General features: G+C 38.1%; 9 protein-coding genes, 2 non-coding genes and 2 pseudogenes across 19 annotated transcripts; 10 read left to right on the top strand and 3 right to left on the bottom strand.

Moving 5' to 3' along the window:
- Positions 1–9,629: 9,629 nt before the first annotated feature.
- Positions 9,630–17,516, top strand: LOC143886835 (putative metal-nicotianamine transporter YSL12). Of its 2 annotated transcripts, XM_077390980.1 has the most exons (6): positions 9,630–10,141; positions 12,974–13,137; positions 13,332–13,429; positions 13,561–13,695; positions 13,899–14,088; positions 16,262–17,516. In XM_077390980.1, the coding sequence occupies exons 1-6, from the start codon at positions 9,706–9,708 to the stop codon at positions 17,369–17,371; spliced, it is 2,133 nt and encodes a 710-aa protein (XP_077247095.1). In that variant the 5' UTR covers positions 9,630–9,705; the 3' UTR covers positions 17,372–17,516. The 2 variants fall into 2 exon arrangements, with proteins under 2 accessions (XP_077247095.1, XP_077247096.1); XM_077390981.1 differs by lacking the exons at positions 9,630–10,141; positions 12,974–13,137 and having other exon boundaries at positions 13,415–13,429; positions 13,919–14,088.
- Positions 17,517–42,443: 24,927 nt separating this feature from the next.
- LOC143886834 (putative metal-nicotianamine transporter YSL7) lies at positions 42,444–49,297 on the top strand. The gene is made up of 6 exons (XM_077390979.1): positions 42,444–43,017; positions 46,201–46,364; positions 46,592–46,689; positions 46,814–46,948; positions 47,153–47,342; positions 48,011–49,297. The coding sequence occupies exons 1-6, from the start codon at positions 42,570–42,572 to the stop codon at positions 49,118–49,120; spliced, it is 2,145 nt and encodes a 714-aa protein (XP_077247094.1). The 5' UTR covers positions 42,444–42,569; the 3' UTR covers positions 49,121–49,297.
- Positions 49,298–51,938: 2,641 nt separating this feature from the next.
- On the top strand, positions 51,939–59,179 carry LOC143886833 (putative metal-nicotianamine transporter YSL12). Its single transcript, XM_077390978.1, has 6 exons — positions 51,939–52,627; positions 55,955–56,118; positions 56,457–56,554; positions 56,686–56,820; positions 57,024–57,213; positions 57,798–59,179. Exons 1-6 carry the CDS (start codon positions 52,222–52,224, stop codon positions 58,905–58,907), a joined length of 2,103 nt encoding a protein of 700 aa, XP_077247093.1. The 5' UTR covers positions 51,939–52,221; the 3' UTR covers positions 58,908–59,179.
- A 4,253-nt stretch (positions 59,180–63,432) lies between these two features.
- Positions 63,433–69,916, bottom strand: LOC143886832 (Surfeit locus protein 5 subunit 22 of Mediator complex). Of its 2 annotated transcripts, none has more exons than XM_077390975.1 (4): positions 69,656–69,916; positions 66,283–66,611; positions 64,560–64,625; positions 63,433–64,199 (listed from the first exon to the last, which is right to left on the bottom strand). In XM_077390975.1, exons 2-4 carry the CDS (start codon positions 66,439–66,441, stop codon positions 63,966–63,968), a joined length of 459 nt encoding a protein of 152 aa, XP_077247090.1. In that variant the 5' UTR covers positions 66,442–66,611; positions 69,656–69,916; the 3' UTR covers positions 63,433–63,965. The 2 variants fall into 2 exon arrangements, with proteins under 2 accessions (XP_077247090.1, XP_077247091.1); XM_077390976.1 differs by having other exon boundaries at positions 66,283–66,567; positions 69,656–69,915.
- A 2,819-nt stretch (positions 69,917–72,735) lies between these two features.
- Positions 72,736–72,809, top strand: TRNAV-AAC (transfer RNA valine (anticodon AAC)). The gene has a single exon. It is a non-coding gene; the product is annotated as a tRNA-Val (tRNA).
- Positions 72,810–75,702: 2,893 nt separating this feature from the next.
- On the top strand, positions 75,703–82,080 carry LOC143886830 (transcription factor bHLH123-like). Of its 3 annotated transcripts, none has more exons than XM_077390973.1 (7): positions 75,706–76,808; positions 77,783–78,143; positions 78,530–78,598; positions 79,142–79,207; positions 79,277–79,342; positions 79,453–79,479; positions 81,439–82,080. In XM_077390973.1, the coding sequence occupies exons 1-7, from the start codon at positions 76,603–76,605 to the stop codon at positions 81,583–81,585; spliced, it is 942 nt and encodes a 313-aa protein (XP_077247088.1). In that variant the 5' UTR covers positions 75,706–76,602; the 3' UTR covers positions 81,586–82,080. The 3 variants fall into 3 exon arrangements, with proteins under 3 accessions (XP_077247089.1, XP_077247088.1, XP_077247087.1); XM_077390972.1 differs by having other exon boundaries at positions 75,707–76,808; positions 77,780–78,143; XM_077390974.1 differs by lacking the exon at positions 78,530–78,598 and having other exon boundaries at positions 75,703–76,808; positions 77,780–78,143.
- Positions 82,081–83,162: 1,082 nt separating this feature from the next.
- On the top strand, positions 83,163–89,231 carry LOC143886829 (eukaryotic initiation factor 4A-III homolog B-like; annotated as a pseudogene). The gene is made up of 4 exons (XR_013253929.1): positions 83,163–83,586; positions 86,851–87,091; positions 87,218–87,298; positions 88,907–89,231. The product of XR_013253929.1 is annotated as a eukaryotic initiation factor 4A-III homolog B-like (transcript).
- A 406-nt stretch (positions 89,232–89,637) lies between these two features.
- Positions 89,638–92,085, top strand: LOC143886090 (eukaryotic initiation factor 4A-3 pseudogene; annotated as a pseudogene).
- Positions 92,086–93,358: 1,273 nt separating this feature from the next.
- LOC143886828 (uncharacterized) lies at positions 93,359–104,411 on the top strand. Of its 2 annotated transcripts, XM_077390970.1 has the most exons (8): positions 93,359–93,579; positions 96,096–96,518; positions 96,917–96,981; positions 97,098–97,496; positions 98,108–99,767; positions 101,026–101,123; positions 101,643–101,784; positions 103,393–104,411. In XM_077390970.1, the coding sequence occupies exons 1-8, from the start codon at positions 93,411–93,413 to the stop codon at positions 104,070–104,072; spliced, it is 3,636 nt and encodes a 1,211-aa protein (XP_077247085.1). In that variant the 5' UTR covers positions 93,359–93,410; the 3' UTR covers positions 104,073–104,411. The 2 variants fall into 2 exon arrangements, with proteins under 2 accessions (XP_077247085.1, XP_077247086.1); XM_077390971.1 differs by lacking the exon at positions 93,359–93,579 and having other exon boundaries at positions 96,467–96,518; positions 96,917–97,001.
- A 1,518-nt stretch (positions 104,412–105,929) lies between these two features.
- On the top strand, positions 105,930–106,002 carry TRNAF-GAA (transfer RNA phenylalanine (anticodon GAA)). The gene has a single exon. It is a non-coding gene; the product is annotated as a tRNA-Phe (tRNA).
- A 1,241-nt stretch (positions 106,003–107,243) lies between these two features.
- On the bottom strand, positions 107,244–126,938 carry LOC143886827 (protein S-acyltransferase 11-like). 2 transcript variants are annotated; one of them, XM_077390968.1, is made up of 5 exons: positions 126,685–126,938; positions 118,645–118,873; positions 117,371–117,669; positions 112,657–113,155; positions 107,244–107,448 (listed from the first exon to the last, which is right to left on the bottom strand). In XM_077390968.1, the coding sequence occupies exons 1-4, from the start codon at positions 126,700–126,702 to the stop codon at positions 112,676–112,678; spliced, it is 1,026 nt and encodes a 341-aa protein (XP_077247083.1). In that variant the 5' UTR covers positions 126,703–126,938; the 3' UTR covers positions 107,244–107,448; positions 112,657–112,675. The 2 variants fall into 2 exon arrangements, with proteins under 2 accessions (XP_077247083.1, XP_077247084.1); XM_077390969.1 differs by lacking the exon at positions 107,244–107,448 and adding an exon at positions 110,597–111,029.
- Positions 126,939–128,541: 1,603 nt separating this feature from the next.
- On the top strand, positions 128,542–132,820 carry CCB3 (cofactor assembly, complex C (B6F)). Its single transcript, XM_077390285.1, has 3 exons — positions 128,542–128,699; positions 128,807–128,880; positions 132,038–132,820. Exons 1-3 carry the CDS (start codon positions 128,642–128,644, stop codon positions 132,563–132,565), a joined length of 660 nt encoding a protein of 219 aa, XP_077246400.1. The 5' UTR covers positions 128,542–128,641; the 3' UTR covers positions 132,566–132,820.
- Positions 132,821–134,481: 1,661 nt separating this feature from the next.
- Positions 134,482–139,936, bottom strand: LOC143886826 (anamorsin homolog). Of its 2 annotated transcripts, none has more exons than XM_077390966.1 (8): positions 139,749–139,936; positions 138,117–138,264; positions 136,550–136,716; positions 136,338–136,448; positions 136,070–136,229; positions 135,828–135,964; positions 135,654–135,728; positions 134,482–134,860 (listed from the first exon to the last, which is right to left on the bottom strand). In XM_077390966.1, exons 1-8 carry the CDS (start codon positions 139,749–139,751, stop codon positions 134,822–134,824), a joined length of 840 nt encoding a protein of 279 aa, XP_077247081.1. In that variant the 5' UTR covers positions 139,752–139,936; the 3' UTR covers positions 134,482–134,821. The 2 variants fall into 2 exon arrangements, with proteins under 2 accessions (XP_077247081.1, XP_077247082.1); XM_077390967.1 differs by having other exon boundaries at positions 136,550–136,713.
- Between the last annotated feature and the right edge of the window lie 3,207 nt (positions 139,937–143,143).

The raw sequence follows: 143,143 nt of genomic DNA, 5'->3' as shown, positions 1-143,143 counted from the left end.
AAAAACCAAGCAACCAAATTAATAAGCTATCATCGGATAGATCTCCACCGTTTATTTCTCCACGTGTATTGTGATTTAACAGCTGGTGAGACCCAGTTTCCCTTAATTATGTTCTGGCATCTGGTTTTAGATCACTAATTAGACAATAAGGATTCTGCCTGATTAGCAGTACTTAAAGTAGGGGAACTGGGTCCCACCAGATGGAGATTTTTATTTATTTATTTATTGAATAGCCCCAACAGATGGATAGTCTAGATTAGGGGAAGTGATATGTTCGCCCCCTTTTCTTCCCTTGGCCACTCATCTCTACTGTAATTTTTTTTTGATGACGTAGGATGCCCCCACCCCTTCGGGAGTAGGACTAGTCCCTACGGATACACGCAACGATCCACTCACCACGTGTTTCAGGTAAGTCGGAGGCGGGATTCGAACACTCGTCGACAGGGAGCAAACCCGTGACTTTATGCCGAAGAGCCAACGCCTCGGTGGGTTCTTGTTTCTCTACTGTATTTATGACTACTCTTTTTCACTAAAAGGGGTGGCCCAGGGATGAAAAAGGGGAAAATATATCATTTCCCTTGGACTAGACATTGGAAACTATTAATTTAGTAATTTTATTTTTGTAATTAGGGGAAATGATAGTATTATGAGAAGCATTATAGTATTATGACTTTCCAATAATTGGGATCATCCGATAAGTGTGATTTGTGGTCTTCCAGACTATGCGTTGAAAAACTTGACATGCAGATATTTGTCATATTCAGTTAATTCCTCTGAGGTGGCTGTTCTCAAATCCAAAAGCCAACCGCGAAATCGCTTTATGTGAAATTGCCTAGCAAATCCAATACGTAAATAATCGCCGAAATTGTCCAGGTTTGATGTAAAAATCGACCTAAAATTTGTTTTATGTTATGGGCCTAAAACAAAATTTATGACGAATTTATTACTGAAGAATTGCCGTCATAAAAAAATGTTTTATGCCTCTCTTAGTATCAAAAGAAACATAGAAAGTCATTTAGGCCAATTAGCAGTTCTTAATTAATTGTAGAAATGATATATCAGGCTCCATTTCTTCCCCAGGCCAACCCCTTGTGGCTTGTGGACTGTAAGGTAAAAATATAAATTGAGCAGTCATAACTCATCTACTACAATATAGTGGGCGGAAAAAGATATTTCTTTTCTTTTTATCTGGGATTTACATGTCAGCATTACTCTTTTACCATTAACCCATTTGCTGATATCTAACAGCTATCTCTATATGAGACATTATTTGAGGGTAAAATTGTAATCTACATACGAAAAAGTACCGACACAGGGTACCTGTCTATGACAATTACGGAAAAAAACTACCAAGAAGAGGTAAAGACATATGACAATGATGAAATAACTACTTTATATTACTCATGCAGGACACTTGAAAAATATTGACGGATTCCGAGCACCTGAAGAGGAACAACAATTATGGAAGCCTCTATCGATTGGAGGGCTAGGATCTGCCTATGGAAATGATTTTACGGGTACGACCGATTGATGTTGTGTTCCATAACATGGACGGTTTAGACCAACTTATGAAAATGGATGGATTTTTTGAATTATTTGAAAATTCTATGAGAATTACACGTCACTTTTTTTGACTTTTTTTAACAAAGGCACCCATTCAACCCACATATTTTCAATCCTACCCCCTCTTTTATGTTTTTTAACAAAGGCACCCATTAAAACCACATAATTTCAATCTTATCCCCCTCCTTTATGCCTTTTTAATAAAAAATCTATAGGGTGATCTTAACCATCCGATTTAAGAGGAACAACATATTATGGAAACCTCTATAAATTGGAGGGCTAGGATCAGCCTATGGAAATGATTTTTGGAGCACATCCTATTTATGTTGTGTTCCATCACATGGACGGTTTGGATCAACCGATGATGTGATCCGTACAGTTCTTTGTCGGCCCGTGCATCGCACGGGATTTTTTACTAGTCTACTACTATATAGCTAGAGAAAAAAGAAATTTCTTTTCTTTTTATCTGAGATTTACACGTAAGCATTACTCTTTTACCATTAATCCCTTTGCTGATAACTAACATCTATCTCTATGAGAAATTATTTGAAGGTAAAATTGTAGTCTACATACGAAAAGTACCCACACATGGCACTTGTCTATGACAATTAAGGAAAAAACTACCAAGAGGAGGTAAAGTGTGGACCCCGATCCTGAGAGAGGACGAGTGCGGCAAGGGACGCGAGGTCCCCCTGCAATCCTCACAGATCTCCACAATGTGAAGGAGAGCTCTACCAAGGAACTCTCAAAATATGTGCCACTCTCACAGCATAGCATGAGTGGCGATACAAAACGAATGAGATACATCCTGATCCGGAGCCAGGACTCGAAACCAAGATATACCTAAAAATAACTCAAAGTCGCCATCCATGGATACGCCATGGAACCAAAACAAATGCTCCGTCTGCAACGGATAACCAAAGATACAAAAGGTCCGTGCCTGATTACGAATGGAGAAGGTCTGAAAAGCACCCCCAATTCGTCCGAGTGAAAGCACTTGGTCTCTTATGCCATTTATTATTAACCTCGAAGAGTTTCGGGCGAAAATCATATGAAATGGAAACGAAATATCCCCGAGAAGACGTCTACCTAATCATACATGGCTCGGGGATGAAATAATACGCACATACAAAACAAAATAAATGAGGTGTGTCGCCTAATCACAACTAGGTTATAAGTGACATGCTTAACTAGTGTCTAAGTTCTGATGGACAAACACATACATGCTACAGTTAAAGGTATAAGGTTTGCGCATGAAAATAAGAAAACATAGCAAAACACACAACATAACAAATCCTAAGACTCTAAACGATTGAGCCCGAGTCCTTGGATGGTCTGATATTCATCCCAAAAAACCTACGTATCCCCGCCTTCACGAAAATCAAGGTAACGTAGTTCTTCGCGCATATTCTAAGCTAGGATGCCTAAGACACCTAGACATCTACCCTATACTCGACCAAAAACAAACGGACCAGTTCTTAAAGCTTCTTGAACGATCATTTAAATTTCAATAGATTGTGAATTTTAGGACAGCCTATATGCCCTAACTAAATGCAGGTTAGCCCTAAGCTAATGCAGGTAGTTCCTACAACCTATGTGTAACTAGGCTGTGCTTCCTAAGCAAATAAAGGACTAAATAACGCATCTTATTCTAGTCATCAGTCGGCGATGTGAATCGCCCACTGACCGAACGGAGGCGCTCCTATAACTCTAGGACAAACCCCTAACTCTAAAACAAGCACACAACAAGCACAGCAAATCAAGGACAAACCCGCTAACTCTAAAAGAAACTCTCTATCTAGGAGGAACTCCTAACTCTAGAGGAAGAGCTTTTCGAAATCAATGTGCCGTTTATTCAAAAAGGTTTAAAACACTATTTACAAAAGTTTGGCTGGACTTGGGATACAGATCCCAAGCTGCACTACGTACCTCCTGGAAGAGGATCAAGCCAACGTAGTTCGAAACGAACTCTCCTACTACTACTAAAAATTAACACTCCAAATGATTTTGAATTTTTCTAGTTTTCAAATGTTTTTTTTTTTGGATTTTAAGATATTTCGAATGTTTCAAGTGCTTTTGGATTTTTAGAAAGTTTTCACCCTTTTGGTCAAAGACCTAAGGGAATACACAAAGCAAAACCCTAGGGACGAACCCTAAGGCTAACAGGGGAAACCCCTAAACCAGGTAAGCTAGTGCCAAAGATAAGGAAATGATCTAACACTACCAAAGGGACGAATGAGTCAAAGACTCTCTAAAAAAAGCCTTCGCGAAGATAGATGAGTCAAAGACTCTACAAAGGACAAATGAGTCAAAAACTCACTAATAATACCACTAGGAAAGACAAATGAGCCAATTACTTTCTAATACTACCATTTAAAGGATGAATGAGTCAAAGACTCTCTAATACTACCACCTAAAGACGAATGAGTCAAAGACTCCCTCCAGAAGAAGGGAGGATTCTAACATTAGGCTGAGTAAGCCTCCTAAAAGAGAAACTCACTAATGAGGCAAAGCCTGCTTCCCTAAGAAGGCACGACTTTTCAGCGAGACAGAGCTTGTCTCCTCAGATATGCAACTAAATTCTAATGAGACAGTGTATGTCTCCTATGTGTAAATTTTCTATAAAACTAAAAAAAAAGGGCTCCCTAAGGGATAGATTCTAAAATGACAAGGCGCGCCTCCGAAGGAGAATCACCTTAGCGAGACCGAGGGTGTCTCCTAAGAGAGGCGTGATTTCGCTTATGTAAGACATGGGTTGTCTCCCTAAGGGTGAGCTCTAATTTCTATAGGTGTCTAAAAGACTGATGCTAGTTTACTAGAATACAGAGGGGAGCGCTATTTGGACTGAGCAAGTCCCCTAAGGATGGGCTTCTTTTTTCTTTCTTTTTTACTTGGCAATCTAAGCCACTTAAGCTCTCAACATTTAAGAATCCGAACACGTCTAAATCATTAAAAGGGTAATATAGTATAGATTGCTAGCACAACTATAATAACTCAAATATGATATCAAATCACCTTGTATTTTCAATCATCATAATTCAATTCACATCTGGATCTCTAAAGATTTATCAAAACTTGAACAGTATCCATGAAATAATTCTGATGTATCACATTCACATTTTGCTCACTTCCCTAAATCAACTTATCTTTTAATATTTTAAAGAAAAGCTTGTAGAGTTTACCATTTTAACCACCTGAGAGAGTATCACAAACTAATCAAAAGAGAAGATAAGCTATAATAGCGCAACACCCACAACAGGTTTGGACGAATATCATCTTGTAACAAACAAAAGTATCATTCCAATAAAATCACCTAAGGGTTAAGCTTGTAATCCATGAGTCAAATATTAACAATAATTTGTAATACAGGATATCATTGACTCTCTCATTGATCTCAAGAAACCGAGACTATAATCCATCTATACCCAATGTATCTTGTCGTCAATGAATTTACAGTCCATTACATATATGGCTACACCCAGCAAGATTCCACCAATGAAATCACAGGCATTTCATTTATAAAACAATATCCTAAGCAATGAGTAATAATGATTGTTTCAATGATGTAGGCTATAAAAGGCCTCATAAATTGGTCCTTTTTGCATCAGAAACAATTTTTTTTTTTTTAAATCTCAAAGATCATAAAATCAGGTTTTGACTAAAAAAAATCAGGAAGGGATTTTGAATACCTAATATTCAGCAATTTAGTGACCAACATCTGCATACGTGCATCTACAATCCACAAACATAACATGAACCATGTTTCCAGGTTCAATCACGCCTCTCAAAACCAAAATAGAATTAGTAGTCCATGTAATGTGAATCTCATACTTTTAGACCAAACACCAGTATTACAACAAATCGAAAATGAACATACTGTACTGGTATGGAATTTTAGTATACCCCAAAACCCAAAGCAAATTCGAATATCATTAGAATACCCATTTCACAGTATATGACGAGGATCCATGTTAAAACAGAAACAAGGATAGAAACAATGTAATGATTGAGATTTTTAGCATTTTTCGCAAAGTTTCAGAGAAGATCAGAAACAGAGTCTTAATTCTAGAGTTCCTCTTCATTAAAACAAACATGCGGATATCAATGGACTGGATGATCAAACGAATTACATTCCAGAGAAGAGATTAACCACGCTACTTTAATTAGAGCAACCCATGATTCATATCAACAGGGTGAATAACAACCAGAATTGTTATCGCCCTAACAAGAACAAAAGTGTATACACTACCTTGCTTCAGGGGATACTCCAAATTCTCTTCAAGTTTCATTATAGACATCACATTAGAGCTTGTTGCAATACCACAAAGTAATCTAAGAAACCAAGTGAAGTTTCGAAGACAAGCAAGTTGTTGTGCCCATCGAACATGATTGAGCTGGTGTCATTTTACATGGAAAGTAATCTAGATCATGGGAAATTTTTGAACATGGTCATGCCCATCTATATTGAGCCTAGATTCTGAGAGAAAGGGTTCTATTAGAAGCAGAAAATGTACAGACTCTAGACTTTTGTGCAATCAGCAGGGGGACCAAGAATTCCCAAAAGATAAATGAGATACAATAATCTAAGAAATGTGACAAGGCTCACGCATGAACATTCGAGATAGAAAAGGTGGATATATCAGCTCCCGGGTCTAAATTATGTCGATTAGACAAAACAAATATCCGAGACCACTGAAGTAGTGAATATGAAGCCAGGAAGAACAATATCTTATAGAGTTTTAGGGCATAACGAAATCTCAAACAAAACATAGCATTATCCGCTATTGATCTAAATGATGGAAATGAGTAAAAATTTATACAAATCAGGCCACTGCTCAGATACTCAAATTAGCATGCCGGAAAAACAAATCAAATGAAGAACCGATAAAATCATTGAAACCCATTTGACACTCATCCAAACACTATCAATGAAACACTTCTCAAACACCATCAGTAAAACAAATCTCTAGCAAGAAGCAAAATCCAAACCCTCAATTGAAGAACAACCACAATAGGAATTAATAAGAAGAGTAAATGGGTACCTTCTTCTCTGTCTTACTCTTTGGGTTCTCTTCCTCCTAATCTCTCTATGCTTGCTTTTCTTCTTTAAGAAACTTTAGATCACAACTATTTTTTTTTCAACCTTCTCTTCTTTCCCAATTTCTACTATGTATTTAGCTTTAATAAAAACCCCAATCGAAGGAAGAAGAATGCTTTGGATCTGAAGAGGTGATGGAGTTGGCCGGAGCTCCGGTGGGCTGTGGTCGGAATTAATGGAGGCAAACTCAAAGAGTGGTGGATGGGCTCTCAATCTGGTGGAAAAAAGGATGGGGTAAGGGTTTAAATTGGGTTCCTAGGGTAACAGAGGAGGTAAGAATTCTAAAGGGTTTAGAAATGGTTGTAAAGAAGAAGAAAAAGTGATGGGGTTTGATGGTGGTAAAATTATAAATGAAGAAGAAGAAGAAGAAGAAGAAGAGGTGGTGGCGTTGACCGATGGTGGGGAGATGGGATTTGCCGGAGAAGATGGGGTTGGGTCGGAATGGGTTTGAGGATGGGGTTGAAACAGAGGGTTAGAAAATGGTGGAGATGGAGAAGAATCCGATGAGGGTCTTGATTTTGCCGAAGGTGGAAGATAATAGAGGTACCGGTGGTGGGATTCCGACAAAGGTTGGTCGGAGAAGATGGATAGAGAGGATAGATGGTGGTGGAGGTGAGTTCGAGGGTGGGGAAGAAGATGAAGAAGAAGATGAAGAAGATGGCTGGCCGGAGGTGGTGAGATAGCAGCTAGCAGCCCTCGTTCTCCCCCTCTCTCTCCTCTTTTTTTTCTTTCAGAACCATAATCGGTTGGAGTTTTATTAGACGAAAATACCAAAAATTCAACCCCCCCTTTTCCTCTGAGACAGCCACCTTCAGTGTATTTTTAATACCTTTTAACCCATAGGGGGGGGCCTCGGGTAAGACAAGCCCAAGCAAAAATAAGATATAATTGCCCCCCTCCTTTTCCATGGACAGACCATCTTCAATGTATTTATAACAACTATCACATTAGCAAAGGGGTGGCCCAAGTAATATCAAAAGGGAAAATTTTAAGAAAAAATATCTCTTTGGAAAAAAAGATCTCAACCCTCCAATCCCCTTTATGATCAATGGTGAGGATTTGGAGCTTTCTAACCACATAGGAAGCTGGAAGCTTCCTAAGATTCTCCCCTAACTAATTTTGTTACACACTAATCCGTATACCCCTATATCTCCCTGGACAACCCATTACGGAAAATTTGAACTGGTTTTCCAGGTTCCAGCGCACCCCTATTTCTGGCTAAATCGCCACCCTTGACCTTACACTACACTACACTACAAACCTCGTCCGTTTACTAGGCAAATCGCAACGGATTCGGACGAAATTTTATGGGGACCTAAATGAGACCCTAACCTATTCTAGAAACAAATTTGGGACATTAAAACACTAGTTTGATAGGGTTTCCAACCTAACGACTCTATTAGGGTTCGGTCAAAAGGGGTGTCTACATAAAGACATATGACAATGACGAAAGAACTACTTTATATTACTCATAGAGGACACTTGCAAAATATTGATGGATTCCGGGCACCTGAAGAGGAACAACAATTATGGAAACCTCTATCGATTGGAGGCCTAGGATCAGCCTATATCGATTGGAGGGCTAGGATCAACCTATATCGATTGGAGGGCTATCGATTGGAGGGTTAGGATCAACCTATGGAAATTATTTTACGGGCACAACCGATTGATGTTGTGTTCCATCACATGGACGGTTTGGATCAACCTATAACCCGCTATAGATCGCAGGGTTCAGATCAACCTATGAAAATTAGTTTTGGGGAACAACCTATGTAGGCAGTGGCCCATCTAACGGACAGTTTGGATCATCCTATGGTACGGGCCATACCGTACATTTTAATAAAGTGAGGAGTGCAATCATCAAAATATGGTGAGTAGTGCCATTATAAAATATGGTAGTGAGGACATTAGCACTATATATAATTTGAAACCATCGTTGTTACTTGGATGTTCCCACGCGGGTCGGGTTCAACCCGAATTTGGGTTGGGTCGGGTTAAGGTTTTTCGCAAATCGGGTTGTGTTGGGTTGGGAAAAATCAACCCGAATTGGAAATCGGGTCGGGTCGGGCTGCACACCAACTCGACCCGACCCGAATTTGGGTTCCATCTGAAGAAGTTCTGTATATGTGTTTTTCTTTTTCAACATTGAAATAGTCTCCATAGTCCACAATGGACGGGTGCGGGCCATACCGTACTTTAATAAAGTGAGGAGTGTGATCATCCAAATATAATAGCGCACATAACATTTTCCTTTGTTAATTGTTAGTCCTTGTTTGGTTTGGATTTTGAAAACCGATTGTTAGTTAAAAACTGATTATTGGTGACTCACTATTGGTTCTCAAAATCCAAAACAACCCGGCTTCAGTTGAGGTGGTCAACAATTGGTACCATATCAAATCGGGTCAACCCGACCCAACCTAACCCGAATTGGAAATTGGGTTGGGTCGGGTTGAGGAAATTGCAAATCGGGTTGGGTCGGGTTGAACCCAGTCGGGTTGGAAATCGGGTTGGGTTGGAAAATATGGGTTCCTCGCGTTGGGTCGGGTTGAGACCCAAGTTGCACCCCGCTAATGATGACGAAAAAACTACTTTTCCTTATTAACTATGTGCGGGTCAAATTACAGAAAGTTTGGTACTACGAATGCAGGACACCTGTAAAAATATTAATGAATTATGGGCACCTTAAGAGGAACAACAATTATGAAAACCTCTATAGATTGGGGGGTTAGGATCAGCAAATGGAAATTATTTTATGGGCAGAACCTATTTATGTTGTGTTCCATCACATGGACAATTTAGATCAACCTATGATGTGGTCTGTACAATTCTTTGTCGGCCCGTGCATCGCACTGGGTTTTTTGCTAGTAAGTCATAACATGGCCATCTAAGAAAATATATCACCCTTATCAAACATGGCACACCAGCCACACAAAAGCAGCATCAGGTAAGACTGATCTCGTTATCTTTCAAAACGTACTCTTTATAAATAAAGGGGTTAAAATACTCAGAGAATCAATAATCTCAAAATCGATTTCATTTCAGACATGGAGAATCGCCAAAGAGGAGGAGGAGGGATCGAGAACGGCCACGATGAAGAAAGTCCAGTAAATCGCGAGGCTTTTGAAATAGAACACAATGAGCACAAAAACAGAGAAGAAGAAGAAGAGGAGTTAGGTCTTTCAATCGAACAGATTTTTGATGGAAAGAGGGTTCCTTCATGGCAAGAGCAATTAACGTTTAGAGCTTTCGTTGTGAGCTTCGTTCTTGGCATTATGTTTAGTGTCATAGTCATGAAGTTCAATCTCACCACTGGAATTATACCTTCGTTGAATGTATCTGCGGGATTATTAGGGTTTTTCTTCGTAAAAACATGGACTAAGTTTCTGGAAAAATCTAATCTTTTGAAGCAACCTTTTACGAGGCAGGAAAATACAGTCATTCAGACATGCGTTGTTGCTGCTTCTGATATTGCATTTAGTGGTATGTGATTTCTATTCTATTGCATTTTTATTTATTTTTTAATTTCTTTTCTGTGAAAGATTTCTGATTTGGATCTGTTTTTTATCTATTTGGAGGGAAAAATGGGTTTGGAAATTTTGGAGATTCTTGATGGGTAGTGATTATTGATATCAACACAACCATGTTTTAATAGTTGCACGGTTTCAGCTTGTCTTTTCTTTTTAAAATAGCTTTGTGAGAACTTTTTGGGAAGTGTAGTAACTCCGGCTGCAACAGGGTCGGGTTGGGTCGGGTTTTTCAAAACCCTAGCCCAACCCAGGATCCCATTATCTCGGCCCTGACCCGCCTTGACCCTGAGTCAGGGCCGAAAAACCTCAACCCATGGCCCGCCCTACAGGGCTCAGTGCTGGCCCTGGCCCGCCCTGATTGGTCCTGATTGGGCAGGGCCGGCCCTAACTGACTCTAGTGAAAATACCTGTTAAGAGAGCCAAAAATAAAGCAACCACTTATCATATGAACAAAATGATCAATAAACAAAGAATGGGAACAAAATAAGACAATATGAATTCAACAACATGACGGGCAACATAGATAATTAATAATAATAATCTAAAGAAACATCAATTCAAGATAATAAAAAACATTAGCAAAAGAAACATGCATAGATGGTTCAATTCTGTAATAGAAAACTCAGGGTCGGGTCGGGTCAAAGTACCTAAGGCATTAACCCAGAACCCAACCCGACCTGAGTCAGGGTCTAAAAAAATGAACCCTGACCCGTCCTCAGGGTTGGAAAATCCAGCCCTGTTCAGGCTCAGGGCGGGTCAGGGCTGACAGGCCAAACTTGCACCCCTAGTAGTAACCTTTAGTTTTGACAACTCTTGAAGTACTAAAAAAAAAAAAAACATGCCCATAAAAAAAAGTAATAAAAAACAAGTTACTATAGTGGAAGTATCAAAACATGGTAGTGCTGATATCATTTCCCTTCTTGATTTTCCGTGAGAAACCGTGGGAAATATATACAGAACTACTGGTGTATCACCATCATGATATTGTGTCTGGTTTCTTCCAGCTTTTCCAAATTTTGCCTAGGTTGATACACTGAAATCTGTGTATATGTGATTTTATACAGTGTCAGTGTAGTGCAGTATTTTTTCAAAAAGAACTGTACGGCCCACATCATAGGATGATCCAGACCGTTCATATGATGGGCCACAACGTAAATAGGTTGTCCCTCATAAATCATTTCCGTAGGATGATCTCAACCCTTCGATATATGGAGGTTTCTATAGTAAGCAGTTCCATAGGATCATCCTATGGAAATGGTTTTTGGGGCACAACCTGTTTACGGTGTGGCCCATCAAATGGACGGTTTGGATCATCCTTTGGTGTGGGCCGGACAGTCCATTCTGAATCGATCTGATCGTTAATCTCAGCTATCACGCCAATGATTATTCTGTTAATCCTTGCATGGAAGCTAATTAATTGATTGCTAAGAGCATCCGGTGGTCCAATTTTAAATCTATGGTGTTTCGAAAATTAATTCGACGGTTAGGATGGATGGGGATGTTTGATTCGATGACAGCTAGTTAATACACTGAGTTTTAGTGTAAATACTCTATGAAACGTAGTCGGCGTGGCCTTATCATAATCTCAATTTTTGGCGAGGGATATTGATATCCCCACTCCCATGTTTTACTGATAAGTGAAAACACTTTTCATTTCTGTTTAGAAATGACTTTGAAAAGAAATTTTGGAGCCCACTTTCTTTGTCAATTGCCACAAGCAAGATTCAATCTCTTGTAAATGGTACAATAAAAAAGAAAGACACTTTTAGGCTCCTTCCTAAAAGAGACTTATGGGGCCCACTGCTGCATCCTTTATAAATGGAAGCATAAAAAAGAAAGCCACTTTTAAAGCTCCTTCCATATAGGACCTAAAATTTGTCTTTTAGGATCACCCTCATCCATGCCTGATCAACACCACAAAGTGATAAACATCCTTTTAGGTCATTTTCTTAGGGGCCATTTGGATACGTGAATTTTAGAATCCGGTGTTTCTTCAAAATTATAGCTAAGACACAAGAGAAGAAGTGGACCAGCCGTCGTTTTTTACTTCTCGCCCTTCTTTCCGACAGCAAGAGAGTAGCAGATCCTCCCATTTTAGAAATCTCAGGATGCACCCATTTTTCCAGATTTTAGAAATCTTAAGATGCAGGAGAGATTTTTAAAACCTGAATTTCTCACTTAAAATCTAAGAAACGGTGTCAGGACAGCACGACAGCTTGATCATGAACCCTCTTTTATACTATTTTCAGACTCGGCTCTATTTTTACATCCTAAAGATTTATTTAAAAATTCACATTTTGAATGAACAATGTTTGCACATCGGGGATGCAGTTTTCTTGTAGATATTTAAAAGTAGGTAAATGATATCAGCACTACCATATTTTGATATTTTTGCTGACCCATCTTGTCTTTTAGTATTTAAAGAGCTGTTAGAAGGTTATTACATTTCCCAAAAATCTCTTACCAGACAATTAAAGAAGAAAAGACAGTTAGGTTTGTGCAAATATCAAAATATGGTTGTGCTGATTACATTTCCCTAAAAAGTATTACATTTATAAGGTATGTAATAGTCAAAGAACTTTTAAGCACCACTGCTTAAATCCAGTTTAAAGTTATGCTAAACATGTTATCCAAGATTATCTAAGATCCTGAGCATCAAAGGGGCCGTAACCTTCAGTTAGAATGACTTCTATTTATGCAGGAATAAATTATTTGGCGACTAACCAATTTCTACTCTCTTACTTATACTGTTAAACTGTTCTCCCATCAAAATTTGTATTAACAGGAGGCTTTGGAAATTACCTCTTCGCGATGAGCGATGCGGTTGCCAAACAGGCGACCGAAGCGAACAACCCGCAGAATATTAAGAACCCAAAACTGAGTTGGATGATCGGATTTCTCTTTCTCGTCAGTTTCCTTGGCCTCTTCTCTTTGGTGCCTCTCAGAAAGGTACTTTCCGAGAGAACTTCTCACATTTTGAATTCAGACCAATGCATATCCTGCAACCAATGTCTTTGGGCAATTTTCCGCCATTTACTGTTAATCTATGAATGCTTGTAAATTATATTACATTAACATAATCAAATAAATTTGCCACTAAAAAACCCAAAATCAAATAAATTGATCAAGGTTACTTGTTGCAGATCATGATCATAGACTATAAGCTCATCTACCCTAGCGGCACTGCAACTGCTCACCTTATCAACAGCTTCCATACACCACTGGGGGCCAAGATGGCAAAGTAACAATCTGTCAAGCACTGAAACCTCATTAGCATTTTTTTTTTCGGTATTCCGTTGAACAAACATTAGAATTTCATTGAATTCTCTGACCTTTTACTTTGCTTTTTAATTTTTCGTTTCATTGTTACAGAAAACAGGTGAAAACATTAGGCAAGTTCTTCTCCTTTAGCTTCCTATGGGGTTTTTTCCAGTGGTTCTTCACAACAAGTGAAGGTTGTGGCTTCCAATACTTCCCAGTCTTCGGTCTCAAAGCCTATGATAACAGGTAACTATATCAACCTTGCATCAAGTTTAAAGGAAAAATAAAACTAAAACACACCAAATTAAATGTAATTTTGAGTCCAATAATCAGTTTTTGACTCACAATTAGTTCTCAAAATCCAAAACAAACAGGGCCTTTATTTGATTATCGAAATTTGATTCTTTTAACTCATAGTTTTTCTTTCTTCTTCAATCATCTGAGCACAGGTTCTACTTTGATTTCTCAGCGAGTTACGTTGGAATAGGGATGATATGCCCTCACATTGTAAACGTCTCTGTGCTTCTCGGAGCTATTCTTTCATGGGGGATTATGTGGCCTCTCATCGCCACCCGAAAAGGCCATTGGTATGATGCAAGTCTCAAATCTACCAGTATGCATGGCCTCCAAGGATACAGGGTAATTAAGATGACCAAAATCTCATCCTCTATAAGGAAAAATAAACTATCTAGTGCTTGGTATATATGCTGGATCATTGGTGTAGGGAAGAACGATGCCCCGTTAGATTATGATCCAACGGGACCGGATCGTAGGGCAATCCAATGCATAGTTGCTTGAAACTCTTTGGGCAGGTGGGAAACTCGTTTCACCTAAAACATGTTTCTCACGGGTGGGAAACGCGTTTCTTGAGTTTCGGTAACTTTTCTAAAACCTGATAAAAAAATACCAAAATGTTTCTTAAACGCATGGGAAATATATGAGAAACTTATAACACGTGATAAATGTATGAAAAAGTCGTAGAAAATGCATGTGAAATGTGTGGGAAACATGTGTGGAACTTACGAAAATCAATTTGGAAAAAAAACATAAAAACTAGATTAGATATTTAAAAAATAGCATATAGTGTAATAAAGAAAATTAAAATAGAAATTTGAAATTAACAAAATTTCAATCTACAAAACCACATATTTCGTGTTTTTCTTATGTTTCACATGTGCTTATTCTATTGTTTCTGAAACGCGTCTAATATGTTTCCTAAGAGGTTTCTCATCGATTTTTTATCGTTTTCTCCTTTCTTATTTCCCCTATATTTTTTTCATGTGTTTCCTATTTTCGTTTCACGTTTTGCTTCCCGAATTCGTTTCCCACCCTGGTAACTATGATCCAATGTATATTGTAAAAACCCAAGATCATGGTATTCTATCAATATTCCATGATCACAAACCCAATAGATCTAATCAAAACAGTACAAATATATTAATCTAGGGATCTAACAATGCAAATTACTAGAATACAAAAGAAAGATTGAAAACTTATCTGGATCAGCCATGGCAATGATCGAAATGGCTGGATCTTTTGTTGCTTCTCTAGTTTGCCTGATCTCTTGTGGGAGAGATCTCCTATGGTCAAGTTAGATGGCACAAAAGACCAATCGTATATTTATAGAAAAGGCTTCTTAAAGTTTCACCCAAAATAGAACGTTGTTTGGCTTAATCTATCCAGAAGACTTAATTGTAGTTGAATTGGACTAGATCCATGTCTCAATAAAGATGAGATGCACTGATTACCCTTATACCCTTTACTAATCATTGTGTTCAATGGGTAACCCCAGTCATTTCACTCACAATATTATTCTTCAATCTAGACGTAAGTTATAAATTCCGATCTGTTCCGGCCGGAATGGACCGTAATTCCAGTTCCGGTCTGGAATCCGGAATGGAACGACGATATATTCCGTTCTGGTCCGGATTCTGGTCGTTCTAGCTTGAATTCTGTCAATAGGCATAATGCCATGTTTCGTCCGAAATTCCCCATTTTTTGTGTTTCTTCATCTCCTCTTGTTTCCTCTTCTTGGTTCTCATTTTTTCTTCCTCTTTCTTCATAAGATTTACATGTAAATAAGGGAATACCCCACATGTGGATCTATTAAAAATAGTTTCAAGACTCAAATCTTAAAGGATAAAAAGTCAACTTTCTAGTTCTAGTACAAAATTTGAAAAAATGGGTCGGGTCAAAATCTCAACTTCCATAACTTCTAAATAATGGGGTATTTTTCTAATTTAAAAAATTCATGAATTCAATAATGTCCAAACATTATTAAATCCCAAAAGTCCGGTGAAAAAAATCTCATAATTTGGTCTCTAAAAAATTTTCATCTTGTCAGGCACTAGTCAACACACTTAAGATTTTCCTTTAAGTAAATGTTGGATCTTTTACATATTTTGTTCATGTAATTGTTTCTTATATTTTTTTAACCATTTCTATTTTTTTGGATTTTTTTTCATATTTTTAACTCTTAAAAAAATATTTCCCTCATTGTAGCAAAACGAAACACCGAACGAAACGGAATTTATAACTTAGATCTAGAGAGTATATCTTATATCACGGATTGCCCACATATGATCTTACGTATATGCCCTCTGGATTCTTCACAGACCATATCTAACAGTTGATAAGCCAACAATGGAACCAGACAGCTTAGTTTGAAGATCAAACAAGTCTAAACTCTGTCATGAACAAGCTCAGGCCAAACATGTTTTAAAAAAAAGTTATGAAAGGCTGTTAGGATCAATACGTCAACCTATCTTCTAATGTTCCTACTATTTTCACTAATCTCTTATTGTACTTACAGGTCTTCATTGCCATTGCCATGATCCTCGGCGATGGCCTGTACAACTTTTGTCTGGTCTTACGCCGAACCTTATTTGCCTTAGTTCGACAAAGGCGCAATAAAGACACTAGTATAAATCCTACCAATGATCGCACGTCTCCTACTGCTGAGCCCCTCTCTTATGATGACCAGCGGCGGACAGAACTCTTTCTAAAAGATCAAATCCCCTTATCAATTGCAATTGGGGGCTACGTTGCCACTGCTGCCATCTCCATCATAGCCCTCCCCCACATTTTCCCCCAGCTCAAATGGTATTTCATTTTAGTCCCTTATATCTTTGCACCAGTTCTAGCCTTTTGTAACGCCTACGGTACTGGCCTCACCGATTGGTCTCTCGCTTCCACCTATGGGAAGCTTGCCATTTTCACAATTGGAGCATGGGCCGGCGCTTCACATGGTGGTGTGCTTGCAGGGCTCGCTGCTTGTGGTGTTATGATGAGCATCGTCAACACCGCCTCTGATCTCATGCAGGACTTCAAAACTGGCTACTTAACACTTGCTTCGCCCCGCTCTATGTTTATCAGCCAAGTGATTGGCACTGCAATGGGCTGTGTTATATCCCCTTGTGTCTTCTGGCTTTTTTACAAGGCCTTCGATGATATTGGCCTTCCTACTTCAGAATACCCATCCCCATATGCCACTGTGTATCGAAATATGGCGATACTTGGTGTTGACGGATTCTCATCGCTGCCAAAGCACTGCCTCACTCTTTGTTATGTGTTTTTCGCCGCCGCCATTCTAATCAACTTGGTGAGAACTCTTGTGGGGAAGAGGGTGGCGAGGTTTATTCCGCTCCCAATGGCTATGGCAATCCCATTTTATCTGGGGTCTTACTTCGCAATCGATATGTTCCTTGGGACCGTGATACTGTTTGTATGGCAGAGGATGAACAAGGCGAAGGCAGATAAGTTTGCACCGGCAGTAGCTTCCGGTATGATTTGCGGCGACGGAATATGGTCTTTGCCGGCATCCATGCTCGCTTTGGCAGGGGTGAAGCCACCCATCTGCATGAAATTTCTATCAAGGGGAACAAACCAACAAGTGGATAATTTCTTGGAAAAACTATCTTAGTACTCATCTTACTGAAAGTCTTTGCTCAATGTATCCATCTCTATGTATTTGTGGGCCAGTATTTGCACTGATAGGAAGAGAGTGATGGTACACAGTACGCATGATGCTTGTGTTTGAAATTAATATAAAGATATGCTTTTACAAACTTTGATTTATGACTTGGAAAGTAAGAGGGAGAGAGAGAGAGATCCCGAGAATTTTATATATTTATTAATTGAATAATTGACTTTGTTTAAAGAATAAGGTGCCCAAACCCGTGACCTAAAAGGGGTGACCCGGGGTCTTCCCTAACCCGTGACCTAAAATTGACTTTGTCTGGCCTTGGCTTGTGTTGCCCTTGTGGCCCCCTTGTATCCTATCTCTTTTTTAGTTAATTCATCTGGTGGGGGTCTTCCCTAACCCCAGTTTGCCTTAAAAAAAAAAAAAAGAGTAGTCATAAATCCTCAGATAGATCTCACCATATTATGAGGAATGATAGATGCAAGGGCCCTCTTTATACAAGGACTAAAGAAGGGCCCTTCAATAGATCCACGTCATTAACTGTAACCGAATTCAGTTTCTCAAATCTACTTTAAAAATGACGTGGATCAATTCAAGTGCCCTTCTTTAGTCCTTGTATAAAGAGGGCCCTTGCATCTATCATTCCTCATAAAGTTTTAATATGGTGAGATCTACCCGACCAGATGAATTAACTAAAAAAGAGATAGGATACAAGAGGGCCACAAGGGCAACACAAGCGCAAGGCCAGACAAACAGAAGCAGAGGGACAAAACTGTCCACAGAGGGAAAATATTACATTCTACAGTGGCTGACTCCCAGGGCATCATTTTTAACAAGGTTCATCAGAATTTCAGAGACCTCTGCTGTGTTGGGAAGAATTTTGATTTACGACTACTCTTCACTAGAAGGGGGTGGCCTGGGGATGAAAAGAGGTGAATATACTCATTGGAAACTACCGATTTACTAATTTTATTTTTTAAATAGGGGAGATTTTTTAAAATGTTTTCCTAGTTGTCAAGTTTCTTTTCCCCCATTGATCATCTGTGTAAATAACCCAAATCAAAGTATATTTTACTTAATTTTGATGTAAAATGGGTGTAGAACAAATTTTACCCCCATTTTATCACTTCAGAATTGCAGTCATAAATTTGTTACACGCCCATTTTACATTGATAGAAAGTAATGTCATTTAGATTATTGGCAATTTGTGAAAAGCAATTTTGCTGTTGACTTTTGCACGAGAGAACAGCCACACAGGCTCTTTTGGCAGATTTTGTCTTATTCATTGCTTCATCTGATGTGGTTATTCTCTCATGCAAAAGTCAGGCGCGAAATTTTTCATGTTATCACTTGTAACCTGCCGAGGAGAACGTAGAAATGATACATTCGGCTCCTTCTCATCCCAAAGGGCATTTCGCGGCTGGTCTGTCGCATGTCAGACCACCCACCTCATCAATGGAGACAAAAGCTGTTGTCTTCATTTACGAGGTGGTTGGTCTGACATGCAACAGACCAGCTGAGAAATGCCTTTTGTGATTGACCCTAGCAAATCCCAACATGGTGTGGTCCGTAAGGTTTGGATCATCCTATGCCCTATGGTGTAAGCCCTTATAGTCCCTTATTTGTCAAAAAGTATTGTACGGGTCACATTATATGATGATCCAACCCGTCCATATGATGGGCCATGATGTAAATAGTTTTTGCACAAAAAATCATTTCCATAGGATGATCCTAGCCCTACGATCTAAAGAGGTTTCCATAATATACAGATCTAAGGTTGGGGTCATCATATATAAATGATTTTTTGGGCACAACCTATTTACGCTGTGGCCCATCATATGGACGGTTTGAATCATCCTATTATGTGGTCCGTCCAGTACTCCTTGAAAAATAAGGGGGCTTACACCGTATAAAATCTCCCGAAATCTGTGCATACTGCACAGTATATCTAAAATTTTATACGTGTAGTCTAGTATTTTTCAAAATGGACTGTAGGGCCCACACCATAGGATGATGCAACCGTACATCTAATTTGAGATTATCCTATGGAAATGATTTTTGGGGCACAACCTATTTACGTTGTGGCCCGTCAAATGGACGGTTTGGATCATCCTGTGGCGTGCGCCGTACAGTCCATTTTGGATCGATCTGATCGTTGATCTTAGCTATGATATTTCTGTCAATCCTTGCATGGAAGCTAATTTATGGATTGCTATGCGTATCCTGTGGTTCAATCTTAAATCTAAGGTGTTTGAGATGTTTAATTGGACGGTTAGAAATTTAGAATGGATGGGCATGTGCATAGATTGGAAGATAGGTTGTTGATACACTGGGATTCGGTGTATATTCTATTCACAAGTTTTAAGCTTTTCCTGGATTTTGCGTGAGCTGGTAATGCCAACCTCTTGTTTTGACTTTTCCACCCGGCTTTTTTGGGAAATGATTTAAGTACAACTATGTTTTGATACATGCGCTCATGTATCTTGTCTTTTAGTATTTAATTGTCACGTTAGTACTTTTTGGAGACGGTAAAAACCCTCTTACAGTTCTTTAAATATAAAAGACAAGAAACATGAGCGTCTTGTATCAAAACATATTTGTTTTGAACCTTTTTTTTCCTATGAAATTGGTATCTTTGCACGTGATTTTCTCGATCCAAATAAAATGACACCCCCCCACTCCCATGTTTTACAGTTTTACTAAGAAGCAATTTTGGTACCTGCTTTCTTTGCCGGGAATTGCTAGCGTACATCGTAAAAGGGTTTTTGCGGCTGGTCTGTTGCATGTCAGATCAGCCACCTCGTGAATGGAGACAAGTGGTCTAACATGCAACAGACCAACCGCGAAAATCCTTTTGCGATGGACGTTAGCAAACCCCTTCTTTGCCACTAGCAAAATTCAATCTCTAGGAAATGGAAGAAAGAGCCAAAAACATAAAAATGTAGGAAATTCAACCTCTATAAAGAAATTTACATCTATAAGATATTTAATAGCTATAGACAAATTTACTTGTATAAAATATTAAATCAATACTAGGGCGGTCCAGTGCACCAGGTTCCCACCATTGTGGGGTCTTGGGAGAAGCCAAGAAAAGATTACAAGATAGTGAGGCAACTCAAGGAGGAAGAAAATCAAACATCTCTAAAGCCGATCTCTGTAACCCATACCTCATTAGTCTATTCGCCTCCTTATTTGCAGATCTTCTAACATGGTTAAGAATGATGGAAGGACCTTCCACTTTATGCTGGATTTCATCAAAGAAAGGGGTGACTCTCCAAGGGGGCAGCCACCCTCCACTACCACCTTGTCCAAAAGAGTATAATCCAAAGATCTTATTCCTTGGAGAATGGCCCTAACCTCCACCTCGCTAGCGTCTACAACCCCCACCGGCCCAGAGAGCTGTAGAAGTTTAGCTTAAGCATATCCCAAAGGGGACGGCTGTCACTGCTGCAACAGATCTCCTTCAAACCCTCCTAAAGGTCAAACGTTGAAACAAACCGAAAGGATGGAAGGGACTTTACCCAAACAATCGTTAAAGCAATAATTTTGATGAAAAGAAAGTGTGAAGATTTGGCCACGCCAACAAAAAAACCGAACAATTGAGGATGTTGTTTTCTTGTAGATATTAAGAAGTTTTACATTTGGGCAGTGATAAATCGACCCCCATCTCTCTCTCTCTCTCTCTACATTTATAAGGTAGTTAATAGTTAAACTTTTCAAGCTTTAAGCCTACCGATAATTTGTCTGGGTTCAGTTTCTTCCAGTATTCATCAAAATCATGTAGTGAGCAATTTATCCTGGCTATGGTTTCTAATTTTTATTTTTATTTTCAAAATTTAATCCTCGTAGCTTGTTTTGGAACCACTGCTTAATCCATTTTAAGCTTATGGTAAAAAATGTTATCCAAGATTATCAAAGAGCATGAGCATCAAAGGGGCTGTAACCTAAGGTTAGAATCACTTCTATTTGTGCAGGAATCCATCCTTTGGGGACTAACCAATCTCTAGTTGGTAACGTTTCTTGCAAACTGTTCTCTGATCAAAATTTGTATTAACAGGAGACTTTGGAAGTTACCTCTTCGGGATGAGTGATGTGATTGCCAAACAGGCGACCGAAGATAACAGCCCGCAGAATATTAAGAACCCAAAAGTGAGTTGGATGATCGGATTTGTCTTTCTCGTCAGTTTCCTCGGTCTCTTCTCTCTGGTGCCTCTTAGAAAGGTACTTTCTCAGAGAACTTATCACCTTTTGAATTCTGTCCAATACATAAGAAGAGAAAATGATCATCTTCCCTGACGGGAAGAAGTCCTGCAACCAATGTCTTTGGGCAAATTTCTGTTATTTTCTGTTAATCTCTGTCTTGGGACCCTAGTAGAACTCTCCCTACAAGCTAGCTGTTAAGGGGAAGGTGCCCAAGTCCTTATATGCCCTTCCACATCAGTCTTACTTTCCCGATGTGGGATATTTGCTTTCGCATGGAACCGCGACACTAAGAATGCTTGTAAATTATATAACATAAACATAATCAAATAAATTGATTCAGGTTACTTGTTACAGATAATGATCATCGACTATAAGCTCATCTACCCTAGCGGCACTGCGACTGCGACTGCCCAGCTTATCAACAGCTTCCATACACCTCAGGGAGCCAAGATGGCAAATGTGTTTTTGAAATGGAGATGGGCCACAGCCGAAATAGGTTGTAACCCAAAAATCATTTCCATCGGTTGACCCTAACTCTCCGATCTGAATGTTAGAGGGTCGATCCTAACCCTCTATAGATAGGAGGGTTAGGATCAACCTATGGAAATAATTTTTGGAGTACAACCTATTTAGGCTGTGGCCTATCCAATGCACGGTTTGGATCATCATATGGTGCAGGCCATACCGTATTTTTAATAAAGTGAGGAGTGCAATCATCAAAATATAGTAGTGCTAATAACATTTCCCACATTTTATTTCTTTTTAAATTTTAATTGTGTACAATGCTTAGTAGGACCTACTTGGACACTCCGATGGACAGTCCAATTTGAAATGGATCGTGACCGTGAAACAGGAAGTATGATCCGAAGAATAATCCAAATCCGATCCGACCGATAAGAAATTTGAATGGATCGTGACTAGGATAGGTGGATCTGATCCGAAGTGGATCCGTTGACACCCCTATCTGGGGCCCACCAACTGTTCAAGTAGGGTGAGAGAGAGAGAGAGTTGTACCGTTGTGGCTATAAAAGGGGATGGATTTATCCTAAGAGGAGGGGGGGACTTATAGGGGAATTTATCACTGCCCAAAACCATCGTTGAAGTAGGGGGGGGGGGGGGGGGGGGGGGGGTGAGTGAGACGTTCTTAACGCTTTGATTTCTAGGGCTATTTCCTTATCAGGCTGCCTTCCTGAATATCGGTTTCCAGTTTATCTCTTGAGGAGGTTTAGGGTTTATACAAGGCTCAAGTGTCAGGTTCGCCTTCCATTGGGTGCCATTTTTTACCCCATCACATTCCATAGTCAATATCTCAACATGCATGGAGAAGATTTTGTGCTCTCATTGGATCCTCGCAATTGGTATGATAGAATAATCAGAGGGGGGGAGATATTAACGATAACTTAAGTAAAATTTGAAAACAAAACGAAAGAAGGGAATAGATATGTGATATATTGAAATTGGGCAAGGCAAGTCAATTAAGGCTCTATCTTAACAAAGTTTCAATAATTCAATGGATATATAAACTATTGACAAGGGCTGTATTCCAAGTTCAGTAGCGGATCAGTATGCCTACTGTCAAGGTTTTAAATTTCGGTCCTATGAGAAACTGAAATTTTAGCTGAAATCCTGAATTTCGGCCGAAATTCGGTAACAGGCGCTCGAAATGTCTTTTTTTGGGCCGAAATTACCGAAATTCTGTAAAGGAATAAAAAATTAATATTTTCCCTTAAATTTCGCCGAAATTTCGACATAAATTTGGTATGTTTCGGGAATTTCGGTTTCGGAACGTTTTGGTTTTGGTGTTGACTGAAATCCGAAATTGATTTTGGTCGAAATTTAAAACCTTGCCTGCAGTTAAGGGGAGGGTGGCCAAGTTCCAAAGATATTGATAATATAGGGTATATAAATGTTTCACCTCCATTGCAACTTGCTAGGGCACCTTTGGTGTAACGACCCGATTTCCGACGAGTCGCTACGAGCAAAAGAAAGCAAAAATCATGTAACTATTTTTTTTTTTATACAAGCATCAACTACGATAGAATCTTATTACAACTGAAAGATGTCTTATCATAACAAAGTATTGATAGACATGGTAAATGACGCAAGGCGTCAAAATGTAAAAACTCAGGAACAAACTCTCTGATAACACAGTCCCTTATCCCATGGTTCCTTCATTTGCAAATGCTCCACCATCTAATGCCTCAACTCCTGTGGTGGAGGAATCAACGTCAAGCAGAGTGATAGTAACCTAGCAGGTATGATAGTTCAATCTAAACAGCAGATCAAGATCCATATTTATTCAAATAACATTCAAATACTTTTCCAACATAATAATTCATAGAGATTTTCTAAACCAGAATTCAATTCAAATAAACTGAACAAATACTTTTCCAATATGATAGAAGGTCCAGCCCTGATACCATGATGTGAAATCCCGATCCTACCCATGTAGATATTGTCTGCTATTATCCGGTTCTGGGTCATGCCCTTTTGGGTCACTGCCCTTTTGGGTCCACGCCCTCCCCAGTTTTAAAACACGTCTACATAGTGAGGAGAAATTTTCCATATACAGCCCAGCAACCTTTCCTACCTTTCCTCGAGATTTTCAGAATCATTTCAAATAAATACAATTTAAACTGAATCCATTTCAACATATAATATAGAATAACTTAGAAACAATGTAAATCAAATACTTCACCATTCTTGTTGGATACATTGAAAGTCGTACGAGCAAAGTTAGGTATCACCTGCCTTGTAAAGACTTCGGATGTATATATATTGGGACGGCCTCTAAGTGAGGGTGTGAGGGGCATCATCCTGAAGATAAAATCATATTCACGTTCTGTTTTGGCATAGACACTCATTTTGAGGCGCTATACTGCTGTCTCATTTTTTTATATCAAACTTCCACCAAAGATATATATACCCCAATTTGAGGGTGGTTCCACCTTGCACGTGTATGCCTCCCTACCAAGTGGGCCCAAAAATTAACAGTTATCATCAAATTCATATTTTAAGGTAGTGTCCTTTCTATCCAGGTAATGTCCATCTATGTCCAAAATAATGTTCCCTGTGGACCCCATATTATTTGTTATCAAATTCATATTTCAAGATCATGGGGCCTAGCAGACACTATTCATATGGACCCCACATGTTACTATGCATGTGGACCCCATAGGTTACCATTCATGTGGACCCCACATGCTACTATTCATGTGGGCCCCGCATGTTACTATTCATGTGGGCCCCGCATGTTACTCATTCATGTGGGCCTCGCATGTTACTATTCATGTGGGCCCCGCATGTTACTATTCATGTGGGCCTCGCATGTTACTATTCATGTGGGCCACCATTCTTTGGCTACTATGCTCAGCAGTTCGCCTTTCTTCGCCTTTCTTTCCTTACAGTTTACTTTACGGTTACTATGCGAGCATTTCACCGTTCAGTATATAGGTGGTAGAACCAACCATTACTTTATCCATATAGGTGGTAAAACCAACCATTACTTCAAATAAAATATAGGTAGGTGGTAGAACCAACCATGAAAGAGATCATTAAATAATTTAGGTGGTAGAACCAACCATTGAAAGAGATCATTGCTTTCAAATAATTTTAGGTGGTAGAACCAACCATGAAAGAGAGACTATTATAAAATACTTACTTGGTAGTGGATTTTCTTTTTCCTTCTTCTCTCTCTCTTCCTCTTTCTCTTTCTTCTCTTCTCTTCCTCTCTCTCTCTCTCTCTCTTCTCTTCTCTTCTCTTCTCTTCTCCTTTTCTTCTCCTCCTCCTCCTCTATTTATAGACATTTTTTTGCATAGTACTTTTTGCATAGTAAAGACTATTTACTATTTTAAATTATTATTTCTGTCGGTCAATAGTATTTTTGCATAGTACTTTTGCATAGTAAAAACTATTTATTATTTTAAATTATTATTTTCGTCGGTTAACAGTATTTTGCATAGTTAATAATATTTTTTTATTATTAATTTTGTCGGTCAATAGTATTTTTTCATTTTTTTATTATTATTTTCGTCGGTGCGATGATATTTTCGTTTCCACTAGGGATGGGTCCCGCTGGTGGTAGGACCCGCTGGTCGTGGGGCCCGCTTGTGTGGGACCTACTTGTGTGAGACCTACTTGTGTGGGGCCCGCTGATGTGGGGCCCGCTGATGTGGGACCTACTGATGGTGGGACTCGTTTGTAAATAGTACTCGGTGGGTCCTACTGTGAATAATACTTTTAAATAGTGTATCTCAATAGTGAACTTGCATAGTATTTCTGCATAGTAATCTCGCATAGTGACTATTGTGAATAGTGACTATTGGAAATTTTTAACATATATATATATCTATTCCGTTTTTGTTGACATCTGGGGCGGTGGCTTAGTGGTAGGAAGCCGTTCAATCTTAGCTTAGACTTGGGTTCGAATCGTGTACGCCCCATTATGCCAGATGTCCTCATGCCCGATTAACTTGGGGAAAATGAGTAATGGCCGATGATTACCCACCTATGAGGCCATTTTTATATTTATATATATATATTTTTTTACCGGTTCTTACATTCTACCCCCCTTAAAAAAATTTCGTCCCCGAAATTCCTACGCCCATAACCTAGATATCTTGATAATCAGAATCTCGACACATGATAATTTAAGATCATCTCCTTTACTTTGTAAATCTTAATTTTGATTAGAAATCAACGTCTTGTGAAATCCATTATAATCTGCACTGCCTCTTAAATACTACTAATCTTCTATTCTAGGCAGACATTTTACTCCTATGAATTCCCTTGTTTCCCATAATCCATAATTTATAAATAAGTTTTCTGACCTTCTGTTGCCCCATCCTGTACCTCGTTGTCATCGTTGATTAGGCCCCATCCTGTACCTCGTTGATTAGGGCGAAGAAACGCTTTTCAGTTCCTGGCTGTGCGTTCTTATCTTGGGTCAGAGGGCGGTACTGATTTCTTCTTCCCTGGTTCTGCTGATTGTTTGCACCGGTTGATATTGTGGCGGAGGTGGGCGGTTTTGGATGAAGGCTGGTGCCTTAGGGCAATCCCTTCTTCTCCAGCATTGCCCAACGTGAATCCTTCCACAGTGGGGGCACAAGTTCTTTGATGGTGGACCACTATCAATTTTATTTTATTTTTTCCAGTTTACCCTTGAAATGTGACACATCATATGTCACCTATTAGCTATCTAACCCTACTTAACGACACAACCCACAAGCACCAGGGTTTCCGTAAACCCGGGCTTTGATACCACAACTGTAACGACCCGATTTCCGACGAGTCGCTACGAGCAAAAGAAAGCAAAAATCATGTAACTATTTTTTTTTTTATACAAGCATCAACTACGATAGAATCTTATTACAACTGAAAGATGTCTTATCATAACAAAGTATTGATAGACATGGTAAATGACGCAAGGCGTCAAAATGTAAAAACTCAGGAACAAACTCTCTGATAACACAGTCCCTTATCCCATGGTTCCTTCATTTGCAAATGCTCCACCATCTAATGCCTCAACTCCTGTGGTGGAGGAATCAACGTCAAGCAGAGTGATAGTAACCTAGCAGGTATGATAGTTCAATCTAAACAGCAGATCAAGATCCATATTTATTCAAATAACATTCAAATACTTTTCCAACATAATAATTCATAGAGATTTTCTAAACCAGAATTCAATTCAAATAAACTGAACAAATACTTTTCCAATATGATAGAAGGTCCAGCCCTGATACCATGATGTGAAATCCCGATCCTACCCATGTAGATATTGTCTGCTATTATCCGGTTCTGGGTCATGCCCTTTTGGGTCACTGCCCTTTTGGGTCCACGCCCTCCCCAGTTTTAAAACACGTCTACATAGTGAGGAGAAATTTTCCATATACAGCCCAGCAACCTTTCCTACCTTTCCTCGAGATTTTCAGAATCATTTCAAATAAATACAATTTAAACTGAATCCATTTCAACATATAATATAGAATAACTTAGAAACAATGTAAATCAAATACTTCACCATTCTTGTTGGATACATTGAAAGTCGTACGAGCAAAGTTAGGTATCACCTGCCTTGTAAAGACTTCGGATGTATATATATTGGGACGGCCTCTAAGTGAGGGTGTGAGGGGCATCATCCTGAAGATAAAATCATATTCACGTTCTGTTTTGGCATAGACACTCATTTTGAGGCGCTATACTGCTGTCTCATTTTTTTATATCAAACTTCCACCAAAGATATATATACCCCAATTTGAGGGTGGTTCCACCTTGCACGTGTATGCCTCCCTACCAAGTGGGCCCAAAAATTAACAGTTATCATCAAATTCATATTTTAAGGTAGTGTCCTTTCTATCCAGGTAATGTCCATCTATGTCCAAAATAATGTTCCCTGTGGACCCCATATTATTTGTTATCAAATTCATATTTCAAGATCATGGGGCCTAGCAGACACTATTCATATGGACCCCACATGTTACTATGCATGTGGACCCCATAGGTTACCATTCATGTGGACCCCACATGCTACTATTCATGTGGGCCCCGCATGTTACTATTCATGTGGGCCCCGCATGTTACTCATTCATGTGGGCCTCGCATGTTACTATTCATGTGGGCCCCGCATGTTACTATTCATGTGGGCCTCGCATGTTACTATTCATGTGGGCCACCATTCTTTGGCTACTATGCTCAGCAGTTCGCCTTTCTTCGCCTTTCTTTCCTTACAGTTTACTTTACGGTTACTATGCGAGCATTTCACCGTTCAGTATATAGGTGGTAGAACCAACCATTACTTTATCCATATAGGTGGTAAAACCAACCATTACTTCAAATAAAATATAGGTAGGTGGTAGAACCAACCATGAAAGAGATCATTAAATAATTTAGGTGGTAGAACCAACCATTGAAAGAGATCATTGCTTTCAAATAATTTTAGGTGGTAGAACCAACCATGAAAGAGAGACTATTATAAAATACTTACTTGGTAGTGGATTTTCTTTTTCCTTCTTCTCTCTCTCTTCCTCTTTCTCTTTCTTCTCTTCTCTTCCTCTCTCTCTCTCTCTCTCTTCTCTTCTCTTCTCTTCTCTTCTCCTTTTCTTCTCCTCCTCCTCCTCTATTTATAGACATTTTTTTGCATAGTACTTTTTGCATAGTAAAGACTATTTACTATTTTAAATTATTATTTCTGTCGGTCAATAGTATTTTTGCATAGTACTTTTGCATAGTAAAAACTATTTATTATTTTAAATTATTATTTTCGTCGGTTAACAGTATTTTGCATAGTTAATAATATTTTTTTATTATTAATTTTGTCGGTCAATAGTATTTTTTCATTTTTTTATTATTATTTTCGTCGGTGCGATGATATTTTCGTTTCCACTAGGGATGGGTCCCGCTGGTGGTAGGACCCGCTGGTCGTGGGGCCCGCTTGTGTGGGACCTACTTGTGTGAGACCTACTTGTGTGGGGCCCGCTGATGTGGGGCCCGCTGATGTGGGACCTACTGATGGTGGGACTCGTTTGTAAATAGTACTCGGTGGGTCCTACTGTGAATAATACTTTTAAATAGTGTATCTCAATAGTGAACTTGCATAGTATTTCTGCATAGTAATCTCGCATAGTGACTATTGTGAATAGTGACTATTGGAAATTTTTAACATATATATATATCTATTCCGTTTTTGTTGACATCTGGGGCGGTGGCTTAGTGGTAGGAAGCCGTTCAATCTTAGCTTAGACTTGGGTTCGAATCGTGTACGCCCCATTATGCCAGATGTCCTCATGCCCGATTAACTTGGGGAAAATGAGTAATGGCCGATGATTACCCACCTATGAGGCCATTTTTATATTTATATATATATATTTTTTTACCGGTTCTTACATTTGGCTACCATGAATTTTTTTTTTATGCTAAATCAGGGGTCTCCAAGTGGAAATGAGGGTGAAGTGGCTAAAAATCAGAAAACAAAAAACATGAAACTAGTGTCTCCAGAGATGAGAAGTGGCAAAAAATCAGGGAACGGTGAATAAGATTTTGAGTAGAGTTCTTTGTTTCCTCATTTTTTCTGCTTCCCATCACCGGTTAGGGGTGCAACTCGGGACGGGTTGAGGCCAACCCGAACCTGACCTGATGAAAATTTACTCAACCCAAACCGACCCGAGTTCCAACCCAATGAGGTTCAACCCGACCCGACCCAGGAACCCTTTTTTCCAACCAGAACCCGACCCGACCCGAGTTCAACCCAAGTTTTTAAGCTTACTATAAAAAAAATGTTAAAAATGTTGGGTTTCACTTGGGTCGGGTTGCCCAAGCCCTCAACCCGAGCCCGAACCGAACTCAACCCGAGTTGGGAAAACTCAACCTCAACCCGATTCGAAGGATACCCAACTCAAGCCGAGTTGCACCCCTATCACTAGAGACACTAGTTTCCTGTTTTTTTGTTTATGAGTTTTTGCGACTACACCCTCATCTCTACTTGGAAACCCTGATTTATCATGAAAAAGAAATTCACAGTAGCTAAACGTGCCGGAAATGCGTCGTATATCTGAACCATAGTTAGCAAAACGTCATTCGCCAAAAAAATGGGACGGCAAAAATTCGAGTTTAATATGGTATTGGTTCAAAAAAACGTAGTCAAAAAAACGGAAACACAAGAAAATGAGTTTAGAATTTTGTCATTTACAAAATATGGTGGGGTAAAATTGGAAATTTGGCCCAAAATAACGTGTTTAAAACATTTGCCTCAAAAAAACGGAGTTTTATTCATTGTGAAAGTTTTAAACGGCACACCAATAAAACGTGTTTTTTTTAAAAAAATGGAGGTTTGCTAACTATGATCTTGACCCAGCTATAACTCATCCTTAAAAACTAGCCTTAAAAAGTGGGGTGGCGTGGGGGTGGGGGTGGGTACCCAAGCCATTATAAGCCCTTCCACATTAGTTACCTTTTCCAATGTGGGATCTTTCCTTTTCCATGAAACTCCAACAATTCCCTCTTCCACGCAGGAGCAACGTGGGATCTGGGAGATGTTCCCCAGGGATTTTCTCCATCCTCATGACTAGAGTTACCCTGCTCCGACTCTAATACCACTTGTTGGGGCCCGAGTAGGGCTCACCCCAAAACGCTAGCCACTAAGGGGAGCATGTTTATTAGCCCTTCTACATCAGTTATAATTTTTCTATGTGGGATCTTTGCTTTCGCGTGGAACAACAACAATATCAACCTTCACTTTAATGGGATGAGATTAAAAGAGTGGTTTTTTAGTGAGATTAATCTCAGCTCTTCCCATTAATGGAAGGGATTTGCTAGCACCCGTTGCAAAAGACATTTGGCAATATGTCGCATGTCAGAGCTGCCACAGAGGCTCACTTTTGAGCAGATATTGTCAACATTCACGAGGTGACTGCTCTGACATGCGACAAACCATCTGCCAAATGCCTTTTGCGATGTATTTGGTTGTCAGAATTTTTTTGGTTCTTGGGATTTTTGTGGAACAAAAATCTTCCTGGGAGATTGGGAAAAAAAAAACTCCCTGAAGTATCCCGGTAAAATAACAATCCCATGTTTGGTTTACCGGACTATGGTGGGAAAAAAAATGCTTTGTTTGGAAGAAAAAAATTCTTCCCAAAGCTTATTTTTGGTTCCTGTAAAAAAAGGGGAATTGAACCTACGAAATTGACAATAGAGGGGGGGTGTCACAAGTAAAAAAAGGGGCGGATATTTCATTTCCCATCTTAAATAAGTCACATAGTTCGGGGGAAGGTTCTATTTTCAAAATCACACCCTGTAATGGCTAATTATCAGGCTTACAATGAGAGATTTTGACAATTTTACAATGAGTTTCATTTAATTTTATGGATTTAAAAAAGAGATAGTTTAAGAAAAAAAATGATATTCCAACCCCTATTTTGTCTGTCTTACCTTGAAAATAGTCAGTTTGAGTTTGAGGAAGCCGGACGACCTTTCCCATCTAATCAGGTTATAATGAAATTGAATCTAAACATATGAAACTGGATATAGAGCTAGGGCAAATCAGAGAACAACTGAGCTAAACAACATAGATTTTAATATACACCCAAATTGGTAACATAGATTTGGATGTATACCCAACATGGAATTTGTGTGTACCCAAATCCACTTGTAGGGCATGTTTGGCAACCATGAAAATTTTTTCCATGGAATATTCATTGGCCGAACTGTGAAAGGGCAGCAGAGGAGGAGGAAGGGAGAGAGACTTGAGAGTGCTGGACTCGACAGAGTACTGATAGAGCATTAGAATTCTCTTTAAAAAAATCAAATTTGTTCACGGTTGCCAAACAACTGCCCTTAATTTGCATCATTATATAAAAAATTAGAGATTTTATATTTAATGAGGAATGCTAAACTGGACGGCACCCCTATTAGACCATCTCAACAAAGTGCATTTATAATGTCACAAAAAATAGAAAAACATATATTTTTTTAAATGCTAATGATTTATTAATGCTCAGAACCAAGAGGGAGGCCACAAGAAGAACATAAAAACATAAAAAATATAAAATTAAAGGAACAATAAATTCATTCTGTTTAGATTGCCTAATGGGGGCGCCTTGTTGCTTATTTTCTGCAAGGCACCCTTCGGTTTAACATTCCTCTTATATAATACATGGGTGTATATTTCCTCGAAAATATAATGATATAAAAAATAAAAAAAATTTAGTGGGGCCTGCCTATTTTGATGATTTAAATGATTCATTTGGAGGTTCCCATCATAGATAGGCACGGTCCGAAAATTCTTTTCCATAGAATAAGTAAGTTTAACCCTTCAATTAGCAGAGCTGTTTAAGCTGTCATAATTTAGCCTTTTCAACCGTCCATTTTATCCCAGTTATATCTGAGGGTTATGATCATCCCAGGAAGAAGATTTTCGGCGTACAACCTACATACTCATGATAGGAAGCAATCAATGAATGGATTAGATCATCTAGATAGGACCAAGGATTAAAATTTCGGTTTCGGTACCGGTTTCGGAGTTTGAAAATTTGAAATTTCGGTCGAAATATGGTACAAAACCCTGAAAGTAATATTTTATTCAATATTAAATTTCGGCATAAATTTTGGTGAAATATTAAAATAATACTAAAAAAATGTTTTTTTGGTCAAATTTCGGGAAAACCGAAATTTCGGTCGAAATAAATGACCGTGTCGGTTTTTATGGGTTTCGGTGTCGGTGATTTCGGTCCAAAATTTCGGATTTCGGTCGAAATTTAAAACCATCGATAGGACAACTGCATTTTTTTATTTTTTTTTGTGGTCCAGTATTTACACTGATCGACAAGCTCTACCGTGATGAGAAGAGAGTTGGTGCACTTTTTAAAGTAATGGGAAAGGCTCTACTGAGACAAAGATGGGTTACTAGAAGGGAGAGATCCTGAGAATCGTATAAATTTATTAACTGAATAATTGACTTTGTATAAAAACAAATGTGGAATCAAAACTTGTGGCCTTTAACCAATGGATTGGGATGATACGTTTACAAATGGATGGGCAGGATGGTGGCCCACCGGATCAAAAGCCCCGATGAACAATTGTTTTAGGGGAGTGATAAATCGACTCCCCAAATGGATAAATCGACTCCCCATGTGTCTATCTCTCTGCCCTTGTTTTATCACTGCCTTTGTTTTGTATGTAGGCTTTTACTAGAGACTTGATGCCACAATCTCTGTCTTTTTCCTCTACTTTGGTGGGAGTGGGAGAGCGTGACCTTGAAAATGCGGCGGAGTTTCTTCTTTGAATATTCAAACAGATACCACGGCCGTGATATAGACGATATGTGGCCCCCACACAGACTAAATAACGTCCACTTTCTCATCCATCAATTACCGATATGGAGCAACAAAATAGTCTCCATCCCCTTGTTTTAATACCATCCACGCCTAATCCCTATTTATACCTCATCCTCCAATCAATGAGAAATTTCTAAGATAAAATGATTAATTAAGGGAAATGATTTCAACACAAACATGTTTTGATACAGGACCCTCATGTTTCTTGTCTTTTAAACTGTATAAAAGCACTTACCTGACAATTAAATGCTAAAAGACAAGATACATTGAGCGCATGTATCAAAACATAGTTGTGCTGAAATCATTTCCCTTAATTAATCATAGGAAAAATTATTAAAAAAATACAAAGTTTTTGTTAAATTGTGAATGAAGGGCAGACATTTCAAAACAATTAAAGAGGGGGCTGTCAGGTCTTGTCAGGGACGCAAAATGACAAAAATACTATTCTCTTTTAAAAACCATCTTTTTACCCATCTCTCTCTCTCCTGCCGGGTCTTGTCGGGGACGAAAAATGACAAGAATACCCTTGTCTTTTAAAAACATTCTTTTTACCTAGGGCTGGCAACGGGGCGGGTCGGGGCCGGATGTTGGGGTCCCCTACCCTTTCCCCTCTGCGGGGAATTTCCCCCCTCCCCTTCCCCTCCCCTTTGCGGGGATGGTGGGGAATCCCCCTCCCCTGCCCGCGGGGAATATCTAATCTCCTTCCCCTCGCCGCATCCTTCGGGGACAAAATCCCCGCCCCGCCCCAACATCACCCCCTCTTTAGTCATTGATACACTAATGCTGGGTGTCCCTAATTAACTTGATGCAATTTCAATATATAAAAATGTTATAAACTAACAATCGATAGGCTAGCTGTTAATTAAATTAGCAAGAGATTGGTATAAGGAGTTTGTCTTCTCTTCTTTATATATTGATTGAAATGCTGGGCAGCAACGAACGTCCAGATTTTACTTGTTTGCATGTTTTTTTACTTGAAGATTTAATAAGAGAGGGCAGATCCATATTCGGTATTTGTGTGTGGACGATGGATGGATGGACCCATTGGACCGACAGTGGCTGTTGTTGGATGATGGGATTTCCGCACATTGCTAATTGGATTCGATCCAACTTCAATTTTAGATCAAGTGGTATCATAGCCTGCCACTTAGAATACCCAACATCCAAACCCCATTTTGGATCATTAATTTTGGGAAATGTTATGAGCACTACTGTATTCTGATGATCGCACTCCTGACTTTATTAAAAGTAAGGTATGGCCCGCACCATAGGATGATCCAAACCGTCCATTAGATGGTGCACACCCTAAATAGATTGCGCCCGAAAAATCATTTCCTTAGGTTGATCCTAACCCTCCGATTTGTAGAGGTACTGAATGATCCTATTCCTCTATAGATCGGAGGGTTAGGATCAACCTATGGAAATGATTTTTGGGGCACAACCTATTTAGGGTGTGCCCCATCTAATGGATGGTTTGGATCATCGTATGGTGCGGGCCATACCATACTTTTAATAATAAAATGCAATTTATTTTGGCTACCGATGTTGGCACTACGATTTTTTGATAATTGCATACACTCACTCACTCAGCTTGTCTTTATTATTTCAACATCTGTCAAAAGGTTATTATAGTTCCCAAAATGCTCTCAGAAGCTAATTAAAAGGAAAAGACAAGCTAAGTCTATGTTTGGGGGAATCTTGTAGCCGATCCACAGAGTTTCTAGTAGTTTTCCTAAAAAAAACACTTAAAAATATACAAAAAAATGGCATTGATTAACGGGGCGGGGAGGGAACAACTCCATCCCCTTCCCCTTCCCCTCCCCGCACCGGGGAATTTTTAAAATCCCCTTCCCCTTACCCTTCCCCTCTCAAATCGGGGAATCCCCGCCCCAAACGGGGCGGGGCGGATCCCCGCTTTTTCGGGTGAAATTGCCAACCCTATTTTTACCTCTCTCTGTCTCTGTCTCTCTCTCTCTCTCTCTCTCTCTCTCTCTCTCTCTCTCTCTCTCTCTCTCTCTCTCTCTGCAAGAATTTTATATGCTGCAAACAGTGGGGCTCACTTCAAAGGATAATCCTAACCGTTCATTTGTTGGACCATGACGTATATAGGATGTACCCGCATATCTCCACATGAAGATCGTAACCTTCCATTTTGTACAAGGACTGTACACATCCAACTTAACCCCTAATGTTTAAAAAGTTACAAGTAAACCCCCTTGTGGTTCAATTTGTATAAGGTAGGCCCCCTCTTTTGAAACACTGTAAATGCTAATGAAGACCCATAGAACCCTCCAAACCCCATATCCGAATCCAAACACTACAAAAAACACAGTGGACCCACATTGTTTGGATCATCCAAAGCGTTCATTTGATGGGCCCTCACATATATAGAATGCCTATTCTACTGGACTTCATTCGAAAGTCCGAAAATTTGGTCGGAAGTTCGAAATTCGGACTTCCGAATGGAGTCCAGTAGAATGGGCATTGTACTGGACTCCATTCGGAAGTCCGAAAATTTGTTAGGACTTTCGAGTAGGGCTAGGAGCTGATGGTACGTCCTCAGATTGAAGGGTTAGGATGATCCGATGGAGCTGATTTTTTCGGCACCATCAATTGAACGCCTTGGATGATCCAAACAATGTGGGCGGCCCACTGTGTACCTCGAAACCACTAGGGAACCACATTTTATACCACATTTTGAAGGGATAGGATGATCCCATGGAGCTGATTTTTTCGGCACACCCTATATATGTGAGGGCCCATCAAATGAACGCCTGGGATGATCCAAACAATGTGGGCCCACTGTGAACCTCAGAACCACTAGGGAACCACATTTTATACCTTGGAACCACTAGGGAACCACATTTTACACCCCGGAACCACTACAGAACCACATTTTATACCACGGAACCACTAGGGAACCACATTTTATACCCCGGAACCACTACGGAACCACATTTTATACCTCAGAACCACTAGAGAACCACATTATATACCCCGGAACCACTACGGAACCACATTTTATATCTCGGAACCACTACGGAACCACATTCTATACCCCGGAACCACTCGGGATCCACATTCTATACGTCGGAACCACTAGGGAACAACATTTTATACACCAGAACCACTAGGGAAACACATTTTATACCTCGGAACCACTAGGGAACCACATTTTATACCCCGGAACCACTAGGGAATAAAATTTTATACCCCAGAACCACTACAGAACTACATTTTATACCTCGGAACCACCAGGGAACCACATTTTATACCCCGGAACCATTATGGAACCACCATTTATACCTCGGAACCACTAAGGAACCCCATTTATACCCTGGAACTACTACGGAACCACATTTTATACCTCAGAACCACTACGGAACCACATTTTATACCCTGGAACCACTATGGAACCACATTTTATACCCCGGAACCACTCGGGAACCACATCTAATCAGGTTATAATGAAATTGAATCTAAACATATGAAACTGAATATAGAGCTAGGGGCAAATCAGAGAACAACATAGATTTTAATATACACCCAAATTGGTAACATAGATTTGGATGTATACCCAACTTGGAATTTGGGTATACCCAAATCCACTTGTAGGGCATGTTTGGCAACCATGAAATTTTTTTCCACGGAATATCATTGGCCGAACTGTGAAAGGGCAGCAGAGGAGGAGGAAGGGAGAGAGACTTGAGAGTGCTGGACTTGACAGAGTACTGATAGAGCATGAGAATTCTCTTTAAAAAAATCCAATTTGTTCACGGTTGCCAAACAACTGCCCTTAATTTGCATCATTATATAAAAAATTAGAGATTTTATATTTTATGAGGAATGCTAAATTGGACGGCACCCCTTTTAGACCATCTCAACAAAGTGCATTTATAATGTCACAAAAAATAGAAAAACATAATTTTTTTTAAATGCTAATGATTTATTAATGATTAAGAAGGGCTCAAAACCAAGAGGGAGACCACAAGGAGAACATAAGAACATAAAAAATATAAAATTAAAGGAACAATAAATTCATTCTGTTTAGATTGCCTAATGGGGGCGCCTTGTTGCTTATTTTCTGCAAGGCGCCCTTCGGTTTAGCATTCCTCTTATATATTACATGGGTGTATATTTCCTCGGAAATATAATGATAAAAAAAAAAAAAAAAAGTTTAGTGGGGCCTGCCTATTTTGATGATTTAAATGATTCATTAGGAGGTTCCCATCATAGAATAAGTAAGTTTAACCCTTCAATTAGCAGAGTTGTTTAAGCTGTCATAATTTAGCTTTTTCAACCGTCCATTTTATCCCAGTTATATCTGAGGGTTATGATCATCCCAGGAAGAAGATTTTCGGCTTACAACCTACGTACTCATGATAGGAAGCAATCAATGAATGGAATAGATCATCTAGATAGGATAACTGCATTAAATTTTTTTTCTGTGGTCCAGTATTTACACTGATCGACAAGCTCTATCGTGATAAGAAGAGAGTTGGTGGCTCACTTTTCGAAGTAATGGGAAAGACTCTACTGAGAAACAATGGGCGCAGAAGCTAAGTGGACAAACTGCACAACTCATAATTGGCAAGTTCGTAGGTTCAATTCTCACTCAGATTCATGCTGATAGGAACGTTCGATAAATCTATTGAAATTGGCTCTCTATCAATGAAATCTCACATTCGTATACATGGTAAATTCACACTGTTATAAAATGAATTTATTTTGCATGATATTATCAGTGGATCGGATATATAAGGGACCATTCATCAGAAAAAAAAATTGTTGGCATTTACAACACTTTTTCATCTTGTTTTTTCCTTCTTTCCTCTTCTTTTACTTTTTCATTTTCACTTTTTGATTTTTTTACCCTACTAGTCATCTTCCTCCTTGGTCAGCCACCATTGTTGCTGGCAAATCTTGAAAACTTGAATGTTGAGTTCTTACTATCTATCTCTCTGTATCTAGGTTTCATTTTTCTTTTTTTTTTAGGGCTTTGCACTATTTTTCATTCATCTATTTCTGATTTATCTTGCTTAGGGTTTAAGCGGTTTGTATTTTAGGGTGTGTTATGGAGATAATGCATGGATGACTTCACTCACTTTTTGGAAGACAAGTGGTTTTACTAGAAAATTTTGATGTAATAAATGAATGGATGGCTACACATTTTTTGATATACTTACATTTTTTGGTAATAAACAAATTGGGATGTAATACGTGAAGCATATTTAATGAAAACAACATCCATTTCTTTTGTTATTTCTATCATGAGCAGAATAGTAACGCCATTTGAAGAGTTGCTATAGGCAGGGGGTTTTGTAGCAGAAGGGGTTTATCAACTCTTTGCAAGGGGTTAGCAACTCTCAAAAGTAGGGTTACCAATTTCCGAATGGGATTATCATATGCCTGAAAATTGGCCGAGGGTACTGGAGTTTTGGAAGGGAGTTTTCAAGTCTCTGGGATTGGGGTTATCTAGTATAAAAAATGGGGTTATCAAGTCCTTGACAATTGGTCGAGGGTGCTGGTGTTTTGGAAAGGGGTTTTCAAGTCTCTGGGGTTGCGGTTATCTAGTATAAAGAATGGGGTTACCAATTTCTGAATGAGCTTATCAAGTCCTTGAAAATTGGCCGAGGGTACTGGAGTTTTGGAATGGGGTTTTCAAGTCTTTGGGAATGGGGTTATCTAGTATCAAAATGGGGTTACCAATTTCTGAATGGGCTTATCAAGTCCTTGAAAATTGGCCAAGGGTACTGGAGTTTTGGAATGGGGTTTTCAAGTCTTTGGGAATGGGGTTATCTAGTATCAAAATGGGGTTATCAATTTACGAATGGGCTTATCTAGTCCCTTAAAATTGGCTGAGAGTACTGGAGTTTTGGAACGGGGTTTTCAAGTCTCTTGGATTGGGGTTATCCAGTGTCAAAATGGGGTTACCAATTTCAGAATGGGCTTATCAAGTCCCTTGATTAACACATTTCCCTTGATTAACACATTTTTACTTCCTGTTTTTTTTCACTCGTTCATTTTCACCGTTTTTTTCTTTCTACCCAAAGATTCATCTTTCTCATCCCCCATTGAAAGGGAGAAGGAGAAATGCAAAACCCTAAAACAAATGAAAAAACAAGACCTAGATACAGAGAGATAGATGGGAATGAACTCACATTTCAAGTTTTCGAGCTTTCCCGCCTCTAATGGTGGCTAAACATTGAAGAAGATGATTGGTAAGGTAAAAAAACAAAGTTGAAAATGGAAAAAAAAAAGGAAAAGTAGAGAGAAGAGGGAAAAGTGGAAAAGCAAAGCTTGTTGCTTAAGAAAATGGCATTTTCGTCCAGCTTTTATTGACAAGACCTCTTTTGTCTCTTGTTGATAATTTCAGAAAAGCCTAGGTCCTGTTGATAATTCCGCCTAATTTTTCTCCCCCATTGGTAATTGTTTCATAAATTTATTAACTGAATAATTGACTTTGTATAAAAAATGTGGAATCAAAACTTGTGGCCTAATTTTTGTTCCCCATTGGTAATTGTTTCATTTTCGTCCAGCTTTTATTGACAAGACCTCTTTTGTCCCTCGTTGATAATTTCAGAAAAGCCTGGTCCTGTTAATTATTCCGCCTAATTTTTATCCCCCACTGGTAATTGTTCCATAAATTTATTAACTAAATAATTGACTTTGTATAAAAGATGTGGAATCAAAACTTGTGGCCTTTAATCAATAATTGACTTTGTATAAAAGATGTGGAATCAAAACTTGTGGCCTTTAATCAATGGATTGGGATAAGTGGATAACCCATTTGTTATATGTGGACTTTTAACATAGAATCTCCTCTTTTTCCTCCACTCTGGTGGGAGTGGGAAAGCGTGACCTTGGACAGTGTGAAGTGATGACCACTGCGGTTAGGGGTGGCAATGGTTCGGTTTCGATTCGGTTCGGTCTTCCGAACCAAACCGAACTAAAATTTGAATCGGTTTGGTTTTACCGAACCGAAACCGGATTTTTGGTTCGGTTTTGGTTCGATTCCATCAATTTTGCCACCTCTCACTCAGAATCATTGGAAATATTCGGTTTCGCCTCAGTTTGCGGTTTGATCTCCAAACCGAACCGAATGGAAATTTGAATCGGTTTGGTTTAACAAAACCGAATTTCGGCTCGGTCCTGGTTCGGCTAATTTTGCCGGTGGAGTTTCTTCTTTGAATATTCAAACAAATACCACGGCGTGGTATAGACGATATGTGGTCTCCATAAAGACTACATAACGTCGACATCTCATAAGCCTCTTTCTCATCAATTATACGGAGAAAACAAAATAGTCTTCATCCCCATAAATTAGACTAAAAGGGATGGGTGGCCCGGGGAAGAAGAGGGACCGAATATATGATTTCACTTATTACATATTTCTAGTTTTATTATCAAAGGGCAATGATTTTTTCGCCCCCTGGTAGGCTAATGCACGCCACTTGAGAGTGATTTGACGTCAAAAAAGCGTTCAAGTCTGCCCACAAATCCACAATTCACTTTAACAGTGGGGCGCATTATGCTATAGGGGGCGAAAAAATCATCTCCCATATTAAATTTCAAATCAGGAAAGATTTTAAGTGGGTTGTAGTAGGACACTTGCGACTGATTGCATGTGAAAGTGTGAAACGACGGTTGAACTTCGCACTTCAGCGGTGATCCATCAAATAAAAGCTTTCAGTTTTCTGAGTCAAAAACAAAAATTAGATAGGAGTCGTTTTCTATCCAGCAAGGCAAATTAATGAGCTTTCATCGGATAGATCTCCACCGTTCATGCATCCATGTGTATTGTGGTTTTCCTTAATTTTGTTTTGGCATCTGCTTTTAGATCACTAATTAGACGATTAGGATTTTGACTAATTAGCAATACTTAAAGTAGGGAACTGGGTCCCCCAAGATGGAGAGTTTTTTAGTAGCCCCACTAGATGGATAGTTTAGATTAGGGGAAGTGATATATTCGCCCCCTTTTCTTCCCTTGGCCACTCCTCTCTAGTGTATTTATGACTACTCTTTTTCACTAGAAGGGGTGGCCCAGGGATGAAAAGGGGGGCAAAATAGCATTTCTCTTGGACTAATCATTGGAAACTCCCAATTTACTAATTTTATTTTTGTAATTAGGTGAAATGATATTATGAGAAGCATGATAGTGTGACTTTCGAAAAATTGGGATAATCCGATGAGTGTGATTTGTGGTCTTTCAGACCATGCCTCGAAAAACTTGACAAGCAGATTTTGTCATATTCTGCTCCGTTTGGTTGCCAGTTAAATTTTTGTCCTAGGAATAATCTAGTAAAATTTTGAACCCATCCCATGTTTGGTTGCCTTTTAGCACTAGAATTTTTTTAATCCCACTCTTGTAATGATTGCTTATGTGGTGACATGGACTCTTTGTCCCCTCTTTTTCTTTCCTAGGGAATGTTGACTTCACTGTTGGGATTAAAAAGTTCCTAGGGTAAAAAAAAAGTCTCAAGAATTAAAAAAAAAAAACCCAGCAACCAAACAGAGATAATTATTCATCTGAGGTTAGGGGCGGGAGCCAGGAATTTATAGCTAGGCATGCATGTATAACCAAACACCATGAAAGGAATTTTGCAAGTCATTGGGGCGGTGGTTCCCCTCAAGCTACGTGCCTCCGCCACTGTCTGCCCAGCAAATCCCCGAAATTGCCCAGGTTAGATGTAAAAATAGACCTAAAATTTGTTTTATGTTACGAGCCTAAAACAAAACTTACGACGAATTTATCACTTAAGAATTGCCGTCATAAAAAAAAAATGTTATACACCCCTCTTAATTTCTTTCAAAAGAAACATAGAAAGTAAATTCATTTACAGCAACTCGCTGTTCTTAATAATTAAATGTAGAAATGATATATTCGGCTCCATTTCTTCCCCAGGCCAACCCCTTGTGGTCAGTGTAAAGTAAAATGAGTAGTCATAACATAAAGAAAAAAAAAGGGAGTGGCCTGGGAAGAAAACAGGGCGAATATATCACTTGCAAAAGTGTAAGACAGATCTCGTAATCTTTCAAAACTCTTTATAAATAAAGGAAGAACAAGATTCAAGTCCCAAACCAATCAATCTCGAGAAAAAAGATTCCACAGAGAAGGAATTAAAATACTCAGAGAATCAGTAATCTCAAAATCGATTTCATTTCAGACATGGAGAATCGACACAGAGGAGGAGGGATCGAGAACGGCGGCCACGATGAAGAAAGTCCAGTAAATCGCGAGGCTTTTGAAATAGAACACAAAGAGCACAAAAACAGAGAAGAAGAAAAAGAAAAAGAAGAAGAAGAGGAAGGTCTATCAATAGAACAGATCTTTGATGGAGAGAGGGTTCCATCATGGCAAGAGCAATTAACGTTTAGAGCTTTCGTTGTGAGCTTCGTTCTTGGCATTTTATTTAGTGTCATAGTCATGAAGTTGAATCTCACCACTGGAATTATACCTTCGTTGAATGTATCTGCGGGATTGTTAGGGTTTTTCTTCGTAAAAACATGGACTAAGTTTCTGGAAAAATCTAATCTTTTGAAGCAACCTTTTACGAGGCAGGAAAATACAGTCATCCAGACATGCGTTGTTGCTACTTCTGATATTGCATTTAGCGGTATGTGATTTCTATTTTATTTCTTTTTTTCTTCTGTGAAAAATTTCTGATTTGGATCTGTTTTTTTATCTATTTGGGGGAAAATTAGGTTTGGAAATTTGGGGGTTCTTGATGGGTAGTCATTACTTATATCAGCACAACCATGTTTTAATAGTTGCACGGTTTCAGCTTGTCTTTTTTTAAAAAAAAATTAACTTTGTGAGAGCTTTTTGGGAAGTGTAGTAACCTTTTGACAGCGGGAAAAATATACAGAACAGCTGGTGTATCACCATCATCATATTGTGTCTGGTTTCTTCCAGCTTTTCCAGTTTTTTGGCGAGGTTGATACACTGAAATCTGTGTATATGAATTTTATACAGTGGAAGCACTTGTGGTGCAGTATTTTACAAAATGGACTGTACGGCCCACATCATAGGATTATCCAAACCGTTGATTTGATGGGCCACAACGTAAATAGGTTGTGCCCCAAAAATCATTCCCGTATAGGATGAACCTAGCTCCCCCCCCCCCCCGGACTATAGAGTTTTCTATAATATGCAGTTCCTCTATAGATTGGAGGGCTAGGATGATCCTATGGAAATGATTGTTGGGGCACAACCTATTTACGATGTGGCCCATCAATTGGACGGTTTGAATCATCCTATGGTGTGGGCCGTACAGTACATCTGGATCGATCTGATCGTTCGATCTTAGCTATCGGGCCGATGATTTTTCTGTCAATCCTTGCATGGAAGCTAATTAATGGATTGCTAAGAATATCCGGTGGTTGAATTTTAAATCTATGGTGTTTGGGATAGATATTCACTTCATTGGACGGTTAGGATGGATGGGCATGTGAATTGATTGGACGATAGGTGGCTGATACACTTAGCTTCGGTGTATACTCTATACCCAAGTTTGAAGCTTTTCCTGGATTTTGCGGTGTTGACAACGTTGCCATCACTTTTCTCGATCCAAATAAAATGATGGCAACGTTGAAACTTATGAAGTCTTATGTCGTCAGTCGGCGTTTCCTTATCACAATCTTAATTTTAGGAGTGGGATATTGATATCCCCACTCCCATGTTTTACTATAACACTTCTCGTTTCCGTTTAGAATAAATTTTGGAAGAATTAAAAAGAAAGACAATTTTAGGCTCCTTCCTAAAAGACACTTATGGGGCCCACTTATGCACCCATAATTGTCTTTTAGGAAGAATAAAAGAAAAAAAAATTGAAGAATAAAAAAGAAAGTCGCTTTTAAGCTCCTTCCATATAGGTCCTAAAATTTGTCTTTTATCATTGGTTGTGAAAGCATGTCTGATCAACACCACAAAGTGATAAACATCCTTTTAGGTCATTTTCTTAAGATATTCTAAATTACTATGTTTTTTTTTAATGCTCGAAATATTACCCTAATTATAGAAAAGTTTAACATTAGATTAGTCATTTTATCATTCATGAAAAAATAAACATTTTTAATACATTTTTATTATGTAAGAATAGACCCATAACATATAAAAAAATGTAAGATATTCAACCTCTGTAAATAAATTTACATCTATAAGATATTTAATAGCGATAGAGAAATTTACACGTATATAATATTTAATCTATATATAATATAATATCTATATATAATATAATAGAAAAAATTGAGTACCCACAAGGTTTTTAAAAGCTTTATTAATATATATAGAGGAAAGTGAAGTTAAACACTTGTGTAGCTAACTTAGCTACACCGACGGTTTAAAATACAGTAAGCCCACATTGTTTGGGTGATCCAAACCATTCATTTGATAGGCCCTCACATTGATAGGGTGTGCCCAAAATATCAGCTCCATAGGATCATCCCAACCCTTCAAACTGTGGAGGCAAAAATGGACAGATTTGTGAAGGTTTTTACACGTCCATTTTTGCCTCCACAAATCGTAGGGTTGGGATGATCCTATGGAGCTGATTTTTTGAGCACAACCTATCTATGTGAGGGCCCCTCAAATGAATGGATTGCATCACCCAAACAATGTGGGGCCCACTGTATTTTAAGCACTAGTGTGTAGCTAACACTAGCTAAGTTAGCTGCACGAGTTTGTAGCTACACTTTTCTCATATAAATATCGGTTTAACTATTAATATCATATCAATGTTATTTTTTATGCATATAAAAATAAATTATAGATTTAAGCTTCTCTGTCCCTTATTAAATACCATATACATGTAAGTTCTTTATATCTATTAGATACCTCGCACTTTTAAGCTCTGGCTCTATTTTTACTTCACAAAAATTTATTTAAAAATTCACATTTTTTGAATGAATAATGTTTGCATATAGGTGATGAAGTTTGTGAATTGAACAAACAAGAAGAAGATAATTTCTGTAATATAAATCTTGTATATTCTATTCATGAGCTACATGTATATATAGATATTACAAAGGTATAATCCCTTGACTAAGGGAATACAAAAAGGAAAATGATCTCCTAAACAAGCAATGATCTATACATAGTATGTACAAAACAAAGCAACAAGCTATTCATAGAATGTGTAGGCTGTAGTTGACATTGCTGAACAAGGCAAGAAGCCATACACAGAATGTATGGCTGTAGTTGCTGTAAACAAAGTTTTCTTGTATATATATTTAAAAGTAGGGAAACAATATCAGCACGACCATATTTTGATATTTTAACTCACCCATCTTGTCTTCTAGTATTTAAAGAGCTGTCAAAAGGTTCTTACATTTCCCAAAAAGCTCTCACCAGCCAATTAAAGAAGAAAAAACAGCTGGGTTTGTGCAAATATCAAAATATGGTTGTGCTTATAACATATCCCTAAAAGGTATTACATATATACGGTATGTAATAGTTAAAGAACTTTTCAAGCTTTAACCCTACCTTTAATTTGTCTGGTTTCAGTTTCTTACAGTATTCATCAAAATCAAATAGTGAACAATGTATCCTGACTTTGCTTTCGAAAATTTCTTTATTCTTTTCAAAATGTAACCCCATAGCTTCTTTTGGCACCACTGCTTAAATCCTGTTTAAAGTTATGCTAGAACATGTTATCCAAGATTATGAGCATCAAAGGGGCTGTAACCTTCAGTTAGAATGACTTCTATTTATGCAGGAATCCATCATTTGGCGACTAACCAATTTCTACTCTCTAACTTATATTGTTAAACTGTTCTCCCATCAAAATTATTAACAGGAGGCTTTGGAAGTTACCTCTTCGCGATGAGTGATGTGGTTGCCAAACAGGCCACCGAAGCGAACAACCCGCAGAATATTAAGAACCCAAAACTGAGTTGGATGATCGGATTTCTCCTTCTTGTCAGTTTCCTCGGCCTCTTCTCTCTGGTGCCTCTCAGAAAGGTACTTTTCCAGAGAACTTCTCACATTTTGAATTCAGTCCAAACAATCATTCTTCCCGGCAGGATGGCATCCTGAAACAGTGAAACCAATGTTTTTGGGCAAATTCCCGCTATTTTCTGTTAATCTATGAATGCTTGCACATTATATTACATTAACATAATCAAATAATTTTTCCATTATAAAAACACATAACTAGATAAATTGATTCAGGTTACTACTTGTTACAGATAATGATCATAGACTATAAGCTCATCTACCCTAGCGGCACTGCGACTGCTCATCTTATCAACAGCTTCCATACACCTCAGGGAGCTAAGCTGGCAAAGTAACAATCTGTCAAGAACTGAAACCTCATTAGCATTTTTTTTACCAGTTGAACAAACATTGAAATTTCATTGAATTCTCTGTCCTTTTACTTTGCTTTTTAATTTTTCTTTTCATTGTTACAGAAAACAGGTGAAAGCATTAGGCAAGTTCTTCTCCTTTAGCTTCCTATGGGGTTTTTTCCAGTGGTTCTTCACAGCAAGTGATGGCTGTGGGTTCCAAAACTTCCCAGTCTTTGGTCTCAAAGCCTATGATAACAGGTAACTATATCAGCCTTGCCTTCTGTTTAAAGGAAAAATCAAACTGAAACACACCAAATTAAATGTAATTTTGATTCCAATAATCAGTTTTTGACTCACAATTAGTTCTCAAAATCCAAAACAAACAGGGCCTTTGTTTGATTATTGAAAATCGATTCTTTTAACTCTTAGTTTTTTCTTTCTTCTTCAATCGTCTGAGCACAGGTTCTACTTTGATTTCTCGGCGACTTACGTTGGAGTAGGGATGATATGCCCTCACATTGTTAACGTCTCTGTGCTTCTCGGAGCTATTCTTTCATGGGGGATTATGTGGCCTCTCATCGACACCCGAAAAGGCCATTGGTATGATGCAAGTCTCAAATCTACCAGTCTTCATGGCCTCCAAGGATACAGGGTAATTAAGAGTACCAAAATCTCATCCTCTATAAAGAAAAATAAACTATCTAGTGCTTGGTATATATGCTGGATCATTGGTGTAGGGAAGAACGATGACCCGTTAGATTATGATCCAACGGGACCGGATGGTAGGGCAATCCAATGCATAGTTGCTGGAAACTCTTTGGGCAGGTGGGAAACTCGTTTCACCTAAAACATGTTTCTCACGGGTGGGAAACTCGTTTCCCCTGAAACGCGTTTCTTGCGTTTCGATAACTTTTCTTAAACCTGATTAAAAAAATACAGAAATGTTTCTTAAACGCATGGGAAATATATGAGAAACTTATAACGCATGAAAGCATTATTAGGCAAGAAACGCGTTTCAGGGGAAAATCTAGATCGTCGATCTTAGATCAAGGATTTCCCACATAAGCTCTTACGTATATGCCCTCTGGATTCTTCATAGAACATATCTAACCTTTGATAGAGCCAACAATGGAACCAGACAGTTAAGTTTGAAGATCAAACGAGTCTGAACTCTATCATGAACATCTCTATCAATAGAGTATTGACCAAGCTCTGGCCAAACATGTCTCAAAAAAAGTTATGAAAGGTTGTTAGAATCAATACCTCAACCTATCTTGTAATGTTCCTACTATTTTCACTCATCTCTTATTGTACTCACAGGTCTTCATTGCAATTGCCATAATCCTCGGCGATGGACTTTACAACTTCTGTCTGGTCATATTCCGAACCGTCTTTGCCTTGGTTCGACAAAGGCGCAATAAAGACAATATTATAAATCCCACCAATGGCCACACTTCTCCTAGTGCTGCGCCCATCTCCTATGATGACCAGCGGCGAACAGAACTCTTTCTAAAAGATCAAATCCCATGGCCAATCGCAATTGGGGGCTACATTGCCTTTGCTGCTATCTCCACCATCGCCCTCCCTCACATCTTCCCCCCACTCAAATGGTATTACATCTTAGTCCCTTACATCTTTGCACCAGTTCTAGCCTTCTGTAATGCCTACGGTTGTGGCCTCACCGATTGGTCTCTCGCTTCCACCTATGGGAAGCTTGCCATTTTCACAATTGGTGCATGGGCCGGTGCTTCACATGGTGGTGTTCTTGCAGGGCTCGCTGCTTGTGGTGTTATGATGAGCATCGTCACCACGGCTGCCGATCTCATGCAGGACTTCAAAACTGGATACTTAACACTTGCGTCGCCCCGGTCCATGTTTGTGAGCCAAGTGATTGGCACTGCAATGGGCTGTGTTATCTCCCCTTGTGTCTTTTGGCTTTTTTACAAAGCCTTTCATGATATTGGCATTACTGGGTCTGCATACCCAGCCCCTAATGGAATTGTGTTTCGGAACATGGCGATCCTTGGTGTTGACGGATTCTCATCACTGCCAAAGCACTGCCTCACTCTCTGTTATGTGTTTTTTGCTGCGGCTATTCTGATCAACTTGGTGAGAACTCTTGTCGGGAAGAAGGTGGCGAGGTTTATTCCGCTCCCAATGGCTATGGCTATACCTTTTTATCTGGGGTCTTACTTTGCAATTGATATGTTCCTCGGGACCGTCATATTGTTTGTATGGCAGAGGATGAACAAGACGAAGGCAGAGAAGTTTGGACCAGCAGTGGCTTCCGGTATGATTTGTGGCGATGGAATATGGACTTTGCCGGCATCCGTTCTTGCTTTGGCCGGGGTGAAACCGCCCATCTGCATGAAATTTCTATCAAGGGGAACAAACACACAAGTGGATGATTTCTTGGCAAAACTATCTTAGTGCTAGTTAGCTGAAACTTGTTTATAGTCTTTGCTCAATGTATCCAAGTCTACGTAAAGTTCAAGGGGGAAAGTGATGTTGATAAAACTCAACATTTGATCAAGTAATTCCTCTATAGAAAACTATCATGGATCCATTTCCACTACTTTTCAGATCTACTGAAGTTGATTTTCTCTATGGTAAGGTGGTTTCTCCTCTCTCCTCTCTCTATATAAACATGATGTTGCTGTATTTTTTTGTCTCTGTACTATGATGGAAGGATCAATTAAATTAAAAGCAAAGAAGGGAACATGATGGTACTGTTGTGCAGCAATAAAGAAGACTTCTACTAGGTAGCTAACCAATATGCCAAAAGCTCTAGAGCTGATGGAACGTGTTTGGCCAGGCCTTTTAAATCTGTCCCGTACCAAGATGGGTTCCACCTAGTCCCATAGCTAGGCAAGCCACCACTCATAACTATAACATTCCATCACGCTTCCGCATCCGCAGTCCTCGGCGACCCACTCTATGACTGCTTTCTCTCTGGCCTTTTTTCCCAGCAGCCTTTTCCTGTGGCAACTTCACTCCGGCAGCTTTCAGTCTGGCTTTTTACTGAGTAGGTAGCCTTTTCTAAGTAGTTCTTTCCAATCCTCTTCACATGTCGACCTTTCAGTGACTCAAACATAGGATGTGATGGCTGCTATAATACCAGTTGTTAGGTATGTAACTAATAAGCCAAAAGCTCCAAATATGATGGAACACATTAGGCAAGGCCCTTTAAACATGTCTCATGCCAAGCTAGGTCCCACACCTAGTCACATACCTCTGCATGAAATTTCTATCAAGGGGAACAAACAAACGAGTGGATGATTTCTTGGCAAAACTACCTTAGTACTAGTTAGCCGAAACTATAAACTTGTTTATAGTCTCTGCTCAATGTATCCATCCTCTATGTAAAGTTCACAGGGAAGTGATGTCGATAAAACTCAAACATTCGATCAAGTAACTCCTATGAAAATATCATTCAAAAAAAAGAAAAAGATCCGAAGAAAATGTCAAGAGAGTAGTGGCCCACTGGACCGAAAGCCCGGATCACCAAACTCATTTGCTATATGTCGACTTTTACCAGAATCTATTCATTTTCCTCCACTTTGGGAGTGGGAAAGTGTGACCTTCAAAAGTGTGAAGTGATGAGCACTGCGGTGGAGTTTCTTCTTTTGAATATTCAAACAAATACGAATATATAACTTAAAGATTTTTCTAGTTATGAATGCACTGAAAGGTTAGGGTTGACCATCTTCGACTCAATACTCTGGTTGGGTTAGGGTTGAGGGAATGCTATCAAGGATGGGTTAGGGTTGGGTTAGGGTTGACCATCTTCGACTCAATGCTCAGGTTGGGTTAGGGTTGAGGGAATGCTATCAAGGATGGGTTAGGGTTGGGTTAGGGTTGACCGTCTTCGACTCAATGCTCAGGTTGGGTTAGGGTTGAGGGAATGCTAGCAAGGATGGGTTAGGGTTGGCCTCAACCCAATCCAACCCGACCGAGTAGCAGCCCTAGTGGGTGGGCCCTATCATGTTTTACTAGTTGTCAATTTCCTTTTCCCTCATCCATCATCTGAGTAAATAACCCAAATCAAAGTATATTTTCCTTGATTTTGATGTAAAATGGGTGTAGAACAAATTTTACACCCGTTTTATCACTTAAGAATTGTCGTCTTAAAATTTGTTTCACGTCCATTCTACATAGACAGAAAGACATATTTCATTTAGACCGATTGGCAATTTTGTGAAAAGCCATTTTGCTGTTGACTTTTGCATTAGATAACAGCCATACAGGCTCACCATTTGGCAGATTTTGTCTTATTCATTTCTTCATCTGAGGTGGTTATCCTCTCATGCAAAAGTGAGCCGCGAAATGGCTTCCCATGGAATGGCTTCCTGCGAAATACTAATAAGTTATAAGCGCAAAAGGCATTTCACGGCTGGTTTGTTGCATGTCAAACCAACCACCTCTTGAATGGAGACAACAGCTGTTGTATTCATTCACGAGGTGGCTGGGCTCCTGCGAAATGCCCCTTTTGCGATGGATCCTAGCAAATCCCGTAATCATAACATAAATAGTTAAATACAATAACGGCATGTTTGGATGCAGAGAAGATTTTGATTTCTCACATTTGCAGCCCTTTTTGCATTGTAATTTGGATCCGATCAAATTCTTGGATTTCCAATTCAGCAACTGAGAGTGAAAAAAATCAGATTTCCAAATAAATTGTGCAAATAAGAAATTGGAAATCCACAAATCTGGCAGTTTCCTTCACCCCCTTTGCTCCTCAACCTCTCTCCCCTCCAATAGGGAGTACCCCCTTCCCTCTCTCTTCCTCAACATGAGCGGCCGGATCTATTCATTTTGTATTCAAAACTCAATTCCAAATCCAAATACAATATATGAGGTATGCAAACGGGCACTAAAGGAGGCAGGTGGCTTGGAAGAAATGGGGCAAATATTTTTTTTTTGTATGACAGAGGGTAACCCCAGATAAAACATGGCCCACAAAAGCTGATTCTCACAGTGTGCCACACTTATCAAACATGGTCCACAAAAGCTGATCTAAGTAAGACAGATATTGTAATCTTCCAAACCCCTTCAAGGGAAATGATTTCAACACAACTATGTTTTGATACATGCGCTCATGCATCTCGTCTTTTAGCATTTAATTGTCACGTAAGTGCTTTTTGGGGACTATAAAAATCCTTTTACAGCTCTTTAAATATAAAAGACAAGAAACATGAGCGTCATGTATCAAAAAATGTTTGTGTTGGAATCATTTTCCCCCCTTTAAATAGAGGGAAATGATTTCAGCACTCCAATGTTCTAATGAACATGAGCTCACTTGTTTGTCGTGCAGCATTTAAAGGGCTTTAAGAGCCTTCTTAGAACTGTAATATCCTCTGACATCACTTTAAATACTACACGACAGACAAGTGGAGCGCATGTTTATCAAAACACTGGAGCACAGAAATCATTTCCCTAAATATAGAGGGAGAAGAAAATTCAAGTCTCAAACCATTTTTCAGAGAAACACTCTGGAGGAAAAAAAAAGATAGAGAAGAGAACCAATCATGGAGAACCGCCACGACGAAGAAAGCCCGGTAAATCGCGAGGCTTTTGAAATAGAACACAGAGAGAAGAAAAACAAAGCAGAAGAAGAAGAAGAGGAAGGTCTATCAATCGAACAGATCTTTGATGGAAAGAGGGTTCCATCATGGCAAGAGCAATTAACATTTAGAGCTTTTGCTGTGAGCTTCTTTCTTGGCATCATGTTTAGCGTCATAGTCATGAAGCTCAATCTCACCACTGGAATCATACCTTCGTTGAATGTATCAGCTGGATTGTTAGGGTTTTTCTTCGTAAAAACATGGACTAAGTTCTTGGAAAAATCGAATCATTTGAAACAACCTTTTACGAGGCAGGAAAATACAGTCATTCAGACATGCATTGTTGCCACCTGTGAGATTGCATTCAGTGGTATGTGATTTCTCTTCTTTTGCATTAATTCATGTTCATCCCAGAGGGCATTTCGCAGCTGGTCTGTCGCATGTCAGACGACCCACGTCATGAATGGAGACAAAAGCTGTTTGTCTTCATTCACGAGGTGGCTCGTACATGCAACACACCAGCTGAGAAATGCCTTTTGCGATTGACCCTAGCAAATCCCAACATGGTGTGGCCCATAGGTTTGGATCAAACTATAGCGTAAGCCCTTATAGTCTCTAATTTTTCAAAAAGTATCGTACGGACCACACTATAGGATGATCCAAACCGTCCATATGATGGGCCATAACGTAAATAGGTTGTGCCCAAAAAATCATTTCCATAGGATGATCCTAGCCCTCTGATCTACAGAGGTTTCCATAATATTCAGTTCATCAACATATCAAAGGGCTGGGATCATCCTATATAATGATTTTTTGGGCACAACCTATTTACACTATGGCCCATCATATGTAGACCAGGCAAACGGGTGGGTCGGGCCGGTTCAACCCGCGGGTGATGCGGGTGCGGGTCACGAGATGACCCGCATTTTTGCGGGTCAGAATTTTGGTGACCCGAGCGGCCCGCGGGTGGGCCGGGTCAACCCGCGGGTCACCCGCAAATTCAAGCGGTAGTTTATTTTGGAAAATATTATCACTGGATTTTGATGAGAGGGTATGGCCGGCACCGTGGGATGATCCAAACCGTCCATTAGATGGCCCACAACCTAAATAGGTTGTGCCCCAAAACTCGTTTCAATAGGTTGATCCTAACCCTCCGATCTATAGAGGGTTAGGATCAAGTGATCAACCCTCTAACATTCAAATCGGAGGGTTGGGATCAACCTATGGTGCTAGCCACAACCTATTTATATTCTATGGTGCCAGCCATAACCTATTTAGGTATCAAACCCTTAAAAAATAGATTAGCATGACAAAATCACCATCCTTTAAAAAGCCATCTAACTAGATTAGCATAACAAAATCACCACCCTTTAAAAAGCCAAGTGACTTGCGGGTGCCCGCGGGTTGACCCGACCCGACCCGTGTTTTTGCGGGTTGGGTGACCCGCGGGTTAGTTTTGACGGGTCACTAAAACTCAAACCCGTGCCCGCAAATTTGCGGGTGGGTCGGGTCAACCCGCGGGTACTGGTCGCTTTTGCCAGGTCTAATCATATGGACGGTTTGGATCATCCTATTATGTGGTCCGTCCAGTACTCCTTGAAAAATAAGGGACCATAAGGTCTTACACCGTATAAAATCTCCTGAAATCTGTGCATATTGCATAGTATATCTGAGATTTTATATAGTGTAAACCCTAGTATTTTTCAACATGGACCGTAGGGCCCACACCATAGGATGATTCAACCGTCCATTTAATTTGAGAATATCCTATGAAAATGATTTTTGAGGCACAGCCTATTTACGTTGTGGCCCATCAAGTGGACGGTTTGGATCATCCAATGCCAAGCCCTTGTGTTGAATTTTTCTCGATCCCAATAAAATGATATCCCCACTCACATGTCTTACAGAGAAGCAATTTTGGTACCTACTTTCTTTCCCAGTAGCAAAATTCAATCTCTAGGAAATGGAAGAATAAAAAAGAAAGACAATTATGGGGCCCACTTCTACATCCTATATTTGCAAAATTCAATCCCTGGTAAAGGGAAAAATAAAAAAGAAAGTCACTTTTAGGCTCTTATAGGGAGAAATTATATGGTGGCCGCCCTTTACATACGGAGAGAGAAAAAATCAACCACGTTGATTTTTAATAAAGATAAAAGTAAAAAAAGGGACTTTGACCTGGATCAAAACATCAAGGGAGAGGGTTTTTCCCTTCTCTGCCCTTCATGTTTGACGGTCGGCCACCATATAAAAACTCCCTTATATAGGACCTAAAATTTGTCTTTTATTTTTGGTTGTGAAATCTGATCAACACCGATAAGTGATAAACATCCTTTTAGGGCATTTTTAATGCTAGAAATACTTAGCCTGATTATAGAAAAGTTTTAGATCAGTCATTTTGCCATACATGAAAATAAAAATGTGTATTTTTATTATGTAAAAAAGAGCCAAAAACATAAAAAATGTAGGAAATTCAACCTCTATAAAGAAGTTTACATCTATAAGATATTTAATAACTATAGACAAATTTACTTGTATAAAATATTAAATCTATACTTGGGTGGCCCAGTGCACGAGGCTCCCACCATTGTGGGATCTAGGGAGAAGCCGAGAAAAGATTACAAGATAGTGAAACAACTCAAGGAGGAAGATAATCAAACATCTCTACAGCCGATCTCTGTAACCCATACCTCGCTAGTCTAGTCGCCTCCTTATTTGCGGATCTTCTAACATGGTTAAGAATGATGGAAGGACCTTTCACTTTATGCTGATCTCATCAAAGAACGAGGTGAATCTCCAAGGGGGCTGCCACCCTCCACTACCACCTTGTCCAAAAGAGTAGACTCCAAAGATCTTATTCCTTGGAGAATGGCCCTAACCTCCGCCTCGCTAGCATCTACAACCCCACAGGCCCAGAGAAAGCCCAAATGACTGCCCCCGGCATCCCTTAGTATCCCCCCAATAGGTGCTAGCCCTGGGTTACCCATACTACAGAGGTGTTGAAGTTTAGCTTAAGCATCCCGAGGAGAGGGGGTGGGGAATCATGTACAATAAGGGATGGCTCTCACTGCTGCAACAGATCTCCTTCCAACCCTCCCAAAGGTCAAACGTTGAAACAAACCGAAATGATGGAATGGACTTTACCCAAACAATGGTTAAAGCAATAATTTTGATGAAAAGAAAATGTGAAGGTTTGGCCATGCCAACAAAAAACCGAATAATGGAGGATGCTGTTTTCTTGTAGATATTAAGAAGTTTTACATTTGGGAACTGATAAATCAACCCCCATTTATCTTAAATCGATCCCCCATCTCTCTCACTCTACATTTATAAGGTAGTTAATAGTTAAACTTTCAAGCTTTAAGCCTACAGATAATTTGTCTGGGTTCAGTTTCTTAGAGTATTCATCAAAATCATGTAGTGAGCAATTTATCCTGGCTATGGTTTCTAATTTTTATTTTTATTTTCAAAATTTAATCCTCGTAGCTTGTTTTGGCACCACTGCTTAATCCAGTTTAAGCTTATGCTAAAAAAATGCTATCCAAGATTATCAAAGAGCATGAGCATCAAAGGGGTTGTAACCTAAGGTTAGAATGACTTCTATATGTGCAGGAAATCCATCCTTTCGGGACTGACCAATCTCTAGTTGGTAACTTCTCTTGCTAAACTGTACTCTGATCAAAATCTGTATTAACAGGAGGCTTTGGAAGTTACCTCTTCGGGATGAGTAATGTGATTGCCAAACAGACGACCGAAGAAAACAACCCGCAGAATATTAAGAACCCAAAACTGAGTTGGATGATCGGATTTCTCTTTCTAGTCAGTTTCCTCGGCCTCTTCTCTCTGGTGCCTCTCAGAAAGGTACTTTCTCAGAGAACTTCTCACCTTTTGAATTCTGTCCAATACATAAAGAAGAGAAAATGATCATCTACCCTGACGGGAAGAAGTCCTGCAACCAATGTCTTTGGGCAAATTCCTGTTATTTTCTGTTAATCTATGTGTTGGGACCCTGGTAGAACTCATCCTTACAAGCTAGCCGTTAAGGGGAAGGTGCCCAAGTCCTTATATGCCCTTCCACATCAGTCTTACTTTTCCGATGTGGGATCTTTGCTTTCGCATGGAACCGCAACACTAAGAATGCTTCTAAATTATATAACATAAACATAATCAAATAAATTGATTCATGTTATTTGTTACAGATAATGATCATCGACTATAAGCTCATCTACCCTAGCGGCACTGCGACTGCTCACCTTATCAACAGCTTCCATACACCTCAGGGAGCCAAGTTGGCAAAGTAACAATCTGTCAAGACCTGAAACCTGTTTTTAGCATTTTTTTATCGGTATTTGGTTGAACATTGGAATTTCATTGGATTCTCTCAACTACTTTTACTTTGCGTTTTAAATTTTCTTTCCATTCTTACAGAAAACAGGTGAAAGCTTTGGGCAAGTTCTTTTCCTTTAGCTTCCTATGGGGTTTTTTCCAGTGGTTCTACACAGCAAGTGATGGTTGTGGCTTCAATAACTTCCCAACCTTTGGTCTCGAAGCCTATGATAACAGGTAACTATATCAACCTTACCATCTGTTTAAAGGAAAAACCAAACTAAAACACACCAAATTAAACCAAATTTTGAGCCCAATAATCAGTTTTTGACTCACAATAGGTTCTCAAAATCCAAAACAAACAGGGCCTTAATTTGATTATTGAAATTTCGATTCTTTAAGTATAGTTTTTCCTTTCTCTTTCAATCGTCTGAGCACAGGTTCTACTTTGATTTCTCGGGCACTTACGTTGGAGTTGGGATGATATGCCCTCACATTGTAAATGTCTCTGTGCTTCTTGGAGCAATTCTTTCAACGGGAATCTTGTGGCCTCTCATTGACAGCCGAAAAGGCGATTGGTATGCGAAAGATCTCAGCCCAACCAGTCTTCATGGTCTGCAAGGCTACAGGGTAAATAACATGACCAACATATCATCCTCTATAAAGAAAAAAAAAAAAAAAACTATCTAGTGCTTGGTGTATATGCTTGATCATTGGTGTAGGGAAGGATGGCCACCCATTAGATTATGATCCAATGGGGACTGGATGGTAGGGTAATCGTGCGGTAGGGAGCACAGAACCAACTAAGAAAGTCCCAACCTTGGGAAAGGCAATTAGTCCTGCAGTCTGATCATCAAAGGATCATCATTTGACTGTGATTTGCTACATAGAGCAGTCCAGTGTATATGCTCGCCGGGTACTTCATAGAACACATATAACCTTCTATGATAGAGTCAACAATGGAAGCAGACAGTTTAGTTTGAAGATCAAACAAGTCTGAACTCTGTCATGAACATTCCTCTTTTGCTAAAACAGTGGAATCCATGTAGTTTCTATCAATAGAGTATTGACGAGGCCATTCAAAAAAATAGAGTATTGACCAACCTCAGGCCAAACATGTTTCAAAAAAGTTATGAAAGACTTTTAGACTCAATGCTTCAACCTATCTTGTAATGTTCCTACTATTTTGACTCATCTCTTATTTGAACTTACAGGTCTTCATTGCAATTGCCATGATCCTTGGCGATGGTCTGTACAACTTCGCTCTGGTCATAAGCCGAACCGTCATAGCCTTCATTCGGCAAATGCGCAATAAAGACAATATTATAAATCCCACCCATGACGGCACTTCTCCTACCGTTGCGCGTGTCTCATATGATGACCAGCGGCGGACTGAACTCTTTCTAAAAGATCAAATCCCATTACCAGTCGCAATTGGGGGTTACATTACCTTTGCTGTTGTCTCCATCATCGCCCTTCCTCACATCTTCCCCCCACTCAAATGGTATTTCATCCTAGTCCCTTACATCTTTGCACCAGTTCTAGCCTTCTGCAATGCCTACGGTTGTGGCCTCACCGATTGGTCTCTCGCTTCCACCTATGGGAAGCTTGCCATTTTCACAATTGGCGCATGGGCTGGTGCTTCACATGGTGGTGTTCTTGCAGGACTCGCCGCTTGTGGCGTTATGATGAGCATCGTCACCACGGCTTCTGATCTCATGCAGGACTTCAAAACTGGCTACTTAACACTTGCTTCACCCCGCTCCATGTTTGTGAGCCAAGTGATTGGCACTGCAATGGGTTGTGTTATAGCCCCTTGTGTCTTTTGGCTTTTTTACAAAGCCTTCCATGATATTGGCATGCCTGGGTCACAATACCAAGCCCCTTATGCAATTGTGTATCGAAACATAGCGATACTCGGTGTTGACGGATTCTCATCGCTGCCAAAGCACTGCCTCACGCTCTGTTATGTGTTTTTCGCCACAGCTATTCTAGTCAACTTGGTGAGAACTCTTGTGGGGAAGAAGGTGGCAAGGTTTATTCCGCTCCCAATGGCTATGGCAATCCCATTTTATCTGGGTTCTTACTTTGCAATTGATATGTTCATTGGGACCGTGATACTGTTTATATGGCAGAAAACTAACAAGGCGAAGGCAGAGAAGTTTGCACCAGCAGTGGCTTCCGGTATGATTTGCGGTGATGGGATATGGACTTTGCCGGCATCTGTGCTCGCTTTGGCAGGGGTGAAGCCACCCATCTGCATGAAATTTCTATCAAGGGGAACAAACCAACAAGTGGATGATTTCTTGGCAAAACTATCTTAGTAACAGTTAACTGAAACTTGTTTATAGTCTTTGCTCAATATATCCAAGTCTATTTAAAGTTCAAACAGGGAAAGTGATGTTGATAAAACTCAACATTCGATCAAGTAACTCCTCTATAGAAAAATATCATGGATCCATTTTCAGTACTTTTCAAATCTACTGAAGTTGATTTTCTATATGGTAAGGTGGTTTCTCCTCTCTCTATATATAAACATGAGGTTGCTGTATTCTTTGTCTTTGTACGATGATGGAAAGATCAATTAAAATAGAAACGAAGAAGGAAACATGATCTTACTGTTGTGCAGCAAAAAAGAAGATTTCTGTTAGGTACCTAACCAATACGCCAAAAGCTCCAGAGCTGATGGAATGTGTTTGGCTAGGCTCTTTGAACCTGTCCCATACCAAGCTGGGACCCACCTAGTCCCATAGCAAGGTAGGCCCCCACTCATAACCATAACATTCCACCACGCTTCCGCATCAGCTATCCTCGACGACCCACTCTATGATGGCTTTCACTCTGGCCTTTTTTCCAGGCAGCCTTTTCCACAGGTCGCCCCTTTCATGGCGGTGCACTCTATGGCAACTTCACTCCGGCAGCTTTCACTCTGTCTTTTTACTAGGTAGGTAGCCCTCTCCAGGTAGTCCTCTCCACAGGTCGCCCCTTCTGTGACTCGAAGTCTCAAACATAGGACGTGATGGCTGCTATAGTACCAATTGTTAGGTACGTAACTGATACGCCAAAAGCTCCAAAGCTAATGGAACTTGTTTGGCAAGGCCCTTTAAACATGTCCCATACCAAGCTGGGTCCCACCTAGTCCCATACCTAGGCAGGCCCCCACTCGGAACCATAACAATTTCTCTTTCATGTTTTATCAAGACAAATGAGAATGTTGTGTAATTTCTACTTGTTTTCTTCCAAGAGGAATAGTAATAAGAACTGAAATAGGATCCCAATTCCAAATCCTAATTCCGGCAATCCAAACGCAGACTAAACCTTGTTCTCTCCATTACTTCCATTCCCATTAACAGCATGCAAGTTTACCAATGGCAAATGAGTACTGGACTTGTTGGATTCGTAACTAATATCTAATTTCTGAAAGGCACTTCAGCACACTTGAACTTCAGCCCTAATTTTTCACCATGCTTTAGAATCTTGAAACTACACTATGACTCAGAGAGTGCTTGGTAACATATCAACTAGAAACTTGGTCAAATTCATTTTGTATTTTGAGCTTTGCATAAATAAGTATAAAACTTTCCAAAAGGAAGCATTAGCCAGCCCTTGGAAGGCACTGTCCATCAGTTTGGAAATTGCTGATCTTCAGATTTGTCAAGCAATAATTACAGCATAGATGGAAATCTGCTAACATGGAGGCAGATTCCTTGGCAAAACAAGGCGCAGATAGAAGTGAATTATTCATTAGTGACATGTACCCAATGGCACAGTGATGTACTATCTTTGTATTGTTTCTATTTTTGCGAAATTCAGTCGTATTTTGATGCTCTAGATTCTAGTGTCTAATGAAACAAATCACACCCTGAAATTCAGAGGTATAAGAGAGGCTGTATATTTAGATTTCAAGACAGATTCTCAGATATGAATTTAGGTTGGTATATCTTAGTCAGTTTAAAACCAAATCAAGAAAAATTCAGTTCTATTTTAGCTTTTCGATCTTGTTTGGGATACCTCGCCGCATTCTTTCTTGCCTTTCTTTTGATTTTTAGAAACTACTTAATATACTCTACTCTTTCTTTAGTGTCTTTCTTTTACGTGATTCGGAATTTGCTTTCTTTTTTCTTTGGCTTGGGCGGTCTATCGATCTACTCATCCTTCCCGAGCATTGAACAATTGATTATCTGATCAGTCGATCCGAAGCTTTCCCCTTCACTACTAGCTGTTGACATGCTTTTTTCCTCGCACAGCAATTACCTCTTTCCAAAAAAAAGGAAAAAAAAACCTACAAAAAGCACGGCAGGAAAGAACCGAAACTTTCCAAAAGAACCGAAGCGGTCTATCGATCTACTCATCCTTCCCGAGCATTGAACAATTGATTATCTGATCAGTCGATCCGAAGCTTTCCCCTTCACTACTAGCTGTTGACATGCTTTTTTCCTCGCACAGCAATTACCTCTTTCCAAAAAAAAGGAAAAAAAAACCTACAAAAAGCACGGCAGGAAAGAACCACAGCATATATGTGCATGTCACTAGAAGGATAAGCTAATTGATGTTCATGTCTGCAACCATTCTATGCCCATCTAGCCCATCTAATCCATGTCCTTTGATGTGCTTCTTAACACGACAAGATTCCATATAGCCCATTAATATATTAAATGCACAAAAGACTGGCTTATTTTGCCATTCCAAAAAACAAAAGAGAAGACTGGCTTATTTAAAGAGAGGACATTGCTAGAAGCTTTCACTGTATAATAATAATAATAAGAGAAAAGTGTTGGTGCGCTCAAGTCGTTATAACGCCTCTCATTGGTTCCTGTATGTGGGACGCAAACATTTAAACCAATGGGAGGGGTTATAACGACTTGAGCACACCATTTTTTTGGTGCGCCCAAGCGCGTGGTGCGCTCAAGCGCACCAACACTTTTCTGTAATAATAATAATAATAATAGAACCAATAACTTACAAATTAATATGTAAAACATAACTGAATTGGAAAGAGCGGCGGATTATTAGTTCATATCGTTTGATCATTAGATACATGGTTTAAAATTTCGGTTTCGGTACCGGTTTCGGACCCCTAAAATTTCAAAATTTCGACCAAATTCCGAAATTTCGATCGAAATTTGGAAATTTGATAATAATTAAAAAAGCTTATTTAATTCATTTCGAAATTTAGGCCCGAAATTCCAAAATTTCAGCCGAAACTTTGTAACATTTCTTTCTTTTTTAAAAAAAATTGAATTTTCTCGAAATTTCAAACTGAAATTCTCGAAATTTAGGCTGAAGTTTGGTAAAGGCCGAAATTCGAAACTTCGCCAAATTTCGGTTTCGGTCCCCACCGAAATCCGAAATTTCAGATTTCGGTTGAAATTTAAAACCATGATTAGATGTACTATGATAATGAGGAAATGAGCCTTTCAGCCCCACTAAAAGACCCCAAGTTGCCTTATAAATGAAGTTGTTAACGAAGTATTCATCCCATAAAAGCATGAGAATATAACTCCAATAATGCCGTAAGTGAAGGGATTTACAGTAATATTATGAAATCCAACAGAAAAAAACAATGGGAATAGAAGTTAGCATCTCTAGATTTGAATTATAACAATATGGTACATTCATATGGCCTAGAGTTTGAGTCCTATAGTTGAGGAGTTAAATCATTCAACTGCCACTTACAACCTAAAAGCATCGGTGCAGGAAGAAAACCCTGAAGTCGTGGTTGATATTGACCTCAGATTGTGTTGGATCTTGGAAGTGAAAAAACAAAACAAAACCAAACCAATAGAACTCACAAGGGCTAGACTTCGAAATATCAAACTAGGCAAATAGAATTAGTTTACTATTGGATCAGGATCTAACTACACATGAAGATTGCATTAAATTACATTCTTCTTTTGCTCATCCTTTGGTGTAAAACTAGTGGAAGATTTTATCATTTCAACCATACAAAAACAAAATTTACAAGTAAAATGACTCAAAAAAATGGCAAAGAACCTCTGGTTTTGACAGGCAACTAAAAATAGCATAATGTGATAACAACGTCAACCAATATTAGTTTTTCCCTTTTCTTTACACAAAAAAGTTTATTTATAAATATCAGGAATTACACTATGCAGTGATTATTCACATAAAGGAACTGAATTTTATTAATAGAAAATAATATAACCAATATCAGTGGACAGAAGGGTCCTCGTGAATAAAACTAATTGAGTTCTAAGAGTTTAAAATCTAGTCAGCATCAAATGGCACTTTACATATGTTTGGCATATGTCAATGGGCTGGTTAATATTAGAAACTAATAAAGCCTTAAAAAATAACTACCCAAAAAGAAGTGTGTGGCAATGGAAAACTGAGCACTTACTTGAAACAATAAAGGTGTTAACTTACCAACTTCACCAAAAGCTTAAGCCGTTGGAGAAAGGCGTTATTTATCTTTTATATTTTAACACTCCCCCGCACGTGTGGCCCACTTGGCAAACACGTGACACATGTGGTCCCACTTTGGGCCGACAATCGAATGTGGATTTTTGCTATCCGAGAGGTTTGAACTCGAGACCTTGGCTTGACACCATGTTAACTTACCAACTTCTCCAAAAGCTTAAGCTGCTGGAGAAAGGCATTATTTATCTTTTATACTTTAACAAAAGGTAATTGGATCAATTATTGATTGGGGAGGAACCTTCTTCCTTGGAATAGTAGGCCCAACTGTTCATGTGGTATAGCAGAAGCAAAAATAACAAATCAATGTGCAGTGAAAATCATTAGTTCAAGAGACTACAATGTGAACCTTTACGACAAATTGATGAAATGACATATTAGAGGATCATTCTAGTAGCATCAAGATGGGTATACGTGCCAAGAGAATATTACTAGCAGTTTTGAGTTAGAAACATTTTCTGCTTGCAAAGATTTGCCTGAACATCTTGAAGAACTAAAGGGAGATTATCAAGTAGAATTAAAGCAAGACAGAGAGGAAAAGTACATCTCAATACTTCGTCGTAGGCTTTTTTGACAGTTTTATTTCCATATTTTATCTAAGGCTCAGTTTCTTTCAACGTAAAAATGGACATAAAATTTGTTTTATGCTGTAAAAATGAACATAAAACAAATTTTATGTCCATTTTTTACATTGAAAGAAACGGAGCCTAGAAGAAAAATATCACCAGGGACATTGAGGTACTCCAACAAGTGATCAATGGTCATCTGTAAACGCAGAAAACAAAATCTATGTTCCATAAGACAATGGCGCTGTTCTAGATTAATCAGCTGCTAATATGGGTTAAATATTCTCCAAACATGAGAATATGCTAGAAGAAAGCAAATGCATATACTTTTAAGTAAACAATACATAACATTTAAGTAGAGAGTGATGCTCTCCAACCTCATGGTTCGGCTTGGGTCCTTTGGATGGAAGAATAGTAATGAAATTCAAGCTCTTTTAGGCTAGCAGCTGCCTGCTCTCCGATTCTCTCCAAAATGCGGTCTGTTTTTTCTGCCTGCTGGTTAAATTCAACAATTCGTTGCTCCACATGCTCGTTCAGAGATGCAAAGCCTGAAAAAATGGCTGTCTGTTTCAGCTCGGAAACTAACTTGAGGAGCGAATCCGCTGACTGGACCTGTGCACAGAAGTTGGATCTGTGAAAGTTGTAAAGATCTTTTAAACCACTACATCATGGATATAAAGCTATTAGAAAAAATGGATAGTGATTAAAAATGGAAAAATCCCAGTGCCTACATGAATATAACCGTAAAAACATAAGAAAAGATTACAATTCTCTACTCATGGATCTTTTCTTCAAAATTGCCGGTTTCGGGATAAATTTACTTCTGGCTTAAAAGTCCACATATGCAGTTTTTTAATGGTTAGCTCAATATGTAATTAGTAGTCTTTCTGAAAAAAATCCAAGATAGGATGTGATTCCTATGGATTTAACGTCTAAAATATCTGGAAAGTCGAGAGGATGTAATGGTTTTACCACTCTGGCTGCGCGCATCTCCATCTGAAATGCCTCTTGTGAGTTTCTGAATGGTGGGTCATTTACCTACACAAGCCCAAGTGCAGAATCAAACAGTGTTAGGAAAATCTCCAATCTTAGTAAGCTTAATGTCAATATGCTTAAAGTCAAACCATGTTGCAAACTCATGCAATTGTGTAATAGTAGATCATAACTTTTTTTTCTTTTTCTTTTTCATTTTGAGTGACAAGATGATAAGCTTCAAAAAACAAAACTCTTAAATTAATGCCAGGTTCAATCTAGAACCATTCCTATTGGACACAACTCGAATTGCAGGATCTGAATACTAAATTGAACGGTTTTAAGACCAAGGTTTTAAATTTCGGTTTCAGTTTTGGTCCCCATAAAAAGGGGAATGTTTCAGTTTCGGTTGAAAATTTTGGTGGAAATCTCGTAAAATCATGAAAATGTATGGAAACATATGCAAATGATAGAGTTTTAAGATGAAACTTCGGTAAATGCTAGAATAAGCACAAATACGCGCTTAGAAACCATCACATCAGCAAGACAACCATTCATAATACTAACACCTAGTGACATGCACGTAGTATACCACTAATGCGCTTACAATTTTGGTTTCGGTATGCATTTAAGTGGGAATGGAAAGGGAAACACTACGTTCGTTTCGTATAGGGTTTTTGTGGACATTTAAAACCATTTTTAAGACCATGAATTGATGAAAAAAATGTGGAACCCCAATCAAGCCCCCTACTAATAAGGCGCTCCTATTAGTAGTACGTGAGACAGGCCCCTATTAGTAAGTGTTTTGAAGCTGGGCCGTGGCCGGAGAAAAGTGCACGTGGGGAGCTCAGAGTCAGATGCTGAGCATTCTGAGGTAAATTTATGAAACAAAAATATGATGTAATGTTTTTAAAATTGTTAACACAAAACTGTAACAAATCTTATGAGGACCATTTTGATGTACACCTATATTGCAAGCAAGGTTCGAAATTTCAACCGAAATCTGAAATTTTGGTCCGAAATTTCGGGTTTCGGTCAAGAGCGAAATCGAAATGGGGTAAACCTGAAACCATCTAAAATTCCGGCCGAAATTTCTGTCTGAAATTTCGAAATTTAAGGGAAATCCCAAAAAATCTGAAATTTATCTATTATTTAATATTATCCTGAAATTTCAGCCAAAATTACTGAAATAGGACGAAATTTCAGTTTCGGTGAGGACCGAAATGCATTCCGAACCTGAAATTTGAAACCATGATTGCAAGTTGGGTTCAATCGGGCCTTATCAGATTAAAATTTAAACGTAAAATGCACTGTACAAACTCCCATCTGGGCCTTACAGATCGCAACTTACAAAAACTGTAACCTTAAATGGCCCAAGTTGCATACTCAACCATAGAAGCAATAGAGTAGATTAGAATCAGATTACCCTTGTGACATTAATGAGATGCTGAAATTTCGTGTGAATTGCACTAACGTATGTAAAATTGTAAGAGGATTGAATTGTATCAAATCATAGAGACCATTTGGCTGTACAGCCAAATAGAAATTTGGTTTCAATTGGGTCATTTCATAATCTAAACAAAATTGCACTGCAGAAGACCCATCTGGACCTTTCAGATCCCAACCTACATATAAACTGCAATCTAAAATGACCCAAGTTGCAATTTCGCTGTACATCCAAACACAGCAATAACAGTAATAGAGCAGGTTAGAATTTGATTACCCTTGAGACGTTGACGAGATGGCTGAAATTTTCGACGATGTTGGAAATGTCAGTGTCAAGTCGTTGCGAGAGAGATTTCTGCTTCTGAGCTGCCGCTGAGGCAGCTGCGGCCGTGGGCCCACTGCTGGCACCTCCGAGGCCACCTCCTCCTTTGTTCATCTTCCGTACAGTAACCCTAGATTTCCAAGAGATGAAAACAGAAGCCGTATCCTGGAGATTCTTTCAAACGCCCAAATATAAAAGGGGGAGGATATCACAAAGGCTCCATTCAATTACTTCACTTGACTGGGAAAGTGCAGGGAGATAACGTGACAAATAGGAAAGAAAAGCTGTGAGATGAGTGTTTAGTTGTCAGGAAACCGTAGAGAAAATAAACATAATAGAGAAATGATGTGTTCAGTTGGATAGAAAATAAACGGAAAGTTTATTATGTGGACACTTACTTGACCACGTAGTTGACCCCAGCCATGATGTGGGGTCCACATATGATAGACACCCCCATGTTCCAAAATAAATGGGCCAGCAAATGACCATGTTTAAGTGGGCCCTAAACATGGTGGACTCAATATCATGTGGAGCCCACATGTGTCCATCTACACATACTATCATGTTGCAAACAATGATATATCATGTTACAAACGAAATTCATTCCACATGTTTAAAACTGCAAATATGTTAGAGATCTCATTTACATCCTATAAGAGAAACCAAAATAATCAAGAACAGAAAGAAGGAGACTCATATCTCATTCCACAACAGCAGAAACTATTTTTTCTAGAAAGAAACAGCTAAGAGACAGCTTAGAAACTGATTTTTCTAGCAAATCCCACAACAGCTCGCAATCAAGACTCTGAACATTTTAAAAACTGATTTTTCTAGCTTATCCCACAAAAGCAAAAATTGATTTTTCTAGCTAATCACATGAACATGCAACAACTTTCACTATTGAATAATGCCATACAACCTATGTGAGATCCCAATCGGAAAGGGAGGAAAAGTTTCTGGGCTATATATGTGGATTCCCTCTCTCCCTGTGTAGACGCGTTTTCAGCATCTCCAAGGGCCGGCCCCCGCGGAGTGGGTCAGGCACGGTTAGTACTGCTGGAAAACAAAACCGGGGAGGGTAGATGACTCAGAACCGGACAATATCTACACAGTGGGGTCGGGGCGTGACAACCTAGAGCCTTTGAAAACCAAAGAATGCAACCCCGGATCGGACAAGATGCTAGGGTCTACTTCTAGAAAGTAGAGATTTCTTTCCAGTCTGCTTTCAAAACCTATCTTGCCAATTTTTCATCCTCCACCAAAGCTCTTTGTTCTTCTAAGCTGTCCATATTTTCAATTTCTTGCAATACTTGTTATTTTCTAAATCTCTTCCCTTCGTCATGTGCTGTCTGCCACTCTTTGATTTTGACTTTCACTGGTTTTATCTTCTGAAATTGTATATACCCTTTCCACCCTTCAAATGCCGCTTCTTGCTACCATTTCTTGATGTTATCGTCAAAACATGGAGCCTCCCATAATGCTGGATCAAATTTGAAAGGTCTCGGCCCACTATCAAAATTATTTAGTTCCAGTAAGATAGGGCAATGGTTAGATGTACGACATGACAATGCTCTCTGTAAAATAAGTGGATATCTCGCCTCCAAATCTTTTGAGATCAGTACCCGGTCTAATTTGTTGCGGATTAGATTGTTTGGGTGAGCCCTACTGTATTTAACTATTTGTTGTCTTCTATTGTACTCCTCTTTAAAATGGTAAAGCGGAGCAAAGGTCTTACAGATGACTTTGGGGGCATGGCCTATCTATGGTAGGGACCACTTAATGAACAATCTAGATCGTGCATATGGGTGGGCCTCACTCTACTATGCTTCGTCTTCGAAATTTCCTCTGCAATAGAGTTGAAGAAATCGAATATTCATTTTATTTCAGATTGTGAGACTATTGTACAAAAGATTGTCTCGAACACAATCCATAGCATTTACAATTAGGAAGTCCACATTGGAATGGTAAACATCACAGTATATGGGTTCCGGAAATATGGCGTTTTTACAAGAATGTGAGTACGTTCAAAATCAGAATACTTCCATAAAAATAGTTCAGTACTATTGAATTTCTAACACTCCCAAAAGTAATCATTCAAAAAAAAAAAAAAATACTCCCAGAAGTCACCAGTTTGAATGAAACCCATCAAGGCACCAATTAAATTTTGCTCTCTTCAGCATATTCACTCTGGAAGAAAAATCCCACGGCAAAGATTTTAAAGGATACAGAACGATCTTGGCACATAACCTCCCTCCCTCCCTCATAACCCCCCCTCCCTCGAAGAGTTTCTAAATTCGAGTTCGTGGGTTGAAATTGGTTACAAGATATATATAACATTATTTAAAACATTGGTAACTTGGTTGACTAAAATTATTCTTCAGGACATACAATATATGTTTTTTTTCAAGTTGTTACAGCTGGATACTAAAAAAAATGTATAGAACATCAAGTCGGATAGAGAATTTGACCAAAAATCTAAACTTTTACAGAACCATAAAGAAGTTTCGATCGTGAATGAGGAGACTGTGGTGTTATCCAAAGTCCAAACAATGCAGACACCTTCTGTCTTGGATTTAGCAAAAATCTGGGATCAATCTCTAACTTTATGGAAGAGTTATTGGCAATCATTTAAGGTATAAAATTGTTCAAGACATAAATCCAATACGGTTAGAAAGCAATTCTAATTTCCTTGTCAATGTCATGAGCAAGAAAAACAAAATCCCCGGATATGCATTTATCATCCTTGGCAGAATTGGAACTTTCCTCTTCGCATCTTAGCGGCACATTTTCCATTTGTTTTGTCATTTAACCCCGCTCTGAAGACCTAAATTTTAAGAACTCAAAAACAAAAGTAGATCCTTTTCATTCATTTCATTTTATTAAACATTTGAACTACAACAGTACAATCATTGCAATCACAATAACATAAAGTTAAAGAGAAGTAACCCAGAAGAGACTAGAATGTATAAATTGTGAAACATGTCTTTGAAGCAATTCATCAAACATGTAAACTACATGTACTGAAAACAAGAGAGAAGCGAAATAAAGTACTAGGAAAGAGACAATCATGACTCATGAGCATTCTCTCTTTTCATATGATTGAAATTTCTCTGTTTATACTGAGAACCCGAATCAATCAAGATCGTTTATTTAGAAAACCCAAAATCCCAAAATAAAAATGAAGGAATTAAATACAAGTTTTAAATAAAAGATAGAGAAGAAGCCCAAAATAAGAGATGGAGAAGAAGCACAAAATAAGAGAGAGAGAGAGAGAGAGAGAGAGAGAGAGAGAGAGAGAATGAAAGAGGTTCGTTAATGTATTTATTACCTGGTCGTGTCTCCCCTTCTCCGATGTGAGACGATCTTCTTGTAAGAGTCGAGAGAGACAGAAAGGGGGAGAGTTGTAGCTCGTTGGATTTGGATTTGGATTTAACTAAAGAGGAATGCTAGACTAGAGAGCGCCTTTGCAAAATGGAGGTGAATGTGCATTAATAATGCTGAAAACAGGATGCAGTCGGGGCTCCCTTTCTGCCTTTCACCTCCTTTTTGCAATAGCCTGTCCCTTAGTTTAGAGAAATAACAAAAAGAGAGGAATTCTAGACTGAAGGGAGCCCTTGCAAAAAAGAGGAAAAAGGGCTCTCCTATTGGCTACACATCACCTTCATGCATTAATAACGGCTGAAAAGTCAAACGTGATGGTGATGTGCAGTCAATGGGGGAGCCATTTCACCTCTTTTTTGCAAGGGCTCCCTTCAGTTTAGACTTCCTCTAACAAACATACCCTTTTTTTTTTTTACCTGAGTAGTCATAAACATGGTTTTAAATTTCGGTTTCGGAATGCCTTTCGGTCCTTTCCGAAACCGAAATTTTGGCCGAAATCAGACGAAACCAATAAATTAATATTTTATCCGTCATAAGGGCACTCGTTAGCAAAACCCTGAAGCTAACTAAACAAAGCTTAAAAAGAGTTTTGACTAAGATTTCCTTCCACGATGAAATAGAGTGCTTATAGAGAAACCAGTTGCTTAATTGAGACTGGAACCGAACAAATCCCTACATTTCACGTGACACCATCTTTTAAGGCTGGTGACCCTAAGTCATACGAACACGACCCCGAATCTTTCTTCTCCTCCTTTTTTTTCATTTTTTCCTGGAGTCTTCTATTTTTCCCGACGTTGATTCTTCTTTTGTACTTCTTTTCCATTTTTTCCAGCGTCTTCCATTTTCTTTGTTGTTGATTCTTTTTTTATTTCTTCCTCATCTTCTTCCTTTTCAAGTTGTAGTGATAGTCATGGTAAAGATGAAAAAACAGGAAAAAAAAAACTAAAGAATAGAAGAGTGCATTTTGGCCTTTCATCCAACAGATGTGACCTGGTGGTCACGGGTTTGAATCACTGAAACAGCTGCGGCGCAACGGTCAGGTTGCTCCATTGTGACCTGGTAGTCACAGGTTCGAGCAACAGAAACAGCCTCTCTTCAAAGCAGGGGCAAAGTTGCGTACATCTAGCCCTCCCCAGACCCAGCCCCTCATGCACTGGCCCGCCCTTTCATCCAACAGATGTGAAATTAAATAAAACGTCATTCCAAAACCCGAATTAAAATATGAAGCAGAGGCGCATTTCGAGAATTGAACAAGAGACCTCTCCTCTCGCACATACCACTAGACCAAATAGCGCAAAAATGTTTTAAATAAATATCGGGCAACTCTTACCATTCGATTCTTATATGGACTTGGTTTTAACGATTCTCAGCCACCCATCTGAAGAAATTTGATCATATTGTTAATGCCATATGATTAGGATTGCTGTTGACAAAGATCAAAGATGTAGCCCTATGCATGGATAGTTTTCAACTAGTAAACTATCCATGGGGATAAAAATTGAGATTTATTTTATTGCTATACCTTGTCCCGGCAACATTTCCTCTTGAATAAATTTTTACCAAGATAAAATTGGTGAAGAACGAAGACGATAATTTCAAGATAAACATATCTAAAAAGAATAGCCAATCCCAAGGGGGTTCTCTCCACTTTACAGAAAAAGGAGAACCTTTATAAATTCTAGAGACTATTATGAGTACTAAATGATGAATATGGAGAAAAGAGATGAAGGTAGGCCAACTTTCGGTCATTATCTATCTTATAGAATCTATTCTACCATATTTTTTAGGAAAATGATATCCGAATTAACTATTATGTTTTGATAATGGCACTCCTCTCTTTATTTTACACTTCTCTGATTAGCAGTTGTAGGCCAATAAAAAATAAAACACTTTAGTAAAGTGAGAAGCACCATTATCAAGGAAGTGAGGATATCATTTCTCTACCTTCTATAGTTTTCACAATAGAAGTTGATCTTTTGTCATCTTTCTCTCAAACTTATGTAGACAATATCCCATATCAATATGCCTCCAATTTCAACATCCGTGTGACTTCACCTACCATGACATTTTCACAAAGATCAAACCCTAAATAAGGGTGTGAGGAAGAGGATAGAAGGAGACATTATACCAAACAAGATCGATTTCTTTTCATAATGAATCCAAACTAAGACATGATATAATAATGGCACTTCTCACTTTTCTTCCCCGGACCACCCTCTCTAGTGTATTTATTACTACTCTTTGTAGACTACGAGGGGGCGACCCAGGTGAGAAAAAGGTGCGAATATATCATTCCCTCTAATGAAAAATGTCTTCCCAAGAGAGAATTTTATATATTGATGGCTTAGAATTCTTTCTTCCCTAATGCAGGAAAGGCAAGGGTGGGCCCGATTTGCGATCTCAACTACCGAGACCCGTGCTTCTATCATTGTCGATTTGCCATGCCGATCTGTTTCGAAGAAAGCATTCTGGTCAGGCATTCCGGTCCGACACTGGAAACACGGGTCTATAGTGTCCTGGCTCTTTTCAAAAGGAATGATCTCTTATGGGCCCCTCACTAATCAAATAATTGAGGTTCAAGGGATAGCAAATGAAGAAAAGGAAGCGTACAAATTAATTTGCTTTCTAGTCCCCTAGTTCAGGAAAATGATTTTTAAAACAAGCACTTAAAACATAAAGTGGTTCATGATCAATAAACAAAGGTGTTAGAACATAAAGGGTTGCATTATTCAAGGGCAGCCCCACTTTGGGGACATGGAACTCAAAAGGCAAAGGGGCAAAGAGACAAGAGCCCTAAAACTCTTGCTCCATAGTGGGAAACATTAGTCAAGTTAGTGGGAACTCTTGCTCTATAGTGGGAAACATTAGGCAAGTTAGTGGGAAATGATATTCGAGACCAGATAATTTATCATCTAAAATGGGTAGAGCATATAGTAAAAGACAAACAAAAAAAAGTGGGAAGATTATTTCTTAAGCCGAAAATTTGTTTTAAAAGATAACAAATAATAAAATCAAATTCAACACAAAGGTGTCGTGGTGTAGTTGGTTATCACGTCAGTCTAACACACTGAAGGTCTCCGGTTCAAGTCCGGGCGACGCCACTTCTTAATTTTTTACGTCCTTTTTGCTTCGATTACTATAGCTTTTAGCTAGGGCTTCTCTGGGATAGTACTTTTGTAATTTTCAATAGAATCAGGAGTAATTTTGTGATAAGCTACCCCGGCTTTCCATTTACACTTGCAAGGCCGCTCGTCAAATTTTATGCTGGTCACAAATGAATGATTCACCGACACCACATCAAATTGCCGGTCATCTTTTATGGGAGAATTTATATAATGAGTGGCCGTGAAAACACGTGAAGTCTAAAAAAGTAGGTACGGCCCACTTTTTTTTATGATCCAAACCGTTCATCTGTTTGGGCACAACGTAAATAGGGTGTGTCCCAAAAATCATTTCCATAGGATGATCCTAACCCTCAAATCTGAACTGATCTGAAAAATGGAGATTTCCAAAAATCATTTATGGAATCTTCTACAGATCGGAGGGTTAGGATCATCCTATGGAAATGATTTTTGGGGCACAACCTATTTACATTGTGCCCAAATAGATGAACGGTTTGGATCATCGAAAAAAGTGGGCCGTACTTACTTTTTTTTTTCCAGACTTCACGTGTTTTCACGGCCACCCATCATATAAATTCTCCATTTATGGTGTCATTTTCTCTTATCCTTTAATAGCCTCAACTTGTGTCTCGTATACATGATAGATCCATTGATCCGAATAGCAACTATAAGTCCAAGCAAATGCCATTGAGAGCACCTTGACCGGATGATCCGTGCCCTTATCAATAAAGCCTTATTAGGAGTTCCTAAAGGCATTTCGCAGATGGTCTGTTGCATGTCAGACCAACCACATATGCTCAACTTTTAGTAGCTTATAACTTTTGTCTTTATTCATGAGGTGGCTGGTCTGGCGGGTTACGTATGAAATGTGTTATCACCTACCCAAAAAAAAAAAAAACAGTGTTATCTGATGTGTGGGCCATTATCCAAATTATCCAAATATTGTTAGGTTAATCCGTCCCAATCAATCAGTGCATTTTTTGTCCATCATGGGCCCTATACGCCAAAAAAATTTATTTGGTTTTTATTAGATATTTGCTTCTTTTAAAACAGAAAATCCAAACCCAAAATTCAACTGTGAAGTGGCTTTCCTCAAATTTTCCTTGCAAGTTTGTGAATTGTAAGCTTGTAATGGGAGTGCCTCAATTTTTTTTTTTTGAGTAGTGAAAAAACTCAAAAACTCCCTTAATGGGAGTGCCTCATTTTATTACAATGAGTTCCCCGCCCTGAAATCTAGAAAATTTTCAAAATCTATGGATTAAGAGTTTTTCATAAAGTTAACCCATCTGCTATGAAAATCATGAATCTTCCCTATCTTATAGGCTATTGCCAACTAAATTAATACATTTCCCCACCTAGATTAACTCTATCCAGAATCTTCCACCTATTAATGCCCTTTTTCTACCTAGATTAACCCTCTCTCTCTCTCTCTCTCTCTCTCAATATTAATCAATGCCCTCTCTCTCGTTTCAACTGATTTGCTGAGGGGAGTGGCACATTATCTGCATGATTGTATATGATGTAGGCCCGTATTTGAAAAATAGTACACCATAAGACAATCAAAACCGCCCATTTGATTAGAGTCACAAGATTTTACATGGCATAGGCCCGTATCAGAAAAATTGTATTGTACGGGCTGCACCACAGGATGATCTAAACCGTCTATGTGATGGGCCGAGACGAAAATAGGTCGTGCCCAAAAATTCATTTATGTGGGAACATAATATGATGTACACCCCTATATATTAGAGAGCTAGGATCATCCCATTTAAATGATTTTTTGGGCACATCCTATTAACGTTGTGGCCCATCAAATGGACAGTCCAGATCATCCTCTGGCATGGCCTGTACAATACTTTTTGAAAAATACTGGACTATACATGTGAAAACTCTCTACTAGTTAATTATGAGATTTTATATGTTGTATGAATGTAAAGTCAAGTATTTTTTAAAAATTAGGGCCCAATTCATAAGATGATCCAAACTGTTCATTTGTTGCGCACGATATAAGTAGGTTGCACACCTGCACCCAGTAAATCATCTCCACAGGATGATCCTAACCCTCCGATCTATAATGGGATTGCTAGCTATAGAAACCTCTATAGATTGAATGGTTAGGATCATCCTATGGTGATGATTTACGTGCTGCAACCTATTTATGTTGTGGCCAAATAAATGAACGGTTTGGATCACGTATGAAGTGGGCCCCATAGTATTTTTTGAAAAATGCTTGACTTTATGTGAACGCAAAATATAAAATCTCGAATATTATTGGGATTTTCAAAGTAGAAAGTGATCCTCTTTGGGGGTCTTGGAATTTATTAAATCACCAATATTCTTGGGCAATGGATAGTGGGCCCTACTACATCAAAATTTGAGGTGTAAAATGTGGGCCACCTTACGCATAGGTTAGGGGGAGAAGGTGGGCCCTACCTATCAAACATGAAGTGTAAAATTGGTGGGCCTCAACATGCTATAACAACCTTCTTTGCGACTTAGAGCAAATTCCTGGCTCCGTTCCTGGCCCTCTACCAAAGCATTCTAAACAACTCCATTATAACCAGTGTAGTAATTCTCTTAATTTAGTAGTACGTACACAACTAAGGCTATTTTATTGTTGGGAATATATCATTTCCCTTAGTATTTTAATTCCGGCAAACTTTAACGCTTTTTATGTCTAAAAGAGGTGCGAATCATCCTACAGGGGAGTGCGAATTTATCATCTCCCAAAAAAACATTAAAAAAGATCTGAAAGCGATTGTGACGAACAACCAAAAAAAAAAATGAAAAATAGATTCGCAATGGTAGAAAGATGCGAAAATTATCAGGTATTTATACGGTTTTTCCTTTTTCTTCCTCTTTTCTCTTTCCAACCTCTCTCTCTTAAAGTCCATAAAAGCAAAGCTTTCGATCATTGCAGAGTGTAACATAAGCTTCTTCTTTCTCTCCCCACCTCTAAAGAAAAAGGAAGAAAACGACGCCACTAAAGTTTTCCAAAATAAAATTCTTCAACAGAAAGGCTCGCATTCGCCAGGAAGAAAAGGAGAGATTTTTTTAGATCTTTGAGTGAAATTGTGATGATCGATTCTCAAAAGCAGATGCACTTATGAGAGAAATCCAGACGATCTGATCGGATTTTGAAAAGAAATGAGATGAGAATTTTCAGTTTCCGTGAAGCTTGATAATTAAAGCGGTTTTTAGTGTTTATTTAGAATTCAACCTTTGGATCGAGAGCAAGTTCGTCGGATTTTCAAGAGAATGATCTTCGAGTGAAATCTGATGTTGATTCTCAAAAGCAGATGCAAATTTGAGAGAAATCCGGACGATTTGATCTGGAAAGAAAGGAGATGAGATTTTTCATTTTCCATGAAGTTTGATGAGATGATTTTTAGTGTTTATGTAGAAATCAACCTTTGAATCAACTCAAAGTTTGTCAGATTTTCAAGCAGAATTCTCTTGAACTTCTAGTAGGCAATTCTTAGAAAACAAATAACTTTTGAAGGAATTTATAGAAGAAAATAGAAGAGAGAGAGAGAGAGAGAGAGAGAGAGATGATCAGATCTGCTTCTGGAAAGAAAGAAGATGAAAAGTTTCATTTGAGATGAATTTTTTTTAGTGTTTATGGAGAATTAGACCTTTGGATCCACTCAAAGTTTGTCAGATTTTTAAGCAAAATTCTCTTGAACTTCTTGTAGGTAATTCTTAGAAAGTAAAGAACTTTTGAAGGAATTTATAGAAGAAAATACACGAGAGAGGAGAGAGAGAGAGAGAGATGGGAGAAGAGATGGAGAGTGAGGTTTACAAAGGAGAATGGATGTCGGAGATGAATCAATGGATTGGATGGTCATCAGAGATTCCGGCAGCAGCCAAACAGATTTCCAGCGATACGCCCTCAGTTTCCTCTGATTCCACAGTGTTCACTCCATTTCAGTTGCCGGAATTCGATGCTCGGTTACCGGTTTTGGGACATGAATTTATGTAAGTATATTAAATTCTTTCTTCAACTTTTTTGTTCCTTTTAAGGTAAATAAAATTGATGAATTTTAATGATAAAAACAAGAAAATTAGTAACAATTTGCTCCACTATTTTGCTCATATAATTTATTTCATTTTTCTATATTATGATTATTACTTCAAAGAAATTCTTTTCCTTATATTTTTTCTTATATTAGGATTGTTGTTTCAAAAATATTAACAATGATTGAGGCTTTGTTTCTCAACATTGAGGTCGCAGGTTCGATCCCAGCTTACCTATATATCTATGATTTATTTCATTTTTCTACATTATGATTCCTTTTTTCAATTTTTTTTATATGTTGTTGTCTTCATATAATTCAAATCCATCGATCTCATATGAAAATCAAAAGAGAAACAAAAGGAAACAAAGAAAAACTCATACTTGTATAGCAATTTGTGATGTTAAAATTGAAAATAAAAATAAAAATAGTTATCAATATTTCATCAGGATATTTCCACCACTTTTGTTTGTAATTTCCTTAAAAAGGCTTCATTTCCACTTCACTTCCATTTTTTCATCAGGATATTTCAAACACTATATTGCTCATATAATTTCTTTCATTTTTCTATATTGTGATTCTTTTTTCAAAATCTTCCTTATATTTTCTTAAGTGTTCATATAATTACAATCAACCAACCTTATATTAAAATAAAAAAGAGAGTGAAAATGGTGGGATAAATAGTGGAAATATAAGTTTTCCAACTAAAACGATAACTTGAACCAAACTTGTTCAATTTTTATGTAGATGGACTTTTAATTTACAATGATATCCATCTAAATTAACCATAATCATATCATTTCCTCCCTAATTGTGTAAAGAAAATTAAATTTTGGTTTTTTTTTTCCATCAGAAATGTTATTCTTGCAATCCAAACACGGCCTAAACAACTGTCCTTTTTTTTTTTCTCTGTCTCATCTTCTTCATGAAAAGTAGAGCAAGGAATGGTCATGGACACGATAATCGGTATCCCACCAATGGTAACAACAACAGAATAAAAGAAGAAAACCATGGTTTCAATTTGGATTTGTACCCAATTTCGAGCGACTTTGTAGCATCCGGTCGGAAGCTAAGGGATGTACAGCCATTTTTTCCGGCAATCGTCGGGGAAGAGAATTGCCCTTCTTTGACTCATAAAGCTCCTTTGTTAAATCAAAGTAACCAGCATTTGTTCTACAGTAACAATACTCCTATTTGGAAGGGGGGCCCGGACATATCTGGATTCCGGCAATATTCCGAAGTGCCATTATCAGAGAAAAGCCTAGAAAGTCCCATTTTGAGCAACGTTACTCTCAAGGTAACCATACTTCTATCTTTTGCATGGTTTTGTTGGGTCAAATTACCCAAAGCTCCTTAATTTTGTTCCATATTGGAATTTCTTGAATTTAAGTTTAGAAGATGTTTTAGGGTAATTTGGTCATTTTACTACTAAAGCAATCATACATGTTATTTTCTTGTTTTGCAACTGAAGGGAACTTCTCCAGTGGATTAAAACATGAATGATTGATGCAAGGGCCTGAGGATCCACGTCATTTTTAAAGCCGGTTGAAAAACTGAATTCGGTTGCAATCAATGACGTGGATCTATTCAAGGGCCCTTCTTTAGCCCTTGCATAACGAGGGCCCTTGCATCTATCATTACTCTGACAGTTAAAATAATGATGTTTACTTATTTTGCGTTCAGGATTCAAGGATGGAAACAGCTAACAAACGGCCTCGCTTAGAAAGGCCAGCTCCATTTACAACCTTTAAGGTACCATAGCTTACTTATTATATCATACAAGAGTTTTTATATGGTGCCTGACCGTGAAGTACAGTCAAAGCGGTACCACCCTTGATGTATATTTGATCAAACAGGAGACCACTTTTTAAGAGGCTGCTGTTGGATCAAATATCAAGGGTGGTTACCTCTGACGAACCACCTTGACGGGACTTCACGGTCAGGCACCATATAATTTCTCATCAAACGATAGTATGTATAAATATTCCAAAAGAATATTTTGAGAATTATTTTAATAGGAGATTGAAAACAGCATTAGAGAAAATATTTTAACTTAGCTTTGAGAAATCTCTTATCTCTGTCAATTTGAGTTACATGAGAAGTTGTTCCAGAACAGTTTCAAGTCGTAATGGGGGACTTTTAGGTATGACGTTCGACCTACGGGGATCACAAAAACCAAAAGGAGAAGGGTTTAGGAGGTGAAGGAAGGAGAGCAAAATCATCATTAGGAAAATAATAATGAAAAGCAGTAATGTTATTAATAAAATAAAATACAATTTACTATGTTTTTTTCAGGTCCGAAAAGAGAAACTCGGCGATAGAATCACTGCACTACAACAACTGGTTTCGCCATTCGGAAAGGTCAATTTCCAAAACTAAATTTCCTTCTCCTTACATTCAGAATTGTGATTTGATACTTGTATGTTACAGACGGATACTGCTTCGGTATTGTACGATGCAATCGAGTACATAAAATTTCTTCACGACCAAGTCACTGTAAGTTTAAAAAATAATTAAAGATTTTTTTATGAGCTTTAAAGATATAAATTACTATACCATATCGTGTTATTTAGTCGTTAATCCCAATTTTCTACTGCTAATTTCAGGTACTAAGCACTCCATATACGAGGCTGGTTAGTATTTATGCATGTTCTATCTTTTTCCTCTTTTTTCAGTTTTATTATTTCACCATACATGCAAAAATCACTAAAATCATGATGAACAGTCATGTTTTAACATCTCTCTCTCTCTCTCTCTCTCTCTCTCTCTCTCACACACACACACACACACACACACACAAAATTCTTCACAAAAATTACATTATAAGGTCACTTAAAAGAGAATAATCAAGGGCAGCTCATTCGTGTCATATTATGGTGCAAGTTACATGTATTAGACATATGGAGCGTCCATCCAGTGGGCCCACCTTGGATTGACAATGGCAAACCATTCCTCTCAGAGGTATCTACTTATCGTGTTTTTGCATGGTGGATTATCCTTGCGGGGGCCCATTGAATGGATGGTCCAGATCGATGCTTGAACCATCCATGTCTACATTGGAATACATATAATAGTTCAAAGGTGTCACACCCATAGGGGGTGGGGAGACCGGAAAAATTCGAGTTTAAAACAGTATTGGTTCAAAAAACAAAGTAGTAATTAAAAACGGTAAAATGAAGAAAAACACAAAAAACATGTTTAATTAACACGTTTAAAATTTTGTCATTTACAAATATAATAGGGGTCAAATTGGAAAGTTGGCCAAAAATGAAGTTTTACCAACCATGGTCCCACCGTATCATTCCTATGGCTTATTCTAATTTTAAGGCCTTTTCAAGAAATGCCAATAGTTGTTATAAGTATTTCTTTTATTTAGGGCAGTGATAAATCGACTCCCCAAATGGATAAATCGACTCCCCATGTGTCTACCTCTCTCCTCTTTCTCTCTCTAACCTAGAGGAGAGAGAAAGACACACGGGAGTCTATTTATCAATTTCAGGAGTCGATTTATCACTTCCCTTTATTTATTGTTCCTTTATGTCAGGACTTACGTATTTAGTTACTGAATTACACTAAGGGGCAGCTTGGCTACCATGAATTTTATTTCCAGAAATATTAGCTTACGCGATGGTGAGGTGTAGATACTAGAGGGTTGAGTGACGATATAGCAAGAAAAGCCTGAAAATATGGAAACAGAAAATCTACTCAAAATATGATTGACTTTTACCTATTTTTAGCCACTTATCACCCGTCATCTCAGTCAAGCCCTCTCAAATCTGTCCTTCTCCCACCCGCCCTGCCCGTCACTCACCTGATGGAGACACTAAGTTTTCATGAAACAAAATTCCTGGCTGCCAGACATAGCCTAAGATGATTTCTCTCTTGATGGGCATATGTCCATGGTCACGGGATTTTGGATTTGATAGGCCATCACAGGACCCTCCGAGGCTCCAGCTCCAGGTCCGGTTCACAACATTGAGGCATGCAAAAAACAATGTCTTCAATGACATCTTAAAGCACATCTTTTTCCACACGCGCCATCAAAGGTCTAGAATCATACGATCAGGATGGGACCCACCCAATCATCTGGAATTGTGATTGGCCAACAAAGTTCATAGACTTTATCAACATACACTTGGCAGTAGGGCCATCCCTGGCTTCCTTGCTATGATTGTTTTCGTTAGGCGCTGTCTGGATTGCAAGAAAAACATTTCTGATGGAAATTTTTCTTGAGACATTTATTTCTTTTTTAAGATTTTGCGGGAAATGATATGATTATGGTTAATTTAGAGGGATATTTATCATAAATTGATGGTCCCTCTATGTAAAAATTGAATAGGGTTGGTTAAAGTTATCTTTTCCATGTGTAAAAAATGTAGGAAATTTCAGAGTTATTTTTCCTTTACATACTTTTCTAGAAAATCCTGAAATCCAAACAGGGTAAGCTCTTGGCAAAAACAATGACCATTCATTTTTTATTGTCTAATGTCTGCGTGTAAGTAACCATTCAGAAAAAAAAAAAAAAAAAAAAAACCCTGTCTGCATGTAAGTATTTAAATTATGTTTATGTACTTAGTATTTTCACCTTTCAGAGCCACGGAAGAGAGGATAGAGAAGCAGCAGGGTCAGGTTTGAGAAGCAGAGGCTTGTGTTTAGTTCCAATTTCCACCACATTGCATGTTGCTAAGGACACAACAACAGATTTCTGGGCTCCCACCTTCGGAGGAAGCTATCGGTAGTTGGTGGGAGGTTGCAAAAGAAGAGAATCAAATCTAACACACACCAGCTAAAGAAAATGACTTCAGAAGAAAAGAAAGGTCACAACCACATGTGCTGTAAAAAAAAAAACAAACGAAGTGACTATATAGGCCATGCTATGCCTCTCATGGCTAAACACTGTGCGTGCCACTGCAGCTGAATTTGGCAAGTTAATTGAATTTTTATGTAGGGATGTAACTTTTTCTTTTATTGCTTCCAATATTGCTACTAAAAGTTGACTTATGTTGTAACCTGTTTGGCATAGTCTTGGGGAGAAATTGGATCTTTTAGAGAGATAGAGAGAGGCATGGGCAGGCAATAAGCTAAAATTTAAAAAAGTTTTATATGGAGGATGGGCATCTGAATTTGGACTATTTTGATATGAAGAGAGTCCCTAGCATATGATAAATTTCTTGAAATCTGGTGTAGAATATTTTTGTGGAATACCGAATTGAACTTAATCTGATCTAGGCTGATACGGGTCATATGGAAACACCTTAAATTAGCCACATTCCTACGTGGTGCTCCCTTCGATCTTTGTCCGTTTGTCTTAGCCTACATCAGATTTTATATTTTGTCTATTGGGTAGAAGAAAACTCGGCAGTCGGCACCCACCTACTACTATTGCTAGGCGGAAATCTCCTTGCCTACATTTGCATCGGTGCCACTATCATACTAGAGCCGACAGTTACGACCTACGACAATCGACGGATTCCACTGAATAGACCAGAGAATAGATTATGTACTTACATACAACATCTGAACAAAATTAATATTCACCTACATGTACTTTGAACAAGGTTTCCTAACTAGGTACTCTCTTATCTTACATATAAATGGATTTTTGTGTTAAGTAATAGAAATGAGAGCATAAATTATCAGCATTTAAACAATGTTAGATTACCGATGTGAGCAATAAGACACAGGAGATTACAAATTTATAGAGCATTAATTATAAGAACCCCAACTATAATTACATTCGACGGCAAGAGTGCAAGACCAAATCCTTGTGGGTAGGGGTGGTTATTCAGTTATAACCGAACCGAAATTTGATAGCCGAAATTTTTAAAAACCGAACCGATACAAAATTTGGTTATTTCGGTTAACCGAATAGTATGAGAAAAAGAGGGAAAAAAACAATATCTCGGTTTCGATCGGAGGGTTAGGACCATCCAATCGAAATGATTTTTTGAGCACACCCTAATTAAGTTGTGATCAATCAAATGGACAGTTTTGATCATCCTACGGAGTGCCCATATAGCACCTTTTTTTTTTTTTTAATAATGGTTTTTATCATTATTTCGGTTAACATAATTTTTTTTTTTTAGATAACCGAAGCCGAAACCAAATAACCGAATTTCAGAAAAAAAAACCGAAACCGAACCGAAAAGGAAAAAAACCGAACAGAACCGAACAAACCGATTCGGTTCAGTTATTCGGTTATAACCGAATAATGAACACCCCTGCTTGTGGGCCACAGAATGAGGGGTAATTACGTTGTATAAACGGTTATTTATGGCTTTGTAGTTTGTGACTCCTCCTATCTTTTAGTCGAAAAAGTAAGATCCTGTAGGAGAATACTTGCTGAACAAGCACTTGAGAATACTTGCTGAAAAGTAGAACAGAAAATTCAGAGGGTATCATATTCCCTTCTCCCACCCTATTTTCGTTTCTACAGTGGCGATGGCGACGGCTACCGTGGTCCCTCGCAACCGAAACGCGCCTGTGGACGATGACCGTTTGATGTTTGAGACGAGCAGAGGCGTGGAGGCGATCTCGACCTTTGATTAGATGGGAATCCGAGATGATCTTCTCCGTGGTATCTATGCCTACGGTTTTGAAAAACCCTCGGCGATTCAACAGAGAACGGTAATGCCCATCGTCAACGGTCGAGATGTAATCGCCCAGGCCTAGTCTGGTACAGGAAAAACTTCCATGATTGCCCTCACTGTTTGCCAGATGGTTGATACCTCCAATCGAGAGTAAGCCTCTTTATCTATTTTTTTTGTTGTTCTTTTTGTTTTTCAATTTGTTTTGTTGGTTGTGTTCTTATTGGAAATAACACTTGGCTCCAGACCGCTCTAGAGGAAGTTCCTCTAATCTAATAGCAGGGATGGTGGAAATATCAAATCCACGCCTACCTTTTATTTTTTTATAAGGAATTGATATTTCCACACCCCCACTATTACGCTATAAGCAAGGGGTCTGAAGGAACGACCAAGTTCTGTCCTGCAAATACTGACTTGAGTGTCGAAGGGCATGTCCGGAGTAACACCCCGGGTTGGTCTTCTGACCTCGTTTGCTCTTGTGTCCTCGCAGGACACAGATCCTTAGTTCCTTCACTTCAGCTCATCGGGTCCTCCAGCTCAGCTCTGACGTCACTGCAGTACCTATTACTGATTTTAGGTCTAACAGTGGTGATTGAAAACCCTAGAATTTTGCTAAACCCTAGAATTCTGAAACCCAATATTTTTGTTAAATCCTAGAATTCTTAAACCATAGAATCTTGTTAAAACCAATAATTCTGAAACCCTAGAATCTTGTTTAACCCTGGAATTTTGTGTTATTGTTAGTGCTGATTGAAAACCCTAGAATTTTGTGTTATTGATAGTGGTGATTGAAAACCCTAGCATTTTTTTGTTATTGATGGTGGTGATTGAAAACCCTAGAATTTTGTTAAATCCTAGAATTTTGTGAAACCCTAGAATTTTTTGTTATTGATAGTGGTGATTGAAAACCCTAGAATTTTTTGTTATTGATAGTGGTGATTGAAAACCGTAGAATTTTGTTAAACCCTAGAATTTTGGGAAACCCCATAATTCTGAGACCCTAGAATTTTGTTCATGTTGTAACTAATTTTATAGCATATAATTATTTTTTTGAATGATAATTTTATAGCATATTCTAACTAATTGGACATAGTAAAGAACATAGCGATACTATGCTACCACATTTAACCAATCTCTGGGATTTTTAACCAATCTTTGGGATTTCACACCGTTCACCTATGATTTTGGAGTAGAAGACAATTCTTAGGGGCAGCCCATGTATTCAAAGTTGATTTTATTATTTTTCAATTGAAGAACTTTGGTTATTTGTAAATATGGCATATAATTAAGTAATGCATTTTGAAAAATATATAAGAAAAGGTTGGTAATTATTTATGCTCTAAGACATAGACCAGATGTGCACCCAAAACACACCTATGGTATTTCCACTCTTTGGAATCAGACGTGTGAATCAAAGCACAGCATTATTCAGATGAGTCATAAATCTATTATGTTTGGCGACTGATACAATCTCTAAAGATGAAATTAAACCCTAAATCGACTGATGCAATCTCTAAAGATGAAATTAAACCCTAAATCGACTGATGCAATCTCTAAAGATGAAATTAAACCCTAAATCAATGGTAACCATTCAAAAAATAAAAAAATCCTAAATCATTGGTACCACACTTGACCTTGGATATGATAGAATAGAAGAAAACGATCCATGTAGATGAAACCCAACTAGTGTCAGGATTAGACTTAGTCAATTTGAGCCAGGTAGATCCTTTCACCTTCTCCATGAAAATTTTCTAAAGGATTCATTAGATGACCCCAACTAGTTTGGGACGAAGCGTTAGTTGAGTTGAGTTGAGTTAGAGTATTGGTACCACTCTTCTTCTGGTAAAAACATGTATAGGATTTCATTAATAGTGGAGGCCAATCTCTTTAGGGAGTGGGCACACTCCTTACATTCACCCATCAATTAGCATTGAATTGTGTAGCGGACATCACGTTTTTATTTATTCTTAGCATGGTTTTAAATTTCGAGCATCGGTGGAGACTGACACCGAAATCACTACTACCCGAAATGGTATTTTATTTCGTTCGAAATTTCGTTTTTCCCGGAAATTTCATCCAAAAAACTGTTTTTTAATTAATTTATTATTTTACCGAAATTTCGACCGAAATTACAGAAATTCCAAAATTTGGTATCAAATAAAATAGTGTTTTTATTGTTTCACCGGATTTTGCCCGAAATTTTGATTTCGGTGGGGTCCAAAACCGGTACCGAAACCGAAATTTAAAACCATGATTCTTAGATCAGCTATTCACGTAATGACAACCTCTCTTGCTAAGAGTGGGTCCATAGGCAGGACAACCTCTGTCTCCTTTGTAATATGTTCTTCTATTCTCTAATAAATTCTTTTACCGTCCCAAAGAAGAAAATTAACGTTGAGTGGCCTTTGATGGTGGTGGCTTTCACGGCTGTCTTGGGTGATCAACTTACAATTGAAAGTTTTGGCCTCCAACTCAAATGCGTCAGATATTTTTTAATATTGAAACGTGTAACTAGGTAACTGTACATGAAAGTCGTGGAGGAGGAAGTTCCTATGGCTGGAAACTTTGAATCAGAAAAGGAAGCAAGTCTGGTCGTATGTCCTCGTTCGCCTGGAAAGTAAATTGAAAATATTAAATCCAGAATTGGTTTATATCTTCTATTTGCATTGAGACTTAGCATCTACTATGATTCTCCAATGACTTTGGCGTGCTCGTTTTGACCAATGAGTAATGTGAGCAACCATTTCTCATCATCCACTAACTCACTAAGTGATCTTTTGGAAGGTACTGTGTATTGGAGATTACCTATAATGAGCTAGGGGTCCAGAGCTAGGAAGATAAAATACACCTGAATGATTGCGGCTCTCTTAATACCTTGCAAATCATTAAAGAAGGCCAGTCGAATATAATGAAGATGGCACTCTAAATGTTTTATTTGATAGCGATGACTCTACCCATGAAGACCCAGTTATCGCGTGATCGACGTCTACCGCTAGACCACCTGATGCTGGTGAGGATCATTCTTCTCTTACATTAGCTGTGAGGAATTTTCCCTCTCTCTCTCTCTCTCTCTCTCTCTCTCTCCAATTTGTTGTGCCAGCTGAGGTAAAATATAAGCCTATGTTCTAGGTCCCCTACCGGTTCTTCATTCTCTCTTCCTTGTCGTTGTGACTGGAATCCCATGCCTGAATGAAGTAGAAGTTGAAATTTATGGACTCCATGACATCTACAATATGCAGCTTTTAGTCTATTCTGTCTGTTCATCATTGTTCTATTTAATGTGGATGCCCTTCTCTTTTCCTAGGTGCTGGCATTAATTTTGTCACCTACAAGAGAACTCGCTTCACAGACTGAGAAATTAATTTTGCGTATTGGTGATTACATAAATTTAATATGGACACATTTCTCTTTTTGCAGGGTGCAGGCGTTAATTTTGTCACCTACAAGAGAACTCGCTTCACAGACTGAGAAAGTAATTTTGGCTATTGGTGATTACATAAATGTACAAGCCCATGCATGCATTGGAGGCAAGAGTATAGGCGAGGATATAAGGAAGCTAGAATATGGAGTTCACGTGGTTTCCGGAACTCCAGGCAGAGTCTGTGACATGATTAAGAGGAAGACATTACGTACCAGAGCTATTAAACTATTAGTTTTTGTTAGTTCATGGCATCTCTTCATGACCTTTTACAAATTTATTTTATTAATGCAAAGGGAGCTTCCAAGATATATTTCTTCAGCAGTTGAAGATAAGTTTGACTTGTTCTTTGTGATATTGAAACAGGATGAGTCTGATGAAATGTTAAGCCGAGGATTCAAGGATCAGATATATGATGTTTACAGATATTTTCCACCAGACCTTCAGGTATACCTCAGCATTTGTTTTTCAAACTTTCATTGCTTGGGCTTTTCTATTCATTTCGTTGCCAATTATTCCATTGAAGGGGTTGTTTTGTTGTTTTGTAACTCACACCAGAGAACTTCCTTCTCATAATTGAAAGTTTTAACCCTTCAAAAAATAAAAAAAATTAATTGAAAAACTTATGTCCTGTCTACACAGAATAGAAAATATACGTATATGAATATAAATCGGAAGGGGGGGGGGGGTCAACTTACACCAATGTGGCAATCCTAACTCCACATGATTGCCAACCACTGGCACTGGTCTTTTATTTATCGATTTTTAACAGTTCACGTTTAATCTCATTCATCCTCTGATTGGACAGTTAAGATTGTCCATTTTGTTTTTTGTTTTGGGAAATGGCCTGTCGACAGTGTTGCCTTCAGAATAAATGGTCTGGACCCCATGCGTGTGTGCCACATGTAAGTGGATATATTCTTTGATTGGCAGAAGAAAAAGGATTACTTACTAATGGAAGCAAGATGAGGCTTTGTTATATGATATGGGACAGGGTCGCTCCTTACAACAGCTCATTTGAATATCCTCCCAAGAGTTGTAGACAGTATTTACCGTAGTGCACTTTAGGGAGACACAATGCCCTCTTGGACTAACCATCAAAAGAATCTGCCTTTGGATTCAAAGAATCTACTATTTTGTGTCTCATATTTATCTTTTTATGTTTTTTATTTATTTATCTTTTTTCTTTACGATGGGAACCACCGCCTCAAGGAGTGTTAAAAATAAACTTCGATAGTGCTTGCTTTGGGAATCCTGGTCCAGCCGGGGTGGGAGGTTTATGTCCTGATGATGCCGACAAGGTTCTTTGGTCTTTTTGGGGCCCTTTAGGTGTGACTGACGCTACGGAGGCGGAAGTCCAAGCAGCTTTCAATGGCATAAAAAAGGTCAGTAGGGTCCGTCCGAAGAGTGTAATTGTTGAAGGGGATTCGTTTAATGTTATCCGGTAGCTGAGGGGTGGGATGGCTCCACCTTGGAGGTTTTTGGATCTTTTTGTCGAAATGGAAGATATATTGGCGGAATTAGATATTGAGTTGATTCATGTTAGAAGTTCTGCTAATGAGGAGGCAGACGCTTTGGCTAGAAGAGGGGTGGTATGCATCTCGATGAATTGGTCCGATCAATTTCCTATTTGATGGCCTAGTCATTTTGTAATTAGTTTTTATTTTTTATTTTTTGTTCTGTATCTTTGGGTATTCCCTTTCGGGTGTCCATTCTGTTTCTTTTATAAAATATGCCATTTCAAAAAAAAATCTTTTTTCTTTACAATGTCTCATATCCATACTTATTGTCTGTTTCTTGCATTTGTCCTTTTCTCATTCTTTTCAAAAATAGAAGCATTTCATGGCACATTCGTGAAAATCATTTCATCTTGTTCTGTGTGAATTTCTTAATGGTATACCGCTGCTTCTTGCTGATCCAGTGATGTATGCTACCTTGGCATGTGTATCTTTCTGCAACATTTTCTATAACATCTACCGTTTGGAAGAAACTGAGAGAATGTTTCGATCAGTGTGATTATGGCCAGTTTTGATATTTCTGGATTGATTTTGGTAGGCTGTATTGATATCCGCAACCCTGCCTCATGAAATTCTGGAGATTACAAAGAAGTTTATGGCGGATCCTGTAAGGATACTCGTGAAGCGTGATGAGTCGACTTTGGAGGTAAATGATTTTCTGTTTTCTCTAAGTTATGGTTGCGGAAACAGGTCTATAATGAAATTCCAGTGTATTTATTTATTTATTTGTTTGAATGACAGGGTATCAAACAATTCTTTGTTGCTGTTGAGAGAGAAGAATGGAAGTGATACTTTGTGTGATCTTTATGATACCCTTACCATCACCCAAGCTGTTATTTTCTGCAACACAAAGCGAAAGGTGACTTCCATCTCATCCCCTTGCCTTGCTGGGTATTTATTTCATTGAAAATTTGACATAACTGGTCACAATTTGCTACTGAGCTGGAATAATTGACAAACCTGGTTCAATAGGGACCTGTGGATTGTAGAGCTGGAACATTCTGGTGGGGTTTGGGGCTTTTATATTGAATTTTTTTAAAACGACTAGCCTTGCAGTTAGTTTTGGGTTTCTAATACATGTTTCATCTTAGATATATTCAATTAATCGATTTTGTGTGTTTATTATTGATTCCAAACCATCATCCATTGTGTATTACTTCTAAACCATCATCTATTGTTTATTAGTTCTAAACCATTTTCTATTGATTACTAGTTTCCAACTGTCATCTTTGTGTTTTCTTTGGGCAGGTGGATTGGCTAATTGAAAAGATGTGCAGCTATAACTTCACAGTCTCTTCCATGCATGGTGATATGCCCCAGAAGGAGCGAGATGCATTAATGGCAGAGTTCAGGTCGGGAACAACCCGTGTTCTGATCACAACAGATGTGTGGGCAAGGGGCCTTGATGTTCAGCAGGCGAGTATTTAATTCCTGGGGTGATAGACATTAGTTGCTTTTTATTTCTATCTATGGAATTCGTGATCAGATAAATTTGCAATTTTCATTATAAGTCAATTGAGAACTCAACTTCAAATTGGTTTGCGATAAGCTGTTAAAATACATATTATAATTTTGATTTGGGATGCTGAAATCAGTTGTGCGTCTTGATTTTTTGTGATGAACCTTAAGATGCTTTTGATGACAAAGTCCCTCCTGCCTCATTTTCTTCCATTTCGTTTGCCCCCTCCCCCTCCCTTCTCTCTCGCTCTCTCTATTGAGCAGATGTTTAGCTATTGGTACTGCTTTTTCTTTCCGCATTATTGGTGTTGCTGCCATTCAAATCTTTGCTTGTGAAAGAAGTGGTCCAAGAAAATAAGGGAGGAATAGCTGTGTATATTCGACACTGCAGAAAGAGCCTTGACAGTCATTTGTCAGCTGGTTGCCTCGTGCTATTCCTAATGTTGATAATTTCTGTCGCCACCGCTAGCCACTAGTAGTCGCGTCTCCTCCCTTCTTTCTTATTTTTCAAATCCTACTTTCTTCTTTGGTCATTTCATTTGAGGTGCATGCATGAAATAGTAGCTTTATTCGGTTGTGGTTCCCTATTTCCTTTGGGTTGTTTGCCTCAAAGTATATTTTCAACTTCCATAAGGCTACACAAAATCGGCCTATGAGGACTCATCCATTGAACCACATTCTTTCCCACTGAGGCATCAACTCATTCCTATAAGGATCAATACACAAAACTGACACATGTGGACTCGCTTATCGAGGCCCATCATGCCCATTGAGAAAACGACCTACTATAACTCATTGGCTTATGTTAGCCCACTTTGCGGCTCACCTGTCAAGCAACACCTCCTTCAGTTTCAGCGTCAACTCATTTCAGTCAGTCATCGGTAGGCAATAAGTCAGACATCGATAATTCGCATCAATCAACGGATTCTACTTACATTGCTTATTGGGACATTTTATTGTAATAAAACGTATGTCAATTTTCAATTCACATACGTTTGAGGGCTCATGTTTGAGCATATAAAATCTCACTGTTGGAGGTGGAAGTTCATGCTGCTTACCGGGATTCAAGTTACTAGACGTGGAGGTCTTGGACAGAGTGGTGGTTGAAGGAGATTCCCTCAATGTCATTCGGTGGCTTAGTGGTTCTCATGTATTTCCTTGGAGATTCGCCGAGCTTTTTGAGGGGATTAAAGACATTACAAGGTCCTCAAATATCTCATTTCGGCATATAAGGAGATCGGGTAATGGGGAAGCGGATAAGTTAGCCAAGGAAGAAGTGTGTTTGTCGTCCTCTGAACAATATTACTTCTTACCGCCATGATTTTTTCTCCTCTTGTTCTTTATTTTTACTTTTCTATTCGTTCTTGTATCTTGACCATCTTGGTCTTTTTTCTTAATGAACCTCTTGACCATTCAAAAAAAAAAAAAATCTCATTGTTGGATCGACCAGGTGGTAGATTAAGATGCTAGACTAGATTAGGATGATAGGCTAGATTAGGATAATCTCTATTTATCTCTTCCCATACTTTTCTTTATCACCTATGTTTACCATTATTCCTTTGAGTGTTCTATATAAACACTCATTAGGGTTCTTTGTAATCAATCAAATTTAGTAGATTAATCTCTTTCAGTTTCCAATTGAATCTTGATATTTTTTTCTTGTTTCTGCCACTTACAGGTGTCTTTGGTGATCAATTATGACCTTCCAAACAATCGAGAGCTCTACATCCATCGGATTGGTCGCTCTGGCCGTTTTGGTCGTAAGGTAATATGCTATTTTCTAGATAATAATATTAAGTTCTTCGTGGTTAAATGAGGAAATCACTTGATTCTTTACGGAGCATTCTGATGTAGGATACAATATCTGTTGGTTTTCAGTTTTCTATCATCAGCTAGCTAAATTCAATGCTTCTTATTTGTTGTGTCGATATTAAATGCATCTCCATTCAGCTATACACATTGCGTCTCCCCTTATATGTTTTGAGTTTTGGGTTCAAACATGTTTTTATACCTAAAAATGATCTTAAAAATGTTCCTCTTCATATTGGGCTGAGAAATTAGCGTAAAAATTGTCCACAAAAAGTTGCAATTCTGTAGTTTGACGGGGAACTGACATTCCAATCTTGGTATTATGGTGGTTTGCAGGGTGTGGCAATAAGCTTTGTTCGCAGTGATGACATCAGATTTCTAAGAGACATAGAGCAATATTATAGTACTCAGATCGATGAAATGCCAATGAATGTGGCGGATCTCATATGATGTCCGTGGTGATGGTTTTCTTTCAGAAATGGGTGTGCTATGTGACAGGACAGAAGAGCACACTGGACAATGCTCATCTTTCTCTGTGGCCGCGTCTGATCTTTGATCTTGTTAAAAGATGTATTTTCATGGTTTTCTGCGACTGGAATACGTGAAGATTTTCTGTAATCCCAAGAACAAGACAGGACCTGGGGTTGATACTGAATTCTAGATTGATGTTTTTGGTAGATAGATTTTTTAGAACAGGGTTCTCTGTGATGCCCATTTCAGGTTTGGTGATATTATCATGGTTCTGATGGGTTTTATGCCGATTGTTATTTAACATGTTCTAATTTTTGATACGTCAATCATAATTTTATCTATTTGTTTCAGCCTTTTTGAAGTTATTATCTGATCAGGACATGTAACCCATGAAGATTTCGGCACGGATGGTGGTGATCACATATGATCATAAAGGTTGGCCCCTTTTAGTAGGTGTTGTAATCAATTGTGGGCCTCCTTATTTGAAAATCTGATCAAGATCAGGACCGTGACAAGAACACATTGGACTGTTATATGGATTACTGATGTGAATGGGGTCTAGTTAGGATTAGGGTAACCCTTTTTTTTGTTAATCTAGTCTGATATATGAATTTGGTGTCTGTTAAAAAATCTGATTTAGGGCATCTTTGAATTACAGGAATTTTCAAAGAGGCCCTGTTTGGATTACAGGAATTTTCTGAAAAAGTTTGGAAAAGAAAGAAAACAATTTCTCCTATCTTTCATCTGCATACCAAAAAGATCTTCATAAGACACTAATGCATGGTTAGGAAAATTAAGCAAAGCTTTTGAAGTCAGGGTTTTTCAAGCATTACAAATGACTACTCTATCTGCAGCATCACTTTTCAGCAATAGGTGAATAGTGAGAAGTGTACTTCCAAGTTCCAACCATTAGGTGAAATTTCTCTTACAATGTTTTTTTCAAGATTAGCCGTTTTGATACATAAATTTTATAATCCAGAATTGTAAAATCCTGGATTTTACAAGCTAAAACCTGGATTTATAAGTTAAAACTTGGATTTTATAATCCAGGATTGTAAAATCCAGATTTTAGCTTATAGAATCCTGGCTTTAGCTTATGCAATCCAGCCTTTAGCTTATAAAATCCAGGATTGTAAAATCCATGTTTTTCAGTAATAAAAAAAACGAACGGCTTGGTAAAAACCTATGTGTGGCAGTACCAAAAAAGTGGGACGTAATTTTAGGACTCTTATTACTATTTGTACTTTCTGAAAGACAAAATCTTTGGGTAGCGAAGGCTCTGAGACTGTAGAGGCGGTACCTCCATGGCCTTGAAACTTACGATCTTCGCCTCCTTCTTTCTTCTCTTCTCTGCCCATGGTTTCATCACTTCAGAATCTAATCACAGTTTTGAATGGCAGATACTCACCAAAAGAAACTTCTCTTCTCAGATCCGACTCCACCCTCATATCCTCCTCCTCATCACCGTCCCTTGTACGTCTCTCTCTCTCTCTCTCTCTCTCTCTCTCTCTCTCAACGAATTAGATTGATGGGTTTTTATGCAAAATTAGTAAATGAGTTGGGTTTTCTTGATTGATAGAAATTGTTCCTTTTCTTTTATATATATGATGAATTGATGATGATGTACTGTTTGATTTTTTTCTATTGTTGTGAATCTCTAATACAACCAATGATTAGGATTAGACTTTGGAAAAGGTAACATAGTAGCAAGTATATATTCTGTTTAATCTTCAGTTGTGCTGAACCTGATTTCATACTCTAATTTACGAATTGATTTTAAGTTGAATCATGGATTAGAGTTGGAGAGGATGTGACAGATCTATCATTTTTTTTTTGAATGGCAAAAGATTTACTAAAAGGGAGAAGTTCTACTAGGATAGCTGGTTCAAAGATGTAGGTTTTATGGATTTTTTCCCTTATCTTTATGCGATATCTGTTAATAAAGAAGCTTTGTGCAAGAGTGCTTTGAGAAGGATGGGGAATGGATCTCATTGAGGATCAATTTCAGACAAAATTTTTTGATAGGGAGGTTGACAGGATTGCCATTCTCCTTGACATTCTCGAATCCATCTACATTCAAAAGTCTAGCAGAGACAAAAGGGTTTGGATATGGAACTCATTTTGGGGTTTTTACTTCCTTGTACCACCATTTTGCTCCTTACCTGCTTGCTTTGCACTTGATTGAGTGTTGGCCTTCCTAGCACCTTCTAGAGTTTGCGGGTTTGGTTGGACCGCTTTTTAGGACAAGATGTTGATAGTTGATCACCTTCTTGATCGTGATATCCTTATCGTTAATCATTGCGCTCTATGTGTGAAGGGAAGCGAGTCAGTAGACCATATCTTTCTTCATTGCAGGTTTGCCAGGGAGGTGGAGAGTTAAATATGTGGGAGATTTGGGGGTGGTGTAGGTTTTTCACTTTCAAAGGAGCTTCTTGACAGCTGGTCATTTGCTCCTTCGCCTAAGAAAGGGAGGATCCTTTGAGAAGTAGTACGCTTAGCTACTTATTGGACTCTCTTGAAGGAGAGGAATGCTGGAATCTTTAAAAATGCAGTTAAATGGTTGCTCTTTCTCTACATGAAGATCGTCTTGCTTACTATCTCTTGTGTCGGGATTTTAAAAAAGTAATTGGAGATTTGTACTAGCAAGGAAAGGGTGGAGTCAGTTGCCCCAATATGGGTGAAGCTTAATTTCGATGGATCAAGTATAGATAACCATGGACCAACAAGAGTGGGGGGAATCCTTAGAGATGAGTCCGACCTCATCAGGTGGGCTTTTTCGGGCCCCAATGGTATAAACGACTCCAATGAGACTGAGGTGAGGGCGTTGCTCCAGGGAATAAGGAACAACAATGACTTGCGTAAGCTCATAGTGGAGGGAGGCTCAGTTTATATGATGGATGGATGGGAGTTGGTTACTCGGTCTCACCCTTGGAGATTTGCGGATATGGTTGAGAAAATTCAGAATCAAGTGGAGGGTTCCCAATTCGATTCCAGTATGTTCGAAGATCTGCTAATAGTGAGGCGGACCCTCTTGCCCAGTTTAGGGTTGACTGGCATACATTGGAGTTCTTTAACTCTCTTCGTAATTGATTGTGTACTTTATGCTTTGTTTTTGTTTTGTAGTTTTGATCTTCTTCTATATCGACCAGCTTGATCGCTTTTCCTTCTCAGTAATAGAATATCTATCGTCCAAAAAAGATTATGGTGCCATTAGTACCATTTGTTACACCAACTTGCCGTTTAGAAAAGAATTATAGTACTGAAAATGCTAAACACAAATCAACATGCCCCCTCACCCCGTGTCTGTGTTTTGCTTGTTGCACTCATTGGTGAGTCTACGTCTCTAAATTACCTTGGAATGCAAATGATTATTTCCAAAAGAGTATCTTGACCATCTCGTTTTTTGGGGCTTGTGGCTTGCCCCTTTTCTTGTTTAATATAATGCTTATTCTCATTCAAAAAAGATTATTTCCAAAAGAGTACAAGACCAGTTCTTTGGTCCACGGAACACAGACTCTTAGTCGACTCACACTACAAATGGGTTCATCCTTGGTGTTATTCAATAGGATCTGTTGACCACGGTGTATCACAGACCACCTTTTCCCATTTTTATGTTATAAAACTTCTAAATGAGTACCACATGACACTATTGATCATGTGCCATCACTTTAACTTTCCATGCATCCTGTTCTACCTTTGGCCTTTATAAAAGTTTTAACGTGAAATTCCATAGCTTGCCTTATTTTGTTCAAGTTTGATGGCATCGTCTGTGTGCCGCACCACACTATATGCAATTTTCAACATTTGTTCCCATTTCTATGTCCAAAGACAATGAATTGAGATGTCCTATTCATTGGATTATTTTGTATAGCTAGTAATGCTTTGGGATGAGATTGGCACCTTTTAGAAAGGATTGTCTTTTTAAATAAATGTTGCAATTCCTCACTTCCTCACTCTAATCATGACAAAATGCTATATTTCATGTGCAGGGTCTGGTGAGTCTCGATCACTTATGAAAGAAATAGTACATCGAGCTGCATACAAACAAGAGAAACTTGACCATCTAAAACTAATGGTTGTATATAGAAATGCTGAGAAGACACTAGCTGATGTCCTTGGTGCTACTAAGGGAGTAACATTTATCTTCTATCATCATTCCATTGGATACAAATACCGAGGGAGACTTCGGGCACAAAATATACTATCTTCAGCGAATCATCTCATGTCACTTCGACCTGAAGAAATCCCGCTGAAACCCCTAAACAACCTTGAAGACCTGAAATTTTTTTTGCGGTCAACAGATAAATCTGTTCTTCTCCTTGAATTTTGTGGTTGGGTACCCAGATTGTTACAGAAAATGAAAGATGATAGGAGAGAGAATGCGTTGCACGTACAAGATGCATCAGATAATGGTGGGTCCTCTCAACCAATAGTGTTTGAACCTCCTAGAGATGCAACATATATACTGCCTTCTAGTTCTTAATATTGGGCTTTCATCATAAATATTCGTCATTGTTATTAGTTTAATTGGATTTTTTGCAAATAATGCTGAAATTCCGCAAATAGATGAAACAGTAAACATAGATTTATGACTTGAAGAAATAATCAGTGTTTAAAAACTCATACTCATACAAGATGGAGTGAAAGTACTGTTCCAGTGGTAACATGTAAAGCGTTTTCAGAATGATGTACCTTTTTTTTTTTTTGGTTCCAGCCTTTACTCATTGTTTCTTTACTGATGGGTGCCTTTCCCATTGTTTTCTCATAGTCATGTTGTTCCTTTTAGATATTGATCACCCTTGTATTGCAGAGGGAGAAAATTTCATTGGCGAAGCTGATAGAGCACTTACATTTGGCAGGACAAAAAATCAGAAGGTGGCTGGTAGTTTTTAAATGTACATCACACTGAGACTGATTATGGAACAAAAATTCAAGGCAATGCATCGGGTATTGACAATCCTGATTCCAATTTTCTTTTGACTCGAAAACAGGGGATGATAAATGAAAAGCTAACTTGTGATGTAAAAAGCGGGCTTAGTGGGATTCCTTGGCTTGGGGGATTTACCTGGGCAAATGAAAGTTCTCCTTCATTGGATGAAGAAAATAGAAAAGCTGGTACTGGGATGTCCTGTACATTTGAAGAGTTTCAAAGATTTGAAGCTTTTTTCTCAAAGTTCACCTCTACTGCAAGAGATTACTTCCTCCCTCCTGAAAGGCAACGGTTTGGTACGGTTTCTAATAGAGCTTTGCTATCATTTTTGGGTGTTGGAAACTCAGATACATGGTCTCTTATGCTTTACTTCACGGGATGCCGCAATTGTTCAAAGATACTCCATGAAGAAGATGACCTTCAGAACACCCTGCTGATGCACGGATCACTTGTCACGGAGGTAGGCTTGTTAATCTTTCTTTGTTAACATCTTAATTCAATGCACTTAAAATTTCAGTTGAAATGTGGGTATGGAAATTGGCATCCTTTATTCCTTTTGCTATAATTCTTGTATTACCTCCATAATTACTACCTCCAGTGATATTTGTACTCATATATATCTGTGTTTATTTCTATCATTTTGGAGCCATTTGGATATGCGGATTTTAGAATCCAGGTTTTTAGTTTGAAAACAGTGTAAAAGAGGGTTCATGATCAAGCTGTTGTATGCTGTCCTGACAGCGTTTCTTGGATTTTAAGTGAGAAATTCAGGTTTTAAAAATCTCTCCTGCATCCTATGATTTCTAAAACCTGGAAATATGGGAGGATCTGCTACTCTCTTGCTGACGGAAAGAAGGGAGAGAAGTATAAAATGAGTCAAAAACGACGGCTGGTCCGCTTCTTCTCTTGTCTCTTAGCTACAATTTTGAAGAAATCCCGGATTCTAAAATCCGCGTATCCAAACGGCCCCTTTACGTTATGTTTTCTATATCACGGTTTTCAAGTGTTTCTCTTCTAGTGTATTGCTTCAATGCCACCGGATTCGTTAACTTTTCTTTTCTTATCATGTAGCTGGAAGATGAGGGGCACAATCTTGAGCCTCCATTACCTGCGAACAAACCATCGATAATTCTTTTTGTAGATAGATCATCTGAATTGTCAAAGGTCAGAAAAAAGAGTAAATCAGCTCTTGAGATTTTTAGGCAGTTAGCACTACACAATCAGGTTTCCTACCAGATGATGGGAGGACAAAATACCGCCACCACTGAGGGATTATTAACACGAACTTTTCCTGGAAAGAGGAGTGGAAATCTGATGATGGAACACTCACCACCACATGGCATGGTGAAATTCATGGATAAGATAGCTGTTATGGTCATTAATGAAGGTGGAACTGTTACTTTAGATAATATAGCTGGTGAAGCACAAGGTACTACAGCTCATGACATTTTGTCATACCTGCTTCAAAAAAAGAATCCCGCATTTCAAAAGAAAGCAAAAATAAGCGATCTGGCAAGAGAAGCCGGCTTCCAGCTTTTGTCTGATGATTTTGAGGTCAAAATAGTTGATAGGTTGCCATCGCAAAAGACAGATGATCAACTGGAGAGATCCTTAAGCAGCATGCTCATGAGTCAAGAGTCTCAAATCCCCAAACTTCCCATGGAATCTATTATTGAAAACAACATTGACTTGAACGGTGGTAATTTATTGAAAACCATAACTATAACTGGGGTGGAGCATGATGAACCAAAATTTATTTATGCAGAGTTTTCTCATAACCAAGAAGCTACGGCAAATAGTGATGGGAATTTAGAGTTAATTCCCACAGAACCAGCTCAAGAGGTTATGAATTCTGAACTTGGTACTGCCGAGAGTTTAATATCTTATAAAGATGATCATATATGTAAAGAAAAGGACGCTGGGAGGTTCGCACACTGTGCAGAACAACCTCTTCGCTCGGAGCAGGATTCACCGGATTCACCGGGGATATCATTCCTTGAAGAAAATATTCAGAAGGGTCCAGACCAGCACACAGAATGGGGCTCAAATGATAAATCTACAGACGAGGCTTCACAGGATTTAATTATTGGTGACAGTTTGGGTACATCTGTGATAGGAAATGGTGCGGCGGAGGACAGCAGTTCAGCGAGAAGAGACAAATTGGAGGAACACAGAGTGCGGGACCAAGCTTTTAAGGGCTCATTTTTCTTTTCTGATGGTGGATACCGATTGCTTAGGTCCTTAACTGCAGACTCAAAGATTCCGTCTGTGGTAATTCTTGATCCAGTTTTGCAACAACATTATGTTTTCCCTGAAGAGACAGTTTTTAGCTATTCTTCTCTACTTTATTTTGTTGATAGCTTTATGAATGGAAGTCTTATTTCATATCAACGCTCAGAATCTTTTCTTCCAAGTCCAAGGGACTCCGCACGGCCACCTTTTGTAAATTTGGATTTCCATGAATCTGACTCAATCCCTCGAGTTACACCCAGTATGTTTTCTGAGATGATTCTAGGATTTAGGCCGTGTGATGGGGGGTACGCATTCTCATGCTCTGACAATCAAAATGTTCTCCATGCTTGGAGGAAGGATGTGTTGGTGCTTTTTACCAATAATTGGTGTGGGTTTTGCCAACGTATGGAACTGGTGGTTCGTGAGGTATATCGAGCATTTAAGGGCTACACGAGTATGAAAAATGAATCTAAAAACAGAGAATCCACAATGATCCAAGGTAAATGTATTACTTTTACTACATTGAATATATACTATTGGCCTTGTTTTCTTCCATAGATCCTTAACTTTTTGGTAGTACTTCCATGTGTATCTATATTGGTTGATTTGAAGGATCATTTATGCGCTTCATGGGTCAATTTGATGTATATGTGTTTCATTCTATTCTTTTAGACAATCGAGTGTTAGAAGGAAAATAATGGTTTTAAATTTCCACTGAAACCGACACGAAATGACTGAAATGTTTCTGTTTCCATCTTCACCGAAACGACCAAAATGCATAAACCAAAATCGTAAGTGAATAGTTGTATACTATATTAGTACATATTACATTCCTATTTATATAGCATGCAAAATGTGGTGCATGTATTATAAATAATATTTATATGAATTAACATGTGAACCTGTGCGAGCAGAACCCTCATGATTTCTAGTCATACTCGATAAACACTCTGGCACCTAGACAGATTCTAGGTAAATATTGCTTCATTCTGTTCTATCACCAAAATCAAATTTTAGAACAAAACATTTTGGTCACTTGTTAATTGAGGGGATATGATATACACATCCCCTTGTTTTGATAATTGCCCTCCTCATGTTACACACTTTACGGATTAACTATTGATAGTTTTTGGGGAATTGTAATAGCTCTTCAACATCTATTTAGGAAAGTGCAAATAAAGAGAGGATTGCTGTTAATAATACAAGGGAGTGTTGATATTATTTGCATAATCGTAATATAAACTCCTAATAGCTGACATGCTGTAATCATGTGCATCAGATATCGTGTTTAACTCTCAGATATTTCTAGTCCTCTTCAGGCAGATTCTTCGCATTCTTTCTCTTTGCCCTGTTATGGGGTTCATTCTGATATTCCATCATTCAAAAAATTCATTTGATGTACTTCACAATGCTCAGGCTTGTTCACCTCAACTTTTAGCCTAAAGTTCTCAAAAGTGGCACGAGTTATTAATTTCCAAAGTAAATACTAAGATGCAAATGCCTTTTATACGTAAATTAACTCTATGTACTATACTCAGCAACAGGAAGTTAAAGTAATTCCATTTGATGATTCATTTGTTTTTGTGTTGCCTGGTTATTTTCCAGCTAAATCTTTGTACATAAACTCACTTCTTTCTGCATGGACAATGCTTTCCATTATTCCTTCCAAATTTCCAGTGATATAAGCAATTTTGATAGGAATAGTTTTTTCCATGTCAACGGTGTATTCTTTTTTACCATTGGTAAATACATGGCAGATAACGTGGAAGATGTCGTATTGAATGAGCTGCCGCACATTTTTGCTATGGATTGTACCTTGAATGACTGCAGTGCTCTTCTAAAGTCGATGACTCAGGTAACTATTTTGGACTTTTCATTCAATTCCTCCAAATATTAGGTTTATCGGAGTTTGTTACACTTCATTTTCCTTGATAATGTACCTCTTGTCTGGACAATTCATTGTTGCACACCTTTGAGCTGATGACCTAGGAGTGGATGTGACTCGTCTTTCCCCTAATAGACGTGTGGTTTGATTTTGCATAAGCCCAACAATAGATTTTATCTATTACCTTCACTAATATCTATAGAACCTAGTATGTCGGTGTTGTGCATCTGCAAATGCGTGCATGCTACCAAGGCATGCAACTATCTGAATAGTTGAATGACAGCTCAAGAGGACTGAGCTAATATGGAACACGTGATTTGAGCCACTCACCCTACTTCTGAGTTAATTGTCCTGGCTTGCAACTGACAAACCAAGTTGCGCAACTATGGTTCAGTCTATTCATCAACCTGTTGCTTCTTTTTCTTAATTTAAGTTCTACTTGTATCTCTAACTATCGTGTTAGCTTTGTGTGAAACTTGAAATATGCAGAGGGAAGCTTATCCAGCACTGATGCTATTTCCAGCAGAGAAAAAGAATGGAATCTTATATCAAGGAGATATATCAGTAACTAATATCATTGAGTTTATCGCAGCTCATGGAAGCAATTCCCATCATCTCAGTGAAAATAAAGGTTGCTGCTCCTCTACTTTTTGTATGCCTTTTGTGTTTTTGTTCTGAGTTGAATTTTTTGTTGTTATCCCTTCTCATCTTTGCACCGGCATTGCTCTGGTCTTTAAGATGGTTTGCAATGGATAAGGCATTTAAACTGTTGTCACCACATTCCAGGAATTTAGTGAAGAAATTTCCCAGGCATGATGGATTTGGAGATATGACTTGAGGAATATCTTCCTTTCGAAAAAATAAATTTTGGAAATCTTTATTTCTTTTCAAGCCGATGATCTCTATCTTCTCTTTTTATGTGATTATCCAATTTTTCATCTGGAATGGATAATAATCCTACTCTTGGAGAAATCTTGTTGAGAACAGAAACTCAACTTTTTCCTGATTCTGCATATTATGGCCATGTATTCTATTGTATTTAAGCTATGTTCTTGCAATTTTAGTTTATTAGCACATCTATCACTTATTAAAATTACCGAAGTCTTCTTTGTATATGAAGGAGCTCGGGTCCTCTTATTTACTATCTTATAGGTGGTCAAGATATGGAGTCTTGTGCACCAGGGGCCCTAATATTGAAGAATGCCCTGGATAGATCAGGCGCCCCAATCTAAACCATCCAGTAAAGCTATATCGATAATCCAAGTTCATTTGAGCAGTTGGGTTATTGAAGTTAACCAAGTTTGTGTGCCTAACTGCAGTTTGATTTTGCTAATCTTGGTTGCAGTTTGAACCACATCCCAGTCGTTTGCCAGCGTAACTCTTCTCCTTATGAGAAATATCCTTTATAGGTCACAATTTTGTGCTGAAATAGCATTAGCTTCTTTTCATGTCCATCTCGGTGTGAGATATTTCTTTTGTGCAATTACACAAGAACTTTGTCTGCATTTTTCATACCAGATCTCTCTCTCTCTCTCTCTCTCTCTCTCTCTCTCTCTCTCTGCCTTCAGTTACACTTGAGAGAAAATTCACATGATCATTACCATGCACTTTCAGCATGTCCCCTTGCATAGTTCTGCAAGAAACCTTTCATTGAAGTTGTACTCTCTCCTAACATGTCTTGATGAGTCTTTGAAACTTGTTGTGAACACAAACCCACCATTGAAATTGTGTGAATCATTCAATTCACAAGCCATTTTGCAAAATAATACCAGTTCATAGAAAAAAACATAGAGAAGCCTGTTGCTCCTAGGCCGAGTAGCCTAGACAAAGGCACGGTGGCTCTGCAAAACCTAGACAAGCAGCACATCCGTAGCTATTTGATTATACTGATAGTTATCCTTTTTAATATTTTATTTGCCCATGTAAGTACAATGTCTTATAGATATGATAATTAAATACATGAACAACTATGTGGTTCATACATAAATAATTTCCTGACAGGAAATTTATTTGCCCTCCTAAATATCATGTTTGATCAGTGTCTTTCATTATCATTTCGAGTGTTCTGTGACTTTTGTTACATAGATCTGCAGGTGACAATTGAAATAAAAAAGTGCCTTTTATTTCACTATTTCTGATTGTGTTGTTTGGTGGCCTTTTCTATTTTGGAACGCTTCTCATTCTATCTGGATAAAGGTACTTGCCTCTCATATAAAAACCCATTTACTGGATTTTTTAGGAATTTTGTGGACAAGAGCACGAAAGGGAGACAAGAGCACAAATCCCTTACATGATGCTGCTAGTTCAGCCCAACAGCAAACTATTGTAGCAAAGGGAGGGTACCATGAAGTCCTACTTAATAGTACACCAAGCCAAGATGACAAACACAATTCTGTCAGATCACACATACCAGATGGGTTTCATGACAAAGGTCAACATTTAGACACTGGGTCTGTTCTTATAGCCACCGACAAGCTTCTTAGTGCACCTCCATTTGATAAATCTACAGTTCTTATTGTAAAGGCGGATAAAAACGAAGGTTTTCAAGGTCTGATTATCAATAAGCGCATCAAGTGGAACACTGTCTTAGAGCTTAATGAGGAATCAATGCCACTAATACAGGCTCCTCTGTCCTTTGGAGGGCCACTCATAGTTCAAGGCATGCCTCTTCTCAGCTTCACTCGCAGAGCTACTGAAGAGGGTTACTCTGAAATCGTCCCAAGTTTTTACTTTGGCGGTCAGTTGGCTACAATTCGAGTAATTGAAGCGATTAGGATAGGAACCCAATTAGCAAATGATTATTGGTTTTTCTTAGGTTATGTGGGCTGGGGTTGGAATCAGCTTTTCGATGAGCTGGCAAAAGGATCTTGGCAGGTCAATTATAACCCTTTGGAACATTTGGATTGGCCGGAAAGTTGACTAACTATTCTATGCCAAGAAGCAAAATTAAGTATCAGGAAATACTGGGTTTCTTACTTTCCATTCATTATTTCAACCATAATTTCCTTAAACTCTATTAATCATAATAGAGCAGCAGAGCACCAGCTAAGAGGACTTATAAAAGGCGGCGACTTATTGACAGAGATTAAAGTGAAGAGGTTAGGGTTTATTTATCAGTTATGCATTGTAAGATGTACAAGTAAATCAGATTAGCTCTTAAAGTGTACATTACAGTAATTTTTTAAAAAACTATTTAGTAGTGTATGAGAAACTTGTTTCTGCTGCTTAATTTTTTTTTTTCCAGTTTAGGCTTGATTATGATTTTATCTTTAAGTTCTCATGAAATGCTAACCATTATAATTTAAAAACTAACGTGTATATAAGATAAACCTCAAACCACAATCTATTTCCAAAGAAAATAAGGGCAGGCAACAGTACAGGTAGTGACCACTTCAATTATCTTTGGGTGGGCCATGCCTCAAAAAACTTTCCCATTAGAAAATCCTAACCCTCAAACTTGTGTAAATGTGCAATTCCAAAACATTTGAAGGGAAACCTATGTTAATTACATGGATTCTTCTGAATGGGCGATGTACCTATGTCGGATTCCAATACTTTAGGATTCACTGTGATACTCCTGGATCTTTTTTTATCTGTTTTTATTAAATACTACTGCAATAAATTTACTTTTATCGCATGTTTTGAGTTTTATCCATATGTTCTTTGGAGGAAAAAATGAGAACATCATATAACACCTCTAGTCTAATGCTCCATATGTTCTACATATTACAAAATAATCACGAATTAATGGATGTCTAACTTGAACTCAGTGCATTACTCTGTGTGATACACCAAATTTATGTATTATTCTCAAAGTGAAACGACATCTAGTAGTAAAATAAGGTTACTTAAGAAAGTATCAGAAAAAGTTGAGTAAATTCTACTTAGATGATGACATTTGCCAATGAAAATCTTGAAACTGTGATTTTGATCTCCTTTGTAATTCTTCTTAGCTTCAGACCCAGATTTCACATAGATGAACTGCAAAACCAAGATTAAAGTTATTGATAGACGCTTTTGCTCGGTTTCTTTGAGCTTTTGTACTGTGTGACCAAACAGTCCAATGTTTTTCAAAAAGTAGTACCCACTTCATAGGATGATCCAAACCGTTCATTTGTTGGGCGACAGCGTGAATAGCCTGTACCGCGTAAACCATCTCCATAGGATGACTCTAATCCTCCGATCTATTGAGATTTCCATAATGTGCAGTCCTTGTGCAAATCGGAGGGTTAGGATCATCGTATGGAGATGATTTACGGGGTCCAGCCTATTTATGTTCTTGCCCAACAAATGACCTGTTCGGATCATCTTATGAAGTGGGACCCACTGTACTTTTCTCAAAAATAATAGACTTTACGGCCACAGAATTCTCAAATGGGTGCCTTTCTTGGTTTCCGTTTGGTTGCCGGAATTTTTTTAGATCTTGGGACTTTTGTGGAATTTCCGCAAGAAACCCACGTTTGGTTGCTGGGCCCAAAATAATCTTAGGAACCAAAATAACATCGCACGAAACCCTACTCTGGAAAAAAAATACTTCCATGAACCAAAAAGAAGCTTGCAGAAGAATTTTTCAAGCAACCAAACAACATAGTCCGGTCAACCAAACATGGGATTTTTATTTTACGGGGATATTTTCAGGGAGGATTTTTTTCCACCGATCTCCCAGGGAGTTTTTTGTTCCATAGAAATCCCAAGAACCAAAAAAATTCCAGCATCCAAATGGAAAGGAATAGGATTAGTAGTTATATAGTTGTAAAGATAACTTTTGCTACGAAAGCGGGGATAGCTCAGTTGGGAGAGCGTCAGACTGAAGATCTGAAGGTCGCGTGTTCGATCCACGCTCACCGCATTTCTGTTTTTCAGAGGCATACTTTTAACCGTCCGATCATTTCAACGGTGGATGATAAATGTTTAAGTGCCACCATTTTTATCACCATACATGATCCCACTTCTACACTTAGATTTTTCCACAACTTTCTCACCGTTTAATGTTCTTCTAATCTTCTTTCATCTCAGCCCCTCACTCCTCCATCATTCAACAACTCTTCCACAGGACCTTAGGACAACAAGAAGAGGAAAAACAGGTGTGTTTCTTTCTTTATTTTCCTTCTTCCCCTACATAGATTTTAATTTTTAAAGTGGTAAGGATTTGAGTTTTTTCAAAGTTGGTAAATGCTAAAAGAAAGCCCCATTTACCTCATTCCTAAATGACACTTACACCTCACTTTTACCTGCTTTATTTCCACCCCCTGTTCCTCAATCTTCTCTCCAGAAACATGGGGCTCGATTTAAGATATTTGGGAGTTGATTTATCACTGCCCACATATATTACTTTCTTCATAGATAGGAGGATAATGTAAAGCCATATTAAGTTTAAAGCTTTACCTGTCATTGAAGAGGCAACTGTTGTTGGAATGTAGGAATAAAAGAATTTAGAGCTCTATTCTAAGCTAAGTCTTTTTTTTTTTAAATGGCAAGGGAAGCTAAAATTGAACTGGAAATCTTAAACTATGATCCAAGAAAACAGGATTTTAAAGTACTTCAAATATAGAAAATAGAAGAATGAAAATTGAAAAATCCTCACTTTACTTCCTAAAAACTTCAGCATTTGGAATTTGTTTAGTGCCTAAACTTAAGATTTTTAAATTTTGCAAATTTTATTTGAAACAATTTCTGTGTATCTTTTCCTTTGAATTGAGACATATATGAACGATGCAATATGTTTATTAGACGATACTCACGAATTTTGGGTATTGCTCTTCTTAAAAAACAGATATACATCAGGTAAAACATATAGCATCGGATAGCATGTACATTCATAGCTATGAAAACTGAAAAGGCGTAGAGTAATATATTGGTTAAGCTTAAAGAACATCTCTACTTGTAATATTTACAGTAAGGGAAGTGATATATCCGCCCCTTTTGATTACTTGGGACACCCAACAGCAGTGTATGTGGCAATCAGCCCCATTGAATCCTTCCTTCACAGCTGCTACTGGGTGTCTCAAGTGGTCAAAAGGGGCGATATATTACTTCCCTTACAGAAAATGTGATACAAAACATAACCAAAATCGCTTATAGACGACCAGATGAGGAAAACCAGATACGTCACACTCCTTACTTCCAGACCTATAGAAAATCCGAAGGAAAATATAACCAAAACCACTCCTATATATGATCATACGATCCTTTACATACATCAGGAGTAAACACGAAAGCCGCTGGGAGGACGACTACGTGCTGTATGCATTCAAACTTGTAGTTCATTCTCGTTCATTTCATCTCCTTTTTTTTCCTGCAGAAAGCAAAGCACTATTATCAAATATATTACTATTTTTATATATGCTTCATTATACATGAAAGAAAGAAGGCAAATTCATCATATATAAACGTTAGCATGTGAGAAATTTTTTGGAGGAAAATTAAATTTTGCAATGGTTATAAATATTGGATCTTGTCAATATTGTGTAGTTTGCTGTTTCAAATTATCTTTAAAAAGGTAATTAATTTTCAAAGTGGAAAAAGTTAATTTTATCATATAATATTTACATATTTAGATGCATAATTAATCTTGATTGTATGATATAAGTCTGTATACAAATATAAAGTACTACTTAAGAAAAACAATGCAAAAAAATGAATGAGTAACAAACCATTAAATTTAACTGCTTATTGGGAATGAGGCTATTCTGCCGGTGTCATTTTATTTTCTTTTTTGAAATCTTTATCATCTAGTTCTTCAATTTCAATGCACGCAAATTGTCGGAATGATCGGTCGGGAACTTGTTTTTCAGAAACTTTTATGGTAAAAATATATGGCATCCATAAGCACTCTTGAACACGACTAATGAATTTTGTATTGTTTGTTTCATGTGGTAATAAAGGGAAAAAATATGTGATATTAATATTTTGAATTAATATTTAAAAAGTTACATTAGTTTTTGTACCTTTATTTTTTTCATCTTGGATACTTTACAACCGAATATTGCCTCGATTTGGTTATCGAACATCGTTATCCACAACGCTTTATTTTTATCCCCAACCTTTATTTTCAGCAAATATCTGTAAAACAAAATCATAGAAGTATAATAATTAAGTTTTTTTATAATATGTAAATAATGCTTACCCGTCATCAACTTCAAAAAAAATTTAATGACAGTTGCCACATTTGTCTGCGCCAAGATAATGGTCTACTTTTTTTACACATCATACATGAGGGATACCAACGATCCTACTTAGTATTAATTTCAATGATCCAGCCTTCTATTTTATAAGATTGAGTCTTCATTTAAAAATATTATTTTTTAATATATACTAATTTATTATTTTTTATTTACAAATATAATATATTAATACTATAAATAATTTTGTATCACCTATTTATCAACGTTAGTTTATCATTAATGATTGTATCAAGGATCACCTTATTTGAATGAATTTTTTTATGATGAAAGTCATTTTTTTATTTTTACATTCTCTATTATCATTTGATGAGTTTTGAACTTGTCAAAAGATAAGAAAGTTAGATATAGCATTCATAATTCAATTCAAATATGAAATATATAATATTTAGAACTACATCAAGTAATAATACCATTGTTTTAACAGTTTAGCTTCTTTTATTTCTGGATCAATCTCAATCATTGTGTTTCCAGTTGTAGAAAAAGATACTTATACATTCCAAAAAAATAAATCAAATATAATTTATTTCTTTGGTATATACGAGCATCTCTTTGTACATCTGAAAATACAATGATTGATATTGATCCATAAATAAAAGAGGCTAAACTGTTAAAATAATGGTATTATTACATGATGTATTTCTAAATATTGTATATTTTATGTTTGAGTTGAATTATGAATATTGTATTTAACTTTCTTATTGTTTGACAAGTCTAAAACTCATCAAATGATGATAGAGAAATGTAAAAATCAAGAAAAATAATTATCATCATAAAAAATCCTTCAAATAAGGAAGTTATTGATACAAATCACTAATGATAAACTAACGTATGATAAAGAGGTAATACAAAATTATTTACTATATTAACATATTATACTTATAAATAAAAATAATGAATTCGTATATATTAAAAATTATTATTTTTTTAATGCAGACTCAATCTTACAAAATAGAAGGCTGGATCATTGAAATAAATACAATATAAGATCTTTGGTATCTCTCATTTATTATGTGAAAAAAAAGTAGACTATTATATTGGTGCAAACAAATGTGGCAACTGTTACTCAAAAACTTTTGAAGTTGTTGACAAGTAAGCATTATTTACATATTATAAAAAAATACAATTATAATATTTATATGATCTCGTTTTATAGATATTTGATGAAAATAAAAGTTAGGGATAAAAGTGAAGCGTTGTAGATAACGATGTTCAATAAGCAAGCTGAGACAATATTCGGTTGTCAAGTATCTAAAATAAAAAAAAATGAAGATATAAAAACTAATATAACTTTTTAAAAATTAACTAAAATTATTAATGACATTTTTTCCTTTATTATCATAGGAAACAAACAATAAAGAGTTTATTAGTCGAGTTCAAGAGTGCTTATGTATGCCATATATTTTTACCATAAATGCTTCTGAAAAAAAGATCCTTGCCGATCTTTCTGACAATTTATGTGTATCGAAATTGAAGAATTAGATGATAAAGAGTGCAAAATATAAAAAAAGACATCAGCAGAAATAGCCTCATTCCCAATGAGCAGTTGGATTCAATGGTTTGTAACTCATTCTTTTTTTAATGTTTTTATTAAATAGTAGTTTATATTAGTATACAGACTTATATCATATAATCAAGATTGATTATGCATCTAAAATATGTAAATATTGTATGATAAAATTAACTTTTTCCACTTTGAAAATTCGTTATCATTTTTAAGATAATTTAAAATACGTGTATCGAATCCGTCCGGTGGGAAGGAAATACGTGGAATGGCTCCTACCACGTTCGCAGAAAGGACTGTAATTTTCAAGTCTCTTATCTTAAAGACGGTGAGGCCTAGGATTATAATGACGCCAGCCATGATGAGAACGCGATCAACTCGTACGGGTGTGGTTATGTGGCTTAAAGTCATGGGTATGCTCCCCAATGACGGGAAGTTCGAATCCCCTGAGCTTACCCGATGCACGTGATTTACGAGTGATTGCGCACATCCGTAGGAAATAGTCCCACCTTAAAAATTGGGGTGTGGATACCCAATGTTATAAAAAAAATGACCCCGTGGTCACAGCTTCAATTGGTAGCGGCACTCCTGCCGTTTGATACTCAGATCAGGGAATCCCATCGCCACGTTTCATAACGCCAAATGAACAACATGCTTATGGAAAATCCACAGAACGTAATTCTCTCAGGCATTGTACTTGTCATGTCGATCATAGCTTCTCCGGTTGTAACATCATCAATAAGCTAAGTTTCGAAAATAACTTTTGGGTCACTATGGTGAGCCGACACGGGAGCTTCTCCAACCCTCGAGCTTCTCCGACCCTCTTGCCTCAATCTGGCCAGGACCCACATCGACGTAACCTACCTGTTGGCCGTGGTAGAGCACCAAGATTATGCTTGAAACTGCCATGGTTATGGTTTTGGATGAGGAGATGAACGTCCAGGGTCACGTTCGGCTTGATTCCGTCCGGTGGGAAGGAGATACTTGGCATGGCTCCAGCCACATTCTTGGAGAGGACATGATGAGGGCATGACAGTGAGACCTAGGATTAGAATGACGCCAGCCATGATGAAGGCGATGAGGAGCGTCACAATGGCGCAGGAGAGACACCTATGGTGGCGACCGCTTGTCGATGATGAATTGCGGGATTCAGGGATCGTTTTTATCAGAAAGAAAGAGAGATTAGGTGAGCTGCCAAGAAGCCAAAGAATGAGGGCTAGTTTTTCAGATTCGATCACGAGGAATAACATCAAATATATAGAAAAGAGTTAGTATTGGTTCTTGATTCAAACTGGATTTCGTATCTTTAAGAGTTAGTATTGGTTATGGATTCAAACTGGAGTTTTTATGATTTTCATCCATTCATGTTATAAATGAAAAAATATTTATTAAGGGTATTTATGTCATCACAGTCGTCTCTTTGCTACCGATCCTTTGAGATTAGGTGAGGAGGAGTTGGTTTTTATGGAGGAATGTTGGGGTTGAGCCTCTAGCTCAATTGGTAAGTCTTTGATCTTCAAGCTTAACATCTGTAATTCATTCAAGCAATCATACCAGCCCAAGCACATATTGACCCTTTTTCCTCCTGTTTTTCAGTCTCAGTGCTTCTCAGGTTTTGAATGGCTGAAATTGCTGCCTCTCAAAATTCGAATGGCTGATTTTGGTCATATCCAGATACCTATTCCCATCCTCCATTAAATGGAATGAGTAAAAATAAAAATTTTAGTTCAAAAAAATTCTAATAAAAATTCCATCACAACCAGGGTGGAATCAGAATACCACCTCTTGGGAAGGGAAACAAATTCCAGCATTTTCCTCTAATTCCACCAGTGTCAATTCCACCCCCTTGTTTCCGTTATATTTTTTTTATCCAAACGAAAGCATTGCATGGAAATTGGAATCAGATTCCCTATTCTGGCAATCCAAATGCACATTTTGGGAAGGCAAATTATGATATTCGTTTATTTTACCTTTGGGAGAAAGATGACAGCAAACCTTTTCATATTGACACTCCTCTCTTTGTTTTACTTATAAAATTAGAAAGTGAAAGAGAACACCACTCAGTTACCATATTCAGATTTCTGAAAAAGTCTGCACAAGGCAAATGTTCGAAAAAATTCACGAAAATTTCAGGATAAAATCACAAGAATTCATATGTTCCTAAAGATATGGTTTTAACTCCCATCAACCTGCCTTTTAGGAATGTATTCAAATTATCATAAAAATGTCAGTTATTCGTTAAAATTGTGATTAAGAATTTCTGGCTCATTTGAAAAATTCAATAATTTTACAATCATTTACGATTTTTCATGGACAAAAACTTATCGAAAAATTCATGTGTTCCTAAAGATATGGTTTTAACTCCCAACAAGCGGCCTCTGTTAGGAATGTATTCAAATTATCATAAAAATGTAATTTATTCATTACAAATGTGATTAAGAATTTTTGGCTTATTTGAAAATTTCAACAATTTTACAATCATTCACAATTTTTTCACCAAAAAGAACTTGCGAACAAATCGCAGCTTTTCAAATTTTTGCGGTTTATTGACATTGTAGAAGAAAAAATAGAGAAGTGTAATACAAAGAGAAAAGCGCCAATACAAAAGGAAGTTATCTCCCCTTGCCTTCCTTGCCACTATATTAAAGATTTCACATTCCTGCCTATGCAAAGCTGAATAAATGACAAAGCACTAAGAAAAGACTTTTCTGTCTATTATCTCTCCCTCAACATCTATGATAAAGCAGGTTCAGTTCAAATGAATGTCTAGCTAGGTAACAGAAATGAGAAAGAAATATGATCCAAAGATCTCAGTTACCTCTGAAAGAAGAACTTGGTCATTTGTCATGACTCTTCATGGCATTTGAAGAACCCAGTAGGAATTGCAAAGCCCAATGTGGGAAACCAAAGAACCTAAAAAGATTATGCCATCCCCTTTCTGAACTTCCACTGTTCAAAGAGCTTATATGATTTATGTAAGTCTTCCCCTCATAGATGAATCTGAGCTGCTGCCACAAAAGAACGCTTATACCGATCCCCACAGAAAGACTGGCAATTAGAAGATATACGAGAACAAGTCCTCTGGTAGATAAAAGTAGTGCAGAGCTCAAAAAGGCGTGAACAATTGCCTTCGATGCTCTTATAGCGCCAGCTGTGCTGAAGATGTTTAACGGGTCAAGTGAGTCATAAGCCAACGGAGGCCAGACATGAAAGCCGGCATAGGCAGACATCACGGAAACATAGGCGGTACTGATGACTACGGAGAATAGGAATGCAATGAAATGGCGGTGGTTTCCCGCTCCCACGCAATTACCAATCTGTAAAAAATGTAGCAATGTTAGGGTTGCTATAAACTGGAACAAAGAAACAATAACTTCAGAAATTAGTGGCTGGAGTCATTATAACAAAAAAAGCACTAGTAAGGATTGATATTTATTCTTTGTTCTTATGACATAAACTAGTGTAGCAGAATGGGTTATAGATCATTAATATTAAATCGGATCTTCTAATTTGTTCAAGTTGCAAAAGTGTGTGTGATGGGAACACATTATGTGAAGACCCAAAATCATGTTTAAACTAAATTATGAGGTTTATGGTATCCATCAATGTGCTTGACAGCTTGGGTAAACTGAATCTCTCTCTTGGTTGAACTTGATAAACACCAAATCCAAACTTAAGACCCCAAGCATCAAAGGTCACATGGGAAGCAAATGATCGAAGAATCATTTCCTATATCAAGGTCACATGGGAAGAAAATATTGAAGAATAATTTCCTATATCAAGGTCACGTGGGCAGAAATATCCAATAATAATTTCCTCTCTGAATTTTTTATGAAAATGTAGAGGCATAGATACTTGGTAGTTTAATTTTTGTTCTCTCAATGTTTCCAACTCCCTAAAATTGCCGACTATGCTTATTCCAGCCAACCACGCAACTGGCACTTCCTCTCCTCCATCACTGTCCTAAGATCCTATCACCATCCCTGCTGCCATCAATACGGCCTTAATTCACTCTTTTAACAATCCCACCATTGCCATTCACCACCATCATCATTGTAGAAAACATCCAAGACATACCTGTAATGGCACCAGAAGATGTGGCTAGAGCAGAGAAGCTGAAGGATCTCATCATTGCTTGCTGCAGCAGCGGGAAACGGAGGGATCTTGTACTTGCAAAACCCAAGATCATTCTGCAGATAACACTAATGTAGGCTTCCTTGTATGTTGGGGGGGGGGGGGGGGGGGGGGGGGGGGCGCTGATCGTGTGACTGGGAGAAGGAAAAATATGATGACAGAAAAACTTAAAAGACCAACATGCCCAGCCATTGTACTTCCTCTTTTTGTGTTTTCCAAGACCTCAAGATAAAGATGATGATTGGTGGCAGGCATTAGGTGGATGTTTTATACTATCTGGATATGAATCCTCAGTTTGGTGTTGCTACTTTCAACCCCAGTGTGTCTGCAACTCAATGGCAATGTCGTCTGGGTCGTCCATTTCTACAAAGGCTAAAGTTATTAGCTTCGTCATTAAAGTTAGTCTCCCGGCTTTAATGTGAGGCTTGCCAATTAGGCTAGCACTTAGAAGCATGAAGCGGGTGCGGGGATGGGGAAGCATTGGGGTCTAGAACAGTCCAAGTTTGGGAGCGCCACGGGAGCGTGTATGTAATATTTTCTTTATACATTTTTCAAAATTCAAGTAATCAAAAAAATAGTAATTTCTAACCATCTTCATGTCTTTCAAATTTTAAGTACGTCAAAAAGCAATAATTTCTAACCATCTTCATTTTCATGCCCTCTTTCCTCGTGCCTTCTGAAGATGCCTTTGTGCTTACTCCAATAAGTACTTTGAAGAATTGGAGGAGTTTGATGCAAGGAAGTTGGTGATGGTGGGACTGATGGAGTCATAGGAGCAGGTTGGGAGCTTCAAGGGAGTGGTTTTCTTCTCTTCGGGGTCGTGCTGCCCAGAAGCTCCTTCCTAAGGAGTGCCGAATTGCGGTTCCGGGGAAGGAGCAGCACCCACGAGGGAAGATCGCTCCTTAGTCCTAGTTGAAATAGTCCTTAGTCCTATTTGGGGTCATGCAAGATATAATAGTATTGGGTCATTCATACTTTGCTACATTTATTAATGATTATTCTAGAATGTCATAGCTTTTTTTTTTAATTAAAAGATCGCTCTGAGCTTCTAACTATTTTCAAACTATTCTGTAAGGAAATAGAAGTCCAACTTGGGACAACTATTCATATTTTGAGATCTGATAATGCTCGAATATATGAAAATTGCTTTGCAGGATTATTGTGCCTTAAATGACATGATTCATAAGACATATTGTGCCAATCCTCCACAACAAAATGAAATAGTTAGTGCAAGAACAAACATTTAATTGAAGCTGCATGAACCTTAATGATTAATATGCAAGTTTCAAAAAAAATATTGTGGGGGCCTCGTGCTCTCTGCTTGCTACCTTAGTTGATGCATTGACACCAAAATCGAAGAAACAAGCAAAAAAAAAAAAAAAAAGCACTTACCAAGTACAAATGTGAAAACCCAAGCTTCTTTATGCACTTTAATATAAATTTCGACATGAAGACCAAAGTTCTAAAATTTCCATACCAAATAGTAGTGTTTTGGTTGACATGGCCAAAATGTCACCGAAATCTATGACCATAGGACTTCGTTTCAGTGGAGATGGGAACGGAAACATGTCAGTCATTTCGTGTTAGTTTCGGTTGACATTTAGAACCATGTCCTAGGTCATATTAGCAAGCTATGGTGTATTCAAGGTAGGATGGTGCGATGGATGAAGAGATGGTGGCCATTCATAACAATAACACTAGGGAGTTAACAGATCTTCCACCTGGTAAATAGGTTGTGGGATGTAGATGGGTGCATCCAATTAAATATCATCCATAGTGGTATTGTTGAGTGCTTGAAGGCGAGATTTGTGGTCAAGGGTTACACACAAACCTTGGTGCTGATTACTTTAAGACTTTCTCTCCAATTACTCATCTTAACTCAACACGGATTCACATTGCAATAGTTTTGTTTCATAAGCGGTTGCTTTATCAGCTTGATATAAAGAATGCCATCTTGCATGGTGAATTTCAAGAAGTTTATATGGAGTAACCACCAGGCATTATAGCTCAGGGGGAGTCTAACAAGGTGTGTAAGTGGAAAATGTCATTTATGGTCTGAAACAATCTCATTGAACATGGTTTAATAAATTCAGTGAGGTGGTTGGGATGTATTGGTTTATAGAGCCTATTTTGATCATTCTGTATTTACTCATCAGCAATAGTCAGGAATGATAATTCTGGAATTGTATGTTGAAGGCATCATTGTCACTAGGAGTAATCAGGGCGATATTGATGACGTAAATTTCACTTGTCAAAACACTTTCAGGAAAAAAAAACTTTGGTCATCTAAGGTACTTAGAATAGACTAGTATTCTAGGAACCAAACCCATTGAAACATCAATGGATCTTAATGCAAAGATCGAAGCCGATTAGTAATCAAGGACAGTATAAAAGATTGATTGGCAAGTTGATCTACTCAACTATTACTCAGCCCGTCATAACCTTTGCAATTGGAGTGGTTAGTCAGTTCATGTAGTCGCCAAGAAAATAACACGGGGGTGCAGTTTGTAGAATTTTAAGATAGCTAAAAGGTGTTGCAGGTAAAGGTCTTTTAGACAGACATCCTAACAGATTGGATATTACAATGTTTTTCTGATGCTAATTGGTCTGGAGATTAAAATGACCAAAGGTCCACTTCTGGATAATGTATGTTTGTACCAAGCAACTTGGTAAGATGGAGTAAGAAGCAGAACGTTGTAGCCAAATCCAGTGGTGACGCAGAGTATAGGGCCATGGTTCATACAACGTATGAGATTTATTTATTTTTTTGAATGGTTACAACGTATGAGATAATGTGGATAACGTTTCTTCTACAGGAGATGAGCTTTATTGTTCCAAGTTCTATGAAGATAGATTGTGACAATAAGGAAGCCATCTACAATGCCAGCAATTCTGTTTTTCATAAAAGACCCAAACATATTGATGTTCGACTTTCATTACATCAGAGACATGATCATGAATAAGAAGATCAATACTCCATTTGTCAAATCTAATCATCAACTTGGTGATGGGTTCACGAAGGGGATGGGTAGAAATCAGTTTCAAATGATTTGTAACAAGCTAGGCATGACTGATATCTATGCTTCAGCTTGAGTGGGAGTGTTAGAAGTGGGCGTGTATGTTTATTTACCCAATAAGTGTGTTTTGGGTATTATAGTTTATTTACTTCATATAAAAGCATCAAAGAGGAGGTCAAATTTTTTTATCGATACTCTCCTTTCTCCTATTCTATCTTCTATTACTCTCCTAACCTAACCCTTGTTATTATTAAATTAGCATGAAATAAAGTACATTAAATTAATAAATGAAGTTAAAAAGTTGTCACATCCATTAATTAGACGTAAGCTTCAAAGTGTATTAAAAGCGACACTGAGTTTTGGGATGGTCATGATACTTACAAATGGGCAGTGGTGATCCATGTCCAGTACACACATTCTACATGAACGGCAGTGATGTGCTCTTGGCGACTTTGGCCTTTCACAATATATACAGAAGGTGTAGTCTTCAAGGCCACCTTTTCCCACAGTTGGATAGCTACCCCAAAACATGCTTGCCGGTGCCCCGGCAGATCGAAATGCTGATAAACAGAAAGTGGAAAAAGTACACCCAGACAAGATAAATGCAATGGTGGAGTGGAAAACCCCACAGAAAAAGCTGACGGAGAAAACAACCGGATATACTGCCCATACACCACCACCTGCAATTATCCGGGGAATAATATCAAATAGAAAATATGAACATAAATTCTTGAGATTAACTGCATACAGCATAAGCTGTCACAAATATCTCCAAATTTCAAAATATCACGTTTTTATCGCGATATTTTGATGAAACGACAAAATCTCGAAATTGTCCCGCGATTTTAAACATATAGACATATTTTCATTTTTATCATAAAATATCGTGATACTATTACGATATTATCCCCAATTTTTTAAGATATTTTTAGCTTATATTTTTTCTTAAATTTTATATATTTTTTTAGAGGAAAGCGTTCCTGAGCTCAAGCTCAGATAAGCTTATCTGAGCTCGAGCTCAAAAAAATATATGGCCCCACATTTTTGGGGTGATCCAAAGCATTCATTTGAAATGCCCTTCCATGGATAGGGTGTTTACCAAAAATCAGATCAATAGGATCATCCTAACCCAATCAAAGGTGGACGGGAAAATGGACAGACACTGTGTTTCCATGTTTCTGCCCATTTTTTCCCTCCACAAATCGCAGGGTTAGGATGATCCTTTAGGGCTAATTTTTGGTACACACCCTATCCATGGAAGGGCCTTCCAAATGAATGCTTGGGATCACTCAAAAAATGTGGGCCACATGTGTTTCTGAGCTCGAACTCAGATAAGCTTATCTGAGCTCGAGCTCAGGAACACTTTCCGCTATTTTTTAAATAATTTTATTTTTATCTTTTTTCCTGATATAAACCTGAAAAAAAAAATATATATATATATATATATATATATATATATATATATATATATATATATATATATATATCCCGAGATTTTCCCTTGCCAAGAAATTCCTGATTACAATATTTGTGAGCATAAGAGCCCTCATTTTCTCTATTATGCAACAAGTGGATACCCAATGCCAAAATTTTGCCAAGGAAAAAGGTGCCGATCATAAGAATGAATTGAAAAGTGAAAAAAGTTTCGGACATACATATCACAAATAGAATAAATAGAAAAAGGGTAGTGACAAAGACCCAGTCCCGCAAACGCCTCCATCGATAAGAGCATCCGCTCTCACTTTTTTGGGGATTCAGGTTTGTTATAGCTCCACACCATCCACACCTGAAAATAGGAGCATATGATGGAAGAAGAAGGCGCAACCCACAGCCCCAACATTTTGTCTCATGACCCTCAGGTACGGATGCAGCAGGCTGCTCTTCCTACATGTTATCAAGTGGTTAGGCAGGAAAAGTAGGAAATGAGAAATATATTTGTCAAATTCACTGCAGATTTACACTACTCATCTATTTTTATCTTACCACAAAGCATATTATCCCTGTTTCAGTAATAGCGCATCAATCTTCAATCTTTTATAGATCAAAATATTTAAAGATCGGCAGGTTTCCTACGTTTATATCTTACCACAGCTCTCAAAGGAAATCATTCTATGTGGAACAGTGAGGGTTACTTGCATGAAGACTACAACACTAAAATAGAGCGTCCATAAGCAATGATGAATCTGACTCCTTAAATGTTAGTGACAGGTATCCTAAACAGTTTACAATTCAATTTTCAAATTAAAAAAATTGTATATGAGAAGAAAACAAAAAAAGAGCACTAATGGTATTCAAACTTCCAAAGTGATAGGAAAAACAAGGCATAGTGCATTAAGCATTCAAAACAGGAAATTAACCAGCCCTTGTTCAGCAAATAAATAAAGTATATTCTGTTATAACTGGAAAAAAATCCTTTGTTTTTTATTTTTTTTTGAAATGGCGCAGAATTTTATTAAAATGGAAGAAGGGGGGGAACCCAACGACCGAAATGGTTGGAGATACAAGGAGAAAAGAAAAATAAGATCTAACCAGAGGGAATAATACACACGAGATCAGAGAGAGAGGACACGAAAATCTCCGGCCTAGCCCTATGGACACCTGAGAACACCAGTCCGTAAGCCTCACTATTAGCTGAACACTGAATATGCTGGAAGATGACCGAGTGGCCCTCGACTCGGTCCATGATTTCAACAATCATATCCGCAAACCTCCATTGTTAATAAACAAAAGAAATCCTTTGTTAATCAAATGGAATTGAAACAAGACTATGATCACAATACTTGGAGTTATGTAAGGTAACAGTTTATAAGAAGAAGCAAATGAAGAACCCTAAAAGTTTCAAATGCAAGGTCAGTCTCATCAATTATTGTCATCACCAACATTGTATTCAAGTTATGATGGTGTTTAAGCCTGCAAAGGATCAACCATGGACGCCTTAAAGATCAAGATTAGCTGGCTCCGTGAGATTGCCAATTGTCTCTTTCCTCTTTTGATAGGTGCTGGGGTAAAATCTGACACCCAACCGGAAGCCGACACATGGCACTTGGAGACCCAGAGGCTGGAGAGGGTAGAAGGGTAATTTCACCGCACTTCTGGAAACCCTAGAAACCCTAGACCTCATAGCCATCACACAGGATAAAGTTGGAAACTGATATTCCAGAAAACCTGCCCAATGAGGCAAGACTCCAGAAAGGGCAAGATTCCACTATTGCCTAGAACTCTGTTCTATAAAGGGGGAAAACTTCGAGGTACACATCTAAGATCTCATAACACATCACTTTCATATTATTGAGCCCTCCGAGAGCTCAGCTCATACTGTTGCCATGTCTGTGTTGCCATGTCTGACTTAGGCATCAGAGAGTCCCCCCAAGTCCAACTCCAACCCTCTTTCTGATGCTTTTATGTGTTCGCAGGTCGCAAGTCATCTTGCTGAGAGCCAGCTCAGCACGGTGCACTTTCCGAGATCCAGTCCAGATTTCAATGGTAATAATAGGTAAGCATGGGGTTTGGAAAGAACTCTACCAGAAAATTAATGAAAAATCTAGAGCATTACATTATTTCATACATTCGACTCTTTTTTTGTTGTTAAATGATGCGTAACAAATACAAAGCAACTGCATGGAGAAGAAACAAACATGGGTTTTGATGGTATGCAATTTATACAGCCAATCTGCTCCTGCATTCACTGCCCTCCATCTATGAGAAATTCTCCAACTGCATACTATGGATAGCAAGACATGAATGTGCATCAATTTCTATAACCATAGCCCGCTTAGCCTTCCTTGATCAGTTCCAGTCCAACTGGAGTGCATAACTCTTATAACTGCAATCACAGAAATAGTCTGATCTGGTTCAGAATTAGCCAAGAATGCTAGAATCAAATAGCCATGGGCCGCAGTGATCTGTGGAAATGATGTCAAATCTCACATAATTTTATCTGAAAAGACTCCAATATTTACTTTAATCCAATCTTCATTGGTTTTACTATAATCAATTTTGCAATCATGATTGAAATTGCAGTAAATATTAGCCACGATGACCCTGTTTTGAAGATAGTAGGACTCCTTCACATTGATGCAACACCGTGAAGAAAAATTGAGGAAAGGGGAGAGAGAGAGGGGATAGAATTAGAAGAATAGGGGAAGAAGAGACGAAAATAACCTAAAGAAGAGACGAATTTAACCTAAAGAATAGATGAATTTAGGGAGAGAAGAGAAGAAATCAGAAGAGAGATGAAGAAGACCAAAATTAGAGGGATGAAACTTACGATGGTAGTGTTTGTAGTGGGCTGTTTTGAATGATTTACCTGATTACTTCTTGCGTGAAACTAGCGATTCTGAACTTTGAGTTTAGAAGATCAATCAATTCACGGCTCGATTAGAAGTTGCGCTTTGATCTTCTGGGGCTTGGATCTTTCGCTTTGATACCAAATTTGATGCAGCACTGTGAAGAAAAATTGAGGAAAGGGGAGAGAAATTGACGAAAGGGGATAGAATTAGAAGAATAGGGGAAGAGACGAAAATAACCTGAAGAAGAGACGCATTTAGGGAGAGAAGAGAAGAAATCAGAAGAGAGAAGAAGAAAACCAGAAATAGAGGGAGAAGAATTTTTATTCAATATCAATAATCATCAAAAGTTACAAAATAAGCTGTAAAGAGGCCTCTAAATAGGCAATTAACAACCTAAAAGATAGAAACCTTCTAAAATAATAATTCCTAAAAGACTAAACTTCCTAATTCTAAATAACATGAAAAATAAAAGCCTAAAAACTAAATAACATGAAAAATAAATCATAATGGGCAAATATGCCACTTATTGGCCTATTATCTGCATCACACATTTCATATGTTTGATTATATTGTATATCAAACAATATATTTTGACCAATTGCCTTCTATGATTTTCATATGGCCCAGCTAAAATGTGCACATGTTCATCTCATGCCAAATGTCCCAGTAGTTTCACAAAAGGCAGCACAAGCAATTTTCTCAGTTTGCAAGATATTATGCCAACATCACCTACAAAAAGCTCCATTGAAGCCATATGGGTTCTGCACTGTGTTGGCTTGGCTTCTCAAACTACTATTGAGATTTAGTCAACGTTATTCCAAAATTCTGATTTTCAACTGGACAGCTTCTAGAACATCGAGGAGCTAGAATCTCCTCATAATAATTTACCAACTTGCTTCCATCATATCGCATCCTATCAATGCATTCAAAACTGTAGTGCTTAGGCAATTACAATGTTGTAGGTCAATAACTAGTAGGCTGGCCTCATGGATCTACAAGGTTAGGTAACTGACACCCACTCAGTTTATCAGTGGATTCGTGTACATGTCAACTGCAGATAATATGAGTGTTCAAAATTCTGCAAGCCAAGTTAATAGACATAGTCCGCCAACCAAAAAAGGATACGGATAAACATAAGCTAACAATACCGCTAAATGCATTGAATGTTAAAAACAGTAAAAGGAAGAACTTACTTTTCAGTTACCAAACCATATTATGTAAGTATTAAGATTCGGGGCTGTATGGTGTGACACTCATGCAAACACCCTCTCAACTCTTTTTCATTCCTGGAAGTCACTCCTCTAAACCTAGCTCTAACTGTCCTTTACCCATTAACCCATGGGTTTTAAGGAGAAAAATGGTCCCATTTTTTGTTTCCTTGATGTTCTGACTCATTCTCCTTTCTTTTGATTATGCAGTGACATTCTCCATTTCACAAAGTTGAAGCACTTTTTCGGCAGTTCAAACCAACAGATTCGATCCCCAGATATAAGATGTGCTACACATCCTCATCTTTTGCTCATTTTGTCTATTTTCAATGAATGAAATATACCTCAAAAGAGTAATCCATAGTGTAAGGCGACATTAATGCAGAAATGTTATTAACAGAAGGTAATTACAAAGAGAGTCTTACAATGTAGTGTTAAAAATAAAGTAAGTTTACTTTTACATAGAGCACCATCAATGTGAGGCAGGACTTAAGAACCAAATCTCCTAGTAAATATACTTACAATTTTATGAATCTAGCTTCACAGTTGCTAACTATAATTAATCTAGAAGGCATTCTAAGTTAAATTTTGAAAATTACAGAACAATCATTTTAAGGAACTAGTGGATTATTCAAACCAAGCACGAAAGTTTGTGATGCTAGTCTTATGTTATAATTGTTTTATTGAATTAATATTAGATTGCTATTAAGAACTTCTCAGTAACTTGCGTGCACTTCTTTCCTTTAAATGTAAACTAAGAAGCGCAATATTCAATTGTTTGTTCAGACTAACTTGAACCAAGAGAAGAAAAAGAGAGTCTGTTTAGTGAGTAACTCAATGGCATCATTGAATGGCAGCCTAGGGCCAACACTCTCACTGTTACCCTTTTCAGGCAAATCTATATTATTATAAACATTACATATTGGAGCATAGATGTTTATCTTATCAGTGAAAGAGAATTCATTAGCATAAAGAGTCGCGCAATGAAGAAAATGAATCACAATTTCAAACAACACATAAGAATCAAACCTTAAAATGCTCTAAGGAGTAAAAAAGGCATGCCTATAGGCAACCTTGCAAGCTTTAGCATTTGCCTTCAATAGATATGTTTCTCCTGAAAGGCGGTTCAATAATCAATTAATATCAAATCTCTACTCAGATGTCCTCATCGGTCATGGAGGATGATAGGACCAATTGTCCCACCCAATAACATTTAAGAAATGGGCAAAAATCATTACAGAGAACAGAGAGGAGACCTATGGCCCAACAATGAACCTAGATCAGACCCCATAGAGTTAGCCACATGAAGGAAGAATGTGCCTGAAAAATTGGAAAGATTATGTGGTAACGCAAAGTTGCAAACCACCCATAAAAAATGTGCACATAAATACAAGCAAAATCAATATATTTAGTATTTAATAAAACTATATAGTACACAATGTACAATGGGATAATTATATTTTAAAACAATTAAAATGATTGTTTAACAGTGATAATGGTGTCTCAGATAGTAATTAATAAACATCAAGATTACATCTAATAGCTCCATATGGACAAGAGACCTTGCAATTTTCGACTTCATTAAATGGCTGCATGAACGCATGAACTCAGAGTCGTAGAGAGGGGATGAATATAAAATCTCTCACGGAGTAGAACAAACCCCTAAAATAGGTTTTAGTCAACCCCCATACCCATAACTCATATAAACAGTGTGGTGCAAAAACATTTTTAAGATATAAGAAGTTTTACATTTGGACAGTTTCAGCCATCACAATTCTATGAAAATGCATACTACCCACACAGAAGGTGCATGCATCTCATACAACTAACTCCTTCAGGCATATGCCGAAAGAGCATTATGCCTTGAGGTGTACAACTCTTTGAGGGGTTTTTTTTTTTTTTTTTTAAAAGGAGAAGTGGAAACTAGGGGCCCTAGAAAGGAGAAGAATAAAAAACCACCCAAATGGAGTTGAATGAACCCCTCAAATAGGTTCCACTCTTCCCATTTACCCATAACTTATCTACATAGTAGGGTATAAAAAAGTAAAAAATACAAAAAGTACTCTTTTTTATAGTTTTCACCCACATGGCTGTCAGAAAGTTCAGATTCAGGAATAAATACGCAAGGCAAATGTTCGGAAAATATGGAAAGTTTAGGAAAAGTCGAAAAATGCAATTATGGTTCTATTACAATAAATACATCTACTATATGTATGCTTATTTTTCTAAATAAAGCACGGCAAAAGGTATGGAAATATGGTTAAGTGCATGTGTTTGTTAGATTAGGATATGAGTTCAGTTTTCAGAAAATTTTCAAGGATATTTCAATTACTGTGACTATGGTTTCAACGAGAGCCATACAACTAAGATGGAATGTGTACTCTCATACAACTAACTCTTTGAGGCATACACCTCAAATGCATTACACCTGAAATGCACACATGACGGCATTGGATCTGCACCTCACTTCAAGGTGTATGCCCGTAAGGCTTTTGCAAGCATTGGTCTATCACAATTTCACCAGACAAACCACCCATATACAATATAGCCTTAAAGCAACTATCTCCACAATCACTCTTTTGATCTCCAATTGCCACCTTAGACTTCTTTAAGCACCCTCATATTCCTATCCTTCCAATCCCCCACATCAACCATTTATGTTTCCATTTTTATTAAGCTATATCGTGTAATAGGAGAGTTTAACCTTAAGGACTTCTTAAATACAAAAATTACATTCCATTCACTTCTAGATGGACTACACTGGATAAATGAAAGCTTGTATATGGAAGATCATGTTGATCATCAGAGGGCTCATCCTGTACCTACAGACACGTGCCATCTAGAGGGGACTAATAGATGAGTGATGGTGATTAGCAGCCTAGTACTGACTCTTCAGAAACTCAGAAACCTCATAAACTAGAAGTTAAACAGTTATCGCATCGGGAACCTCCCTGAAATAAAATCATTCAAAAAAAAAATCTCCCTTAAATAAACGGTTGATTTGACTACTAAATGCATACATAGAGACATGCACATGGGTACATAAGTTAATGAATGCGTACATATACATGCATTTACATTAATATGGGCCATATGGCAAGTGCCCCTTGTGACCAATGGCTTATCTTATAAATTAACAGCACATGGCACAGTATGAGTTCAAATTAGGACCGAGTGCATGTCAAAAATGGCAAAAGGACCAATCAGCCGCTGCCTGCTTTATGAATCCACATGGAGAGAAAAGCTCCTGATAAAGATGACAATGGGATGATAACGAATCATGTGACTAAAAGCCATCACACCACAAAAGTCGGTATTTGCAAGAGAAAAATGATTAAGTTAGTGTACTGACGCAGGTATGGAAATTGAAAGATATAAATTGGTATTCCATATTTCTTTCAAGTATTTCCATGGATGGATCGAACTATACACAAAGTGCTCAAGAGACTAAATACTTGAGTTTTTTTTTCATAAAGAGTTAAAAATTATCCAAGTAAAGCAACTGTACTTATCCTTTTCTTCATAAAAAAATATCCAAATAAAACAAGTGTAGTTATCCACACAGATCACAACTAAAATCCGGACAAAGGAAGGCCAATGAACATTGCCAAGTAAATAAAACAAGTTTTAACTGCCAACATGAGATCTTATTAACTTGATTAGAAAACATGCACATATTCTTCTGGCAATGAACCATTGACACAGAGGCTTAATATCCCAGACATTAACAAAACTAAGCAGAATACTCAACATACATGCATGCTTACACAAACACATGCATCAATAAAATACAAATGAAAATTTAACATCCCAGTCATCAACAAATTCACATAGAAATGTCAAAGAATTCATTGAGAAAAGAAAAGAGACAATAAAGCAAGGCCAATTCTTGAATTAACATAAGCAAAGGTAATCATTAAGAATGCATGCAATGGACGGCTATTGCATAAGGATCTAAACCGTGAATTACATGAAACAAGAAAAAAGAAAAAGAACCAAAGATTTCCACTCTGTGATCAACAGAGAAAAACTTCACATGAAACAAGAAAAAGGAAAAATACCCAAAGACCCAATAATCTGAAAAAGTCAATTAGTCAAAAACCAGCAATCTCCCTACAAACTAATCGAAAACTACCACTAGAGCACTAAATTGGATAAACCCAAATGAAAGGGAAAAGCAGAGAGAAGATTGAAGTACCTTGATTATATCATCCATATGTTCCTTGATTTTCAAGCAGCAGAGACCAAAGACTGCTCTCTTCAGTTGGGTCTTCCAAATACCAATAGACAGAGCTTTCTCTTCAAGACAGAGCTCTCTTCGGTTTTCCTCATGTCCTATTTGACTAGAAAGCGATGGAAAAAGAGGAGAGATGAAATGGTCTAAAGAAGCTACTGATTGCGAAGCTTACAAAGAAGTTTTGTTTGGTTTGGTTTGGTTTGGACTCTTCAGAACCAAATAAACTAAAAACAGTGTCCAGAAGTCTCGTGTTTTTTTTAGGAACATAATTAGTTAATTAGTCATAGAGTGAAATGCCCTTCGGTTATCCTGAAATTACCAAGATGGCAAGTATGTTGGCACTACTATGTTTTGATAGTTGCACTAACTCATCTTCTCTTTCATTATTTAAACAACTGTCAAAGCTTATTATGGAAGATCTTCATCTCTTTTCTTCTCATCTTTATCACTTTTCTTATGTTTATCTTTATTTGTAATTTCTTATTTAAGCTACTGTTACTTATCACTAATTTCTGATTGATTTTCATTAATTGTAACAGTTACTTAAATAATGAAGAAGAACGATAGATGCAAGGGAGCCCCTTGCATAAAGAGCTAAAAAAAGGGCCCTTGATTGGTTCCACGTCATTGACTGTAACCGTTTAAAATCAGTTGAAACCAATCACAGGCCCTTTTACAGCTGGCTCCCTTGCATCTATCATTGCTCAATAATCAATTACAGATAAAGATAAACATAAGAAAAGAGATAAAAGATAAGAAGATAAACATAAGAAAGGAGATAAAGATAAGAAGACAACATGAGATGAAGATCATCCTAATCTAAACCAACTTCCCTATTTTATAACAAAAAATGATAAACGGTCAGATCTTATCATGATTTGATATGACAAATCTCAACACAAGGTGACCCCCATTTCATACCTATCTATGATCCGAATTAGTTGCCAAAGTACCATGATTTCCACCTCGTTAGAATCCTTAAATCCAATGGGGTAAAAAAAGAGCCCATTTGGTGCCTCCTACCTCATCTCTAAGAAGACTACTAATCCTAGCCGGGCAGAGATTACCAATACGAGTCAACAAAGTTAATATTAAGCCACGCTACTTTAGGGGATTCTATCCATTTTTGAACAAGTGTCCTTCCAACAGCATCTTGTGCCAAAAATAGATTTTTCTGTTCTCCTCAAAAATTGAGGGAAATGACATCATCACAACCATGTTTTGATATTTGCACTAACCCTTATTGTCTTTCATTTTTTAAAGATCTGTCAAAGGCTATTACTTATAGATAAAGGTTTCTGAGTGATATCTCAGATAGCTTATCTGAGCAAGCCACTATAAATAAGGTAGGTACCTATGCTGTTTGTGTTATGTTACGTATTGATTCTATATGTTCCCTAAGAAATCATCTCCATAGGATCATGGTAACCGTTGATTTGTAGAGGTTTTAAATGGACGGCTAGAAAATGGGTCCATTTGTGCTTCTACAGATTGAGTGGTTAGGATGATTATATGGAGATGGTTTGTTAGGAACACCCTATCTATGTGAGGTTCTATGGAATGAATGGGTTGGATGAGTCAAACACCATGAGAGATGGTGTGTTTATAGTGGCTTGCTCAGATAAGCTCAATTATCTCTCCCCCTATTACCTATTACTTATTACAAATTTACAATTAAAAGAAAAGACAAGCTGAGTCAGTGCAACTATTAAAACATTGTTGTTCTGATATCATTTCCTTAAATTGAAATGAAATAATTGAAATTCATCTCTTCGGAGGATGAGGGTATAACCGACATTTTGGCAATGGTCAAGGGACAAAAATGTCAGCTGAGCTGAGGCTAGAAAAAACAAATATCAGCAGATAGACTGGCAGAAGGATAACAAAATAGTCCAGTGCTCGCTCTCTCTCTCTCTCCATGGCACTCCAGTGCACTGCGATCTCTCCTCTCCTTCTCAATCGCCTGCGAAACCCAGGTAAAGTCTTCCCCTTCTTTTTTTTTCTGTCTTTTATGTTCCTGCATTTTTCAATATTTCCAATACACCCTTTATCATATTGTTCTTGAGCTTCACTCTCTTTGTAGGACTAGTTCCTTTGATATCCAGCCATGGGAATTTCAACCTCGTAAAATCCTTCTCCAATTTCCTGCAAATTCCTGTAAGTCATAAAAGATTGCGTATTTGATTCTGGTTTTAGTAAAGTTGTTTCTGTTTTGATCTTTTTTGCTGTTTTTTATGAGATTTTCAGTGATTTATCACACTCTATCTTTTTAGGTATTTTATATAGTCTCATACTGTGGTATCCTAAAACATTGATTTCTTTAATAATCACTTTAAAAGGAAAAAACAGTTTCAAACAGTTTCTGTCTGTGGGTGATTGTAAAATAGCTCTTATAAGTTAAAATGACTTGGAATTATGCTATGCTTGTAGAAATACCATGGGGTGGGTCTGTTTGGGGGTGCAGATCAGTAGATTTCAAACATTAAACAGTGGCTAAGACACCAAGACGAAAGAATATTATATAAATCTATGTTGTCCGTACAGAAATGGGTACACCAAGCTCCCTAGTGTAATTTCCTTATCTGTTTGAATGAGTTTCCTTTGATGGGTTAAGGGCATTTGGCGAAATAATGAGAATAGCTTAATCACAGGTATCACATATAGTGGTATCTAGAGTCTGGAAAGCGCATTTTATTTTTGATGCTCTTTCAGGACCAATTTAATTATTGGGGAATCTAACATGGTCATATAGAAATTTGGAGAAATTCTGGGGAAAAACTGATGGAGTACTATTATCCACCATGAATTTATCCTACTTTCCAAATGGAGTTATAGACTAGTCTCTCGGCTTTCTTCTATGACAAATGGCATATCCTGATGACATGCCAGATCAAACTATTTGTAGTGAGAAATTTGGAACATATTGTATTGATTAAGATGATCCATGGATAATTGATTTGGTTCAGTTTTTCTGGTTTGTTGTGTTGGGAAAGTTGCCTTGTTTCCCTAGCTACCTTGTTACAATGGGAAACTAAAATAAGATCTCTTTTAGGTCTTTCCAGAACCTATAAACGGATTTCTCAAAGAAGATGAAGGCACTGAACTCACTGTTCACAATGATATGTGAACTTCCATCAAGAAAATGATATGCTCTTTTAAGAAAATAAGCAAACAAGAATTTCTGAAGTACAAGTATAGAGGATAAGTGAACAAAGGTATGTAGCTCTACGCTAAATACCAAATTCGATGGAAGAGATCTACGCATCTTTGATTAAAAATTAAAACTTGGAGACAATCTTGTCGGGTTATCAACTTGCCAGAGTAGAGTTTTCTCCAACTGGGATGTAATTAATGCAACACAAATCCAGAAGTCCTTCAAACTAGAAATTGAAGAAGAAAAGATGCCTTTAGAAGGAATAACTTTTTTTAATTTTTAGAATATTTTTGTTGGGTTTTAGGAAGCCATGTTTTGGGAGGAAATGGGGCTCTTGAAGTTTCTAGATTTCTATTAATTGAGCAGGTTGAAGTTGGAGTTAGATGGTCGAATTAGGGCTGATTTATAATTAGAGAAATTTTATCATAGAGACCATTCTCAGGGGAGAATCAGATTAGATTCTTTGGAAATTTTCTATTTTAGCTGTGATCAGAATTTGACTTAAAATGGAGTCTTTAGGGCTGTTAAAAGTTGAAAAGTGACAAGGTAAGGGGTCTTTGGACTGGTTTTATAACCGTTACGAAAATTGAAACTTATGCAGGAAAATTGTGGTGCATGAAATTGCCCCTGGGTCTTGCTGGTTGTGGAGGAATTCTTCGCAATGAGAAGGCTGGGGTCTTGTTGAGATTTTGCTCCACTCTTGGGCAGGCTTCAAATTCCATAGCTGAAATTCAAAGTATCCTCAAAGGCCTAAGACTAGTCAAAGATAATTTACCCAGGTTGAAATCGCTGGATTGAGACTTAAGAGTGATTTTATTTTTGTGGTCAAGCTGTTGAATCACAAAATCAAGTATCAGTCCATTGCAATGCATCCATTGCCAGAATAATGGATCTAATTTCCACCTTCAACTTGAAAATCAGCCATATATAGGGAAGGCAACTGCCCCTGTTGCATATTTTTCCCTTTCTAATAAACTCAGATTTTCTAAAGGGAAAAAAAAAATCATTCATTGGCTGGGATGTATGCATGGGCCATGGGGGCAAGAAACACAATAGAAAGCTTCACTGGTTAGCAAGGTTTGTTAAACTATGGCATTAATTGGATCCATGTGATTTCCTCTAATTGGATTCATCAAGGTTCCTCTTGAAGAAGTTTATCGACTATGGGCAGATTTTAGCAGATTTGAATCATTGCTTCTCGCATTCGTCAAGGAGAAATGCTCTCCCCTGTAGGTTGTTGAACTATGGCATCAAGACAACCTGAACATAGTTATATATGTTTACCATTCTCTCTTATATTCTTCCATGTTACCGTCTTCCTCTAATTTTTTATTTGGCTACTGATATCCGTGTGACCCCATGTTTCAATAATGGGGCAAACTCACCTTGTTTGACCAGCTGTCTAATTCCCAAAAAGATCTCAGCAGCCAATTAAAAAATGCAAAACAGAGTTTGACCCTATATCAAAACATGGTCTTGCGGATATCAGTAGCCTTTTTTATTTTTATCATTACCTTTTGGGAGATTTTATATGTGGTGTAAGCCCTTATAGTACCGTATTTTTTAAAAAGTATTGTACGGACCACATCATAGGATGATCCAAACCGTCCATGTGATGGAACACGATGTAAATAGGTTGTGCCTCAAAAATCATTTCCATAGGATGATCCTAGCCCTCTGATCTATAGAGGTTTCCATAATATGCTCCTCTATAGATCGGAGGGCTGAGATAATCCTATAGAATGATTTTTGGGATACAACCTTATTTACGTTGTGTTCCATCACATGGACGGTTTGGATCATCCTATAGTGTGGTCCATACAGTACTTTTTGAAAAATACGGGATTATAAGGGCTTACACCATATAAAAACTCATCTTTTGGATGCCATAGTTCCTTCATTAAATCAATCCCCACTATTACCAAGAAAATAAAATAGCAAAATCTGCATCACCTTATTTATTTGATAAGTACACCAACGCGCCTGCCTATATGAGTTTAAACATTTGAATCTGTCTTGCTTCCTTACTCTTCTACTTCCAACCTTTATCTGGGTAGCCATTCCGGAGCTGAATAAAAGTAGTTTCATTAATCTTCTACTTCCAAGCTTTTAGTTAAATCCATTATAAGCTGACATGAATCAAAATTTGATGATTGACAGGAAAGCGCCAATGTTGGAACGAGGAAATTGTTGCACCGATCAGGCACACAAAGGATTTGTTGTGTGCTTAATGTTATGGCCACAAATAGCATCCAACTGACACCTTCAAATGCATTATCATCACCCCACCTGTATGATGTATGTGAAAGTACACAGAAACATGCCTCTGACCTTTTAGAGGGATCATATATGTTACCAAAACACTTGCAAAGATTAACATTGGCAGACCTGGACCCCGCAACAGCAAAGGTAGCCATTGGAATTCTAGGACCATTCCTTTCAGCCTTTGGTTTGCTCTTCATTTTGAGGATTGTTATGTCTTGGTACCCAAAGCTACCTGTTGGGAAGTTCCCTTATGTTATAGCATATGCCCCGACGGAACCCTTGCTAAGCCAGACAAGGAAAGTGATACCACCCGTCGGGGGAGTGGATGTGACGCCAGTTGTCTGGTTCGCATTGGTCAGTTTCTTGAATGAAATATTGGTGGGCCCACAAGGGCTTCTTGTTCTTCTCTCCCAACAAGTTTAAATTCATGTTGGTTTTTGTTATCTGCAACCAAGTTGCATTCTGTGAAACCAGATGTGTATACTTTCACTTTTGGGTCTTTGTTTGCTTCTACAATATCTCAGCCACGATATGACCTTGTAATTTTCGAGTCCATTCATCCCAAACTGAAAAGGAATAGGAGCATTGATTGTTTCCTTTGAATTTTAACATAGGGCTGTTGTATTCTTAATGAAATTACTCTTGAAAATTTTGTATAGTGATGTTGTATATACTTAATCCTAGTTATGTTTTACGACATGATTGGGCCTCAAGGCTCTGTTTAGTTGCAGGTATTCACATCAGAGTAGTGGTGTAGGTAGTCATCAACAGGGAGGAAACAAGGGGTTTTGGTTGAACTTACCTTAGCTCTAGGTGTGTTTCGTTGCACAAAAGCCTGGATAGCTTAGGGGTTTTGCTTGGCATTTGGATGCCATGTCAGCAAAAACCCTTGTTGCCAATTGACTTCCAGGAGAATACCAAGTATGTCTCATGGTTAATCATTGCATGTCCGATGACGTGTCACCCTCGTCCTCCTTATGAAATCCATGCAATATTCTACAAAAAAGATGGAATTTTGCATGGATTTCTTGGGAATGATGCCTTTTCTTTTTCTCTTTCTTCCCTCTCTATATTGGTAATGACATTCGTTGAATTTATTCATTCTCCAGAGGACAATCTATAAAATCCCGGCTCCATAAAATTTGTTATATTCATTCTCTGTTTCTCTTGACGTAAAATGAACATATAACAAATTTTACGTCGAAAGAAATGGAAGGATTGATAGGCGTTATTTACCCCAAATCTCCATTCATTTTTTGCCATTCGCTGCTGTTAGACGGAATCCGACAGGCCACACATCCCACCAACAGATGCTAAGTGGGAGTGTATATACAAAACATTCAATATATATGCTGGATGAATCCAACAAGGCGGACAGTAACCGTCAGATCAATGCGCGAGACCAAATTTTTAGGGCCCCCACAGAGGGACATGTATGTGTAATCCAAACCCCTTTTTTTTTAACATGACATTTATTACCATAATCCGAGAGTGCATACAGGGCACATGATGTCCCAAAGCATTCAGGTGTATGCTGCCCCACCGAGCTACATAGAAGAAAGCCTAGATACAAAAAATAGTAACTAGTTAAATAGAATGTCTCTAAAAATGGTAAGTACGCAAGGCTGGATCATATCTCACCTGATAAGTAGTTAGTTCTGATACTTACTTTCTGAGAAACCAAAAACTACGATGAAGCTCAGGATGCAGTAATTTTTTTTCGAAAATTGACATATTTCATTAATTCTCAAGAAGCATTCGAACCAGAAGTCCCTAGAGCCTGCAATACAAGAGATTCACATATGTTGGCAGGTATGCAGTAATGGATTTTGCTCTCCACTTCGTTTGTTTTTTTGCAGAAAAATCAAAGCACAACATAAAAGTTACACGGAATCTATTCGGCCACAATCGTGACATTCCAGACCTCATATGTAATCCAAACCGTTGATCTTGTACATCATCATGAGTGAACTCAGACGGTTCTGATTCCATGCCGAATGGGCACCCCATCTAAGAAAAATGAAAGCAAGAATCAACAGTTTTAGCTTTCAATGGCGGAACCCCAAACGATGGATCAACAGCCTATGAGTATCCGATGAAGGTCACGTCCATCGGGTTGTTTAGAAGGCCCAAAAAGCAGCTGTTAGAGAGCCCAACAAGCCGTCGCAATTGATCATAACATTCAAATCATCCAACATAAATGATACAATCATACAACCAATGATGGTCCCTATATTGAATTGACAGTAATATAAAAGTTGTGCCATTGGAAGATTCGAACCATCTGACGAGCAGAGTTCCTGTCATAAACCATGATATTTCCTCACAATCAAACCATCTTTTTACTTTTTTTGAATGGTAAGATAAAGCATCATTCCTGCAATAAACTCAAAAGAGAACGTTCATGTTTACAAGCAGACTTAATGTTAAGCACACTACATCCAATGACTGTAAATGCATAACCAAAATTTCAACATTTAACACAGCTGATATTCCGTGAACTGATTTATTTCCTTTCAATGTCAACTGTAACTAGAACAACACAGAAAGAATAGTTCTCACAAATAAGCTCGAGGCGTACATACTGCCTTGGTAATATGTATGTATATCCCGGAATCTTTGTAAAGAACTCAGAGAAGATCAATCACCTCCATCTTTTGATATTGAACTCTTCAAAATTCAAATATCAGCAACGAGGAAGTTCTCTTTTAGTGATATCTGAAAGAGAAATAGAAATGATGTTTAGTTACATTGCTCAATCTCATTCTCACTTCGTAGCAAGCCGTTATATGGTAGGTTCCCCGTGTAGGCAAGTCCTTGGAAACATATTGGCAAACAAACATACATCTGGAAAGTCAGTCCACCTACCTCGAAGATCCAAATCAATGAAAAATCTATTGTCGAACTACTTAACCCTCTGATTTGAGGAGCTTTTCCCGATAAATGTGAACCAAATTGATATTCTAACTGTCTATTTCTAAAGATAAATCAGAGGGTTAGGGTTGTCCAATGTGTGGATTTTCAGGTCTTGGCCATTGATAGCAAGGCAAAACAGCCGGATGTTGGAATTCCAAGCCCCTGTTAGTTTAAGATTATGTCAATCGATCGTGAGTGCAAAACCGATTATTGGACTCAAAATTATGTTTAAAATTGAGTTCGATAATCGGTTTAGCTTTGACATTCGGTTTTCATAATCTTAAATGAACAGGGCCTAAACATTTGGGCAGATTTTCCCGATAAATGTGGACCAAATTGAAATTATAATCGTCAATTTCTAAAGAAAAATATGATGGTTAGGGTTGTACAATGTATAGATTTTCTGGGTCATCGCCATCGATAGCAAGGCGAAACAGCAGGATGTTTTGGAATTCTAAACAAGTGGCACCAACGGTAGTTTAGCCCGCTAATGTAATCCTAAGGAAATGCACACACTTGCCATATAACAGCTGCCATTCCAAGAAACAATTAAAGGAAAGAGCATGTTATGTAACAGAAAGTTTTCAGTTATTACCTTTTCACCCAGTTTGAATGGAGGGAGGCCCTTATAAGGACAGGTACTACACCGGAATGCATCGCCCAATCCACACTGCAAGAAGCGGATACCCCCAAGTCGTTTAAATTTGAGGCCCTTATAATTTATGTTGAGGAACAAGAGTTTTATAACTCAAGGATTTAAAATACTTACACTGCCACAGGCAGATTGAGGGTTATCCAGCTTCTCATCCGTAAGCCCCAGCTTCAGCACTTTCTCCTCTGCCTCAGCCCGCCCACAAGTGCAATTTTTGCAGGCTTTCCTTGTGCTTCCAACTTCACAGTCACCCACTGGGAGAGTATTGTTTCATCAGTCAGATAAGCTTTAACATAAAAGCATACAAAGAATTATAGAACTATATCACCAATATCATGAATTTGTATTCATTATCTAACCGAGTGGCAGTTGGGGTTTCTTCAAGTCTTCATCAGTCAATAGACTATCTTCATCAATCAGATCCAAATCATCATCAATCTGAACTTTGGGCAAAGTCTTTGTTACTGTCTTGATGGAAAAGGACGAGCCAATCTTCCAAGAAGGCTTTTTGGCCTTAATCTGTGAAAATAAAAACAATTAGAAAGTAGCACAGAGATGAAATTTGTGAGAGGTGGCAAGAATAAAGTGGGCAGAAGGGAGGAAAGAATTTAAGCATTGAAATTCTACACTTAGTGCAAAAGTTTGGTTTTCTTCTAACGGTGAGAATGGCTTCAACTGGAGAACTTGTGCTTCTAGAAATCCCGCCACAAGTAACTTGCGCTCGACCGCCAATCTTGACTGCAGAGAAACCCCGTCAGTACATATGTAGTGAGATTCCAACCAATTACAAACCACATTATATGGCAAATGCAGATGTATGATTTAAAATATTTAATCACCTTATCTGTGTGCTCATTAGGAGGCACGAAAGCCTGTACTAGGATCATCCCACCAGGTTTCAACACCCGAGCAATCTCTTCAATCCACTGCTCAGTAAGAAGCTCAAGCGTTTTCCATATAGAAAATACAGCGTTCAGTGATGAAGACTCAAGTGGCAGCTGTTCTGCTGTTAGTCATCCGAGTTCAGACGTAAGATACTTTAATTTGAAAGCAGTGAATGACCTTCAATGAAGATAGCACTACTAAAAGGATTACCCCCTCATGAGAAGAAAATGATATAGTTCTTTTTTCATTATTGTTCTTAAAAGGTCTGCAGTTCCAAAAAAAAAAAAAAAAACTTCCCATGGCTTTCCTTGTTTCCAACACAGATTCTGCAATGCAAAAGCTCCTTATAGGATAACCAAAGCTTTAGCATATACACTATTTCAAAAGAAATTGTTTCTTTTCTTTTCTTGGCGTTTTTTGAGAAGTTGGCCTGAACAAACAACCTAAGTGGTATTGCCCAAAAATATATTTTTTTGTTAGTAAGAGATAGAGTAAGAACATAGCAGGGTCAAGGTGGCCCGCAACTGGAAAGAAGATTATAAAAGAAAACAGAGACGGCAACAACAGCAGCGATAAGAAACATTGCAAAGGGATAATGCGTCAAAAATCTTTAGCTCAGCCCTATCAATGCCCTCTTTAGCAAGTGAATCCACCACGTTTTTAGCACTTTTTGAAACATGCCTAAGATGAAAACTCTCTACCCAAGTCCAACACTTCAATAATGACAAACTTTCCTAAACACTCTTTGCACCTAATTGTATGGAACTAACAAAAGAGGCAAGATTTTTTGTAATCTATGAAAAGAAGGTTGTTCTAAATGGATCGACTGGGCAGTGTTTAAAAACGCGGATGTGACGCCGAACGCGGCCAAGAAAAACCCTTGTCGACTCGGCGCGGGCATAGCCAAGAACGCGGTTGACATGGACATAACTCGGGAGAGTAAAAAGGAGTTGTCATTGATTCTGTAGGGAAAAACACAGAATGCGGATGCGGTGCAACGCGGAACGCGGCCAAGGTAAAAGGGAGTCGACTCGAACGAGTTCCGAGCAGAGTCAATGAGTTTTTAAACATTGCAGCTGGGAGCGTCTTAATAATTGGCGTTGGTGTTGCACAGAAACCTTTTGTAATCTCAATAAAGCAAGGCTTTTCTAAATGGATCAGCTAGGAGCATGTTATGGCATTGCATGCAAACAAACATGGTTGCCTGGCAGATAGCAAGCAATTGAAATTCAAATAAAATTCACAAAAAAATAATTTCTGCAAAGTTTGTTAGTTGCTAAGAACTGGGTTTGTTATGAATTCCTGTTTCCCAGTGTTGTTAGGTGCCATCCTTCTGTCATTAACTTTTCATTTCATAAAATAAGAAAAAGGAACGAATCGGGATTCAAGCATATCCATCGAATGCAAAATAGAATTCAATATCGCATATTAACAATCGGTAATAAATTGTGGAATCATGTTATGGGAAATAAATATCAAAAGAAACACAAATAAATAGTGAGAGGCGTAAAGAAATATTACTGAAGACAGAGGCTTGTGTGATGACTACTGTGTCACTTTCACCAACCGGTTCACTTCCAGCCTCCATAATTGAAGATAGAACTGAACTGAGAGGCACTACAATTTGATCTGTCAGGACCAATGTATGCCCCTTCATCGCAACCGCATCCTGCAAATAACAGCACAGTTCAATGGCTTCAGAGGCAAAGCTGCCGCAACTGGTAGATATAAATTATTAGGCAACCTCTAAGTAACAAGGATACAGGTTGAAACCAAATGGTCCCAGGAAACCTAACACAGCAAAGCATTATGCAATTACTTAAAATTATATTTAGAAAGAATATTATAGAAAGATATATGCATGGACAAATTGAAATGCATTGAGAATAATATATTCATTCTTATCAAGAATGAAGAAACAAAGGAAAGGTAAAATTCACTATAGAGCACCTATAGAGAAGGAAACACTGGCAGATTGATTGCTAGAAGCGGTGACAGTAGAAGGGTTTAAGGTATGGATGGATCCACTGCCTCTAGACCTCACACAAATTTTTGCCATTGGCATTATCAATACCCTTTAAGGGGTCATTTGGTTGCACATAATTTGGTTGCAGGAGTCAATTGATTTCACCTAAAATTGATTTCGTCTAAAATATATATCTACAGGGAACTCGATTCACTATTTGGTATCTTTCATTTTCTACAAAATGGATCATTACAACTTGGGCGCAGTGAAGAGCGAGAATAGGTTGTTGTAGCAAGAGTTCTTTCAAATTTTGAGTGCAAAGATGGAAACAGAATAGCGAGGCAAAGGGATCATTAACAATTTAGAAGAAGGATAGTGCGGGGTTTATGAGGAAAACAAGTTTGTCCCTAACCCCAGTCTACCGCTCAAGGACCATCTTCATCAAAGGACAACTAATCTCTCCATTCATGAAATGGCCTATACGAATAAAAGTCAGATGCAGAACTCAAGTCAAGACACAAGAGAATCACCTCCATCAATAGGCCAAAAAAGAAAGCCGACAAGAGAATCTTTAACCATGCTGAATTTTAAGCATGGTATTAAATTTCGGCCGAAGAAATTTCGGATTTTGGCCTGGACCGACACCGAAATTTTAGAAATTAAAATGATTTCCACTGAAATTTTAAGATTTACACCGAAATTTTGAAATTTTCCACCGGGTTTGTGGCTGAAACCCACACCGAAACCGACATTTAAAACCTTAATTTTAAGCAAATCAAAAGGGTAATAAAGCCGGCTCATCGATACCCACAAAATCATGTATAAGAGAAACATTGATGAACAGTTAAATAAGCCAGTGAAGCAAATGATCAAAACTTAAAAAGTGGCCCAAGTTCAAGCCCTCCTCTCCCCACATTTCACTGGTTTGAAAAATCTCTGTTTTTGGCAAAAACAATCTATCCAATAACCCCTTTTTTCTGCCAAGTAAGAATCTAAATATTTTGCGAAAAAACTCAACAATTCTGTAATCCAAACAGAGAATTCGCCAGATATTTATAAATTACAACCAAAACCTCCCTCATCAACTCCCTTTTTCAGCTACAAACCCACATAAACATATCTCTAGATCTTCTATCAATGAAAATTTCAGAAAAAAAGAAAAAAAAAGAAGAAGAAACGAAACTCACCATGGGAAAATCAATGGCACTGACTCAATGAAACCCTAGGTCTCAGCAAGAAAACGATTCTCAAGTTCTTCCAACGGATCTACAAAAGGCGAACCCTAGAAAATAAAACCCTAGAAAAAGTTTCAGAATGCCCTAGAATATGTATGGTCTATGTTTTTCACATGAGAACGAAGAAACCAATACGCGCTTTTACGCTTATTTATAGCTGATACGGTGATACCTTATAGGGATGATGACGTGTATTTTTCCGCGTAATTTAGCATACGCAAGTGCTGAGCTGGAAATTAAGGTTCGTGCCGGTGATGACGTGGAAAAGGTGGACGCGTGTTAGTTTAGAGCTCTTCCTGTGTTCCAGCGTGGCAAGCAATAGAAGGCAATGCGCCTCGGTGGAAGCAATAGGAAATTGCCACGTGGCACCTGAATAGATAGTTGTTTTGGCCTTACCCAGGAGCGATGGTGATAGAAAACTAAAGGCCTCGTTCGATTTAGACGGTTTTTAGACTGACAAACGATTGTGAGCTCCAAACCTATTATTGGACTCAAAATTCTGGGGCTCAAGATTGTTTGTCACAATCTAAAACAAATTGGAGCTAACAAATAAACAATTTATAAAGTGGGTAGATCGATTTCCCTCTGCAATTTTCTGTACAAAATTATTACAAAGCTAATGGCAACGAGGCTAAAGAAGGTGATGAACCAAATTACTAGCCCCAGTTAATCTGCCTTCATCAAAAGTAGAACTATCCAAGACAATATAATGTTGGCTGAGGATCTTGTTCATAATTTCCATTTGAAATAAAAAAATCCGAAGATGTGTCTCAAGATAGACAAAAAAAAGAATTCGACAATATCAACCAAAAAGCTCTTATCCAATGCACGAGCAAAATAGGCTTCAACTCCATTTGGTGTGGATGGATCAAGCAATGTGTCACCATTGCCTCGTTCTCAGTTCTAATCAATGGCTCTCCTTGTGGGTTCTTCAAATCGTCGAATGGGCTTCGCCGGGGAGAACCCCCCCCCCCCCTAATTTTGTATATGTATGGAAATGCTTTCAGTCATTATCGAAGAGGCAGAGATCCAGAACCAAATCAAATCCCCTTTTGTCAGAGAAAACCTTTCCATTACCCACTTGTTGTTCGCTGACGATGTTCTTATCTTTGCTGAAGCTAGAACTGATTCTGCTCAAGGCATCATAGAGTGCTTTAAAAAATTCAAATGTTGCTCAGGTCTGGAGGTACATGTCAACTACAGTGAGATATTTTTTTTCTGAACAAATGACCATACAGGAGCTTGAGCCGGAAGCAAGGTTTAAAATTTCGGTTTCAGTACCGGTTTTGGACTGTGAAATTTCAAATTTTCGGTCGAAATCTGGTACTTGACCAGAAACTAATATTTTATTCAATATTAAATTTTGGCCGAAATTTTGAAATTTCGGCCGAAATAAATGACCGTTTCGGGTTTATTCAATTTTGGTGTCGGTCTCCACCGAAATCCGAAATTTCGGATTTGGTCGAAATTTAAAACCATGGCTGGAAGCTATCTCTCACGGAATCTCCCTGGCAATTTCGGATTTCGGTCGAAATTTAAAACCATGGCTGGAAGCTATCTCTCACGGAATCTCCCTGGCTGCTTCCAGGCACATTGAAGACATCTGGATTGAGTTTGATTCTACCCTTGCAATCAACATTATCAAGGGACAGATCCCATGCCCATGGAAGAGAAGAGGAACCCTTGTTATAATTCAGAAGACTCTTTGCAAATTCAAACGATGGAAAGTCTCCCACATCTGGCGGGAAGCAAACAGAGCAGCGGACCTTCTATCCAAAGCTGATTACCCTCATAAAGGCGCTCTCATAGATGGCTCCCTAATTACCCCCATCCTTTCTGATATTGTAATGGAGGATTCCTTAGGAACCTCCTATGTTAGATTGCAATTTTTTCTTGCTTTTCTTTCTTGTCTCTGGTTGGGGCTTGGGGTCTGCCTAACCCCGCTTACTGATAATAAAAAAAACTATAAAGGTATCACGTGCATTTGATTGAAAGCTTAAGGGAATGATACCCCGGCCCCCCGCCCCTTTAACGCCATTTGTTAAGTTTTAAAGGCAAAGAAAAACATTAAAGGGGGTGAATTTATCCTCAAGCAGTGAACCATTTCTCACCGAAACCATTAAAGGGGGTGAGGGGTATTTATGGGGGTATAATTTCCCAAAGCTTATTATGGATTAAGAGAAATTGGATCCGAATTGGTCTTCTAAAATCTCCAACTTAATAGTTAATCGGCAATCAATTTTAGTTAGTGTTGCAACTTGGGTCGGGTTCAAACCGATTTTGGCTCGGGTTGGGTTAGGGTTTGGGGAAAGCCAATCCAAATAAGTTTCGGGTTAAGTTAGGATTGAGACCATGGAACCTTGACCCCACACCTGAATTCAGTAAAGTAATTTATTATGGCATGTGCGTGTTAAGTCTAGTATTTATTTTCCAAAAAGTACATTGGGGCCACTTCATAGGATGATCCAAACCGTTCATTTTTTGTTTTGCCACAACATAAATAAGTTGTTCCCCCAAGATCAATTCCACAGGATGATCCTAAACCATGATCTTTAGAGGGACTGCAGTTATAGAAAGCTCCACAGGTCGGAGTGTTATGAACTTATGATCGTCCTAGGGAGATGATCTATAGGGTACAACCTACTTACGTCGTGACTTAACAAATTAAACGGTTTAGATCATCCTATGAAGTGGGCCTCACTATAATTTTTGAGATAGACTGTGACTTCACATGCTATAAAAATCTCTTTAAAAGAAAGATCATAACCCTCAAATCTGTAAGACAGCACATTATAGAAAGTTTACAGATCGAGGCTTAGGATCATCCTTTGGAGATGTTTTTGGGAACAAAACTTGGCTTCAGAACAGTTTGGAATAAGTTCCTCCAGTATGCTCTAATGGCAGGGGGTGTGGAAATATCAAATCCATTGCTACTTTTTATTTTCAAAAGGATTCGATATTTCCACACCCTTGCTATTACACTATTAGCAAAGGGTCTAGAGGAACTTCCTCCAAACAGATCTAAGCCAAGTTTTATTCTGTTTTTGGGGCTCAACCTATTTAATTAAAATCTCTCCATTTCCTTCTCATCATTCACAATCGACCCGTCAAATATTCCATGGAATAGTTTTTCATTTTTTCCAAACATGGTCTTAATGTTTTTATAATTTTATCAGTTGTTTTAAATAGACAACCAAGTCTCTGTTGATCAACGGACAAGTTCTCTGTGAGATTGAAAGAGATTCAGTGTTCATCATCGAGGAAAAGTTCATCGAACGGCCATTTTTTTACGCACCCACACCAACTCTTACTCGATCACAATGGACTTTCATCATTCGGCTTTCACA

This window comes from Tasmannia lanceolata, unplaced genomic scaffold (assembly GCF_043159265.1).
Source record: "Tasmannia lanceolata isolate RefF3 unplaced genomic scaffold, GAP_Taslan_0.1 ptg000011l, whole genome shotgun sequence".
NCBI lineage: Eukaryota > Viridiplantae > Streptophyta > Magnoliopsida > Canellales > Winteraceae > Tasmannia > Tasmannia lanceolata.
The sequence above is the reverse complement of the archived record's forward strand: the minus strand, read 5'-3'. Positions and strand labels throughout refer to the sequence as shown.

Excerpts from the sequence above, each read along its gene's own strand:
- LOC143886835 (XM_077390980.1), top strand. The coding sequence starts at position 9,706 with ATGGAGAATCGCCAAAGAGGAGGAGGAGGGATCGAGAACGGCCACGAT. Across the intron at positions 13,138-13,331 it reads CTTTGGTGCCTCTCAGAAAG|ATCATGATCATAGACTATAA; the intron begins GTACTTTCCGAG and ends TACTTGTTGCAG. Across the intron at positions 14,089-16,261 it reads ATGGCCTCCAAGGATACAGG|GTCTTCATTGCCATTGCCAT; the intron begins GTAATTAAGATG and ends TTGTACTTACAG.
- LOC143886834 (XM_077390979.1), top strand. The coding sequence starts at position 42,570 with ATGGAGAATCGACACAGAGGAGGAGGGATCGAGAACGGCGGCCACGAT. Across the intron at positions 46,365-46,591 it reads CTCTGGTGCCTCTCAGAAAG|ATAATGATCATAGACTATAA; the intron begins GTACTTTTCCAG and ends TACTTGTTACAG. Across the intron at positions 46,949-47,152 it reads CTCAAAGCCTATGATAACAG|GTTCTACTTTGATTTCTCGG; the intron begins GTAACTATATCA and ends GTCTGAGCACAG.
- LOC143886833 (XM_077390978.1), top strand. The coding sequence starts at position 52,222 with ATGGAGAACCGCCACGACGAAGAAAGCCCGGTAAATCGCGAGGCTTTT. Across the intron at positions 56,555-56,685 it reads CAGGGAGCCAAGTTGGCAAA|AAAACAGGTGAAAGCTTTGG; the intron begins GTAACAATCTGT and ends CCATTCTTACAG. Across the intron at positions 56,821-57,023 it reads CTCGAAGCCTATGATAACAG|GTTCTACTTTGATTTCTCGG; the intron begins GTAACTATATCA and ends GTCTGAGCACAG.
- LOC143886832 (XM_077390975.1), bottom strand. The coding sequence starts at position 66,441 with ATGAACAAAGGAGGAGGTGGCCTCGGAGGTGCCAGCAGTGGGCCCACG. Across the intron at positions 64,626-66,282 it reads ATCTCGTCAACGTCTCAAGG|GTAAATGACCCACCATTCAG; the intron begins GTAATCAAATTC and ends GGGCTTGTGTAG. Across the intron at positions 64,200-64,559 it reads AGATGCGCGCAGCCAGAGTG|GTCCAGTCAGCGGATTCGCT; the intron begins GTAAAACCATTA and ends TTCTGTGCACAG.
- LOC143886830 (XM_077390972.1), top strand. The coding sequence starts at position 76,603 with ATGGGAGAAGAGATGGAGAGTGAGGTTTACAAAGGAGAATGGATGTCG. Across the intron at positions 79,208-79,276 it reads TGGTTTCGCCATTCGGAAAG|ACGGATACTGCTTCGGTATT; the intron begins GTCAATTTCCAA and ends TGTATGTTACAG. Across the intron at positions 79,343-79,452 it reads TTCTTCACGACCAAGTCACT|GTACTAAGCACTCCATATAC; the intron begins GTAAGTTTAAAA and ends TGCTAATTTCAG.
- LOC143886828 (XM_077390970.1), top strand. The coding sequence starts at position 93,411 with ATGGCCTTGAAACTTACGATCTTCGCCTCCTTCTTTCTTCTCTTCTCT. Across the intron at positions 96,519-96,916 it reads ACAAGATGCATCAGATAATG|AGGGAGAAAATTTCATTGGC; the intron begins GTGGGTCCTCTC and ends CTTGTATTGCAG. Across the intron at positions 96,982-97,097 it reads GCAGGACAAAAAATCAGAAG|GGGATGATAAATGAAAAGCT; the intron begins GTGGCTGGTAGT and ends ACTCGAAAACAG.
- LOC143886827 (XM_077390968.1), bottom strand. Across the intron at positions 117,670-118,644 it reads ATTTATTCTATTTGTGATAT|GTGGTGGTGTATGGGCAGTA; the intron begins GTATGTCCGAAA and ends GGATAATTGCAG. Across the intron at positions 113,156-117,370 it reads TGGATCACCACTGCCCATTT|ATTGGTAATTGCGTGGGAGC; the intron begins GTAAGTATCATG and ends CATTTTTTACAG.
- CCB3 (XM_077390285.1), top strand. The coding sequence starts at position 128,642 with ATGGCACTCCAGTGCACTGCGATCTCTCCTCTCCTTCTCAATCGCCTG. Across the intron at positions 128,700-128,806 it reads CAATCGCCTGCGAAACCCAG|GACTAGTTCCTTTGATATCC; the intron begins GTAAAGTCTTCC and ends CTCTCTTTGTAG. Across the intron at positions 128,881-132,037 it reads CCAATTTCCTGCAAATTCCT|GAAAGCGCCAATGTTGGAAC; the intron begins GTAAGTCATAAA and ends GATGATTGACAG.
- LOC143886826 (XM_077390966.1), bottom strand. Across the intron at positions 136,230-136,337 it reads ACCAAACTTTTGCACTAAGT|ATTAAGGCCAAAAAGCCTTC; the intron begins GTAGAATTTCAA and ends TTATTTTCACAG. Across the intron at positions 135,729-135,827 it reads CTCAATCTGCCTGTGGCAGT|TGTGGATTGGGCGATGCATT; the intron begins GTAAGTATTTTA and ends CGCTTCTTGCAG.